We start from the raw sequence: 114684 nt of genomic DNA on the forward strand, positions 1-114684 counted from the left end.
TTTTTTCCTTTTGGTCCTTTTGCTGTGTATGTTGATGAAGCCTCTACAATGTGATTGGTCTCCTTGAAGCAAGGAACCAGCTGTCCCTGGTGTCCAGCCACAGACCTGAAGGATGTTCTGCACCCTGCAGGTATGTTCTCTGTGTTTCCAAGCTTCTAGCTTTCACCCTGCATATATATTGCACACACAGATTTCTTCCCAGTCAAGTTTGCAGGAGAAAGCAAAACAAAAATATGCCAGGCATTTTTGCCTTTCTTCACGTCTCACTTAGTTCACAGTCCCCACAAGCCTCAGAAGCCCTGGGTAACTCCTGAAGGCAGAGTCAAACACCTTCAGCTCCAGTCAAAATCATGTTTAACACTCAGCACTCAGCCTTTCCCATCTGAAAGGCAGCTTTAGGCTGAGCAGCATTGACTGAAACGATTTATCAAGGTATGTGGCAACTCAAGAGGGCTTTCAGGGCTCTGGAGGCTAAAATTAGACGTGGCAGCTCCATCCTGGCACTGGCAGCACACGATGCTCTGCTCCAGCTGGCCCTGCTGGCTGTCACACTGGGGTGTGATGCTGCACAGTGGGGTGGCTACCAGAGCCCAGCAGCGTCCCCCTGACCCAAGGGGAGCTGTGAGAGCTGCAAAACTGGCCTTCACTGGGACATCCTTGGTGAGAAACCTCCTCACTGCCTCTAGGCAAAGGGCAGGATCTTTACTGAGTCTGTAAATCAAGTTAAAAATAAGCAAAAAGCTATGGATCCATGAATAGAAAGTGCATCCAGCAGCAGCTCCAAAGCTGGCCCCAAATGTGCACCGTGGCAGGCACTGTGGAGGTGCTGCCTCTCTTTCTGTCAGCATGAGCACTGGTGAAATTCCTTGTCTGCCTTCCTCTGGAGGCACAATAAGCCCCTGTTTTCCAAGCAGGAAAACATTTCCATTTCAGGGCAGCAGCTGCCTGCCAGAAACACAGCACTTAGAGATGTGAGGGTGAGCACCCTTGCTAAGAGCTGGGAACCCCCTGAGAAGGGGCCACCAGCTGCACACAGCTGGGATGTGGCAGGTCCTGTCCCACTTTGTGTGAGTGTCCTGGATCATCCATGGGCTGTAGAAAGCTCTTTCTCTGGCAAGTCTGGCAGCTTTTTCTGTTTGTAAGTGTATTTTGAGTTTAAGTTTCTCCGTGAACTCTACTGCTTCAGCAAAGACTTGCCTTTATTTTTACCAGTGGGTGCCACCTCTGCAGGACACCACAGTGTGGGAAATTATTTGGGGCTGCTGGTGGCAGACTGGTCAACCACAATTCCATCCCACAGCAGCATTCCTGTGCAGGTCCCAGCATGGAGCCTATCACAGTGTGGGGACATTTACTCCACCAGCAGCCTGTGTCTCAGCTAGCATCCAGAAAGACATCTTTGCCACCATTTAAGTGGCTTACAAAGGTCTGTTTCTTGTCCTTCCCACCGTGAGGCTGCTTCCAAGTGACTTCAGCTGATGCTTTTTGCAGCTTTTCAGAGGTTTAAAATGATGCTTTGAGCTGTGTGCTGGCATTCAGCCAGAGGTGATGCCAGGATCAGAGCCCAATGCTTTCACTGGAAGTCTCTGAAAGGGATTCTTGATGTACTTTGCATCAGCAAGAGAATATCCAAAGGATTTCAGTGCAGAAAAGTTCTTTGGAATAACTTCAACACTGGAAAAAATGATGTCCTGTAATAACAAAATTGGCAGATTCATTCATTGGGCTACACCTCATACAGTCAGCTGAGGCAGGGTCTCCTCTTTGGCTCTTCACAGAGAAGAACTGTGGGCTGTGAGTAATTTGGGAAGGGGAGCACTGCCATCCATCACTGGTCTCACTGAGGCTGAGACAGGCCATGAGCACCTCATCCTCACCATGGTTATGAGCAGCTGCTCCAGCAAGGAGGTTTTCACATTCTATTTCTATTTTCATTTTCTATTTTATATATAAAAAACTTAATTCAAAAGCCCCCATGGCTTCCATCTCACCAGTCCTTACAAGATGACAAGAGATGTCAGTTACTGTCCTTGGGCTTGGCTGTGCTTTACACACACACAGTGACAGGCATCCCTGCAGGACAGCCTGTAAGGGCATCTCTAGGTGAAGCCAGGGATCTGAGCTCACTCAGTTTGCAGGCAAAGGCTTCAGTGGAGGTGTCCTGCAGCAATGGCTCTGGCACTGCAGTTGGCTGTCCATGGCTTCCATCCCATGGCATCCCCTCGGCACCAGTGCAGGAGGAGGCGCCTCGGGGCTGAGACCCAGTGCTGCTGCCAAAAAGGACAGCAAAGAGCTGGGCTGTGCCTCAGTCTGCTCTGGAAACAGATGACAGATGGAGCTGACTCTGATCCTTGCAGTTTGCTGAGAGCAGAACCGCTGGCAGATTTTCAGTGTTTCAGTTGCTGTTACAAAGAGGGAGCATTTCTAAGCCCCAGTTTCCTGAGTTCAGAAATACATGTATATCCTTGTTTGTATCCTGCTGACACTCAGTGTCCTCCAGGACTGTGACTGCCCCTGCTCTACAACCACCACTGGTTTTGGATCATGCTCTCTTTATGACAGGGCATCTAAAGAGAACATGAGCTGCACAGAAATGGATCAGCTGTTTGTGAGAGGTTGTGAACTGACCACATTTTGTAGGTAGCTGTTAAACTCAAAATCTAAAGTCAAACTCATTTTAAAGGTGCCAAGAGTAACTTGAAACCTATGAATTTTTAAACAGCTGAGCTCTGGATCAATTAAAAATCTTTCAGTGCACCTCTCCAGTAACAACTTGTTTATGTGCCATGTGCTTTCCCTCTCTCTGTAACTGGGTTATAATCACTCTCTTTACAAAGCCACAGGTGGTGCATGCACTTGTGTGGATTGCCTGCTCTTTTTGAGCCAGTCTGAGAGCTGGCATTGGTCCTCTCATCTCAGGAGGGTCACTGCTTCACCAAGGTGGGTTTGGAGTCTCTCAGCCCTGAACAGCTGCAAGAGCAGAGAACAGACAGAGCCACGTCACCTGTGTGCCAGGAGCATGCTAGAGCTGTTGGTCCTTTAATTTCATTTAAACTGTGAAGAACCTCAACCCTATCTTGAGACAGTGGGAAGCTCTGAAATGCTGGATTTCCCCCTGTCATGGGGCAGGAACCCATTTTGTTCCCTGGTTGCAATGCCTGACCCTTGTCTGTCCAGGGTGAGTGAGGATGTGGGGAGTGTGCTGGTCGGGAAGCTGAGACTCCTCAGGTGCTGGCAATCACCTCTCCCATCCCTGCTGGAGCCCCTGGCCAATGCAGCTTCCCTGGAGTGTGTTTCAGCTGGGCTGGGTGAGGTTGGGCTGAGCAGAGTCTCCCTGTGATGGACATACGGGGAGGCTGCTGCAGGAACACTGCCTGCAGTGTATCCTACAAAAGCAGCTTTTTCATCGGACATTTCATGATTTCTTCTCTAACTATTTCTACTGCCTGGCCAAAATAAAAGTGCCTAAAATTAGCTTCCCCAGATAAAGACATTTTTGTCATATTTGGTGCATTCCTACCCCAACACTGAAAGCCAGCTGTTTGGGCTGGGTTACAGAGAGCAATCTGTTTGTAACTATACCGATCTGGCATTTCTAGTCCTGGAATTAATAGCTTTTTTAATCTTTCTACATCCTAGGTTCATTTTTTCCATGCTAAGAGAGTGCCAGAAGAAGCATTATAAACGCTATATAATTAAAACCAGAAGTGCCTCACAGTGAACTTAATTGTAAATGCTAATGGCATTTCTAGCAAAAGTAATACCCTGGGGGACTTGCAAATTAACTAAGAAGAACTCAATGATGTTGCTTCTATGGATTTTAACTGAATCTGCGCAGTTAAAAGGAGTTGGGAGTTGGATTTTTTCATGTCAGTTGAAATCCTCTGAAACTGGGGTCACTGGCTGCTGGGTAAAACCTGTGAGACTAGATTCAGAAGCCACCTCTGATTCTGTTTTTTATTATCATGTAGCTTCCCTTACCAGGACATTACCATTACAACCCAGTTTTTCCATCTGCTGTTCTGGCTCTACACTGGTGTAAGTGACTTGGCTTCAGGGAGTGGTATTGGAGTGAGAAAAGAGCTGGGCTCCAGTGTGAGGAAAGGGCAGGGGCAAGGCTGGCGACCTGGTGGTTGGGCTGATGCCAGCAGAGAGACCAAGGGCTGGCTCTGCACATCTCAGGGCTCTGCACCCTTTAGGATGAAAAAAAAAAAAAAAAAAAAAAAAAAAAAAAAAAAAAAAAAAAAGTTGATAGAGACAAAAATAGTGTATTTAAAGAATGCCCACAAAAATCCAGTGGTCTCTTAATGGCCGTGCTTTGCAAATACTTCTGCTCCTGGTTTTCCAGCAATGCGTGAGAAGCTCGCCCAGGGGTTTTGAAACTGAGTGCTTTAGGAGACTTTGCTGTAACTGGTGAACCTTCCTGTGGCTGCAGTGGGAGTTTTGGCAGGAAGGCAGAAAACTGGAGAGTGAATAACAGCTCAAGATGAAAAGTTTTCCTGTGCTGTGTTATGGGATGGCACAAATGGGCTGCAGGTGGGCTCTGGTGCCTGGTTTGTGAGCTGCTGGTGGCCAAATGCCTCGAAGGGAAAGTGTCCCATCCTGGCACAGGGCCCTTTGCTAAGCTGCTGCTGCAACAATCCCTGCTGCTGGGGAGTGAGCCTGAGGGGGAAAGCTTTCTTTAAAAGGGCAAGCCCAGGGCTGGAGCAGGCTGGACTGGAGGCTCTTGCTCCATCCACCAACAGCAACCCACCCCTTGAGCCCTGGAGAGCTCTGGCAGCCCAAAAGGCACAGCTGTCTGCCAGGAGTGACCTAGACCAGTGATGGGGCAGGGAGAGGTCTCCATCACTGGCTCCAGGCTTTGGCATGTCCATGAAATGCTGGGAAAGGGAGGAGAGAATGTCATTCCTGGCAGAGAGCTGCTGGACACATCAGTGACAAGGAGCTGCATGAGGCTGGAGGGGAGAAGTTGGTTCAAAGTCATAAGATCTTGCTTATGACAAACATGATTTGCTTCTTCCCAGCCAGGGCTGGTTTGGAACCAGCTGGTGAAAAGAACATCCAGGAGGGTACTTTGCTTTTCCCTAAGCTTGTTCCTAGTCACCAGCCCTCCTGAAATGTTACTTGTGAAACCTCAGTGATGAGAATCTTCCCTGGGACTTTTGTGGGATTTCCACAGTCAGATTTGAGGCCAAAGTTAGCTGATGGACTCAAAGCTTGGGTGAAGGCTAGTGGTAGAGATAGGGTACAACTTGCCCTAAGATTGGAGCATTCAGAATCATTTTATGTGGGATTTTTTTTCCTTTCTCAACTCATTTTAGTGGTTTCTGGAAGAAGATCTGAATGAAATTTAACATGCCAGGGGTGCCCCAGTGAAAGCAGGTCCCTGATGCCTCACTATATTATTAAAATGTCTCACAACTTTACATTTTCTTACTAATAAGGCACTGCATGGCTCTTAGTGACTGCTAAACCATTCTCTTGGTGAGATGGGAGCCAGAGAGGATGAAAGAGAGGACAAGCAAGAAGCAGCACTCCTGTGCTGGCAGGATGGGCTGAGAAGTTCTCGTCTGTCAGTACTTTTGCAGTGACTTTGGCCAGACTCATTTTCTGGAGGGTGTCTCAGACTGCAGGCTGGGATGTGCTGAGGGCTTGCAGGCAGTGGCACAGCCCAGGGCAGCAGCTCCCAGCACCTCAGTCCCTGCAGCAGTCACTGCCAGCTTGGTGGGAGCTCTGAGGTGCCCTCCTACATGCTCTGAATCACTGGCAGCAGCTCAGTCTCTTCAGGATGGATAAGTTATGAAAAAAAGCTTTAATTACTAGCCACAAACATTTGCAGTATTCTTGCCTTGGAGCAACTGAGCTGCAGCCAAACGGGTGGAGCCCAAAGGGATCAGCACAAAACTCAGGCCAGAGCAGGGTTTCTTAAACATAAGCTTATAGGCACACACCAGAAGTTTCTTTCTTGGCAGATGTAAGGCCTGAAAAATGTGTCAAGGAGAGCAGGATGTTCAGTTAGAACTTTAATTACAAACAGCTGTAATAAAGTCTGGGCTTCCTACAAGTCAAAATAAATGTTGCCACCAAGCTAAGTGGAGCCAGTACTACAGCTCACACATCTTGGAAATGTCAGGGTGGAGAGGACCCATGGAGTGAATTTTCTGCTCCCAGCTGAACTTTGTTTTTCCTTCCATCACCTTTTTCTTCTTCTCCCATCTCCATCGAGATGCCACTGCATCTTTTCATAGCAGCCAGCATCTCACAGCAACAAAAACATTTCTCCTGAGATAACTGGCACCTACTGCAAGTGGGACATTTTCAAAGATTGCCTTCAACTCTGGTTATTGGACTTCAGAAAACAAACTCAGGAGATAAATGACCCATTGGACTTAAGAGTCACTGGCACTCAACACTTTTGGTAAGAAGAGAAACTAGGGCTCAGGTCAGGCCCAGAGGTGTAAAGCTCAGTTTGGTCACTGAAGTTCAAACCATCCAAAAATCACAGAAGACTCTTTCCTTCCCTCATGCAATTTATTTACTTTTTCATTCCCTTGTTCATTTTGGAAACAAGCATTATAGGAAAACTACAGTAAGCTACTTCAGGGCAGCTATATGTTTTTTAATTTGTTGACATCCCAGCCAAATCCTGACTTGCCAAGGGCATTTAGCCCTGTATCTTGATCCTGCAGAAGGTCCAAGTTTCACAGTCATGTGCCCAGCCACCCTCTGGGTGAAAAACTTTTTTCTAATATCCAACCTAAACCTCCCCTTACACAACTTCAGGCCATTCCCTCAGGTCCTGTCACTGGTCACCACATTATGGTTTTGATCTCAGAGTAATATACAGTAACATACTGATTCAAGTGAGTGATGGGCAAACTTGGACAGCAAAGCCCAGGGGTCTGTTGCAAATAATGCCTACAAAGTTGGGTGTGTATCCCAGGGACATTGCAAGCTCTTTGGGGGATGCTGCTGCTGAGTGATCAGCAGGACTCTGCCTGCTGGGTTGCTGCACCAGCACCAACAACCATGACCTCAAAGGCTGTCCCAACCTCAGCAAATACCACTAAAGTCACCACTCAATCAATTAATCAATCAATCAATCAATCAATCAATCAATCAATCACTATTCTTCAGCCACAGCATCTTTTCTACTCTGTCCTCAAGTCTTCACTCATACCTCAGTCCTGCTGGCTCCTTGTGCTGAAATGGTGCCCAGCAGCTGTGGATTTGCCTTCAGTAAAGAGAACTTTTAAAAGCTGAGAGGGAGCTTAGACAAGATTGAAACAACTTATGTGTAGGCCAGATCCTAAATATAGTTGGAATACCACCCTTACTTGGCTGTGGAGTCTTTCCAAACCAAATTCTTCTTCAAATGCATTTTTAGCTGTTGGAAATTCAGCTCAAGTATAAACCAAATTGATTTTCCAAATACATTTCTGGAAGAGGTACATGTGAGCACGCAGAAGAAAAACTATCCTTGTAGTTGCATATTTGATTCTCTTACACTTTGGGAACTTGGTGCAAGTGACAAAAGGCAAGGCAGTGAGACTACCCAGTGGCCTCTGGTAGCTCCTTCCTTTTTGTGAGAGGCTTTTGAAGCCCACACATAACCCATTCTCTCCCCCATCCTGCTTGTGTGAAGTGAAAGAACAGCTCTCTGGTGTTTAATTGACAGCTGGGGCTAAACCACAACATGGAGTTTTCAAATTGCTTCTGCAATAATGACCCAGGAACTGCTTTGGATTACCTGGAGATACTGGTGGGAGAGTGTGTGTGGTAGGTTCAAGCCTATTACAGTGAAGTAAAATAGATTTTAGTATCTCCCAAATCTCATCCAGTCCCCAGTTGTCAGATGAAATGATAAAGCAAGGATACCTCCCCAGACAGATTCTCTTAAAGGCTTGAAAAAACAGCTGAAATGTGTTGATTTATTTTTTTTCCCAATCTGAAAAATTTGCTTTCTAAATTCTGGATCAAATCATTCTTGGCTGTCTCTCAGGCAGATTCAAGATGCCCCAAACAACTCCAATGGCACCAAGGAAAGCAGAGTATTAAGGACAACATACAAAGCAGCACAAAAACCTTGACAGTTCTATTTAAAGTGACTTTATTAAAACATTGTTAATATAAAATGTGACCAAATACAATTTCGTTTTTGTAAGAATGTTTAATAAAAACATATTCAAGAAAGAAGGAGCATCAACTCTTGTCAAAGCACAGGAAAAAGCTACCAGGATAAGTAAAAAGTTCTGCAGCATGTTCTACCAGCTGGTCCCAATGTGTATGAGGGTCGAGTTAGATGGAAGAGACAGGCAGCCCAGGTTCTTCCCTAAGAAGCTTTAAGGTATTACCAGAGATTTAAAATAATGCTCCTTGACAGTAGGAGACTTTGTTTTCAGATTTCCCCAAATCAGAATAAGATTAGAATGTGCATCTTCGTTTTGGATTTACTACTGTTCAGCAGCTGAATGTACAGAAAATCAGATTCACTGGTGACTGTAAACCCCAAGATTAACATTTGTTAGCTTTAAAAGGAAGGTACAAGTCTATATTAATCACACACCTAAAGAATTTCTGTTAAAGTTGTTCTAGCTGTATTAATTCTGGATGCTTGTAGCAAATGCTACCAAAAAAAATAACAGTGGTAAAGTCCAGGATGGTAACAACAAATATTTTCTAAACTGCTGAATACAGCAATAATATCCACAAACTACAGGAATTTGTACATCTCAGGAAGAATGTAAAGAAGCTTTCAGAAGCCTATAAATAAGAGTATGTGATGCAATGACTTCTACTCTGTGGCAATCTTACCATTTAGCTAAGGAATCTTTTAAGAAAACACTAGAATAAGTGGAGGTTTTTGCCTTGATGTTTGTTTGTTTTGTTTTGTTTTTTTTTATTTGGTGGGGTGTGGGGGCAAAAAAAGGGGGGGATATGCTTACAGCATTTTCCTCATCCAACAAGTAGATTTTAATGCTCTATCAGCACACTCTGCTTGTTCAGAGCAAGCAGCACACCAATTAGAGGCAAGGATTCTTCCAGGACATTGCAAACTTTTCCTGTGACAAGCAGAAAAAATCCTGCCGCATCCAATTCTGCACATTTAACTGCCCCTGGCACTGAACCAAATGTCAAGTGCTAATCCATGAGAAGCCTAGCACAACTATGGCTTAGGAGATGGTGACCTTCTCACAGCCTTGGCTGGGACCCATATGAGCCCTGTGTTTTGCCTTCTACCCCAAACAAATGGCGTGGGACTATTGCTGAGGTAAAGGGAAAAGTCAAACCTTTGGCATTGGAGCAGACCAGTCACTGGCTGTGCGTAGGGGAATTAAGGCTTCAAGGTGAGGTAAACACAGTGAGAGTCAGTGTGTAAATCATGCTGCATTTTCAGAGACAACAGATCCAAACAACAGCTACTCTTGTTCTCTACATTTTAAACACCAAAGATCATTCAAAAGCAGAACTGGAGGCAACACTGCCAAGGGCCACCTTGAGATGCCTCTCTGCACCTTAGGAATAAATGTAACCCAGATGTTGAACACTAAAGAGGATGAACCCACAAGGAGGAAAAAGCACCAAAGTTGATGAGTCCTTGAGACGATGAGCTGCTTAAAAAACAAAAAAAGCCTCACACTGCTGTGACCTCCCATAAACATAGTGGTTTACTGACACAAAGGTAACCTACACTCCAGAAATTCTCAGTGCTGTAGTTCCAGCACCAGCATTAGGAAGAGTTATGCTCCAGTAAGGAGGCAGTGAAACTGTGTTCCCTGAAGAATTTCTTCAATTCATTGGGTATTGTCCCACTCCCTTCTACCCACCAAGTCTTCAATCCAAAGACCAGAAATACCATTTCCCCAGGTGATTTTTCTAACACTCTTAAATTATTTCAGTAGATTTGAAGGGTACAAACACAGTGCTCTTTTGGATCCATCATTTTGGCAATGCCTTTGCCTTCTTCAGAAGAAAAGTATCTTCATAAGTGGTACAAAAGATACTTTCAAATTAAACTAAATCTACAACTCAATGCAATTCTGGATGCTTGCTTTTCATACTGTTTTTTGCTAGCTAACTGAAGTATGGAATGGTTTTCTTACTTGAAACCACAGCACGTGCAACATTATTTCTTACAAGCCATGCTAGCAAAGTTTCCACTGAAAAAAGCAATCTGGTCCTGTAGGTTCCATTTCTAGGATACAGAGACTCTCATCTGTGTTTCTTTAACATGTGTACAGTAACTTCTCCCATCCTCTCAATACAGTAGCTACTAAAAATTTTAACAGATATTAAAAAAATATCCAAATGAAACCACACTTCTATCACTGTTTTAAAAAACAAAAATGCATACGGTATTACAAAAGTTTATACAAAGGCAACATTTAAGAGTTGAAAGTTACTTCTAGAAAAAGACACAAATGCTAGTAAATTAACATACAAGGAGAAAGGTATTCCACTCCTTCCCCAAAATTGGTTTGATCTGTATTGAAGTATCTTTTACCAGTTGTCTAGAAAATCAAAGCCAGTCTTCAAGATAACATTGCTTGTACTAGTCTGCAAGGTAAAAAAAAAAAAAAGAAATAAGATGTAGTTGTTAATTATGCTATTACAAACTCAGTATTTGACAGCCTATCTAAAAAATAAAGTTTAAAATGTTTGCCTGACAATAATTCAAGGTCTTCACCATACTCTAGAATACCCAAGTACCTACACCATAGAATGCTAGACATGACATGGAAAAATACTCACAATGCACAAAAAAAAAAGGCAATTCCAGATAAAAATAAAACTATTCTTGTAGTCTGCAGGCAAAATGTTTTTGTTTTCCTTGTGGAAAAAATTCATGAAGATCAGTTTTTTAGACTACAGTGGGAATTGCAGAGAATGAAACAAACACAGAAGGCAAGCATCATAAATTCAACAGATTGTCTGCTGCAATTAGAGCCAGTTGTTTCCAGAAAAATACACAGATTAAACTTTGATGACAAGTTATTTACTAGTCTATCCAGAACATACTCGCTGCTGCAATGTTAGCCATGACATTTAAGGTGATTTTAGTGTTTAGGAAGAGTGTTCAAGAGGCACAGAGGAGTCTCTGGATTCTCTTCCTAGAGCATGGCTTCCCAGAACAGGGAAGATAATCCAGAAAAGTAGAAAGGAAGAAAATTCTTATCATACATGAAGTTCTTCTCTGTTCCCATTTTCACATGGGAAGGTTGTTTCTCCACGGAGAGAAAAAACCAGGCTTTTCAAACTATTTCAGTTATCTTGAAAACATTCACAAGGGAATTGAAACTGTTAATTTGTATGAAAACATGATAAAGCCTTTAACTAAAATTAAAGGACTACCATGTTCACAAATTATAGCTAGACAGCTCAGGAAGCATTATCCCTCAGCTTCAGAAAATGGTAACTAAACATAGGGCTTCAAATACTGGAGTGGCTTAAGCATTGTTCTCTCCTAAGTGCTGCCACTTACTTCTCTTGCAACCAGTTACCTCACCCTGCATCTTTCTGACTTTACATCATCTTGTTTGGAATTCAAACAGTCACAGCTGGGAAAGCAGAGGAGAAGCTGTGTGAAGTGCTGAAGGTGTACAGTAATGTGTCAGGCTATGCCAGAGTGATGCCACGGATTTCAAACAGAACTGCACAGCTCTGCTTGAAGTACCACTCCTCTTCTCTACTTCACAGCTTTCAAGCTTTTGATCTCTTTCTTTTTTTTCCCTCACTGTATCATATCCTGCTGCTCCCTTTCTTTTCTCACAGATCAGCATCTGCTTTTTAAAATAGTTTCAATTGGCTATTGAGCTGCTTAAGGTTATTTTTTGTTGTTGGGTTGTTTGGGTTTTTTCATTTAAAAAAACATTGAGAAGGCTAATTCTGGAAGCTCATTCTATTTCTATTTTGGACTTTAAGAGAAAACACATTTGAAAGCAGCACAGCTGCCTGGGACAAAGCACTGGGAAGTGGCTGTCAGGCTACTGCTTGGAACAGCTGAGAACTAGTTCACCATCCACCACTATACTCTGTGCAAAGTAGTAATACCAGTAAAGTATCCTAGATCCTAGTTCACCTACTTTCCAAGTTAAAAAGCTTATTCTTTCCATTAAGTGTTTTGCTTTTTCAAATAAAACCCCAAAACCCCACAACCTCTTCTGTGTGATACAGCAACTTGCTAGGTAGCTTGCTGTCAATTAGCTGCTTGGTGCCTTGCCAGCATTTCTGATGTTGGATTTAAATTGTGCCTTTATCCTGTGTGCTAGAAAGCACTTAATTGAAGTTAACATGTTAAACAGACTGTTAAGTAACAGGTTAAATAGACTTCACATTTGAAAGACAAAAAGCCACCAAGCTGAGCTATGGCTTAGTCTTTTTTGGAGTCCCTGATCTTCCAGAGTGGCCCTGCCAGATTTGCATGTGCTCTACAGTTTTTAAATAAAAGGACAGTGGGGTACAGCAGTACTCACCTGTGCAGGCATTTGTGGGTCTGTAAGTATAGTACCATCATTATCTTCCTTGTTTGTCCTAGAAGAGGCCAGATCCTGTGGTGGATCAGGAAGAAAGAAGTCATCTAGAGAACTAGTAGGGAGTTGAGTAGGTCGAGGTTTCTCCCACTCCAGAGATACAGAAGGTAGGCTGGGGGCAACAGACTTCTCTGGCTTAGTTATGCTGGGCTTCTCAGCTTTGGTCACCTCCTTTGGAGCAGACTCCTGTCTGTAAAAAGAGGGAAGGGGCTTCTCTCCTTTCTCCATGGACTTGATCTGGCTGGGGGTCAGGGACTGGAACTCAGACTTGTCTCCTTCAAACTTGGAGCGCTCTGCGTTTATCTTCCAGAAGGATGACTCCTCTTCCTTTCTGGGTGCTATCAACCCTTCAGAGCCAGGGGTCTTATTGGCCTGAGAAGATTTGGGGACTTGGACACCAGGTGCTGCTTTCACAGGCTGCCTCTGTTCGTTCTGCAGCTGGGCACCACCTTGCTCTTGTAGGGACAGAGATGCAACGCTGAACTCCATCTGGCTCTGCTCAGGGACAGAAGAACAGTATTTCAAAGCCCTTCACACAGACACAGGCTTTCTGACCCTGGTGCATACAGATAACACCTCAGCCCACCATGAGACAGCTCTCAGACAATAGATACCACAGCAAAGCAAACTTAATTTCTCCATAAATGTCTATCTTTGTAGTTTCATAAAAATAATGGTTTTTAAAAGTCTGAACTGCAAGCAAACATAGAAGTCCCAGACCTGCTGCAGAGGAGACAGAGAGAGCAATTGTATTGGAGTTACTCAGTGCCATCTAAGGCAGCAGTGCACAGCATGCACAGCACTGAAACATCAGCACTAAAACATTACAGCAGCTGCAGATGCATTTTTAAAGTCAGAGATACTTTACATGAAAATTTTAAGCAAAAAAAGCCTCAGAGTATAGCTCAAAAAGCCATCTTCCATTATAGTCTTGGAAATGGTTGGCTACAGGTCCATGCACTTCCAAGACAAAGGATTAGATGTAATGGGTATGCATAGGTAAGTAGTTTTATAATTCTAATGCCTCTCTGAAGAAAGAGAAATAACTCCAGCAGGACCAGTTCTTCACCTGTTTCAGAGCCCTGATTTGTTTTTACTTGCAGTGCAGAGATAGCTGTACACATTTCTGAGAGGTAATACTGGACCAAGGAAGCAGGTGACCACAGTTAATGCATGAAAAAAATCTCACAAGTCACAGAAAAGTGAACAGTACTTCAAAACGTTTGTTTTGCTTACCACCATTTCAGTAAAATTATTCCCAACTAGCTAGACATTTTTCAGGCTAATGAAAGCTAAGCCTTACTACCCTCTGATAAACATGCAAGCATATGTGCCAGGAAAGAAGAACCTAATACACAGACTCATGTTTGTAAAAAGGAACAAAAAATGCAAGGGAAAAAAAAAAAAGCCTTTACTGCTAAAGCTATGCTGTTGTCATCATGACTGGGTTTGAAAAAACTCAGAGGACTTGTAGCTTTTGCTACAAATGGTTAAAAGATACTTTGGAAGTTCATTACAAGTTTGTGATGGTTTTTTCACCATTCTATTTCATTGCCCAGCCTTTCCTGCATAAAATTGGAATAGGATCTATGGATTTCAATCTAAAACAAGTCCTAGTTGCATGTCATTTTCACTGAAGTGTTTGATCTTGAGTCCTACATTATTGTGCATGTAAAGTTCAAAGGCACTCAAGAACTAGCAGGACTCACACGCCTGGTAGTTAATATTCATAAACTTTTCATCAAAGAACAACTGTTAACCCAGCAACTGATTATTTATAAAACAATTTTTTTAAACAGTCAGCAGCTGACTACACATAATTTGATCCATGGACTTAGATCTGACCTTTCTAAAGAATTAGATGCATCATTTTTCCAAGGCTGTAGGCAAGAAAGCACCAAGCTCCATGTTTTTGTGAAGAATATACTGTGCTATCAAAAGATGCAGAACATAAACAAGCTGCAAGTAATTACAGCTCAGCTAGAATAAGGTGAGTGCAAGGATACACACAAGTCTCACCAAACAACCCAACATCCCACCCTGCCTGCACAAAACTATGAGGAAAAACCTTAGTGCTCTGATTTATTTTTTTTAAACAAGTCACGATGTAAAATTAAGAGCAGGGCATTTATCCGTAGATAAATTTTGCACAAACAAACCCAAGATGCAATGGTGTTGAGGATTATTTACAGTGACTGCCATTCCCTATATTAAAATACAGGGATTTATTTCCCTAAGCTCATTTGGCAGTACTACTGAATAGTGATTTACCACCCTGAAGTTAAGATGCTTTAAGACTTTAGAACTGATAAAATCCCAGCTTAAAAACCCCCACAACACAATATAAAATAGACCTGCAATTCCCCAGTAGCCAAGAAAAAAAACAAAAACCAATTCTAAAAATCAAAGACAGGTTAAAAAAAAAATCCATCTTGGAAGACTTCAGTTATGTAGGAATTAAAATAGTGCTGCTTTTTGTCCTGCAGCAGTCTGCTGTCTTCTGAATAGCCTGTCCTGGGGCTCACACTGGGGATGACAGTAGCTAAAGGCCAGCACAGCAGCAGTCACTTTCAGTAGAATGACTCCTTCACCCCCCAGCCCAAGGGAGAGGGAAAAGCAGTGCCCAGGGTGCAGAGCATCCATCACAGCCCCCAGGTCCACCAGGACAGTGTTGGAAATAAAATCCAGGAAAAACACCAATGGAAGGGAAGAATGGGCCTGTTAAAACAAATTTAGAAAAAGTAAACCAGCAAGATGGCTCTGCATTTCAAGAGCTGCCAGCCAGACAAGCAAAGCCAGGCCTTCTGAGAAGTTCTTAGGCTGTGGAGCTAAAGCCACTGGCTGTGTGGTTTATGCTCTTTTTAATGGGTCAAAATAGCAACTCAGAGAGATGGTTTGGAAGTGGCACATGGCTCCTAGAATAGAGTGTAGCACTGCAGCAGCACTTCAGGCAGCTGTACCTTTCCAACCTGCTCTGGGATGCATATTCTGGAGAGGATGTCCTCTCTGCCCTTTGGTGCAGACACCATGGGGTGTTCCCATTCAGAAGACAGGACCACCTGACATTTGGGATTGCATATCTGTCTCATGGTACACTCTGGAGATCAAACAGTCCACAGCCTGACACGGAGTAATCCAAAAGAAAATACTTCTTCAGGAGTTTTGGTTCTCCCACAAGGAAGGCAAAGAAGACAAGACTACCCTGACAGGTTCTGAAAGAACTGTCTCAGCATGATGTAAATACAGCCCTGCGAGGTCACACAGAGAATTCTGCTCCCAGCATTTAATTCCAGAAGCCAAGAACTTCTGTGGACCAGTCACAAGATATTCTGTTTTCCCTGAAATATATAATGCTTCTGTGTTTGACTTCTGAAGTTATTTAACACTTCTAAACCCCCAAGAAATGTAGCTGACGAAAGAAAATGATTAATAGGCAATATCTTTTCAGTCAAAAAATTGGCAACAAAACACCCTCCCCCGCAAGGAAAAAACAAACCAAACAACAGAGCAGCAGCCTAAGTAGGAAGATAATTTCACAGAGATGGAAAAGGCCCATGTGTGAAACACCCTATGCTGACATCTAAGTAATGAGTAGTACTGTACAGTCTAATGAGTCACTAGACTCTACAAATGTGATTTTAATTAGAGTTCTGCTCTCAATTTCTTACATCAGATTGCAAACTGGCAATTGGTTGCGTCAGCAGGAGAAGGAAGGAAATGATATTTAAAAGACAGCAACCTCTCCCCCCAAAAATATCCTTTTCCTTTAGGTTTGCCAGCCATGAGGATATCTTGATGCACATCTCTCCTGGCCCCAGCCAAACTTAGGGTAGCAGCTCACCTGTAAGGTTTGCCTTCCCCAGGCTGGGGCAGAGCTGCACCTGCCCATGCCCCACTCAAAAATAGAATTGCACTGATGGCACTCTTCCAGCTGCCACCCTGGGGAGGCAAACTGAACAGTGGGGTGTGATTTCATGGTCTAAAGTGAATTGTCTTTCAGGCACAGTTTGGGATTCTAGAGAGAGGGTTTCAGCTCCCCGCCACTTTCATTGATTTTGTATTACTTTACATGAGCTGCAGTGTCTGCGTGTATAATTCCCCATCTGAGGAATAAAATAAAAATATTTTCTTTTTCCTACCATCTGTCCAAATGGTATTTCTGGGAATTGTTCAGCCCAGAAAGTCTCAAGAGTTTGCAGACAGAGTAGCACAGTCCCAACTGTAATTTCTAGAAATTATTGGAATTCATATAAAAGCTATTAACAGCAGTAGTATTTTCAAGATATTGCATGAGTGAGTCTTTCTCAACACATTAAGAGAGAGGGAGGACAGAGTGCATGTGAAAGCATGCACAAAGAAGTATTTCGAGGTAAAGCAAACCTAGAAGTCTGTGTTCTTTTCAGTCTTGTCCCTCTGGTCACAAACCACTGCAAGGGTTTAAATAAAGGATGCCCTCTCTTGATAATTTTTCCGTATCAGAAATATAAATAATACTATACATTGCAGGTTTTAGGAGGTTGCATGTCCATCTTTCCTTAAAAAGACCACATGAAGGTATTTAGGAATTCTGTTTACTGGATTAAAAAATTTAGACCAAACTTCAGTCTCAAGGCAGCAATAATCCACTAAATTTTAAGAGTGGCTGTATATGCTCATGGGAAACAATGTATGCAGAAAGGGAGGCACCAGACACTGAGAATGTCATGGTTCAATAATACTGTATGAAATCAGGTCTTGGTTCACAAGTACATATTAAAAACAAGATGACCACAAAGAACCCAGGAACTTTTAAAGCATCTTATTCACTCATCAGGAATGTGTAGAATTTTACTAAGCAGTCACGCAAATACAGCCAAAGCAAATTGTTTTGCTTGGCAGGCTGAAAAATTCTAATTGTTGAGACACAGACTACAGAAACACTGTCAAAAGCAACTTGTTTTAGGCACAGCCTGATAAATGCAGAGGTAAGAAAGCCAACTTTAAAAGATTTAGAAGATGACTGCTTTGCTGAATGGACAAAACTAAAATAAATATAGGGCCCAAAGCAGCTGCAGTTTTTGCTTTGTTTCCTGTGTACATCGTGGGTGTTTTCAGGATCTTTTCAGAGTCAGAAAGAAATCCTTAGGTCAGCAGAGGCAAATTGCAAGGGCAAAAAATAGAGCAAAGCACTCAAAACCAATCTAAGTAATTTTAGTCCATACAGAAAGACAATGCCAAAGTTACACAGTATGGACCTTTGGAGGAAATTCCATTCTATACTCTGCTGATAGGAACCCAATCCAGTCTGCCACTGTTACTGGCCAGCTTGAGCAAGCTTGTACTGACAGTGCCTGGTTTATGCTCAAAACCAACAAATATTGATGCAGGTATAACTGAATCCATACTTGGCCATACAGAATAAAATAAACCTTGAACACAGCTTCTATTACCACGAGTTGGGTTTGGTGGGGTTTTTTTTTATTTGAGAACTAATAGTCAACAGAAGTTTTACAGGACTGTGTTTTCAACATACATAGTCTAGATCAAAAAAGGAAGGCTAATCTCAAAGCTCAGGGATCACTCTCCTTCCAAGGAAGCACTGCCATTTATGCCAGTTTGGTAAAAATAATCACACCAAATTATACCTTGTAACAAACAATTACAATATCATGCTGCTAAGGAAGGAAGGAAAAAATTCTATCACTGTTCTCCTATTTAAAACAAAACACCCACTAAGGCTTCTATAAAGAAGGATATTAAAGACTATCTCAATTTTAGATAAAGGAAACAGTTGGTAAAGCACGTTTATTACAAGTGGAACATAGATATTTTCTTCCTAAATCATTGCTGGGATTAGATCACTCCTGTAGCAATATAATTAGGGAATTGAGACATGGAGGCAGCAACCAGATTATTGAAGGGATCGAAGCATGTCACTTCCTCCTTTTGCTTTTTGTTTGTTTGTTTATTTTAAACACACCTCAGAGGCTTCCCTTCCAACAAATACCTGAGGGCCTGTTGAAAATAGAAGAGAGTCAGCAACTATTCTACCTGCATCAAGAAAAATAAATCTTTAGATATGCATGTGTCAATTCAAAGCATTTGGAATAAAACCTATTTTTTGCTAATAGCATGCATTAGAAGTAAATTGCAATTTATTCCCATGCTGCTCAGTGCATTCTGTCTATTAACTGAGGTGGCAAACTGAAATATTTTCTGCCCATTACTAAATTAATTAACCCCTCCCACAAATCTAAAACCACAAAACTCATAAAGTTCTGAGTTCAAGAAGAGCTGCAGAGAACTTTTACTTCCAAGTTCAGGCATGATTCTTGTTTTCCATTTATATCTTGAGGTCTGTGCTGAATTTCACTGAATTTTTACTTCAAACAAACCAAGAAACCTCAAAGACTAAACTCAGCCAAAATGTGATCTTTCATCTCACGTAAACCTGAAGCCATAAATAGAATGCCCTGGATTCATAAACCTGGCCAGAGCTCCAGTTAAAAATGTAACCCACATTTCATGGGTATGTCCATGAGGACTCCACCCATGAACCAAATCACTCCCTCCAATGCAATCTTTAGTTTTAAAATCAGCCCATTTGCAGTGCCAAGAGAACTCACTGCTTCCCAAGTTTTCCTTCTGAGAAGTGTTATCATTATCTACTAAAAATATTATTTTAAATGCTGTCTAACAGCTAACTTGGCAATTTACATTGTATTTCTACTTTGTTTGGCTTGTTTGAGGGTTTAAAAATAAAAAGGTGAGACAAAAAATAATCACCAAAAACAGTGGAGATATTCATGCAAGTGTTTGCTGTGATATGAATGACTGCAGCCATATCTCACATTTGTGTTTAAAATGAGAATACAAAAAGTTTACTTGTGACACAAGTGAAGTCATCAAGCCCTTCAATCATGTTCTGCACAAAATGACAGCAATGTAGTACACTGTTCTCTAGGAAAATTTGACTGCCATGGAAGTAGGGAATCCATGGCACTAGCTACAGTGAGAAAAATTTGTCTATACCTTATCAACTAGAATCCCCATTGGCATCACTGGTACAGCTGAGAGCCTTCAACCTGGGAGAATACATGCCCTCCCCTCTTCTCTACACCTCTCACTACCTTCTCAGTGTCCCTCAGGTTAGTTACAGAAAATGGACATTTTGCTGGTTTATTTTCCTGTGTCTCAGTGTTTAAAAAAAAAGCCTATTGGTTTTACTGATTAACATCTCTACTTTCTTCTGCTCTGCAAAGCCATGCTCCCTTCCTTGGATAAGCCAGAGCATACTCATGCACATTCAGACAATAACATTCTAGAAACCCAAACCAAACAAAAAGCTCTGCATTAAAGGGAGATCAGGGAGAAGAGTATTGTGGAAAGAACAACCCATGCTGGGTAGAGCTCAGGGAATGGAAAGAGCCTGACAGCACCTTAAATAACAGTGGGAAGAGGTCTGGCCCACAGGACATGGAACAATGCATTACAACACACCAACCTTCTTGAACAGCTCATTCAGGTTTCCTCATGTGGGACCACTTGAGCAAGGCTACTTTTACCTCATTAAAAACTGCCTTCCAGTAATACCTCATAAAAGTTAGGGAAGATCAAAGAGCAAGCACAAAGCAAGATCTCCACTTTTGAAAAGGAAGATTCAGCAGTGGAAGGATTTGGTTGAAAGATTGATACAATATGAGGTATTGGGAAAAAAGGTCATGCAACTTTTCAGCCTACAGCTGTGGCACAGCTTTTATTTCTGGTCAGCAAGGAGGGAAAGGGGAAAGAGGGAAACACAGCTGGATCTGCCATGACAATTACTTCTAAAACAACCTTTTCCCCTCCTCACTTCTCTTCAGTGACCACATATCATTCTGTGTTCCTCGATTCCTTACAGTAAAGGATGAAACTAGTGCATTTATCCACTTGGTGCCTCATTTTGAGACACCAGGAGGACAGTAGAAATACCCTTCATCAGCAATAAACCACAGGCTGGGTTTAAAAACACTTCAGTAGACATACAAGCATTAAAAAGAAAAGATGACTATCAATTAAAGAGATAATCCATTCAAGTAGCAGATGTATCTCACCATGGGTCACTAGTCAGTGCATTACATGAAGCAGTATCTCTAGCAAGCTCAAGTGTTCAGAACTTACAAAATCTTATCAAGAAAAAGCTTAAAAACACAATTATGGCTGCCACATTCCCAAACCTGAGGTTTCGTGTTTGGACCAATAAGTGAGAGAGAGACAACACTGTTGTCTCCAACATATTATTTATTTCACCTTACTGTCAATGAGGTCAACACTTTTATGGCATTTTTCCTTTCTTGGCAGCTTCACTCAAGTATATCCACATTAAAAACCTCTTCAGCATTATATTAAAAGCCAGTGGCTGCTTCTTCTAAGGGTCCTGAAAGACAGGGGGCTTGCCTGAGTGACCAGGCTTCCACTGCAGGAAATCCTCCACTGGTTCCTGAACCATCACAGCTTTTAAGGGAGTTTTAAGGCAAGTGAAGACTGGCATTGGTTTCTCTCCAACCACAGCACTGCAGGCTGCCAGGACCCAGGAGTCACATCAAGTTATAGGTTAATCAGCTTCTGCAAAGCACAGATGGGGTGCAGCTACAGGCAGTGACCTTGAGCAGGGAGGGCTGAGTCTCAGGTCAACTGGATTAATTTAGTATTCACTGGCATTTCCAAATAATTACTCTGCATTAGGCTAAGATTATATTCATAAGGTCGTACATGATTATCTACGAAGTTCAAGGGCAAAAAAAAAAAAAGGAACAGAGAACAGGGCAGTAGCAGCTTTCTCTGGCAGATAAGGGCAGAAAACACAAAGCTTGAAATGTGTGTTTAAGTTGACATGCCTGCCATACCCAGTTGAGAAAGACAATGAGCTGGGTTTTGCTCCCAGAATTTCTCCAAGAAGAAGAACTAAACTTGATTTCCCACCACACACATGGCACAACTCTGTTTATTTACACTGCAGGTTCAGAAAGATGGAGAGCTCTGGCTCTGTGTCAGCCATATGAGAATCCCATCATAAATAATGCTTTAACAAAATACCAGAGATAAAGTGAGGTGTAACAGAAACCCCAAACCAACCCATCACAGAAAAATATTTTATTTTTTTAGGAGCCTTTTGGAAAGGAAACGATATAATGCTTCTATGCATGGCCCTAGGTTAATAAGTTTCAGCACACTTGTCCTAAGACAACATTCTAGTTCATAATAAAAAGATGAAGTACTAGACAGGCTTTCAGAAAGAATCCAGTGAAATTATGAAATACCTGCATATTTCTCTCACCATTTTCTAGCTATTTTACTCCTGACTTCAAAAGTGAAATGCAGCTTTGTTTATACAGTATCTGAGACAAGGATCTTACTAAACATGGAAAGTTGATTAAAAAGTTTGCAACAAAAATCAGATAATTTGTAATGAATTGGTTTTACACCTGCACTCAAAGCCAGAACATTAGTTCATGATGCACATTTTGTGTTTCTCCTGGTGTAAATCAAAGCATACCAGTCCTGTTTGATTTGGAGTATGGTCACTTTTACAGCTTGCATAGAACAAAGGTGACATCAATCTATCAAGTATCAAAATGAAGACAATAAATGGAGAAGGAGCAGTATAAAATGACAAACCAACATTAAAAAAAAAAAAAAAAAAAAAAGCTATTCATTTACCTTTGTTTCCCAGGAGAACGGAGCTGAGTGTTCATCTTGCCAAGTTATGTCCTGAAATAAAATTCAAGAATGACTAAAAATCAGAAGAGCAGCTACATCTTCTCAGAAGCATCACATAGATGACATTAACACTGCTGGAACTGTAACAATCACTGCTACAGAACTGCCTAAAAAGTGAAAGCATTACTTAAAGATGGCACTGATTACATGTTAAGACTGACTGAAAGCAAGTCCTCTGAGGTGAAGGTTATCAATGCCATACCAATTTAATCTACAAAATATATGAAGGTTTAACCTGGTCTAAATCTCCTGAAATGGTTTCTCCACAAGTAGCTTTGAAATATATTATATTTCCAGTTTTCTACTAGGCATTTCTTTGGTAGCCAGTCCCATTTCTCCCTTTGGCAGACCAAAGAGCACATGCACAGCCAAGCAGTCATGGGGCAGTGAAACAGCTGCCTGGGCCAAGCCACAGCTGGATCCAGCCCCAATAGGGCACATCAATGTGCCACAGCAGTGATGGCCACTCCAAAATAAATATCCACTGGTGGCGAAGGAGCCACACAGCACCCATGGCACAAAATTTGAAATCACTCTTCTAAGAAGCTGCATTTCTGAAAATAAATCCCAAACTGAGAGATTTAAACAATCTCTTCATACATGGCATGCCCTCCAGAAATACAAAAAGAAAGGGTGGGAAATAATTGGGGAAATGAATACTGTTCCTATTTGTTGAAGAATGACAACAACATGATTGCATTTCTATTCCCAGTCCTGGCTGGGACTTGGTGGTACATTGGATGGTCCCACAGGTAGGGGTGAAGAGCTGCACCCCCCATACTGAGCAGGTCACTGCCTGTGGACACCACAGCTCACCAGGGAAGGAACAGGAGTGGGAACACTGTAGGGAAAGGGAAAGGCCAGCTGTAACCATTTTCACACTCCTGCTGTTCAGAGAATAACAGAACTCAACCATGTTTTAACACAACACAGGAACCCCACATTTCACTGTGGCTGCTTTTTTCCTCTTATTTCTGGTCTCTGCCTTTCTAGGAATATATTTCTCAGACATCTGATAACATTCTCCTGATCTGCCATCTCTTATTTCACCGTAGGCAGATTTTTATGGCCAAGAGCTATGAGATCATGATTCAAAGTGTCTAAAACTATCTCCTAAACAAAAAAAAAGTCATACTCCAACTATTACTCATCTGTGAAATACAGGGTTTTGAGCAGCAAGGTATTTGTGGTATACATGAGGGTGATCCCATCCTCTTAAAAAGAACTGGCCTGGTGCAGCTCATCTAAGAGGCCTGAGCTCTTCTCAATCACATATTGTGGCCAAAAGGAAATTTGGCACAAGAAATTTTTGCCTAGAGCACAAATGTAATACAAGTTCCCTCAATCCAGGAAATAGATTCTCAGATGTTTTAACATTTAAAGGAAAAAAGGGAGCAAAAGTCTGCTTTTTAGTATCTATCAGCATTTGCACTGTGGTGTGCTGCTGTCTGCAGAAGGGAAGAGATATGGGAGAACCTAACCATTGGATTGAGTCTCACACACAAGGCAGGACTATGACACTTCTGTCTGCATGGGTCTGGATAAATCAGGGCACATCTGGAGCTTTAAGGTGCTGTGACTGCTCCAGATGTGTAGGCATAGCTGCCAGTGGGTTTCATCTAAAGAGTTTAAAGGAAGCTCTGTCTTCCTGCCATTACAGGACAAGCAAACCAGCTGGGGACCAGTTTGAAATGTGGCATTGAGCCAAGTTCATCCTTGTCCTGGATCCAAGACATCCAGTTCTTTATTTTGCTGCATTTCAGGTAAGTGAAGACAGCACCAGGAGGGACACCTCTTTCCCCAATCTCACACCCTCAACTCAGCGATGACACCGCTGCTGTGAGCGAGCCCTGATGACAAAAGGTTGACCACAGAGGGATAAAAAAGCAGCATGGGGAAGGCAGAGTAAGGTATGAGGCTGTCATGCAGCAGGATACATCATTCCCTGCAGGACAGAGCAAGTCAGCCTCCCATTTCATAGAAGCTGATGTCTTCTCAACCCTTACTGCCCTTGTGGGCACTGCAACTTGTGACCTCCAACCCCAGCACAGGCAAAGCAAAAAGTTCCTGGAATGAATAGATTTTGGTAACAGTTGTCAAAAGTTCTGGTCAGAACTTAGAACAGAATCTAACAGTTTCATAGATTATATAAGGTAGAAGCAGTAGATACTTGTCAAGCAGAAGTTTCCTAAAAGAAAAGAATTTTTTTTTTTTTTTTACTTAAAAGGATGGTTCCTTGTAACTCAGGCTGCACAGCCCAGCACTCCTCAGCCAGTAACTCTGAGGAGCTCTGTCCAACTATCTTCTATGGGATAGAGCAAAGAATAAAATAGGATAAGACATGGTTGGAGGACACAAACCTTCAAGCAATTGATGTCTGTGGTTATTTGAAGTGTACTTGGGGCTAGGATGAAGGACACAGTTGACAAGTCCTGCCTGTTTTCAGGGAAGGGAAGGAAGTTTGTGGACTCCACCTCATGTGTCCTCACTCAGAGAACATGTAAAGGACCAAGTGAAAAGATAAGATACTGTTGAACTGTGCTTGCTATCTAAACTGCCTGATTCATGTTTATCACCAACAAAATGTGAGAAGTAACTTTGGATTTTTTGTAGATTAAACAAGTTCGTATATATGCTTGAAGTATCTGGGAACAAAAGAATCAACTATTTCAATAATAACAAAAGTGAATTATGACTGGAAATTCTAGAGAAAAAGGCTTCAAGCCTATTTATCATCAACACAGATTAGAAAAAATCCATATCTGATCAGCTTTTGTTTTCAGCACACAACAATGCCTTCTTGAAGAAAGAAGGCAAATAAATAAACTTTTGTTCACCAGGGTTAAAAAAAGAACCTATTTGTAAGAAATGGGGTCTCATGCAACACATTTCAAAGCTGAAAAGATGAGTGAGAAAGAGAGGTAAAAATCTGGTCATAAACTTGAATTCAACAACCAGCTGCAAAATATATAAAAAGGAATTACAAATTACATTTGCTATATGTAGGCAACTTGCTGCACAACATCTGAATTTTAAAATGGAAGACACTGGTAGAAGCATGCCTGTGTATCTGACATGAGCATTGTTCAGCACAGCTGACAGTATCTGGGCAAGACACAAACCCACCAATAAATGCTTCTCAGAAGTGTTATTAGACAGGACTTGCAGGTTATTGAGGTTTTACTGCACTCAAAAGCTGCCTTTCATTTTTGGGTGTTTAAAAAGCATAAATCTCTAACAGGCCCATCTTAAAAGTTTTTGCTATGTTGATTATTTGTTGCTTTAAAGCAATTTTAAGTAGGGAGGTAAAGAGGTTGATCCTTTGCTTGGTGCCAAAGTTCTTAAGGCTAAGCAAAACAAATAGCACCTCTGCCTGAAGGCAGGTAAGTCAAGCTTCCCTCTTAAAACACAATGAATTAAGCTAACCAAACTCTCTTACTTGTCTTTCCTCCACAGAAATTTACTATTTCCTAAAGCATATGGCATTTTTTCCAATCACAAGTTTAGTTATTTCATGTCCAACTCTTTTACTGCTCAAATACTGAATATCCATTCAAAGGAAAAAAAAAGAACTAAAAACCAAAGGAAAAATCAGACCTTGACTCCATGTGTATGTCACATGCTTATGAATAAAAAGGGATGGTATTAAGAGAACAGTGAGAACTTGCTGGAAACTGAGTACCTAAACTATTTTTCAGTGAACCAGAGAATACCCAGTGGCATCAACTGACACAAAATCAGCTGCATTATCAAATGCTGGCCACCACAGTGGGCAAAGGGTGGTAGCCTCTCACATACTGCTGCTTTTCCACCTATTCCCCTCATGTTTATGGCATATTCCAAAAATAATCCATCTGTATTACATTCATGCTCCATCTCAGCTTGTACTTCCACATTTTTCTCTGCTCAGTTAACCTTCATTTCTACTGCTATGGGCATTAGATTGAAGAAATGATAAATGGAGAACTTCCAGCAATTGGAGGTTTGTTGGGAAGAGAAAGCCCTATTGCAGCATCCAAAAACCCTTGCTCAGGAGTCCTGGGTTGTCTAGACACAGAAAATTACAGTGAAGCAACAACCAGTGTCTTGTGCTGGGCTCACGTGCAATGATAGCGAGTCAATCTTCAAACAACAGGACAAAACTTATTTTATTGGGGTGTGAAATGAGCCTGTTAACCTAATTCCCTTTTGAAACTCTGTTCACAGAGTGTGCAGGGCTTCTGCTGCCAGCTCCATGACTGCTGATGCTGCAATGAGGATAAGATGGAAGAGAAGGAGCAGTGGCTCTAGGCATTTGCTGAGAGTCACACATGGTGCTGCAGTGCTCTAGCACTATAAAATGACTGGATCGTGGCAACAGGATGCCATGGTCCTGTTACTGCATGTCTATTTTCTGTAACACCCTTCCCACACAGCCAACATACTCAAAGGTGTTTTGAAAACATAAGAGATGGTTATAGTTTGAGAACTTACAGTCCTGGGCTGTGAGTTCAGGAGATAAATTTGGTGTTAGAAGAGATGTGCAGGAAATGGTGGGGGTGAAAAAGAGGGAAGCATCCGTCCAGAGATACAAGGCCACTGCATACATCCTCTGGACTGCCTTATCATAATGGTCATATGCACAAAAATGGGACTGAACCAGTGAGAGGCCTGGACCAGCAAATCAGTATCTTCAGTATCCATCCTTGGTTTGCTTTCTTACCTCCAGGGAACATGAGGTGAAAGAGATCAAATTCCCATGCTTGAGCAAGCCCAGGGAGATCACTACAGATTTCAACATCAGTTAACAGGGAAGATGAGCTGTGGCTGGAAACATGAAACTTTTGGAGCAGGTATATCAGACCAAACACTCTCATTGAAAGCACTGCAACATCCACAAGTGATTCTGAGGCGTGTGGGCTGCTCTCTGCTTCCTTGCCTTAGACAGCATACACCAACAGCCAGGAGAGCAGCCAGGATGAGCCCAGTGGTCACGGGAGAGGGCTGGCTGAGCACAGTGTGTGCAGCAGCTGAGTGCCACAGCTCCCTGAGCCCGGTGACCAGGACACAGGGATGGCAGAGCCACGCTCACAACTGAGCCGAACTGGCAAGGGACCGGCAGCAGTGGCTCTGCTGCAGCAAGACAAGGAGGAACGATTTGTCAGCCAGGGCAAATGTCCAACCATCAGATCAGATGCCAGCAAGGGAGCCAGGGGAGAGGAAGCTATCAGATGAAGAGCCAGGAAAGGCTCCAAAGCTCGACAGTACAGTTGGAAGAACTAAAATGGAAATGGCGAATGCCAAAATCAGTGGAATCTCTTTTCTTCAGAGAAACAATTTATATTAACTTGCTCTTAGAAGTCAAAGAGGAAGTCAGTTGAGGCAGATGCTTCCAAAATTAAACACTTTGTATCAAGTATTTGGAGGAACCATGCCTTCTTTGGTTAATGGCTACAGAAATGCTAACGTTATGCATATTGTAACTGTATTTGGGGAGAAGAGGGGGAAGAAAACAATTTGCCCAGCTTCAGATGGAGTCTCTGGATGCTTTAGGAGATTATTATTTCCATACTGTGAAGCACAGCAGCCTACAACATGCTTGCTTTCCTTCCAGATCCACATAATTCAAAGCAGAAAGCACAGCAGAGGTCTCCAAGGCTGGGAAAACTGAACATATCTATTCTCCATACTCTTTAAATTCTTTCACAACTAACTTAAGTTTCTTTTCAAAGGTTGTTAACACAACTGAATTTGTCTTGCGTCCTTCTACACCTCTTTTTGGCCGTTACTATCAAATATTCATCCAGAATTCTGTGTATCATGAACTAGACAAAACTGAGCTACATCCTATACTCTCTAGCTTTAGATACAATGTGTGTGCAGCTGGGCATCACACTTTCCTGACAGGGGAAACACAGGCAGCAGTGTCCTGGCACAAAGCCGGTCGGGAACCACCATGACCACTATCAGTGTGCCCCACACACTTCTTAGAAATGGATATTGGAGAGGAGCCTCAAAGCAGCACTGCTCTCTTTAAGTTGGATTGAAGATTACAAATGCAGAACCAGATTATTTTGTTTTTCTGGTAGAAGCCACATAACTTAATTAACAATAGGTCACTTAAAGTTGTTATATGGACATGGTGAAAGAAACCAGCTCTGTAGTCATACAAGAATAAAAGAATCGCATAAAAATCTAAAAGAATAGAAAATAAAGGGAATCAATACACTGAATAAGAGAACACAGTGTCTGAAGAGTACTGTCAGGTCTCTTCAAGCATTGTTAGATCTTTTTCTTCACGGGCTCACACTTAGTAACACGACCCACTGCTCCAGACCGGGTACTCTTTTACTGTGGATTTCCAGAAGGGCTGCCACGCTTCATATTGGATAGATGGCTCTCAGAAGGTTCAAAATCCCTACTTTTTGCCATCTATCTTTCCACACCCTTGTTTTTCCTGGCATATGACATGGAACAGGCTGCATTTTTTTTAAGGTGTCAAACATGCCAAGAGCCGGAATGTTTTCAGTGTTGTATTTTTAACCGTGTCTAAAACTAGAAACGAAAAGGAAGAGATTTAATTCAGTGTAAACATTCCCTACAGCCCATTTTCAGGACTATGTCCAGCGCCAGCCACGGGTGGAACCGAGACCGCCCTCTTCTCCAAGTCCCCTTTCTGCCAAATCCACTCGGGCGCCTTCCCTGCTTTTACGGGGTGCCGGTGCCTCTGGCGCGGTGACCATCCCGCCCTGCCGCACAGCCGGGGCGCGGGGAGAGGAATGGAGCTCATCACCGGGCAACTCGCCCCGCCGCCCCGGGCAGCGCAGCGCCGGCGGCACCGCACCCGCGGGAGGCGGCTGTGCCGGCGGGGGAGCGCCCCTTCCCCTGCCCCTGCCCCTTCCCCGGCGCTGCCGGTACCTCGTCTCCGAAGCGCACCACCTTCTGCCCGGTGTTGAGGCGCAGGCTGGGGTAGGAGGCGGGCGGCGCGGGCGGGCGGGCGGTGCCGCGGTGGGCGGCGTAGCGGGCCTGGACGTGCGGCTCCACCAGGCACTTGTCGATGATCTCGTCCTGCTGGCGGGGCGGCAGCCGCTCCCACTCGGGCCCGTAGCGCTCGCGGATCCGCTCCTTCTCCGCCATGATCTTGCGCGCCATGGGGCTCAGCGAGGAGAAGTAGCTGAACCGCTTGCGCTCCCGCTCGTCCAGCGGCCGGTTGCCGTTCATCACCGCCGTGCGGGAGGCGGCGATCGCCGCCGCCATGGAGGCCATGGCCACCCCGCCGCCGCCAGCCCCGCACTCGCACGGCGGGATTGGGGATGGGAACGGGAAGAGAACCGCCTCCTGCGCTCCGCTCCCCTCCGGCAGACCCGCCTCCCTCGCTCCCTATAAAGCCGGGCGGCCGCCGCCCCGCGCTGCCCGCCCCCTGCCCGCCTCCCCCGCGGCTTTTCCGCCGCCGCCTCCCGGGCTTGCTTCGCTCTCGGAACCGTCCATAGCGTGCGGCCCTTCCCCTTCTTCCCCCAGCAGGTAAGCTGTAGTATTCCCACGCTGCCGGGGCTGGGAGCACCAGGAGAGGACTTGCCCCAGCTGGCAGAGGAGCACCGTGCCCAAGAACCTGCCTTTCCTCACTCCTAAATAAGTCGTACGTGTTTCTTAACACGATAGAAGGTCCAACAGTTGCTGGCAGAAGAGACAGGATGGCTGGCACAGGCGCTTTGGTCCAACTCCACCAGTTAGGGAGATGGTCCGAGGCCTCTGTATTAATCGATAGCAAAGATGCAGCCTAAGTGTAACAAGTTACATTGGTAAAACAGATTCCTAACGGCTGAAATAATTAGGTTTTCTGGTCTCTTCCTTTGCTGTTCAAATGCTCGTTTCTTGTTACAAGTCCTTATTTTGACAAAGGATTCACTGAGGTCCTACACACAAACTCCCAAAAGATGACCAGTCTCCTGGGGTGGGGCATAGTTCTCCTTTCCACAAAACCACCCCCCAGAAAACCCAAAAACAAAACAACAAAAAACCCGAAACACCGCAAAACAAAACAAAACCACCTAAACAAAACAAAAACCAAACCAACCAACCTACCAATAAAACCAAGCTTACCTAAGATAAATCTTCTGACATACTTGCCTATGTGACACAATCTATTTTGACTTTTGGCCTAGGTAGTTGCAGGGGAATTTTTATTATCTTCAAAATATATTACAAAGTAGCACAAATATTAAGGTTCAGATTAATGGTTTTTCATTGCTTAGCCTATTTTTTTTCCCTCACTCTGCTTTCTTTAGTATCATTCTTAATAGATAAATGACTGGAGATGCACTACAATAATGTTCCCATTTAAGAGTTCAAATGGTATTGCTAGACCAGCTGTCTAAGATGACAAAGAAGAGGATGGAAAATTATAATTAGATTTCTCCACATACTTGGCTCTTAGGAGGTAATTACAGTTCCCCAAGTCATCACATACCAGCCCAGTTATATAACCCTGTTTTGTTTGTTAAACTTGTTTGAGAGCACTTCACTTGAGCTCACTTACTTTCTTAGTCATCTGCATCACACCCAGAAAAAGAAGCCTTGGAAACACGTTTGCAGGCACACACACACTCATAAGAGGTGTAATACACGTTACACTGAACCCTCCCATGATCTCCCATTAATCTCTTTTGTCTGCCACCAGGGGGTGGGGGATGAAGTCAGTCACAGGAGGAAGAAACGAGGACAAGGAAACTCAGGTTTGTTTGCCCAGGCAGTTTTTTTCCTTCCCCACCACCCTTTCTCCACTTCCTCTGGTCTAATCCCAAAAACAAAAGCCCTTTTTTACAGTTCCCAAGAATTTGACTGTCTGGTCAAATGCCAATATAATTCCCCTTTCTCAATAAATAATAAAAGACATAACAAAACTCAGAAGATCACATTAGAACACAATCAAGGTATAAAGTTAGGCATATTTTCCAGGCTGCTATTTTTCCAGCAACAATTCCTTTCCTCCTTAATGAATGCAGTAGAGGTTTCTTAAACTTCCAGACTTTTAAACAGAAGAAACAAATAGTGCTTATTTCTAGTGGGATAGAAGAAGGTATTCAAGCATAGAATGTTGGGAATACCTGTATTACAAATGGACAAGATCCCAATTCTTTCAATGAAAACTTACAAGCCTTCTTACTTTGAAAAGAAATACCGACTTTTGCCCTTTACAGAAATTCTGATCAAGAAAGTTTAAAATTCATGTTCATTAGTACTAAACAGACAGGTGGTCAAATTTGCCTTTATTATGGTTTGGTTAAGGAAACCTGCCTTTCCAGAATGCTGCCAAGTCTGTTCAACAATAACAACTCAAGGAACACCAGCCAGTGCTCCTAACTTCAATCCTGTCAATCGCCTAATAACTTTTGCCAACCACCACCACCATCAATGGGTACTTGGAAAGGAAGATTGTTGTGTTTCTGACATTTACTCAGAGCCTAACTCCAAATAAGTAATTGGTTTGGTTTTGTTTCCAAATGTTGTCTCCCTGAGCCCCATTCTTTTAAGCTGACATCTGTTCTTTCACTGGACTGCACATGAAATGCCTGTGTATTCTCTAGTTACTAATACATGGTAGAGCTCTAAGTTTTCTGTGCAGCAGTCAGAGGATTTGAAAAAAAAAAACAAAACAATGAAAAGTAGTATAGCATTATTTCCAATGAAGATTACTTTCCCTTTTTTTAAAATAAATTTTCACCTGCAGTGTGTTCAGTTCATAACTGTGATCAAGTTTCTTACTGCTCTTCAGTTTGGCCCCTGAGTAACTATTTCTGTTAGAATGTGTCTTAATATCTAAAAGCAGCTGTTCTACTTCTTTTTTCCTTTTTAATATTATTGGTCACAGAAAGATTTCTTTTACTGGCAACAAACAAGAAAGTTTGTTCTATTAAAAAAACCAAAAACAATTTTGACCATAATTTGCTGTTCAAAATAATTTATGAAGCGGTAACTCTTGGCCTTTTATTTGTATAAATTATACAACAACTATAGTTTTTTTTAGACAATGAGATGAGTCTGTATTTAGTACTTCAATCATCGTTCTCAGGGTTGGAAAAGTCTCTGATACTGATGGTAGGCTCTTGTAAGAAGGTGAAATACTGAAAGAGAAAAAAAACCAACAAGTTATTTTTTGATGAGTTTTATAATTTACCTGCAAGTTAACACATTAGCTTAGACTTCTCCTCATCCTCTCCCCTCCAACAAATTTGCAACCTGTGTCAAGAATCAACTCCATGTAACAGGCTTGGGGCAGAGTGGCTGAAAGCTGCTGGGCAGAGAAGGACCTGTGGGTGCTGGTTGACTACAGCTGAACACGATCCAGCAGTGTGGCCAAGAAGGCCGGTGGCATCCTGGCCTCTGTCAGCAATGGTATGGCCAGCAGAACCAGGGCAGTGATTGTCCCCCTGTACTTTGCACTGGTGAGGCCACACACCAAGTCCTGTGTCCAGTTTCAGACACCTCACTGCAAAAAGGACACTGAGGTGCTGGAGTGAGTCCAGAGAAGGGCTGGATGGAACTGGTGAAGTGTTTGGAGCACAAGTCTTAGGAAAAGCAACTGAGAGAGGTGGGGTTGTTTATCCTGGAGAAAAGGAGGCTCAGGGGTGACCTTATTGCTCTCTACAACCACCTGAAAGGAGGGTATAGCCAGCTGGGGGTTGGTCTCCTCTTAGGTTAACAAGGGACAAGACAAGAGGAAAAAGCTCAAGTTATGCCAGGGAAGGTTTGGATAAGATATTAGGAAATACTTCTTCATGGGAAGGGTGAAGACATTGGAATAAGCTGCCCAGGGAAATGGTACAATCACCATCCTGGATGTCATCAAAAGTGTGTGGATGCAGCACTTGGGGCCATGGTTTAGTGGTGAACACAGTGGTGTTGGATTAGCAGCTGGACTCACTGATCTTAAAGTTTTTCCCAACCTTAAGGATTCAATGATTCTCAGAATCTGTTGTTCACAAACAGCTCTTGCTTTTCACGACTACTCTGTCACCATACAAAATGAAAACAATGTCTGCATAGAAGAGCTTTCAAAAGCAGCACAAGTTAAAATGTATTGCTTTAAGTCTTCCAGCCTAATTTACCATATCCACTATTATTTGTCTACCACAGACAAATTAGCCACTCAGGCTAATTACCTTCATATTATTACACCAAGTCCTTTGGGCTGCAGTGCTACAGGTTTTTGTTTGGTTTTTTTTTCTCAAAGTCAACTTCTCCACTCTGGCTCATTTCCTCACCTATTATATATCTCTAATTTGATCCAGCAATTCTATAGGTTCTACTATACTACAAAATGGTATTTATTAAAAATAAATTGTTTGGCAAGGTTATCTTTAACATGAATTACTTCCTGATCTGATTTGACATGGGTTCACATAAGTTTCAACAGTACAGCTGAGGGAGTCAGAAACATATGGGTAGGACTGAAATATCTTAAGATGACTTTACTCTCAAGAAGGAAGTTTCTCTTCGGTAAAGATATGTCAAAAAAACAAACCCACAAAACCAAAACCAGCAAGAACAGAGGATTAATAGACTAGAGTATATAATTGAGAGAATTACAGAAAAAAATTGTGGGAACCATAAATATTTTATATTTCCATGATAAGCATGTCTAAATATTTGTGCAGACTACTTTTAATAAAAACCACAACTTGCTACACCTGTAGCTTAGAAATGTCACTCCTTACTGAATACTGAATTTGACTCATTTACAAGTAGATTTTTAGCCTAAGTTTAACAAAGATGCCTTATTAGCCTTCTTCATTTAGGAAGGGATTTTACAGTCTAATGAAATTCATCAGACTCAGAATCGCTGATAATAAAGTTAAACAACACTAAACAGTATGAAATGTTTGGCACTAAGAGCAGCTGCAGAGTTCCACAGACTCTAGAAGCTGGACCAGACCTCAGGAGATATGGAATCTAAGATCCTGTTCAAAGTAAGATCAAATCAGAAGTCAAATCAGGGTGTCAGGGCTTTATTCAGCCAAGTCTTGAAAATTTCCAGGGGTGGAGATTGCACAGTCTCTTTGGGCAGTCTGCTGATGTAAAGATTATGCCAAGTCTAAACATTGTTTCAACTCATGCACATGGCTTTTTGTCTTTCCACCAAACACTCACAGGTCCTGCAGAGCTGCTCTTAGATCAAAGCCTCATTTTCTCCAGGCTGAACAAGCCCAGCTCTCTCCTGTTAAGGCATGTGCTCCAGACCATTGGCCTATTGGTGGCTCTCTACTGTATCTGCTCTGGTTTATTACAGTCTTTACTGCAGCTGAATGCAGTATTTTAAGTGTGGTCCAAAGTGCTCAGTACTCCCTAAATCTGGTTATCCAAACATCATCTTAATCCATCTAGTCGTCCTTTTGTCCAGACCATAATGTGCTACTTTGATATGAGAGTACTGTGGTGTGGGACCTTTGCTGAAGTAAAAATAAACCACTGTGATTGCTCTCATCATCCCCAAAAGTCAGTTTTTAGCACAGAAAACCATCATTGGGTCACAGAACATTTGGTAAGCTCATGCTGATTGTTTTCTGTGACTTCTTCCTTCATATCAACTGACATGCTTTCCTAGAGGACTCCATGACTTTCCCATGGATCAAAAGGAGGCTGACCAGCCTACACTTTCTCTGGGTTTCTTTTTGGCCTTCCTGAAGAGCAACTCAAGATTTCCTTTCCTGCAGTAACCAAGAATGCTTCCTAATGTGCACCATGTTTCCAAGATTATAGATGGCCCTGAAAGGACCTTGGCCAATTCTCTCAGAACCCTTCAAGTGTCTTGACTCTGACTTGAAGCATACTAGAAACTGGTGTTGTGTCTGGCCTGATGTTTAGATTTTGTATTGGGAATAACAACTAGGGGGACCAATCAAATGTACCAGATTCCTAATATTAATTCACTGTCAGTGTATGCAGTATTAAATTCTAAATTCATATGAAAATAAAAAATTTTAAATATTGCACAGAAGTCATGCACCTATATTAAGTAATGTAACTCTCAATACTCAAAATGTCCACCTACTTTGAAAATACTTATTCTCAGATCAAAATAGAACTAAAGCATAAGCAAATTACTTTGGATATATAGTTTGAAGAGATCCGTAGGAATTAAAAATAAAGGGGTCAAAATTTCTCCTTGCTGTGTTCACTCATTGCCAGGTCTACTAATCATAAGCCATAATATAAAAAGACAAATTTGACCCACTGGATAAAATGAAGAAAACATTAACCCAAATAATTTCCTTAGAGGATAATACTCACATAACTGAATGCCTAGACTACTAACTACTCTGTTAGACTAGAAATACACTGTGTGTGTAAATGCAAATCTTGTCTCATCAATTCCTAAGCTGTGTTAAAAAATGCACTGAATCCTTTATTAAATTTATAATTTCTAAGTAACATTTCTTAGTATAGGTTTGAATTTTACACATAGTCTTTCATACTTGATTTCCCTATTCCCCACCTGAACAAAAGAATTTACCTTTTTAGATTCATCCAGCTCCTTGCTATTTTGCTAAAAGCTTCAGACCCTGGTGCTGTCATGGCTTCAAAATCAACCAGCTGAAAATGCAAGAAAACAAAAGAGATATTAAGAAATTACAGAATTTTTAAGTTCTCTAACTTCAGAAAGAGCTTTGAGGGCTTTGCTACCTATGTTCTTGTTAAGAAAAGAGTAAACTCACAAACTAGTCTGTGCGTGCCCTGACTACTTTGTCCTTCACCATCTGCTTGAAGTCAGCATCCAAGCCAGGCACTAAGTCTCTGTGGGGTTTGCACATTCCACTACAACCAGTACTGGAAGCTACACTGGTCATGGCTACTGAATTACCTGCCAGGCAACCACAAGACTCTTGGTTACAGTGCACCTTTGACTTCAGAGCAGCCTGAAAATGCATGTTGTTGTAAGTCTGGGACCAGCTTAGCCCTTCTAACAACACCAGCGATAAACAAACTCCAGTTTTATTCAACAATTTCTTCCGTGTCATGAAAGCTTTTCTGAAAAACAGGTTAATTTGTATTCAGGCACTCTGTTTCAGGGAAAACTCTCAAACGTAAAGATGTCTTCAAAGCTCCTGTAAGTCAGAAATCCTGCTTAGTAGTAATCCTGAAACTCTGCTTGCTTGCATAAAATCAATCATCAAAATACTACTCTATCAAGTCCTAAGAAAATACTTCAGAAACCCCAGGGAAGTGTTTTACCTTAGCTTGAACTCCCACAGAATGGGGTAGATACCAGCTTAATGGTGTACTGAAAAGAAGCTTTCTTGCTTCTAAGCAAATGCTGTATGCTCTTAAAAGCTACTAGAGTTCATTGTACTCAAAGGAGTACATTGTTTTCAGGGCTTTCTAGAACAAAAGAGAAAATCACCCTTTCTTCAGTTATCCATGCAGGGTATTTTCTTCAACAACTTGGATTCTCACTGGAACTTTACTGATTATTTTGACAATGAGACAGAGGTGTTCTCACTCCTTTCATGCTGAAAAGGTAATACAGCTAACAAGCCAATTCTTGAAGAAAATTAAATCGTTTATTGAGCAAGGTGGTATAATACTCAAATGTAGTCACTTAAAAACTAGGACTTAGTTTAACTTCAGCAGAATACAGAGGGGAAGGAGAAATCAAGACAGGTTGCAAATCTATTTCTACTTACTGACCCCTAAAAGCTCTACAATACACTGAGAGAACAGACAGAAAATTTCTTTTGTGGGCTGGAAGAGTCACTAATTCTTCTCCAATATTCTCAGAATCCTTCTCAAAAGCAAGCTGAAAAGAGCAGCTCAGCACACTGGAAATGCTTCAGTAACAGATCTGTAATTCCTGTGGGACCAAACTGCTACAATTTGACTGATCCAAATTATTGCACATACCATCTCCAAACTCACCAGCTGTCAGAATAGCAATGGAATTTTCAACACACTCTCAGGCTGCAAGACACCATAGCATATGCAGCTGACCCACCTCCAGCAAATAAGCATGCAACTTCTGTTCATTCTTACAGCTCCTTCCCCACATTCACAAGTATTACTTCTACCATCAAGACTGAGCTAATGTACTTTGAAATTTTGATACTTGCCTTTCCTTTAGGGATTTTTCCTGATACTTCTTTTCCACTTGCCATTAGTGCTCCCATAATCACTGAATAAGCTATCACACTAAAAGAATAAAATTAAAAGCAACAAATGGAGTAGAAGTCTTTCCATAATGCTATTTTAGACTACAAAAGAAATGGAACATAGTATTGTTTCATAGAAGGCTAGTAAAGATTACTGTACTAGTTATTTTAGAAATAAAGAAACAAGTACAAAACACTTAAAAAGTAAAGTCACTGTAACTATCCAACATCACTAGAGCAAAGTTATGAACCTATGGAGTTTTATTACTGTTTCTACATTAGTCAGAACAATATTTTCAGACTTTGGAGTTCTTAAAACTCCACAGGGCTGAAAACAAATCAGACTCCTGTTCCCAAGAAGATCAGCTGTAGCCCAGAAGAGTTTATGAACTCTACTGCAATAGAGCCAAACTGTAAAGCTGTTCAATTGTTTAATTTTTAACTTTTATTTTTTAAACTGTGAATCTCAGACGGAATTTTTCTTAATTTTTACATTTACAATTTACATTTAATTTTACATTTACATCTATAAGATAAATGCAAAAACTGATTAAAAAATCCCAAAATGGGAGGGTTTTTTTTTCATACTGAACTGTATCTAAGAGTAAGATACTGCAGTTTCATTTGGTGACCCTAACAGTTGCAACAATTTACTAAAATCATATTTTAGTGTATTTATTTAAAATAAGTTATGCTAAAATATATTTCATCTTAAAAATACATTTCACAAAAACTTCCTAAATGAAATTACAGTGGTATAACACAATATAGATTAGAAAAGCAAGCCTTACAATTTAAAAATGACACTTCTCAATGCATGAGCTGATTCTATAAATACAGACTACTCATCATTTTAAATATACATGCAGCTATGAATAGTTGCCATTAGCAATTACAAACTAGCTTTTAGAACAGTACCAAGTCAGTTCCCATTGTCACAGCAGCACAAAAGGAGAGGCTGTGCAGGGCACACAGCTCTATTAAAAAATAATATTAATATTAAAAAAAACATTAAGGTACTGCAAGACATGGACATTGTATAGCAGGCATTCAAGGTAACAGATATGATGAACACCAATACTAACCTAGATCCTCTTGAAAGTGGCATTAAATTATAGAAGTAATAAACTAGTGACAGGATCAAGTTGCAAACAGCATCTACTTCCTAAGAGAAAAAAAAGCATGACTTAAAGATAATTTAATAATCAGGTAATACCTTATAAAGCTACACATTGCAAAGTTTTATGTCACCACAATTCTTTTTTAAGAACCATTTCAAATGTGAACATTTTAAACTGTGAAGATGAAGTCTGATTAACAGATGTTTAAACAAACTACTTTGTTGTATCTTTAACATTTAGGTGAAACAGTTCATCTACACACCTATTAAAGGATGAAAAAGCACAAGCTCAAATGCAGTCAGATTGTCCTAGCACATCAAATCAATACAAACATAATTCTAGTGCTTCTCATGAATTTGTGCTACTCATCTTATATGTAATCACCATGAGCCAAATTCTAAACAGTACTTATAGGTATAATGACAAAGGTGAACACAGACTCATGAGAGAAATAAGAAAAAAACAGAACACATTGTGATATTGAGATTTTGCCTGGACAATCTCTAGTACTGCAGGCAAAGCACTGCAAATTTTAAAGTAACAGATAGAATCATAGCAACTTCTTATGGTATTTGTCATAATTTGGTTTAAGTAAATTTATTACCTAAGAATGCTAAAAAAGTATTAAAACAGGGACTATTAAACAAAAGTATAAAAACATAAAAGCATTTTTCAAGGAATTAATAACTCCTTAAACAGCCTTACCCCCAGCTCTGTAGACAGAATTAGAATTTTTCCTTTAGCTGTTAGATCCTTATATAGTGCATCTATTTCTGCATGATACAGCTGTGTTCTCTCTTCTGTTGTCTGAGTTTCTACTGAAAATAGTATGTTCCCCACTCTGTTAAGCAGATGAAAAAGAAAAGGAGGTAAGACTTTTTAACAGAACTTGATCCATATCCAGGGTAAATTACAAATCTACTACAGTTACACATCACCTTTCTCCTATCACTTTTCTTAAGCAGGAGATTATGTGCATTACTTCCCATTTAATTTAAAAAACCCCAAAATCACTGAATTAAAAACACTACATCACATTATAAGTTTGAAAGACTATATAAAGACTGCCACCTAATCATAGATGAAGCATTTCCACTGAAGAATACCTGGCAAGCATTAGTGTTTCACTTAAATTGTGGGTAAAAAATAATAAATATAAAATTTTAAAATATCTTCTCAGACTTAGGATTTTTGTATAGAATGTAGAGTGTAGTTTTCTTCATTTCTAAACTACCAAAACGAGATTGTTTTGGTATAAAGCAGTTACAAACTATGGATCAAAACAGACTGAACGATATCAAACTTTGTCCAGAACAAAGTTAGGCTATTTACTGACACCAAAATATTTTCCTCAAAATAGTGAGGCCATATACTTAATGTCTTTTCATCATATGTAAGCCTGTGACTTAGGATGTAAAGTAAAAAAACAAGAGATACAATAACATTTTAGCAGGGAAGTTCGGATTCCATGCCACTATTGAAAGCACACAAATTCTGGGAAAAATCCCAATGTGTAAAATTTTAATTCAAAAAGGTTTTTACTTAATAGTGTGATAGCAGTTCTGAGCTTCAGACTTGCCCACTTTTCCAAAAGGCAATGAATCAAAATCCATAAAATGAGACATTCACTATCACACCCACAGAATGATCCAAAGCCTCCTGAATGTATTCTCATACCTTCAGGTACTATTTAAATTTTCACTTGCAGATAAAAAGATCTGCAAACATCTCAAACATGAAAAAAGGCCAAAATCTCAAATAGAAGAGAGTGTCTTCTGTTCTTATATCACAGAAATTTCCATTCCATTCAGGACTTCTCAGTCAACATAAAACACAAGAAGAAATGTATTTTGATATGTATAAAGACTGAGGTATTTGATACTTTTCCCTTTTAAGTATTTTATAGACTAAGCTGAAAAACAGTCTCTTTTCGCTTTTGTGCTATATGTTAGAGAATCAACTCAGTTCCATCAGGTTACCCATATTCTCTTTTTGTCATAAACACAACAAGAATCAAGCCCTCAAATGAACAAACTTTAGTTATTTACAAAAATGCCTCTAGTGAAAAACAAAACCCACTTTATATGAAGTGAAACAGCATTTCAGACAATTAACTGCTAAAAGTTCATCACTGCTTAATGTACCCTAATCCCTGAAAACTGGGAACGTACTTATCTCCCGTTATTGTAATTGTGAATCCATCATATTCTTTGCCTTGATCCTTCAGGCTGGGAACTTTTGTGTTCACAGTGAATCCATCTCTAGTTTTACTGTTAAACTGCTTTCAAAAGAAAAAAAAGTAATATTAGAGGTAGCAGAGACAGAGACTGCCTACCTATTGCTTTGAAGCACTTAAAATACATGGAACAGAACAAAGTTACTATCAGTGACATTATTTCATTCATCCTTTACTTCCCTCTGAATGGAAACCATAAATACTGAATGAGGCACAGTGGTATTCAACTTGATAACTAAACAGTGAATAAAATGTGCTGTTTGTGAAATGCAACTGTTCAAGCTGCACAGATTCCTCCCCAAGCTGCATGTTGATGGTAACCTTTTGGTGCAACGATGTAAATGGAAAAGCAGGAATTTGAGATTCCATTTTATGTTTACACTAAGAAGTGGCTGCATTAGTCCAAGTGTAAATTCCAGAATACAACTCAAAGCAACAGTTTCTTAACTGTGATTCAGTTTCAATTGGTATTTATCATCATCAGAAGGAAAGTATCTCTAGGTTTAAAAATTTTACAAAGCTACATTATCTAAGAGTAACACTGTAGCCAGAGAGTTGTATAAACCAGGCAGAACTGCACTTAAGCCAAAAGCCCAGCTTTCCACATACAGCATTTGCCAGCTACCCAAATAACCAAATTACATCACTATTAAAAAGACATTTATTTTATATAGGCACTAATGAAGACTAGTATACACCAGCATTTACTCATGCAGTTATTTATATTAACTCAAAACCTGTGATCCAGGGTGGTTTGTTTCAAGAGAATCCGCATTTCTTTTAAAGGAACTAAAGGCCTCTAATAAAATAGTATTCCACTTTGATTCAGTTTGGAATGGGATGCAGGAACTCAAACCAGACCAAAATGTGCAGGTAAGGAAACTGGAAAGAATATTTGCTGCCACTTGAGACATTTACTTTGAAATAATTATGTAATAAATGTATATAACGTAATGAAGTCCACTATGTTTATATATTTTCATCATTTTCTTGGAGTAACCTGGATTTTTAAAATCCCCTGGCAGCATTTTTTCTGGCCCAAAATTCAAAAGTAACCATATTAGATGCCCTACAGGGTGCTACTAGCACATTTGTGTATCAGTAGGGAACACTAGGCTGTCCATCCACCCTAAGGTGCTACCACTTCAGCAAAAGCTTTTGTTAAGGTTCAGTTCATATCCACTTGGCTTCATCTTTCAAAGCCAAGAACAAGGCAGCAATATAAAAAGGACCTCTGAAATTAAGGTGTCTTCAAATAACCTATATTCACAATACATTATAAAAACCCATAGAAAAATGTAGTGCTTAAGCCATGTAGCTCCTGCAAAGGTAACTCTAGTGCACAAGTGAGCACTACAAGAAAGAACAAATCCAAACTCAGTCTGCCAGGAGTAGCAGCAAGGCAGCTTCAGAGATCTCTGCTCTTGGCAACCCAGCTGCTTGGATTAGATACAAAATTCCAGTGTGGACACACAAGATAAGAAAGTAAAGAATTTGTCTCTATTTAGCATAGCTGTTTCTTCCCAAGTTTTATTCGCTCTCATTAAAATCCTGTACAACCCTTAAAAAAGACATACTTTGTAACTTTGTTTCCCCAACCCCAAATACTTACACACTGCTCACCCTAGATTAATCTGGAGGAATCGGGGGAACAAGGGACACCTTTTACTTAAACCTAGGTCAAACGTTACTACTCAAGCTGAGATAAGAGTATAAACCATTTTTCAGATTATATATCCAAAGCCTTTCTACAAAGACCACCAGCAGCAGGAAGAAAACCTGCAAGTTTCCCACTCCTTTTTTGCCAAGTCTTCCTAAGCTCAAAAATGTTATCCAGGATTTAATTTTATCTATCAGTCACAAAGGGCAACTATTCCCCCACTTCCCCGTGCCAGCCCCACCACATACTGAGCCGCACCAACGAATCCAAAAGTAAGTAGAGCTTCTATATTCCTGATCTTTCAGGCACATCAATCAATTTTTCTCCTTCCTATTGTACAGGCACAGAATGAGCCCACTATGGCAGGTCTGACCACAAACCCTCAGCTGAGAAGGCTGGCTTCAAAGAATTACATTTAACATTTTAGTGTCCCATAATTTTGTTAACAGTTCACAGTTAGGCCAAGGATTTAAAATATACATCACCCATTTGCACATATCAAAGGGACAGTCCAACCCTATATATGCAGATTTGGAGAAACCTGTGCTAGTATTTCCAGTTACTCATTTTAAAGTTTATATACAATGGTTTTATTTTGAGCAACTGAATATCTCCCAGAACATATTTTATAATTTTTACCATATATTAAAGTTTTTCTGTAATTTACCTTCATTATGGGAAGAAGATCTTCTACTTTATGTACCTTTTCCAAAGCTTCTCGAACCTCCAGCAGTCCTTTTGGATTATTAGCACTGGAAAAAAATTAAACATTAAATGCAACAGTTGAACATATTTAGCATTTCTGGAAATTCACATATCTTTAAGCTAATCAGCCACAGTGAAGTAAGTTATTGAAAGTTAATTATTTATTTTCTGAAAATTAGTTCCTTTATACTTGTCCACATGCTCTCCTATACTTCAAAAAGCAATTTGCTCCAATATCAGCTCAGCTTATTTTTTTCAGCTTCAAACCTCAATTTCAGTATTCAACTATCGTATCTTACTGTTGCTATTGGCCATTCTAAAGCATCAAACAGTGTCTGCATGAGTGTTTGTGGGCACAGGTTACTAGGTAAGGACAGATGGAAGTAGAAGAGAGTTAAAATTAGAGATGTTCTTCACAAAATATACACATCTGTGTAGCCTCAAAGGCAAGTAAATACTTCAGATGCAGGCACAGCTGGAAGAAACCTGCTAAATTACTGCTCTAATAATTATTAATTACACTATACCAGATTTTAAGAACAGAATTATTTTAGAAATCATACCATAAATTGGTCAGGTTTAAGGTCAAATGCTACTGGGCTTACTCTGAACAAACTTCTTAGCAACAGAGGACACACTCAGTTACTACAGAACTTACATATTTTCAGCAACTATCATATATTTCTAAAACATGAACATTTTCAACTGTTACAAGGATTTTCTACACTTTCTTTTTTTTTTTTTTTTTTTTTTTTATATTTAAGTAGCATAATGAGATTGTAAAACAGAACTTGGTATTTAATTAAGGTTACCAAGCCAAGGGAAAATTAGAGAGCTTAAAGCTAAAAGCGTTTTTTAGTTTATGTTATCCGAATACTGAGCCACAGGATTCAGTACAGAAGCCAACATCAATTTTCATATTAATTTTAGTCACATTATTTCATTCAAGAGTCTACAACTCTCTTCAGTTCCAGGACAGCATCTATGTAACAGATAGTAAAGATTATCTGCTTATTTAAAACACCTGTTTCAATTACAGTTACCTTCCATATTGTCTTTTCTCCTTTTTCCTCACTTCTTAATAAATTTCTCAATAGTCACAGTAACTGTACTTGATTCTACCAGGAGGAAACCAAACATCTTTAATAAATCATATGCTTAGAAAGAGTAGAGATCCAATCATGACAGAACCATGGATACAAATGCAAAACAGTAATTGGTTTCTAGGTACACTGTAATTCACAGGTGTTTTTTCCTATTAGTTTAAGTTTCTTTATGTGGCAATGAATACAATTCTCCATTTCCAATGGAATTAAAATAATTATATATATTAAGGAAACCTGAACTTACTAAACAAAGAAAAAAATCCTTTAGACTTTGTGGAATGAATATTATGTAAAATTCAGATCACTATTACCAGTGAACAAAGAAAAAAAGCAGGGGAAAAATTTAATTTACCCATGATAAACAAGGATCCTGTCTTTGATAAAATGAAGAATTTTCTCAAAGTATTCCAGGTACCGCATGTTAATGACCTGTCCCCTACAAGGAAAAGAAATTGTTTCTTGAAGTCTTGTTGTTCAGCCAACATTCCAGGACACAAATATTACTTATTAATATTTGACACAATTTCATTCACAGTTGCTCAGTTAAAGGACTGAACCATGTAGGGTTTATCTATGTGGTGAATTGCCAATCTCCCATTTTAAATATCAATTACATAGTGAACTTCCTCAAACTTATGTATCATTAGATTTGTTGTTCTCTGATAAACTACATTCCATGCATATTTCCGCACTTTTAGTGTGCCTGATTCCAGCAAATCTTATCTATATGATAATTATCAATTTGCACAAGATATAATCATCCCTAGATTCATAGATATAACACAACTAGAAGAATTCTGAATTTGCACATCTAGAGAACCAACACACTCCAGTTTACACATTTAGCAATATACATGTTGATCTGCTCTAACCACAGAGCAAACATATCTGGTCCACATGTATTTTTTTTTATTCACCTATGTCCCTCTATATTGAAGTAATTTTGCTTTTAATCCCAACAGTTACAAGTAGTAACTGAAAAACAAAAACATTAAAAAGGTGTTGCTTTTTCCCTTGCACTACCCTAAGTAAAAAAAAAAAAAAAAATCAATATTAAAATGTGGTAGAAACCTGTTAGGATTATAACCACTCTGAGAGGAAAAATTACATACCATTACTGCATTTGTAGGAGTCCTTCCTCTTCTCCCAGTCTACAAAACAAGATTTTATAAAGCAAGCGTTATCGCTCTCTGAGGAAGCAAAACCACTGTCAATCACAGGAAGCTGTATACACCTAGCTTTTTCTTTCCACTTTACGGGATTTTTGGTAGCTCAAGTCTTTGTCTAATGTCTCACTTGACAGTCTCTCACCATAGGAGGCCTAATCTCAGAAACCCAGCAGAATCAGTCCTCAGAAATGGAACAGAACTAAAACACATACACATATCTGCACATAAGAAAGGGAGGCAGGGAAAGCGGAAGGATGAAGACAAATCTAATATACATAATTTGCCCTTGTTGTACGTCCCATCATTTTCCATCTGTATTAAAAAAAATATCTGTACAACAGGCAGTAGCGTGTCAGCATAAGGAAGTGGATTCTCCTTGAGTGTCCTCTTGGAAAATACATCCAAAGCAGACCTATCATTCTGTAAGGCCATCTAGAAGCTGTAATACCAAGAAAGGCTTTTGGTGGGTTGCCAAAAGTGATTTGTGTTTATTCCCACTCTTTCTTCCTGTTTAGTAAACACTACCACCAAGAATTCAAAAGTTGCAGTGTTCCAGGGTGTCTTTTTTTTTTTTTTTTGTAAGAACATTAAGCATATCATTAATGCTTAGCCGATCACAAAACCTTACTTTGTCTGTGAAAACAAGTAAAGCTTTTGAAAACATTTTCTCTACTTTAAATCAAACTTATTAGCTTTGATCATTTAAGCCAGAAAGGAGATAAGCCAAATTCACCCTTGTCTATAGACCAACAAAGAGACAGCTGACACACTTGCAGCTTGAGAACATTAAGATATGAAAGTCTATCAAAAATTGTCAAGTACAAGACATTTCTTGTATAACTTTTTTAAAAAGTCTCCAAATTGACACAAAACAAACAAAAAAGGTTTTTGTATCCTGACACACTCCAAACATTTTGCCATTCTGGAAAACAAAAAAATAATTTAATTCACCAAACACTGAATGTTAATGCCTCTGTGACAAGACTCATTTGACAGGAATCACTGAACAATACTGGATTTCCAATGGAAAGAATTAGAGTAAAGAAAAAGGTTGTGCTAACAGACAAGTAATCCAAGTATTTCTGCCCACAGAAATTCCTGGTGTACAATTCAGATGAACTAAAACCAAGAGACAGCTTGAGCTCAGCATGACTAGATGTTTTACAAATGCTAGAAGAACACCCAACTGCTGTTGCTACACTTCTTGTTTGACTGAACAGCTTTTATCTTAATATACATAATACCATACAAACTGCTATTTGTCAGCCTAAATCTACTGTTACACTGGGCTGTCAGGTAGCCATGCTATTATAGAAAGAATTCAGCCTTAGTCACATGAGTATAATTTTCAAACCATAACCTAATAATAAAGCAAAGTGTATCTTCCTGAAGGACGGTCAAAAGACCATAAAGCCATCTCAGTTATCAAGAAGAGGGTATTAGCTCTGTGCCCTATTAGTCTCTTCAACCAGCAGCCATTTTACAAGCTGAGTAATGTAAAATGCATAATTCCTTAAGATGAAATTGTCGTAGTGAACTAGAACATGCTTCAAAACTAAAATAATTTTTTAAAAAACAACCATTACCACTTACCTAAGGCAGTGGTATTTAGGCTGCTTCAAAATTATTTCTTAAAAAAAGGTGCCAAACCAGTATTTAGCTATCAAACAAGGATAACCAAAATGCTGATGAGATCCCTAAAAGCCATTGGTCAGCCAAATCAAAAAGGTTAGAATTAAGTTCACTGTGGGCCTACAATTCTGAATGTTCCTGAACCTTAATTCAGAGTCTATAAAAATGACCAAAAAATCTGTAACAGTACATCGTCAGTTTTGCCAGCATTCTCTGATGAAAGGAAAACAAGAAAGTACTTTGACCGCAGCAAAGCAAGAGTTCCTGACACAGAGATTCTGCACAAGGTTTATTTCTGCAGAATAAACATTCAGTATTAGTTTCAGGATGTTAATTAAGTGTTGTTACATGAATGCCTTTTTGCCAACACAGATCACCTAGAAGTTAAGGCTTTTACTCTCCCATTTAGAAATAAAACCATGAAGAAACAGGTGAAGTATGTGATGCATCTCTGTCTTCAAGTACGGATGGCTGTGGTTGCTGCTGCATTGTGCATACAAGAAAGAAATGCAGCAACAGCAATGATGGAAACAGTTTGGAGCCCAAATGTAACGCTTGGCTTGAGTGAAGAGAGAAACCTGAGCACAAGACTGTTCAAAAAGCAGCACATCTTGCAAAGTAAATTATCTGCACTGGAGTTCAGTGCTGCATTAGCCACTCCATAAAGTAAAGTAAAGGAGAGGCTGCTAGGGTCCATTCCATAGACTAGAAGTGTGAGTACAAATCCTCATTAGCCTCTGCACATGAACATCACTATTTTTCTCTGCCTGAAATGGCTTCATTTCCCTTATTCTCCTTTTTCAGTATAGCTTCTCAAAGAATGAAGATACAGACATACATAAGAGCAGAATGACAGATCAAAGATTCAGTATTTCCCATGGTGGGGTGGAATAAGATGAAACCTGGCTACATACTTACTTACACAAACACACTCTGCTCCTGTGATTGACAGTGATGTTGCCACATCGAGTCTATCACACTTGTACCACTTCAAAGAGGTAGCACTGTCATGACTACAAATATAGAGTTTTGCAGCATGGGAGAAGATGGAACGTACAACAGTGGTTGAATCTTTTAAATTTTACCTTTATTTGCAAGTGCAACTGTTACCTTTCACAGGTTACTTATTTTGTCATTTTTGCTTTATTCTGGCCTGCCTTGAAAACAACTATGAGAACTATGTCTTTCCTCTTCACTGTAAATTGGTATTAAAACTAATAGAACAGCATTGTTTCAATACTGATGCCACTGCCTTCAAGAGGCAGTATTCACAAAAATTGCAACTATGATGAACTTAATAAAACATATACATTTAAGGTTATTTGGGAAACAAAAGCAGCATGTGAAAATATGTATATTCTGGATCTTCTTAGATACTGCTATAACTCAGTTGTACAACTGAAATTCAGGAAAAAGATGAAATGTCATAAGGGAAAATTGTGCACAAATCCCAAATGTTTCATCAGAAAACATAAAATAAATATAAAACAATAAGCACATATACATTCAATGTTGTAAAATGCTGTTTCACAAAGAGCTGGTAATTTCTGGTACAGTCCCTCAGTATGTATGGGAATGCTGTTTGGTAAAACTCTCATACCTGATTAAGTTAATGTGATTATTGAAGCCTCTGCTAAGGCTCCGGGCAGGCATCTGGTCCAACCAAAGCACAGGCTGGTCAGGGTCGGCTATCCTACAAAGACAAAGGAAATCAACATTGGCACACATTTTAATCTATATAATATTTCTAATAGAGCTTTTGTCACAGACAGAACAATTTTAGGCAAAATCTAGAATTCAGAGATCACAGAAAAGAACTTTTCCTGAAACATATGGGTTTTTTCTTACAAAAACCATACAACTCAAACATTTGATGTTTCTGGAGTTGAAACTGTTAGTTTTTATTTGCCTTAGCTGCAGTGGATCCTACGGTCTCTCTCAGCTTTGCTTCAACTGGAAAATGCTATTCCAATTTTTTCCCTTCTTCATGGAAGAAGAAAAATGGAGCATTTTCAGAAGCGTACTCCTTGTACCTCCACCATCCTTTTCTTTTATCAGAACCTTTCTAGTTACAGAATGGCAGCAAGTGTTCATTTTCTTGTCCATGACTGCAGCACTCATCATTATGACAACCAATCCAAGCTTGCTCTCTGTCCTCTGTGACCATTACCTTCGCCACTTCACTGCAATATCAAACATATCTCTCCACTGCATCAGTCTGGTTTTCCCATTCATCCGAACTTTGGAGTTTGCCCAAGTCCGCTGCACAGCTTGCATTACTTCTAGAGTGGCCAGTCCCATTGCTGAGGTGAGGCAGGAGGACAGAGGTACCAACAACAGAAACAGAAGAACAATTAGAGACAAATACTCCATTTTGCAGACAGGAAAACTGAAGCAGGAAAGCAATGTATTTATAGGAAAAGAATGGACAACATCAAAAAAGTCTGGGAGATCCTGATTTCCAGTGCCCAGCTAGGTCAAGAAAATGCTGAATAATCATTATTTTAAACTTTTTATCTGGTTTGAAAGAAACAGGGTATAAAACTAATTTGCAGATAGAAAAGATATAGCATTCAATTATCACCACATTGACTTGCCCTGCCACCCCCCCTCAATTTACAGAGCATTCTCAGTATACCTCTATGTATCCTTTTATTTGGAAGAAATCCTGGTGTCTCATACTGCATCATGGAACCCAGATGATCAGCTACACATATGAGTTCTTGCACATCAGGCTTATAGCTTCCAAAATTCTGAAATAACACATCTCTTACAGAGGAGAAAAACATGCATCAGACATAGCTTGGCTATAGAAGTCCTGAAAGCATTTGGCAAAAAAATCTTTGTTTTATAAATCAGTACCATTTGTGTGAGAAACACTTAAACACAGGATAAAGAACCCTCATTCCTCCCTCCAGCCCACTGAACATATACAGGATGTTGCAATTACACCTAATATCTCAAATTAATTCAGTCTTACTGAATTCAATGGCAGACCCCCCATTTAAAATAGGCTTTAAAAAAAATAAAAATTCTCACTTTATATGTGGCTGTAACCCTGGCTGTTCTTCATAATTTTCTATAAGAAAAGGAAGATTTTTGGCCCAGTGATCCTTGAAATTTCCAGGAAGATCTATATCAGTATTATACTCTGTAAGAGGGGTATCCAAATGTGCATGCAAATATCTGGAATACTCTAGAGGAAAGAAATAAAATTAAGTTCTGCTTGCATAATCAGTTTACTTATGTCATCACAAAAAAACAGTAACCAGGTTATATGCTTGTTAGTTAAACAACATGACTTTAAGTCATTATTTTTAGATAATATAATTTTGCTATTAGCCAGTTTCTAACATAGAAATAAGTCTTTTTCAACTAAGTATCACAAAAGTCTATGTTTATATACAAATGTATGTTCACTTTTTGACCTAGCTTTTAACTGTATGAACAATTAGAATCAGTGTACCTTTTTCTTATCATACATACTCAACAGTGCTCATAAGAATGTACACAGGTTTCTCTTAAATGACAATAACTTCAAGTAAGTTTGCACTTTTAAGGTCCTTGAAGCATTTAAGAAAATTTAAAACAAAACAAACCAATCTCGACTTACCTCGGAGGTATTTCACTTTCAGATATTCGGGACTGGCCTTCTGTCCTGGTAGAGGATCATTTAACATAACTTTGGTCTGAGCTTTTATGCCTTCATAAAACTGTCCCATTGCAACATGGCTGAGACCCTTCATGTACTGGCACACTTCATTGTATGGCTCTAGCTGCAGACATCTCTGGGAGATTAAAGGAACAAACCACCCATAAATCAAGAGACAGAAAAAGTATCATCAATAATCCAACCTGCCTGGTCAGAAGACATGTGAAAAGATTTACTGATTATTAAGATCCACTTCCATCATAATTTTCTTTCAAATGCTGCTGAGCACTTAAACTGCTAGCAAATGTAAGAAAAAATATTTTCAGCTTTATCAAAAGGGAAAGAAACTAAAAACCCAAACCTTGTCAATGAAAATATGTTTTGCACACTTTACTCTCAATGTCAGCTGGGAGAAATTAGGCAAAATATATTCTTGACAATATAATAAATCATTTTGGGTTAGTTATACAGATACATATATTTTATGTCATCCCTTCACTGCTTCATGCATTAGTACACTTCTATGGTAGCCAGCTCTTTACTGTATGTTAAGCACACAGCAAATTCCTGTTTATGATCCAGAAATGAATGCTCCACTTCTTGCAGCAATTACATGTCTTTAGAAGAGCATTTCAATCTCAGAAGTTGAAGTAGCTTTTCAATTACACCAATATCTACAAATTGGGTTATAGAAGGTGAATATGTAATAATGCACATAAAGGGTTCTCTTTGGGATAAGCACAGACTCATTTGGAAAGGGATCTTATTTCATTCCTTGCTGTAAGAATATGGGCATACAAATAACATTTGTCTTTTTTGCTCTGTCTACAAAATAAGGCAATTCTATAATGCCAGCAGAGATAGGCAGGTTTTTGGCAACATGAAAATTTTTGCAAGCACAGTGAATCAGAACATATGCTGAATTTTTCAGAAGAAAATGCTCTAGAAAAATTAGATAAACATTTTAACTTATTTTCATCTGAAAATTACAGACTAGGACATTTTACCTTTCATCCAATATGAAAAAACTTTAGGTTTCAAAGTATCAGCAAGAACACAATCACCAGTTTAAAAAAAAAATGAAACATTTCAGCCTGAGCTTAGTTTTACAAACACATAAAACAATTAAAGAAACCATCTTAGTTTTAGCAAAATTACATTTTTAATTACAAACTGTTAAGTTTTATCTTTTAAGACAGACTTCAGAAAAAATACTCCTAGTTCAAATGCATGCACACTCAGAAAGAAAAACCTGGAAATCTCTCCAATTTATCACACCTGTTGAATACAAGACCTTTAAATTTTGTGTTTACTTATGGACTGCTTACCTTAAAATTCTTTAGTGCTTCATCTAAGCTACCATGATGATAAAGCATCATTCCTTTGAGCTGTAATGTCTGAACATGATTTTGATTCAGCAGTAAAGCCTTCTGGAAGCTCTCTGTAGCAGCATCAAAGTTGCCAAGCTCTCTAGGTGATTCCAGAACATGGAAAGTGAAAAATACAGAAGGCAACAGTGACAGAAAAATTACTTTGTAATTTTAAAGGTGACTTTAAGGTGTCCAAAGGGGATATCATTGAAGAGAAACACAGCACTAGTGGAAAATTTCTATAACAAAAGCAGTAGTTTTGCAACTATTCTTCTGTGGTAATAACAGAACAGCTGCACAGAGTTTGTTACTCCCAGAAATATGTACTGTGAAATACAATCCCACAAGACCACAAATCTTCACAATCCTTAGCAGACATTAAAACTGTAGAAACACATACCTAAAGTATTTCTTCAGAAACTAAAGTAAATAAAACTTCCACATAAAGCATTCTTGGAAAAAAAATTATCTTTGAGAGGTCTTTTTAACTTTTAAGTACAAACATGCTTTTAAAAATCTACCAACTACTTAAATGCTGAGTAAGAAGAAAGCATATGGTGTTTGAAAACTGAAACCAGCTAAAAATTTATTGATGGGAATTACTCCATGTGCAAGACACTTGTAAATGTAAGCACACAGTAAAAAACAGTCACAGAGAAACTGAAATGTGAAAATTAAAATAGAAATAATATACAATTAAATTTATCATAGTTTTTAAAATTCAGTACACTGATTTCTTTAAGATTATTAGATAAAATTAATTCAAACAAGAGAAACTCTAGAAAAGCAAACAAGATTTACTAGGTTTAAATACATTTGCCAAAAAGAAGTTTTGGCAAAAGTATTTAAAACTAGTAAATCAGAATAGTAATTAACCAAAGCTCTTTAGTTTAAAATAAATGCATGAAAACCAAAGCCATTACATTTGAAGCAGGATTTAATCAGCTATAGCTCATGTTGTATTAAACCTTTCCATAATTTAAAAATAATTTAGCATACCTAAAACACATCTTAATGAAAACTGCCATTTAATTAACCTTTGAGTCTGGGAGACTCAGATACCAGAGACTAAATTAAAAATACAAAGCAAATAGAAATTATTTACATTGAACATATTCTGACATAGCCATACCAGCTGCTAGAGCTGCCAAATATCACATTTGGTTCTACACAATTTTGTAACAAACAGATACACAAATTACTTTAAAATTACTTCTGAATATGAGTACCTGTAGGCTTGTCCCAGACTTTTATATGCATCTATGAAGTCTGCTTTCTGCTTCAAAGCTTCTTTGAAGGATTCAATGGCTTCCTACGGAAAGGGACCAACAGAAAAATTTATAACTTATTACATTTATTAAATTTCAGCATCCTCAGTAGCTCCTAGCTATGGAATTTACAGTTATATATCAAAAGTCCTGGAAGGAACAAACAAGCCATGAATTTATTACAAAATCTATAGAGTAAAAATTATTACATAATAAATGAAACATTGAAACATTCTTTACAGAATTGACAGATTTAGCTGTAATTCTTTTAGCTAATATGCAGTGGGAATGAACAATTCGTCTAGTATTTTAATAGAGTTCAGAGATTAAATCCCTTCAGAGTTTGCTTTCAAACCTTAGTCTGATCCCTAAGGCAAAGCAGTCTCTCCTTACAGTCTTCCTTCTTCATTCATAATAAATCTCTTAAGTTTTGAAGGCCAAAAGACTCCTTCAAATCTGAACTCTGTCTTTAATTGTCTTATTGCGTTCTTTGTTATTTCCTCAGTTGGAAACGTTCTCTTGAGGGATTACAGAGTAAGGGATCACCTTCACACAACAGCATGTACTGTTGCTATTACTGCTGTGAGGAATACAATGTAATAAAAACAAAAGCTAACAAAATAAGCATGTGGTTAAAGAAATATTCCTCTTTAAAGAATCTGATCAAGAGCTAAGCTTTTCAAACTAGAGTGGCTATACAAACTGGAATATTCAATACTGAGACTTAGAATTAGTGATGGAATAATTAACTACTTCATATTCCTAAGAAATGCCTAAAAAGTATCTTGAAGTCTTCAGTGCAATAAATTAGATGCTGTAAGGAGAGAATTACTGGTATAAATAGTTGATTTAGAAATTGTAACTTAGAGAAACTTTAAAAATATTCTGAGCACTACAATGTGCACAAAAATACCCATTGAATAAAAATGTAGGACAATCACCTACAACTATGGATAGGCTCATATCCTATAGGTAAGTATAGGTAAACTTATAGGTAAACTAAGATTATTATTCCCAAAAGCAATTATTAAAATAAATTTCTTTTCACTCAAAAATGAACACAGCCACCCTCAACCCAAATCTTCAGTTTTCAGCAAGCCTTATAAAACCTAAGAGATAGCATGTATAGCTTTCCTTTAAAAGGCAGCCTGAATCCTGATTGGAAGCTAAGGTGTACCTCGGGATGAAAAGCCACTCAGTGACAATCTCTCTGAACATGAATATCAGGGAAATCTCCATTTAATTCTGAAATTTTTGAACACAATCATAAGAATACTAGCAGAGGTGCTAAATAAAAATATCTTTCAAAGCACTCCTTAAACATGTCTGTTATCACTGATCTACTGAGTTTCAACAAGACTGCAGTATTTACTTATCATATAATGGAATTCTTTTATTTTGCTTGCACTCTGTTACCGTAAAAATCTTCCTTATGCGGGAGAAAATACATATACCAACACCAATGATATTTCTAATATTTTGTGGAAATAACTTCAAATAAATGGTAGTATATGGGAACTATTGTTTAACATAGCTTTACCTTCAAAAGTCCTCTGTGAAAGAAGGTTAAGCCTTTATAAAGCATAGCTATAGGCTGATTTTTGTTCAGTTCCAGTGAGCGCTGAAAATCTTCATGGGCAGTTGCATAATCCTATGAAAAAGAAGATTTCAAATGACACAGAAAATACAATATAAATAAAGAGGTATATGTACTTTTCTTCTCATAAAAGTAAACCACGTAATTTTGTTTAATACATGAAGCCAGTCTCAGGGCTAAGCAGCAATGATTATCAACTACCCATCAGAACATCAAAGAATGCACAATACACTTCCAACTTTTACAGGAAGTGCTGTATAAAACGTAGTAAAGTAAATGAAAAAATAGCTGGAAGCAAACAGTGAATTTAGAAGAACCAAGTAGGAAATCAGCTATCTAGTATTCACACGATCTTTGAAGATAAAGCTACTTATTCTACATTAAAGCTTCAAGAACAACATACACAGATCACATAGCAAAATGAGATGCTAGCATTTTTGCAGGTTTGTTTTTTTTTTATTTTTTATTGTGAGAAGTGTTTTTTATTAAGTATGTAGAGGACTTACTGCCCTGGCAATAACTATTTTCCTTTTCAGACTGCTGTTTATCAATACTAATTAAGTGCAGCCACAGGTTATAAATCAAGAAAAAGTCTTTATCCACATTCTACTCCTGAAACACAAAAAATCTGAGGTATGCACGCAAGATACTTGTCCTCTGATTCTCCACATTAAATAGATTTGCAAATTAAATACTTAGAGAACACCTCTGAACTGTCAGAAAGCCAGCTACAGGAGAAATAGGGCTTTTGTTATTGTATTGTTTTGGGTTTCTTAACTAAATAGGAAAGAAGTTCAAGAACAAAAGTAACAACTAGCACAGAAATCAACAAAATAATGAAAAATATCCCCACAGCCAAAGAGAATCTCCAAAATCCACTAACCTCAGATATGAAGTAAAGGGTACCTCTGTGCCTGTAAAGCCTTGCTGAAGGTTGTAGCTGAATAGCTTTGGTGAGATCTGATAATGCTTCACTGATTCGTCCTAGTGGGGACAATATCTAAGAGTATAAAACCAAAACGCAGTTTTAGAGCGGACAGACTGAACAGAATTGTCTTAGAAATATGAAGATTATTATTTTCCATGTTCATTTGTAACAGAATAATTGTAACAGAATAATATTTTCTAGAATAGGCTGGAAAGTTCCAGTATAAATTTCAGTAATTATGGCTTTTAGACCCCTATGAAAGAGTAAATCTGAAAGAATCTTTCTCAAAACTATCAGTGTTTATGAGCATCACCATGTTAGCAGAAACCCTGTATTCCAAATTAAAAACAAGTTGGTCAAAGCAAAATACTTAATTTCAAGCTATTTCAACATATTCAAATGAAAATGTAATTAAAGTATTCTCCTAAGCCTTATTTGGATAAAACATTCTGCAAATGGAAAATGGTCAGTTTGCAATTATTTGAATGCCTTTCCCATTTTTAGATCAATGTTCCCAAATCTACTGAAACATCACTAAAAGCATTAAAACTGTGAATATTATGGCAGCTATCATTATAGAGTATGTTGATTTTGATATTTATACTCTTGGTTTGCTGCTTCTTGACACCCATTTTCTGTAATTCAGTTAGCAAAACAAACTTGATTTTCAAAATAAAAAATATACGTGGATTGGAATGGTTTTTAAATTACATGCACCCAAATTACATGCATATAAACCCAAAACATCTCATCTTTTAAAAATTTCGTATTTTAACAACTAGTATTCATAGTAGATTTACTAAAGTGACAGAAGGTGCAAACAGTAAGGTTCAAGTGATATTTTGATTCATTTTATTAAAAAAATTCCCTAAACAAAAGTGATCTTGCTATATAGTATGTCAAAAACTGAACACTTAAATATAATATATGCCATTCCATTGGCTAGGGTAACTCTATATGGTCTGTCTTATTTTAAAACTATATATTCCACAAATTACACTGAGAGGAAATATGTATATTTTAAAAGAAAGGATGAATGTTCCCAGAACAAAGCTTTAGCCATTAAATCAGTTAAGATATAATTGGAAACACTGTATAATTGCAACTTCTCCGAAAGTCTGAAAAGACACAAAAAATGCTCACTTCTGCTCGCTGTTCAAACACTTCAGGATGATCTGGTTCTAGACTAATCACCCTACTGAGCTCAAACAGAGCAAGTTCAGCATTTTTCATATCCTGAAAAGGAGAAAAAAGACAAGGTGAACAACTGTGCATACTTAAGACTAATATACTCTCAAGATGAAGGATAACTAGACTGGCTAAGTGTCTGAAAGTGTAACAGTTTATATTAAAAGCCCTTCACACCTTTGCTAAAAACATCAAGATGCACTATTCTGCAAATAGCTGGAAAAAAACACCTGCCTGCTGCAAACAACAAAACTGAACATCATTCACATCATCTTGTGTTGCACCTCTAATAATTTATTAATGTAACTCTGTGAGTTATTAGATTTATAGCTCCAGAGGTACCTTTCTTGGCAGCAAAGCTGGTTCAAGCCTCCACATGAACTCCAACACACAGGCACACACACCTACCAGTGCTGTCATCAGCACTGTCTGCAACTTAAGCCAAGTAGTACTGATAAATGGGGTGATGTCAACAGCATCCTGCCTAGCTAAAATTTTAAATTGCCCTCAATTAAGTTGTTATTTAATTAATAGGATGGAAGTAGTTACTCAGGAAAAAATTCCAAGTAATTATATAGCAAGTTCTGTATTAGATTTCACTGATCTTCTATCTCAAAGCAAAGAAATTTTGTTCTTTGTGTCTTGAAGGTGTCACTCAAAAATTTTATGAGGTGAAGCTGTATCAACACCTAGCTAAAATGAGAAAACAAACTCATGCTGATGTTAAAAACAAGCAAATATGAGGGACTCCAAGCTCTTGTCGGCACCCCTAGATAATTAAATCTTCTGTGCAAAGAAAATTTTCAAGGAGTTATTCAATTACTCATTCTTCTAGAATTCTAGCAACCATACAATCATGATTCAACTGGCCACAAAGCCCAACAAGGACCATAGTCTACTCATAAATTTCTTTATGCTCAAGAAATTATTTGAGCAGTTAGTATTGCACCAAGTAATTTCACTTTGATTTGTTTTTTTAACAAATTCAAGGTGGTATACTTATCAAGAGGCATAAATTATCAAATCAATGTGAAACCTACAGTATTGGAAGAGCTGACAATGTTCCCAAGCTGCAATAAAAGACTTTTCCATTTACAAATACAGCTTAGATGTGGAGATGAATTCGGTGGGACTTCATAAACCTGTCTTCTCAGAGGCAGGACACTGCCTGTTATCTTAACAGGCAACTTTGAAGAAGCTGTAGCTCACAGCTGCATTATCTACCATTCACAACAGTGCACTATCTTCTCCTCTGGCACACTTAGGTTGTGCAGCTTCACTTCCACAATCACACGAAGCAAACATACCCATGGCCCGAGCAGCATGATCTGCTACATCCCTCTATGTCACACAGGGCACCAGCCAAGGGACAGACTCCTCATGGAAGTAGGACAGCACAAAGAGTCTGTGCAGTACTGAACAAATTCTAACCAGTCTAGTTATTCCTGTTACAGGCTTTCTTATAGTTCAGACTCAAATAATTCAGTTGGGTATTAATTTAAAAAGTTATCTACTCACATGTAGTCCTTTTTTTCCGTATGCTATCCCCCGTCCATAAATTGCACTAACCAGCTCTGGTTCTTCCTGTCAAACAAATAAAATACTAATTTGTGATGGGGGTTCTTATGTTTCTTCAATATGTATTTAATTTTCGCTGATCTAAAGTAATAAGCAATGAACAATCACAGCTGCCAGGCAAATTTATTATATTACCATCCATACTTTCATATGCTCACAACTTCCAATTCAATTTAATGGAATTGTTCTGGAGTATTTGTCTGGTAAAAAGCCAAATAGAGAGCAGTTATTGTGCCAGTGACCACCTACCAGAAGCTATTACACAGTGTATATTACATTAGAATACACAGTATTCATTAGAATACACTGTTACCCAATCTTCATTAGTTGTAACCTTACTGGTAATTATGTAACTCTTTATGTCTCATGTTACTGAACTGATAAGAAACATACAAGTTTGCCACTCAAAGCTTATTTTGCATGCAATTTAAATTTGAGATTTAAAATTTGGGAGCAAGATATTGTGACATTATGATGAAATTTATATTCAGACAGCAACTAAAACCAGAAGTATTCTACCAAAATAGTTCTGCAAAAGTCAAACCAGCTCCTTGAGTCAGATTTAATTTTGTGACTTTCCTACTTGGGCACTTAGGGAGGATGCACGCTATGTAGTGAAACTACTTCTTGTTTGATGTAATTGGCTCCAACCACAGTTTCCCATATAAATTTCAAGAACTACACAGCAAAACAGTTTTGTCAACACAACAATGCTTATGCAGCCAGTTTCCCTGAAAACCAGTCAGGAATCACGCCGTATTCACACCTGCAAGGAACACAGCTGTGCTACAAAAGTTTGTAGCACAGGCCTGGTCTTATTTAATTGGGACATCTGCCAAGAAACAAACTGTTTCCCAAGAAACAAACTCTACCCTGGACAAAACATGTGGCATATCAATGATGGCAGCTTGCCAGACTTGAGCTTTACATTTGGCAACAACAACAGTAGGTAACTTCCTACTTTCAATACCATAGCTAAGCAAGGCTGTATTATTCAGTTGAATGTTTTAATGCTCACTTACATGTATTTAACATTGCCTTGTGGAAAACAGAGTGAATAATCATCTACACAGCCTTTCATGCCATAAGCATGATATTAAAGTATACTTTAAACTGAGATGTGGGCATTGCAGAAGTACCCTATTACATAAATACTTCTCCCAGTATCTTTCTACGTTGGCGTATCTTGCTTATCTTCACTTGTATTAAGTTTCCTTCTGAACAAAGACAGGAAACAATATGCAAATCCAGTGGTTTTAGAAGCAGGATTTCTCATTAGGGTAAAAAAGATCCTCACATTAAAACAAATTAAAGACAAATATCACTAAACACCTATAAGAACCAAATAAAAATAAAAGCACACAAAACCCCAAAAATTCTTGTTCTCAGATAAATTCCCTGGAATAATTCCATTAAATTGCCACACTTCCACTCAATTTAAGAACAAGCCATATGACACTTAAGAAAAAATACATGCTATTATTTGCAGTATTGCTTTCAGATTGCATTTATGTACTTCAGTTTAAATGAAAAAGTATGTCCATGCTTCTGGACGTTTCAGGTTTTTAGCCATAAAAACGCAGTATTTTGAAATCATCTTTAGTTGAAGCTTATTAATTGTTGGGGCTGGTTTTGTTTTAAATGTGACTACCTCCTACTTAACGGCAGAAGATTCCGAATTCTTTATTTTGGTCAGGAAAAACACCCACAATATGAGTATTAGTCATGTTTAATTTATATATTAAACTTATCAAATTCTTACCATTGAAAAAGGATAAAGCCAGCATACAAAATCATTTATCATTGTGAAAGCAATGTGTTACTTGCCACTAGCAATAAATTACCTCTGTCACAGCTTTTTTTCTCATGTTACTGGCAACATGCTGTCACCCAAAAAAGCCTACTTTAAAATATCTCAGCCTACACAATAAGCAGACTATCTAAGGAACTTCAGCTTTGCAGAGGTCAGGTTTCTGAAAACATGTGCTTTCTTGGTCAAAGTGCCATAAAAACTTTATGCCTACAGATGAGAAAAATACTCACCAAATAACCAAGATACTGATCACCCAGTTCTAAGAGTATGCTTATGTTTGGATGGAAAAGAAAATGAACAAACAGTAGAATAATTACTCTCATTTAAAAATCCTTAATTTGATATTTGTTTTATTAAAAGCCATATGTGGCAATGGATATTTTTATTAACTTATTTTTTGTGGTCCAAGCAGAAAACTTACCTGCAGCATTGTTGAAAAATGCCGTATAGCTTCATCATATAAGCCGTTGCCAATCAACACGTAAGCAATCGCTAACAAAACATTAAAAATGTAAATAAAATAGAAAAAAAAATCTGTCTTTTTAAACTACTAAATACTATAAAATCATAAACTGCTTAAGTTCCTACATTGCAGTGAAGATTAAATTACTCAGAGGATTCCTGAATGGCCACCAAAAAGACATGACTTCCCTCAGCCATAACCTAGCATTCATTAATTACTTAATTCATACTGTGCTCTTCGGAGCTGTTTGGGGGTTTTGTGATTTGTTTGTGGGTTTTTCTTTTCCTTTTTATACAAGTTGTTCAGGAAAGGGCCCATGTTTGCTTCTAAAATACTTAGGATCAGGAAAGGTACTATGATTCCAATACAATAGCCCTGGATGCTTTCTCAATTAAAAGTGCCACCTAGCTATTACTAACTTTTTTTTGACGATTTGATTAGGGAACTTCTACTAGTTTGTACACATATTGCTAAACTTTTAGTTCACAATAAGGTTTTCCTTCGTTTGAATTATCTAGAAATATCTCAACCAAACTGATTTCATTATTTATAAAATTGAAACTGAAAAACAACTGAGTCTTTAACTATGTTATAATTAAGAAAAGCTTTCAAGTTCTTGCTCATCCCCCCATTTTGAAGTAGAAAAAAAAGAAACAGACCATTAGAGATACATTCCTGTAATCTCCATATGATATAAAAATGCAGTCAAATCACAAGACTGGAAAGCTATAGTTGTGCCTGCATGACTGAAGTTCAGTTCTGACAGCTGAATATCCCAAGATTGTTTCACTTTGCATGTTTTAATCTCTCACAATTCTTCACTCTGAACTAAGCTCTGCCAACAAAATCTAGTATCTTGAAGCCCACAGCTATGAAAGTTAAAGAGAACTTTTCCCCAGGCAGTTTATTCAAACAGCTGGCAGTGGAGCTACAAGCAGTATTTCACCTTTCCCTGCTTACAATGAATTTAGCAGTCATCCAAACAGAATGGAAGAGGCACCTCTTAGCTTAATTATTTATTCCAACACGAGAAGAGACAAGTCAGTTAAAGCAAAGGCATGTTTTACAGGACACAGACACTTATCTTTCAAGCAGGCAGAGCCACATTGTTTTGGCAGTGTTGCTAAGCACAGTTAATTAAAAAAAGGAAAACAGTTAAATGAAAGAGAAATGAGAAATGCATTTAATCCAGAGCTTGTCTCATACTCAGAGCACTTCTGTTATGAAGAAGGAAATATTTGTGTGCAATATAAGCTTTCTCCTCGATACATAAAAAGCTTCACTTGGCACAAATACATAGTATTGCCAAAAAAGGGAAAAAATGGGCAAGGGGAAGGACAGGATGAAGAGCTCTTGAATTTTCCCCATTTCATCCTTTTTCAAGACTACACAGTTACTAGCATCATCTTTAGGATTCCAATCCAAGAACACAGAAAAGCTGGGACGTAAAACAAAGTCAACTCAACCATTCCAGTGTTAAGAAAAAATGTGGAGGATGCAAAGTAATCAAGACTTATATTGTCACTCAGTTGTCTTTCTGATAAGGACTGTATTTAGTTTATACAAGACACTTGGCAAAATGCCGAACTGAACTATGGCAAGTAGCTGACAGCTAGTAGCTGATACAGTATCAGCTTATTTTTAAACAGTATCTTTTTGATTTTTTAACCTTTAACATTACAAAAATACAAGTACTTCATTATGAAAAAAATAATAGCCCATTAGCCAAAGTATTTCAGTCCCAACATTCCTGCAGAAGGCACCATACGTTCTCTGCTATTTTTCCTCAAACAGTTAAAAGTAATATGCACAAAGACGAATGACCAAACCAGGCTCCTCACACCACAACATCCTTGGACTAAAGTGGATAGATGGATAGTGGATAGATGCTATTCTTTGCAGGATTCTATGAACATAGCTAGGTAGTCTAGGAATATGAAAAGAGATTAAGCCGACAAATTTTCCTGGATAAATCCATAAAGGTAGAAACTATGTCAAAAAACCCTCCTTTATTGTTTTCAGTTCATTAGAACGGAATAAAATCTCCCTTTGCTCTTATATAAAAGATGCTTTTCTGCCTTCCTTGACACACATCCTCAATAATCTCTTTGCTGCCTCGTAATAGCACTGCATTTGAAGAAGAAGTGCAATTCCATTTTTTTAGAAAAATATTTCCTGCTCAATTATTTGAAAGGCCCCCATTTTTTTGTGCTGAGCGTGCTTTGAAGAAACTTCAAGTAGTAGACCAGGACATAATTCAGAAAGTCTTCCTGCTGCACATAAATTTTGATGGGAGGAGTGTGGAGATGTGAAACAGATCCAAGATCTATGCTTCATAGAAAGCATATTGCATTGGTAAAATTTTCTGGATGTTTGAACAGTTTTAGTCATCAGTAATCACAGAAAAATGGAAACAGGAAGTAGCTGAGTCTGTTAAAAAGGACTTAATCAGAATTCTTTTTGAACATCTGCTTAAGCAGACATGGTGAAGAATTCTAATGAAGAAAGCAAGAAAGATTTTAACAGAGATAAGTATTTGCTTTGTACGACCAGAAATAACTTGCTGCATTTCCTTAAGATCAATTTGAATTTAATGCATCACTTCAATCATGAATTTTCAGAACATTTAGTGCTAATAATTAGCACATCATTCACCTGCACAAACCTTATATAAAACAACTTACCCAATTCTTCATTTGTATTGTCATTATCAGTAGCAAATGGAAATCGTTTTTGCTCTGCAAGCAACTTTGCTTGACTCTGTAAAACATCACATTTTTAAGTGTTCAGCAAATAACAACACAGAATTTAACAGAAAATCCATGTCTTAAATCCTTGAGAGAATGCCTTAAAACACAAATTTAAAACTAATGGGATTTCACTAGAGTAACTGAAATCAAGTTCATTCCCAGTCTTCCAGTGGGAGAGAAGCTTCTCCTCAGTCATATGCTGCTGTTTTCTGCTCTAACACAAGGGTAACCAAACCTCAGGAAAAACATTGTCAGCATTTTACCAGGGACTGATGTTTCTATATTGTATTTACTTCAGGTGAAGTTTTTAGGCCTTTTTAAGACACCTTACTTCATATGAAGGTTTATACTGTTTACCCTATAATTACCCTTTGTCTCCCGCAAAGGAAGAGTACTGCAGAAGAGTAAACCACTGATAATAAACATTGAAAAGAATATCACCCCATCAGTATGGAAAAGTTTAACTTCATGATGCTATACTGAAGAGCTTGTCCTTTCAACAATGACATTCTATCAGTTCTATACTTTGTTCAAATTGTAGCCTTATCTAGGATGTCTGTTCCCTAAATAATACACCTATAGAAACCAATACTGTCCAAGACAAGCCCCTCAGAAATGTAGAAATACTCAGCTGCCTATTTCCAAAAGCACTTTTCATAGACAAGTGTAAGCCTAGAAGAGTAGCTTATGCTAGAAAAATACAAAATGTTCATTTAAATCAATAGGTCTTTCAAACTGGTTTAGGAAACAAGAGGGAAAAATAACATTTCTCTCCATTCAGTTCTTTCAATTCAAGTAAACAGCTCATTTCCACTACCGTCCTTCTTTAAAGTTGTTTTGCCTGTCTAACCAAAAGTAGTTGCATTACTAGAGTCCATGACAGAGACATTTAATTTATGTACAAAGTGCAAAAGTTAAATGGTCAATTCCCATTGCACAGTTTTTGGCCTGATTATCTAATGATGAGGAAAACATTTGGTCTGCTCTAAGGACTTGAGTATTTTGGAAAGCATGAATGATTAACAAACGGATTTTACAAACTTTTTTTTTTTCTGCAATTAAAGGTGATGTATGAGCTCTACATTACAGCACAACACTGAAAATTGTTACTCCACCTATATCTCCACCTCCACAGCAATGGAGAGTAGCAGTTATTTCCCTTACAGAAAAAAGCCATTAAAAACACAGCACAAAAGTGAGCAGGGTTCAACAGATAAAATTATAAGGAAACTAAATCTACAGTGCAATCTGTATGCACCTATAAACACAAAATTTTTATATCTCCAATGGTCTTCGTGTAATATTCAGAAAATGACCTTTAACACTTAACTCTGCAAAACACTGTTCTTCTATAATTATATTAATACTAGGAAAAACACCACAACATTTTAACTGAAGAACAACCTCTTCCTTGATGGATTTACAAAAACAGATCTAAATGCCTTTGTCTGCAGACAAAGATAAGATATAGCAAGATTCCACACTGGTATGGGAAAATAAGCCACAAGCAGAAGAATCTCAAAATAGACTAGAATAATTTCTTATGGATCACTGAGCTGCATGTGACAACAGCACAAGAACCACTACCTCATCTGTTTTGTCATTACAGAGTAACAGAACCGTTGGAGTGGCAGAGAAAGTGGTTTCACACTTCCTCCACAAACTCTGAATTCAGCTACAGGTTAAACACCCTGCAACTCTACACACAAATGTCAGTCACTGTCTTCAAGATACAGGAGAATTTTTCACTAAAGCAACATATCCCAATAGGTTTAATTCTTTCTCTCTTTGAAACAATCATTTTGGGGTTTTTTTAACAGGTTAATTTCTTCCCAACAAGTATACATTTCGCTGTGGTAGAAAGAATTGCTGCTACTGTTGGACTCGACTAGAAAGATCTTCTGACCAATATATGATGAAGTCTAAGGAGAATATTCAAGTGTAATAACTGGCTTAGTGGATTTGCACTATAGTAGTTTTAATTCCAAGTGCCACCTTTGGAGAAGTTGATTCCAATTATAATATTGCTTATACATTCCCTCATAGTCAACAATTTCTAAAAATTTGCCAAGGGTACTTTGCAAATTCACATGGAAATCATTTGAAGATTTTCAACAGCTATACTGGATTGAAGATGTAAGATCAAACCCATATTCTCAAAAGGTCAAGAGTAGTGTTGTAAGAAAACCCAAAATAATCCTCTTGAGGTCCCTCTACCAAGAAAACCTACCCCTCTACTTCTTCTTCTGTTAGAATATTCTTCACATGTCAGGTCAGTATCACATTTAGTGAAATATGGTCTGACGCTTGTAACTCTCATCCTTGCACAATGATACTTCTGTAGATATTAGAAGTCATTACTATTATTTTTACCACATGTTTTGTGGTAAACCTCAGGAAATTAATCTGGGTAGAAACTAATGCAGCTCCCCCTTTTTCAGGCATAGCCCCTACAAAGTAATTACTACAAAGTAATACTTTTATGAGCACCTTGAGTTTATTCATACTTAAGCCTTTTGGGCAGCTATGCCTACTGATTAATATATTCTATTTGCATTTATTTCCCTGAACTTCACTCTAACTGGTTATGCAGCTGAAGTGATCTGTGAGTTCAACAATCTGTTAAAATTATCTTGTACCTTATATTCCTGATAACATACCAGAATTTTTTCTGTATTCAGGGAAAGCACAGATTCACAAGACGACGATCCTCCTATGTCACAATCTGACTCATGGAAGTGCAAAAATGATGAATCTGGGAAAAAAGAGAAAAAATACTTTTAGGAACTCACAGAGTTACACATATGTTCTATTATCACATATCATATTTCCTCATGTTTGGCTAAACAGCTTCCCCACTGGGCATCCCACAGGGCAGAACTTTCATGAAGTGCTTTGCCCATAGCACTACACCTGCACAGCAAGGGAAGCAATGGCTGACATGACAGCTTTTACATAATTAGTTTTATCCCTACTTAAGCTATTGGTTAAAAATAGATTAATAAAAAGAGGTGCTAAAAAAATGGGGCAGAGGCAAAATAGGAGGAAGCCGGAAGAAATTAACAAAAGCTTGGGATAGGCATGTCCCCTTTCAGCATTATGATTCCATTCCCTCACCCAAAAATAACAGATAAAATTATCATTCCAATTCCAGAGAGGAAAATAAACTGAATGGATCACAAAGAGGTAGGGAAAAAGCCGCAGGAAACAGAGTATAAAGACTGCAAAAACCAGCCAGAATAATGAACTGTAATTGAAGAATTCAAGAATGTCATTACAAAAAGTGTAAGACTGATTCACTTCTTTAAAAAGTCAAACACAGCTTTTGGAATAACAGAGAAAAAGCTTAAGATATCAAACAAACGAAGAAGCAACATTAATAATCAACACCACCTCCTCAGACTGACAGACTACAAAAGCCACTGCTTCGCCATCATAATGCTTTTAACTGCTATTCCAACAGAATGTTAACTTTTGAATCTTTGGATCCTAAGGCTTCTATCATCTTTAAATATTTCAAGAGTAAACAAGAAAAAGCAAATATACAGTATTATCTCCTTTAGTCCATGGCACAAATACCAAATTTTATCATCTCCCTTGATGTTTGTAAATCTAAGCTTGACAATAAATTTAAAAGCCTAGGGGGCAGGGTGTGCTCTTATACTTTGACTTAAGGATTGCAGTTAGTTAATTCCCTATCTCTCACGAGCACAGAACTAAAAGAAAAAAAAAAAGAAACAGACATCTTGTAAAGAGAAGTCAAAGCAGCATTTAAAATCATTCTCTGTAAACAGGGACTTGGATCTATGTTGAGCCATAAATGATAACCAGTGAGAGATTTTACAACAAAAGCAAGAGTGGTAAAAAGCACAAGGTCAAAGTTTAAAGTCAGTCCTGTGAGAACAGTGGCAAGCCACTCATAGTTTCCAAAAAATAGTGCTGCCAGCACAAGGTTTCATCACTGCCCTTTGTTCTTCACATTGGCCAAACACTCCTGTGCTATGCCAGTGTTATGAACACATTACTTTTCCTGTTGGTGCTTGTAATTCAGTAACTTAAGAGTTTTGGCTGCAGACTAACTGAGAAACTTTCGCTTCAGACATCAAAACAAAGATGTGCAGGCATGGCTTATCTCTGGAATAATTTTCTTCACAAAAGCAAGGATTTAGTGAAGGAATTACTTGTAAGGTGGTAGGGAACAAGACAGCCAAGCCACAAGCTTGATACAAGCTACAGCAGGGAAAGGCCCCCTCAAATCTTCTTGCAGCTCTTGGGGCAACAAACCACTTTACTCCCAAGGAAAAATGGATCCTTGCAAGTCAGACACAATCAAAACTGAAACACATTAACAACTTCATGAAAAACTAGAAAAAAACAGAGAAGTACTTTGGACCTTGCAGTAGGCTACAGGGCTATTTGAGACCAAAAAAAAAATCTCAGCTTCTGCGTAAATTGTACTAAAACAAAGACTGAGATCTTAAGGAAATTTTTCAATTGGCAATTAATTTAGTCCTAACAGTTAAACAGCAAGGAGTGAATTGGTGCACAGCTATTTAAAGGTAAGTATGTTGTTCTGTAACTAAGGGCTATCTTACAATCAGTGCATGCAAAGTACCTGAGAAACCTGATGATTCAAGCAGAATACTTTGTACCAATCCCAGTTACACCGGCTTCTTTAAAACAACATTCACCGCTAAATCAAAATCTAATCTTCAAAATCCACCTCTGAAGGAGTGCCTTGAGTCAATCATTCATGTCGGGTCTAGTAACAGATGAAATCAAGTGCTTTGCCATTTATTAACTTGTAGGGTATACAGATTTTTATCTCAACACTGGGTGAAAGTCTTCTTGTTTTATGTTTCAGCTTGAATAATTTGTAGCAACGGTTACCTGAGATAACTTTCATGATCTGATTTCATGTTTACATACTATGGTGTGCAGCCACTGTAGCCACACACACAAAGGTAATAAAAACTAACCAAAGAACTTTATAATGTGAAGACAAAAGGACATACAAGAGGGAAGGGAGAAAGCAAAAACACAGTGCAGGAAACTCATACGAAGTTATTTCCCCAAAGTCTACTATTCAAGTGGATTATACTAATTCTATATTAGTTGTTAGGTACCACAGGAATTGTTGATATGAGCACAGGCTTTATGAAATACAGGGCAGACAAAAAATCACAAAACTATACTGACAGCTAAGGCATCATGACACATCACTGATTATTCTCTTACACATAATTTAGTATCACATTCCAAGCAACTGGTAAACCTTTTTCTTCATCTGTATTATCACACATTGTGATTCAGACTGGTATTTTTGTACGGCCCATTCACACCATGCTCAAGATCAACAATCGTAACACATTAAGCCACACGATCCAAATACAAAAGATATTCAAGGACATAAAAATAGTTTTAACTATGCCTGTATTACAAGACACTAATTAACCTGAAAAATAGCAAATCTGCTACTCGAACTTGGCACTCATAAAAAGAAGCATCCAGTTCACCAGTAAAATACAGATATAACTGTAGCTGAAATTAAACCAAGCCACATCTCACTCCTGAAACACGGAACTGGTATGGTTGGAAGAGACCTATGGAGATCATCCAGTCCAACCCTCCTGCAGGGTCACCTCGAGCAGGCGACACAGGAACACAGCCAGGTGGGTTTTGAATGTCTGCAGATAGGGAAAATCCACAAGCTCCTTGGACAGCCTGTTCCAAGTGCTCTGACACCCTCATACAAAGTGGTTCCTCCTCAGCTTGAAGTGGAACTTGTCGTATTTAAGTTTGTGGCCATAGCTCCTCATCCTGTCTCTGGGCATCACTAAAAAGTCTGGCACCATCCTATTGACACCTGCATTATGAGATATTTATATACCTTAATGAGATTCCCTCCCAGTCGTCTTTTCTCTTGACTAAACAGGCCCATCTCCCACAGCCTCTCTTCGAGAGAGATGTTCTAGACCCCTGGACCCTCTCCAGCAGCTCCTTATCTTGCACCGAGAAACTCAGCAATACGAGCACGGGGTGCGGGCATATCCCCACACTGCTGAGCGCAGGAAGTAAAAAGCAGGCAGAGCCCAGCTGCTGGGCCGGGAGGTGAGCGGGGCAGCAGGGATCCTCCCGTGCGGTACCTAAGCTAAGGTTTGCCCGTCCCAGCGGTGAGAGGTTTTCCCGGGCTCGCCGCCCCTGTGGCCCCGCGCCACACAGCGGCACGGCGGGCTCGGGCACACACCTCGCTGTGAGCCAGCCGAGGGGCCGCCGGCACCCGCACCGCCCCACCACCGCCGCCCCCGACTCACCGCACTCGGCCGAGTACTGTTCCGCCCACTCCCCCGCCGGGCCGTGGTGCTGCCGGCGCCGCTCCTGCTGGAGCAGGGACAGCGCCGGGTAGCGCTCGGTGAGGGCGAGCGCGGCCCGGGCCAGCAGGGCCAGCACGGCCAGCGGCACCCACGGACCCCGCGCCAGCCCGCCGGCAGGTGCCATCTTCACAGCGCGCACGCGCGCCGCCTCGGCCGGGAACACGGGGCGCCCCCGCCGCCCCACCCACGGCGCCGCCGCACAGCCTCCTGGGACATAGAGTTCCCCGCCCGCGCACTGGAGCTGCCAGCAGCAGCAGGAAAACCACAGCTCCCAGGATGCAGCGCGGCGCGGTCCGGCTCTGCTGCGCTTCCGAACGCGGAAACGAGGACGCGGTGTGGAAGCGCTGACAGGGCTGGGCGTGCTCGGCCGCGCCATGGCGGCGCGCGGCGCCTACCGCTGCATCGAGTGCAACCGGGAAGCGACGGAGCTGTACCGGGACTACCAGCGCGGGGTGCTCCGTATCTCCATCTGCGTGAGTCGGGGCGGCGGGCAGTAGGTGGGGGAGGCCAGGAATGCACGTGGGGAGCTCTGACGTCAACAGGCGGCGGCGCGCGGCGCGTGGTGCCGGGCCCGGTGGCACGCGGGCGCCTGAGCCCCGTGGAGCGCCCCCTGCTGCCGGGCTCGGGCCATGCTGTCCCTGAATCCAGGTGTCTTCTGAGGAAAGGCTGAGAGAGCTGCGTCCTTTCGGCTCGGGAAGAGACGGCTGAGGGGGACTCATCAGTGTCATAAATATCTAAAGGGAGGGTGTCACGAGGATGGAGCCGGGCTCTTGTCGGTGATGCCAAGCAATAGGACAAAAGGCAATGGGCAGAAACTGATGCACAGGAAATTCCCCTGAAATGAGGAAGAACTTCACTGTGCAGGTCACTGAGCACTGGAGCAGATTGTCCTGAGAGGCTGTGGAGTCTCCCTCACTGGAGATGCTCAAGAACCATCTGGACACAACCCTGTGCCAGGTGCTCTGAGATGACCCTGCTTGAGCAGGGAGGTTGGATCAGATGAGCCCCTGTGGTCCCTGCCAGCCTGGCCCCATTCTGTGATTCTCTAGGTTTTCTGTCTGCTCTGCTTCCCGATGCCATTTGCTCCTGTACCTGTGTGGTAGAGCAGTCCTGGCAGGCTCTGTGTGCTTCTGCACAGGGCACTGCAGTGTGCCTGCTGCTGTGTGTGTGCTCGGCCTGGCTCCTGCTGAAGGGCAGATCTGAGCGTGGCTCCATGGTCAAACACAGCTCCCATGCCACTGGACCTAAATGTCAGAGTCTGAGTAATGATTATTTAAAGGAATGTGAGTGTCCTGGTCAATGGCAAGTTGAACCTGAGCCAGGAGAGCCAACCCTCTCCTGGGGGATCACAGGCACAGCATCCAGCCAGGCAAGGGAGGGGATTGTCCTGCTCTGCTCTGAGCTGGGGCAGCCTCACCTCCAGTGCTGGGGCTGGTTTGGGTGCCACAATGTAAGAAAGATGTAAAGCTATTGGAGAGCATGTAAAGGAAGATTATGAAGCTGATGAAGGTTGTAAGAGAGCAATCTGTATGAGGAGCAGCTGAAGTCACTTGGTGTATCCAGCCTGGAGAAGAGGAGGCTGAAGGGAGACCTCATTGAAGTCTTCAACTCTCTTTTGCTTATTAATCTGGTGATGATAAGCAGATCCAAGGCCACCTGGGAGCCAGTAGATGGCACTCATTCCCCTTGGTGTTTAACCATTTGAGGACCAAAGATCCTGGTTTTTTGGAGCACATAGAATCAAAGACTTAAGTCCCAGTTGCTATATTCATCACAAATGCTAAACTCATATAAAGAGAGTAAAAAACTGAGTAAAAGAAAGCCAAGAATCACATGTTCCTAGCAGTTTGGAATTCTGCCCACCTTTCTCCATGCAGCCCCAGATCTGTACCATTTTTCACTGACTTGCACCAGTCTGTTTCTTCTGGCTATGTTGTGAGTCATCACGGTTCAGTTTCAGTTCTAGTTGCTCTTAGGTGGCTCATGTCATAACATCTCAAAACTTTTCTTTAATTTCTGGCCACCCAGGCAGTGCTGATAGCAGGAGATATGTTAGCTCATGGTATATGAAGTGGAGATGAGAATGTTGAAAGATTGCCAAGATCAGAAGATTCTTTCAGTTGAATTGATGTGACTTTGGGTTCATCTGTGTATGGCAGGAAAGCCCTACCGTTGTCTCCAGGTACTAGAGCAATGCTTGGCTTACTTTTTCTTTTTAATCTGCAAGGATAGTTTTGTCACTGTACCAACTCTCTGCAGGCATTCTATTCCATGCAGGAAGGGCTGTGCTCTGACCAGAGACCTGGAAAGTTGTTCATCATCATGCTGCTGACAACAAAAAATAGTCAAGTACTGAATGTCATTTGATACCCTTCACAGATTTTCATGAGTAGTGGTATGAGTGTGTCAATGTTATGAATCTTCTCAATGATCAAATCTGAAAATAATGTTAGCTTAGAAACCTTCACTGAAAAATATATGAAGATCCCACTTATCAGTGTGAAACATTATTTATATCCATTATGTATAAAACTTAGAGTGTAGGCCTCTAAAAGCTTTTTAAAAGCTGAAGGTATTTAAGAAAAATTGAAGGTCTGAGGTGAGACTAGAAGGTGATCACTCAGTCTGAGAACATTTTTCATCTGTCTTCATGGAGTGAGAGCATTGAGTACTGCTTCTCCACCGTAGCATTAAGAAAGAAGTGAAAAATTAATAGATTGTATATTGATACTCAAAGAGAGGCCAATGGGCATCATCTAGATAATTTTTTTGTTGAAAAGAACTTGTGTTTCATTCTCACTTTCAAGTAGTACCTGGAAATACTGACGCCATAAGGAAAAAACAGATAACAACCCAACATTTGTTCCATATGGTAAGTAAAATAGAGGGCCCTGGAAAATTTGGAGCAAGCAGAACATTGTCAAGATCACTGTTTCATACTGACCTACAGGCTTTCCCCAATACTATTTTAAATTTATCCTTGATACATTAATAAATCTGCATCTAAAATGTCTTCACCATTCTCAGGATAACTCTGCCATTTAATACGTTTTGGAAAATTATCTCAAGGCTGAAGAAGCTAAGTTCTCCCAACAGCAACTTCTGTCTAGCCCTGTATTTATTTTAGGATGTGTTTAACCTGATCTGGGTGTGATTATGAGGCAGAAGATTTAAATTTGAATGCCTAAGCAAAATACCATGATTTTGTATTCTGCTATTAATTTGTTGAAGAGAAGAATGAATTTTTTCCAGAGGCAAATATGAAAAGCTTCCATTAAGGAACATGTGTTTCCAGGCCACAATATTAAGAGTACAGTTTTGGAAATTCAGCTTAATGTTGCTTTAGTTTAGTTCCCGCAGCATTTGTTACTGCTTTTAATATAATTAAAAGTTTCTTTGAACTCCATATTGTAATTTTAATGTGGTCAAGCATTAAAGACCTCACAAGTGTTATTATCCACTCTGGGAATAAATTTCCAATGGATGCTAAAGGAACTATAGACTTTCTTCTGTAAAACATAGAAGTTCACACAGTACACTCGGATTGCAAAGGTCATGTCTTTTCTTAATAACTCTGCAAGGTGGCTAACTGCCACAAATTCCTCAAGTTCTGTAACTTCTTTTAAAATCTGTTTGGTTTAATTAAGACCATTTTCAGCTGAAGCCTAGCCCAGACCTCTGGCTTTGCACATTCCTTCTTGCTGGAGATTCACATTTAGTGGATGAACCATTTTCCTTCTCATCCTGCATATATTTTGCTGTGGAAGTAGCATTCCAAGAGACAGATGGACCTCTTCAGTTTGGTTTTTGTTCAGTGTGATAGCTGAGGAGAGACAGGGGAGGATGGAATGTGCGGGCATGTCAGGATTGCCTCTGATGGAGGTGACATTTGGCACTCACTTTGCATCTCATGGGTCTGGGTTTAGTCCTAATCTGTGAATGTACGGGTGTGATCCCTGTTCCAAGTGAGAGGCGATGGTGAAAGCCTAGGTGGCTCCTTCTAGAGAAGGTTTTTGGTGGTTATTTTGAGACCCTTGAAATTTAATTGATCTGTAAATAATACAGCAAATCTTCACTGTGTGTATTACAAACCAACCATTAAGAAAAGTCAGAAAAAAAAAATACTGTTCAAATAACACTGCTGCTACAGCAGTAATGCTGGGGCGGGGGGTAGGAACACATTTGGCTAACCTGAAATAAATTCTGCAAAGTGCAATGAATACAGAAAGAAATTAGCAAACTTCTCTTATTCAGAAATAAAAGGAAAAGCATGCAAACATTTTTAAAATTTGGTTTTCAATTTCATGTATGTTGTTACGTTTAAAAATAAAATGTTAAAAATGTTCCAGACCATAACAAAGGACAATAAATTACTCATTGCAATATATAGAGCGGAGTCAGGATCCCCCTTGTGTTTTGTAATAAGAAAACCAAATTGCCTGAGCAATGCACACTTCATTTAGCTTTTCTGCAATTAAAAAATAATTTAAAAGCTCTTTTATTGCAGCAAGGCAGAGAGACCAAATGCTGTGAATGCAAACCAGTTATGTGGTAGGGTAAAGAATCTGACGAGAGTACAAAGATCATCCTGGAAAATAACATATGCTAATTTTACGTAGCTCTATTTACAGACCAACTCACTACTGGGAAATGTATTATACAGGAAAAAGTATAAAACAATATTTTAAATTTGTTTTCTGAAATGGAATGCATCTGAAACTGGGCTGTTTTGTTTTTCAGTCTACTATGACACTTGGCTGCATCCCTAAAAAAAGAATCCATTCCTGAAAGCAGCACAGCTAATAGGTTTTATTATTTAAGGGTGCAATTGGGATTAAGGGCACTGTAACAAGAGTCTTTAATTTGCCTATGAACCTATGCAAATGGACCCATGTTCAAGTGGAAGCTATGTAAATGTTGTTACAATTTACTGTATATGTAGTCCAGCAAAAAACTGTGGCTTAATTTTGCCAAACTCCAAAGTCTGGAGAAAGGAATACTACAATGAGACTGTTTTGTTGACATTTCTAATGATAAATAAATGATTTCTAATGATAAATAAAGATTTGCAAATGTATTCCTGATGTGGTTTTCATGGTAGTTTTAGATCAGGATGCAGCTTTGTTCTTCAGTGTGTATTTTTACTTTCTGTCATGTCCTATGGCTTCCATTTCAAGAATTCTTTTATTTCTATAAACTCCATCCCAAAATATTTTTATTTTAAAATAAGTCATGTTTTAATATTAGAGAGATGACTCCAAAAAGTAATGTTCATATAATTTAGAAACTTTATCCTTCAGAGACAGAAGGCGTTTTCTCAAATATTTGTATACTGCATTGTATTGGGCACACATTTTGTGAACACTGTTTGTATGTTGAGTATCTTTGATGAGCAAAGTAAGAATTATATCTTTTGAGTAGTGTTTTATAAAAGGCTGATAAACATGAGGTTTGAATTAACATATAAGTATTTTTTTTTTGGTCACATTTAATACAACTGAGACATTAAAATGTATGTTACTTTCCCTAAATGTTTTGGATTGCTTTGATCAAAAAGAATCTCATATATGACATCATGAAGAAGATGGTTGTACTATCTTTACTTACTGGTTTTAAATTTTTTTAAGATAATTAAGCAAACTTCTAAGTTATGAAAGTGGAAGATTTTTTTATAAGCAACAGACAAGCATAGTCAAATCTTCCTAAATATTTGATTAATCAAACAGTTCCTAAAGTAATATTCATTTAAATTTGCTAGAATATTGATATACTTTTAACATCTTTTTTTAGGGGAGCACAGTATCTGTTGGATGTTTTTATGTCAGAATCAAACACTCAAAGTGTTTGTTAAATAGACCAAATCAGAAAAAGATGTGTAAGTAAAATTTATGGTGTGAAGCTTGACTTTTTTTCCTGTAGCCTAATCTGAAAGTACCTTTTAATCAAAGTAGTGTCTATTTTTTCAAGAAAAATACCAGTTACTTGTTTCTGATATCAATTACATATATAAGTCAGAAGCTGAAAAATGGCTAGAAGTGTAGAGAAACCCAGTTACCTCTTTTCACTGCTTTTTGTGATAACTGAGGCATTTCTTTGAGAAAGTCCAAAGAAGATGAAAAAGCTCAGATATGTTAAAGACGTGCCTTCTTTACTTATCCTGCCCAGGCTACTCACTACAGCTGTTCAGAACCTTCTTTTGAAGTGTTACTGATTACCAGTGTCCACAAAGTTACATCCCTTTAACTAGATGAAGCTATCTAATGAAACATATGTGTACTTAAACTGCATCAATCCTTGCTTGCACTGATTTTGCTGAAGTCAGACTTTACTCACAGGTTTCCTTCCTAGGCATTTAAGGCTGGTATCAGAAGTTTTCATTGTATAGTTGGAAAAAATAATGAAAAAGCCAGGTGTGGAGAAGTTCTTCCTAGAGAGCATATTAGTTCTGTAGTATACCAATGGTGTAGCAGCCATCATCCAATTAGTCTGTAGCAGTGCACACTCAAGTCTTTTGCAGCAAAGGTGGTTTGTAGGTCTCACAAATCCCTGGGTGAACTCACACTGGCTAGGTCACTGGCTGGGTAAGCACAGAGGACTTTTCTCTTGCAACAGAGACTCAGAAATAAAGGATCTTAGGAATATAAAATGTATTAAGAATAGGGCTCTCATCTAGCTCTAGAAAACAGAAATACTAAATTTAACATAATTTTCACAGCTGCATAGGAGGTTTGGTATTTGGCTGCCAGAAGGTGTGGGGCAGAAGATACCACTATTTGTGAATTCATTTGTAGCAGTTTCTGTCTATATCTGCAGTAAATTTCTGTTTTGTTGGTTTTGTCTGGGTGGTTGGTCTGTTAAATTTTCATTGTCTAAAATTCATGACAGCTGTCAGTGAAAATTTTTCAATACCTCTTAACTGCGAATTTTTTGATCAGTGTTTGATTGGGATCCTCTGATTGAAAATACCATTCTTTACTCAGAAAGATCTTTTGGTCCTGGTCAAAAAATATTCTGTTGCAGGAGAATTTGAGAGCATAATAAAACTGGGTATATGTAGGATACCTTTCATCTGACCTTTATGACACCCATTGTGTTGAATAATCTTATTTTGTATGGACTCGGGGGTTTTTTGCAATTTTGTGCAGTTGTCCAATGCTACGTCAATCCAGAGATTTGACATATGCAAATTACCACTTATAAGAATATCTGTTCATGATTTCCCAATAGAAAGAAATGAAGCAAGACACTGCCTCTAATTAAAGTAGCAATTCCTTTTTCACTCTATTAAATCTTATAACCGTGGTCTTGTGTTAATTATGTCCTTTTTTCCATCTCATTCGCTTTATTTTTAGACTTACCAAACTCTTAGTTATTTGAGGGAGTTTTTTAATTCATTACCTCTAACTTTTATACTGTCACACACAGTGTTGTCTTATTGAAATGAGTTGAGTTTTTCCTTAGACTGGATCAAGAAACACTGATTAGAGGTTTCAGCATTCCCTAGATGCTCTATTTAGTTTATGCATTTGTTGGGATGTTTTTCTTGACATTGATGTTGGACTTCTGAGTCAATTTGCTGGTGAAATTCTGCATTCTCAGATTATACAAAAATAATTCTGATAAATAGCAAGGCAGTGTTAACTTTGGACACTGTCCTAGTTTTAGCTGGTTTAATTTTATACCTAGTAGCTGGTAGAGAGCTGTGTTTTGGATTCAGAATCAGAAAAAGGTTGATAACACACAGATGTTTTAGTTGTAGCTCAGCAGTGCTTACCCTGAGTTTAGGACTTTTCAGTTTCCCACGCTCTGCCAGCCAGCAGGTGCACAAAGAGCTGGGAGGAAGCACAGCCAGGACAGCTGACCCAAACTGGCCAAAGGGATATTCCATACCCCAGAGAGTTCATGCTCAGTAAATGAACTGGGGGGAGTTGGCCAGGAGGGGCTGATCACTGCTCAGGGATGGAATGGGAATTGGTCAGTGGGTGATGAGAAATTGTTTTGTGCAGCTCTTGTTTCTCTTGGACATTATCTCTCTCTTATTATCTTCCATTTCATTACTATTATTATTATATTTTACATAATGTCAATTTTGAAACTATTCTTTTCACCACCCATGGGTTTTACCTTCTTCTGAGTCTCCTCCTCATCCTATTGCAGGGTGAGTGATCAGAGTGTGGTACTTAGTTGGTCTTTGTATGACAGAAAAATGAATATCTATAAAATTGAAAAACTTTTATGTTCTGTCCTGGGAGTTTGTCTGTAGGTGTGTGTTGTCTGATGCTGCATTTTTGACTTTTCCAGAATTTCAGAAAGTGATGAGCCAACATTTCTCTTCTGGAAGTGCGCCACCATGCACTCATTAAAATGGAAATAGAGAGAATTTCTATGACTGTTGTGTTCTCAGTATGGCAGCTAATGGGAAGGGCTGGGGGACTGAGATTAGCTGAGGATGGCTTGGAGGAAACATGTAGCCAGACTGGAGGATTAGCAGCAGGAGAAAGCTGGCCTGCAGGAGAGCATCCTTCTGCAAGTGCGCTTGTTTGAGCTGAAGTGGTGGCTGCTGCTCCTCTGCTGGTCCTCTGCTCTCTGCTAGAAGCTACTTCCCCCCATCAGGTCTGCTAGAAGAGCCTTTTGTAAGATTATTTAACCCTCTTGCTCACATTATAACACCCTTTTATTAGCCCTAACTCAAATCAAGGAGTGATCAGCCGGGCAGATAAGTTAATAAAGCTGGAGGGGATTGATGACAAGCAGTTCCCAGGGTGAAATAACCTCTCTAGCAGACACAGCAGGAACCAGCAGATGGGTTGGAGAAGTGATGGTCTAGTGTTCTACCAATGTTTAGTGGCAACTGACTTTAGCTGAAGATCTGTGTGAAAACTACATTATCAGTATTCTGAATGTATTGGTGTTTGCTCAATGATGGGAAACTGGTTGAAACATCCAGACAATTTTAACAGTATGGAAGAACAACACAACAGCAAAAAACATTTACTGTTTCCTTGAAAGGAAGAAAAAGGTAGGATAGGAGCATAAAACATCACTGAAAATAAGGAAGTGATAGAATAAATTAATTTTCTTTCTAAAAAATACCCAAAATAACACAAATAAAATACCCAGTAGATTGGCCATGATCAGGTAACCTTTAGCATGATAATGGTGCATTTGAGTCTTGAGAAAGTAGTTTGGTTTTTTGCATCTGTGGAGCACAAAATAATAACTAAGTCCATTCCTGCATAGTTCATTATTGATCTTAATCCAAAGCCTGTAAAAATCAATAATAAATCTTTCTATTTTATAAGGGAAGTCTGTGTGTCAACTGTTATGTCAAGGGAGGAGAAGCAATTTTTCTGGATGGATTAAAACTGTATTGAAAATAAAGATGACATTAGGGAAAGACTAATAATAATTGAATTGCTAGTTTATATTTAGCCAGTTATGCTAAGATCAGAGGAAAATCTTATGAACTCTTCTTTTCATTTTTTCTTAATTTTTCTTATTTTGTGATTTTCAGAAATCCTGCCAGAAACCTGTGGATAAATACATTGAGTATGATCCTGTTATCATCTTGATTAATGCTGTTTTATGCAAAGCACAAGCATACAGGCACATTCTTTTCAATACAAAGATAAATGTAAGTTGCTATGTCCCTACTTTGTGACTTTTTTTGTTAAAAAGATATTTAGGCTTGGTAAATCGATTGTAATAGTTGTAAAACTTTAAAGACTGTTCATCTCCTGCCCTTCCACAGATTTCAGCAAGCTGAACCAGTTATATCATGAATAGAACACAAGGAATCTCAAACTCCCACTATTACTTAGCTTCTGTCTACGCAGAAGTGATGCTGCAGTACCAGCAAATACAAAGTCATCTTACATGTTAAAGAGAAGGAGCTGCAAAGAGCTGTTCTTGCAGTTTTCTGCACCCTCTAACCTGCCTATCAATTTAATTGATGCTAAAAGGATTATGTGAGGAATTCCACTGTAAGAGAAAGATCTAATTAATTTCTAAATTAATTTCTAAATTAAATTTCTGTTGGAAACAATTCTATTTGAAATGAGCAATAGGAGTATAACATACCAAATTAGCAATACTGTGCCAATTAAACCTATTGTACTAATTTCTCACAAGTTTCTCCCTGTGTTATTAACCATGCCCTCAAAGCCAGAGCAAAAGATGGTGGCTTTCACTTGAAGTGTGGTTGATGCAGAATTACATAGTTGGGCTGGCCAGGCTGGAGTTTAGAGGTTTTTAGTATTGCATATTTTTACTGTAAGGACTGATTTCCCAGGGGAGGGAAGCTAATCTAGAGCAAAATCTGTAAGCCTAAGTATGTGCTGTGTTCATGTTGGTACCTCTTAGCCAGTCCATTTTAAGCAGTGTAGGTAAATACACTTGCCTCATCTTTTAAGCATAAATCTATCTAAATATTTTTAATTAATTCGGTGCTTCTGGAGACTGGTAATGATGTTGTCTGTGAGGTTTCTGGAAGTACTGTCTGTGAAAAGTTCATCTATTCAAATAAATTGAGTTGAATTTTAAACTGGCAAAGTTTGTACATGTATATGCAGTTGGCATAACTTTCTTCCAATGGAGAAAGTAGAATCCATGCACAGAAATTGTTATGGCTTGTTTAAATCGTATAAAAGCAGAAATCACCTCATATATGCCCTGGCTTAATGTGGAAACATGCTAACTGTTGGCCCTCACAACATATTTTTTGATGTCACTTCAGAAGAAATTTTAAATAGTTTTGTTTTGTTATATGGCTCCGTTTATTTTTGGTGCCTCACCCTTATATGAACTAAGAAATATTTTGGTATAACTACACTACCAGATTCTTCTAATGGAGATTGTCTCAGGGAAAAAGAAACAAAGGTACTTAAACCAGTTTGCTGAATGGAGTAGTTGCCCTTCAACTGAAATTTTAGATAATTCTACTAGTGATGGCCCAATTTGGTTTTTCATTCCTAGCTGAACTGCCTACCCGATTTTAAAATAATATGGATCAGGCCTTAACCACACTTATATACCTTCTTCTGTACAGAACTGTTCATGCAGTTTTGTACATGTTGTAATTTGACTATCACATTAACAGATGTTAAAAGGATGATGTGCTAAACAAGTGCCTAGGAGTAATTTTGCATATATTCTAAAGAAAAATAATACACCTACAGAATTTGTGTAGAGATGTTGAAATGTATTTTAAATATTGGTTTCATACTAATGCTTAATTTATGCTGATTTAATACTACTCATTTTATTATTCTTTCATTTACCAGATTCATGGGAAGCTCTGTGTATTTTGTTTGCTCTGTGAAGCTTATCTCAGGTGGTTGCAACTACAGGATTCAAGCCAAAATACAGATCCTGATGACTTAATCAGATATGCCAAAGAATGGGATTTTTATAGAATGTTTGGCATAGCTTCTTTAGGTAAGATTGGTAGTATATATTATATACTCTTTAAGCACTGGAGAACTTCAAGCCCATACTGCAAAAATTGATACAGATTGGATGTGATGTCCAGCCCAGTATGGTTACACAATTACACACAGGCAGGGGAGTGGTTGGTTCTATGCTGGTTAAAACACTTTTTCTCGTACTTTTTTAGATGATAGTGTTTAAATCAAACTTCCACACTAAAACTAGTATTTTTCTTACACATTCAGAGCTTAATTTAAATCCTTTATTGTCTAATGTTGTTTTAAGTAGATTTTTATGATATGTCAGCAAAAATATTGAACTGAATTTTCAGTAGTAACTCATCTATTACAGTTATTGTGAGAGTTTCTTTGACATCTGCATTAATGCCAGCATATCACAGGAGTGGTTTCAAAAAAGGTCTGGTAGCTCAATGGTATTTTCACCTTGGTGTTTCTTCTCATGCTGGATGAAAAGGGTTCATTGCTGCTGACCTTTTGCAAAGAAGACAAGGATTGATTTTGTTTAACAGCCTAATAGACAGCTGAAAAAAAAACCCCTCTTGTTGCTAAAAAGTAAAAGTGAAGAGGTTCTTAAGCTTAACTTCCTGTGCTCTATGGAGTCAGAAATCACAAATGTGATAATCCTACAGCTAGAATCCTGTGATAGAATTATTCTGAATGGTATGGTACTGAATTGGTTTAAGGAATATTTGGCTGTTAAAATGAACACAGAAGATAGAGAACATTTGAATTTGCCTATGGCTTTTGAAGTGAGTTGCATTTGGGACATGTCATTTTACTGAAATTCATTCAGAACTGGACTTGATTTTTAGCATTTTGTTCTCTCTTTCCAACACCTCTTATTTCCTTTTAGAACAAACTTCATTTTTCATTGGCATTTTTATCACCTTGTGGTGGATGACACCTGAGATGCTGAAAAGAAAGTCTGACTTCATTTTACTTCTCAAAGCACTGCTGTTGTCCACCTATGGAAAGCTTCTGCTAATTCCAGCTGTTATTTGGGAGCATGACTACACACCTTTGTGCCTTGCATTTATAAAAGTGTTTGTCTTGATATCAAACTCTCAGGCAATTAGAGGTACATTTTTGCATTTTTTATTACTGTGTTATGTGTATAGAATATGTGTGAGAGACTGCTGATGTTACAGAAGTCATTATTATTATCTTTTTAATATATATCAAATACGTGACTGAAATAGCTCTAGTTTAAAACCGTTTTCTTTAAACTTTAAGAGAAAATTACTGAAACAAAAAAAATTAAAAGAAAGAAAAAAAAGTACCTCTTATCTCACCATAATCTCTTTGTATGTATGGTATTATATCCACCAGATCCATCTGTTATAATTTGAGGCAACTCATGGATCATTGAAACATAAAATAGAATTCTTTTGTGTTTCTGAAAAATGAAAATTTCGTATGAATTTTATTCATGTCTTTGGAATGCAAGCTTTTAACAAATTTGTGTGATTTCTTATACACACAAATTAATATGATTTCTCACATGATTTCTATGATCTTAAATGGTATACATGATAAATTTGTTCTGTTTTCTTTTACAGTTACATTGAACTTGAACCGAATAGTCCCTTGGTTTGCCATCTTCTTTGGATTAATTTTGGAAAATGGCGTGGTCTGCTTGTTCCAGAAAATGGGATGGGATGTTTGAAATGTCAGCTCGGTGAAGAAATACCAACAACATGATGATAATTTTCTAAGAATGATCTCTGATTAGAAGTTTGGCTACTTGCTGTGCTGAGCCATAAAACTTCAGCCTTAGGTTGTTTATTTTCCCATTAAAATATGAACGTCTCACTATCCTAACAGTTTTATGAATCTGGCTGCATAGCTGTAGCTGTAAGAAGAAAGTTACACTAAAAAACCCCAGCTCTGCTACCAATCAGTGCATTTTGGCAGAGAGAGGAGGATGAATTGCTCCCTTAAGAGGAAGGGAGTCAGTGGAAAAATGTAAAAGCCAAAATTTATATTTCCGCAAAACCAGATTTTCGAAGAGAAAAATGAACATTTGCAAATAGTTTATTAGAGAAAAGGCAAGTATTCCAGAATGAAACTACAATGGGAAAGCCAAGCTGTATTCTCTGGAATGTTTGTGTAACAATCCAAAATAATAAAATATCTGGTTCTAGAGTAATCTCTAGGAATGATAGGTTTAAACTGGTTTGAAATTTTAGGTGATCTCATAAATACTTGACATTTAGTGTGATCTCATAAATGCTTCTTTGTCCTTAAACCTGAAGAGAGAGTGAAAGGACTGATCCCCAGCATGTAGGATTGTAAGGGATACTGCTTCTTCTGCATTTAACTCACATCTCCTCCACCCAGTCCTTGTCTGGCTGTACATTTAGTGGAAGCAAAAACTGAAACATGAGGCCATTCAGCAATAGAGTAGCACTTAAGAAATAAACGAACAAACAAAAATGTTCAGGCCTAAATTAATGAAGAAACATTTATAGAAGTTCTGCACCTTCTTCCACAGCAGGCAAAAGGAGAGCTAAGTGGCCCACAAAAGAACTGACAGAATCAGTTTCCACAGGAATAAGGACACAAACCCACTTTTGTGCAGACCAGTTTCCATTCATTCCATCCAATATTTAACTCTCCTGCTTGAGTTCTGGAAGGCTGTACTATCCATAGGGATTACTTCCATTCTTTGTTTTCCTCAGTTGCTATCTCATGTCTTGTGCTTTCCAGAATGAATCAAAAAACATTTTGCAACATCAAGTTGCAAATTAACATTCAAGTTAATCCCCAACAGGTTTAGAGTAAGTCTAGATTATGATCACAGAAGACATCAAAATGTTTGTCTGATGGAACTGCCCGTACTATGCAAGTCACTTGATCAGAAAAGCAAATGGTTGCTCATTATTTTATTAAATCAGAGGCTGACAGCACTTTTGTTGTTTGTGTTACACTTTGCAACTTCCTGAGCATGTCAGAGAAAGCAAAAAACCCCCAACTGCAACATTTTAAAGTATGTGAGACTCTTGATTTGGTTGGTAATGAATTAATTACCCCAAGTTGAGTCTGTGTTGTCCATGACAGTAACTGGTGACTAAACTCTCCCCCATCCTTAATCTTGACCCATGAGTCTTTCCTTTTATTTTCTCTCCAGTGCCTAGCTGGGCAGTGACAGAACAGCTTTGATGAGCATCTGACATCCAGACTGGGTCAATCCACCACAACTCTGGATGTCTCTTGAAAAAAATGTGCATTATTTCTAATGCCAATTTTCCTTTTCTAACAATGCAACAACAGTGCTTTGGTTTATTCTTCTTAGGTTACAGATCTTTCTTAATATTTATCATATGTGTCATGGTTATCTATACCCCCTACAAAAGGGGATTTTTGTTTGGGGGGTTGTTTTCAGATATTTGTCTGCCACCAGTTTCAGCCTAGAGGCTGAATGGAGCCCATTTAAGTGTAACTAATGCAGGTTATTATATGTAAACATGATGTTGTCAGCAGCAAAATTGTAAATACAATGTACATAAATTTTATTTGAGGACAGTCTTCTTAAATTAAACTTTATTTTGAATTTTTAAAAACTGATTTCAGGTATTTTCTGAGGTTTTTCCAGAACACCTAGAATGGGTTCAGAACATGCACGAACACATTCTGAAAGAAGCAGTGTTTACCTATTGTGTCACATACACTGATAATATATCAGTTATGCACTCTGTAATGCTGCCAGGAGCCAACACTGCCCTTACACAACTTTGAAGCAAGAGAAGACAATTAAAAGCTATAGAGCTTTGGAACAAAAGCAGGTGTGGTAAAGGTTCTCAGTCTTCAGAGGCAACATTAGTAATGTAGGGCATTCAGCATTGTTTGGTGTCCTTTACCAAAACTAACATGACTATACATACAATACACTAATATTTCATAAATCTAGGGGGATCTTAAGGACACCCACTGGGCAGGGGGGTCCCAATGAGTGCATTTTTTATGCTTTGAAAGCATATGGTGCTTCAGAGAGAACGAAGACTATTTTAAGGTTCTGTCTGTTTAAAACCATCACATCTCTCTTGCTTTTACTCCTTTTTGTCTTTTGAACTCATCTTTTTTCCATAAAGTTTTTGTAATGAAACAGTTACCTGTGCTGGAAGATGGATGACAAATAGCCCTTTCTATATATCATCATTAGTTTCATGAGCTTATTAGAGAGGACTTAAAGTTGAATTAAAAATACAGCAGCCTGGAGGTGAACCTATAACAACTCTTTGGGTTTTGCTTGGAATGAGAAGGGGGTACTGTGGCTTGTGGAGCAAATTGAGAGCTCCATTGCATGAAATGCGCAGAAGAACCAAGGGTGTTACTGAGACTTGGACTGAGCAATGGCTCAATTGCACAGTGGGAGCTGGGAACTTCTGTGGGTTCATACACCATGTAGCAAGTATTTAGTGTATGCAAAACTGGAGAATTACAGTGAAAGCTAAGGAGGGTTAAAAGAGAAGGTAGAAGTCTGGCAGACTTTACAAAATTAAGATGACAGTAAAAACAAAGGAGATAGCATCTCAAGAAAAATATGTAATAAAATATGCGGTATAGATGTGTATGAGTGTATCATTAAGCAAATATAAAACATAACAACATCCTACTCCCAAGTTTAAAAATTATGAACATGAAAGAACATTTTTGTCATAGTCAAAGTGACAACATAGCAAAATATGTCTTCCAAGCAGTAAAGTCTATGAGTTTCCCTAGAAAAAATACTGGTAACATTACTTCAATGGTGCGCACTACAGCCTTGAAAATGCACTTTTATAAGGCAGAATTACCAATTGTACAGCAATAGAATTAGTCAGGAATAGGAAGAGCTGTGTAGGAGCAGAGCTTCTCCCTTCGTTCTGCATTAGTGTGTGCTGCATTGGGCTTTGTTGGTGCCAGGGCTACTACCCTTGTGACCTCCTGCACATACAGACAAGGGAGCCCTTTCTTCCACACAAGTCCTATCTCAGAGGCATATAAGCTGCCATTTGTTACCCCAGCCTTCACCAAACTGAAAGTAAAGCAGGACATCTGTACTGGAAAACCATTAGCTGATTTCTCATAAAACAAGCAGGCCCTTGTTTCCCTGGGGCTTGCCTGCTGCATTCCTTGAGCCCTCTCCAGCCGGGTGGTGTTAAGCACTGCAGTGCCATCTGGAGTTGGTAAGGAAACCTCTGTTGATAAGGAAACCTCTGTTGAGTTCACAACTGTGTTCTTTGATTGATTTTTTGCTTTTTAAAATCACAAATCCAAGCTTTTAAAAATGAATATCCATCTTCAGTGTGGAGAAATGTGAGAATGACAATTAGTGATGAAAAACAGGTCACAAAATACTTGTTTTGATGACTTGGTATCAAGGTCAATTCAAGATACAACCACAAAAGCTAGAAAATACAAATTATTCCAGGACTACATCCCTTAAAAACCTAAATAATCCCACAAACTGGGATTATTTCAAGTCTTGTTGAGCTCTGCAACAATTAATGTGGCAAGAGAGAGAACAAGTACATTCTTCCACTGCAAAAGCAATAGAATTTTTGTTTCTTAAATCATTTGAAACTTAGGTTTCTGCAGTTAAAATTTGCAGGAGGCTGTGTCTAACAAGATTCCCATTTTCTCTCCTGCCTCTTAGCTATTCTGGCCTTCTTAGTCTTTCCAGTAATTACTGTATTACTGAGGTGGCAAGAAAGAAGTTACAAACATAAGGAGCTTCATAAAATCTTTTTCCTAACCATGATCTGCTGTCCTAAATTCATAAAGCTTTTTTTGAGCTCTGTGTAGACAAATGACAGGTCTGCAAAGCAACTAGGAAATACTGCTAATGATGTTTTAATTGCTATTCATTAGAATAATAGGTATTGTTCGGGTTTTTTCCCCTGGGTAAAAATGTGGTTTAAATTCCTTTACACAGAAGGATAAGAGTGTGAACTTAAGAGTTTTTACATGTGCTGGCTGCTGCTGAAATAAATCCAGATGATCCCCTTGGTTTCTTACAATCTCCAGCTGTAATTCTGAGGACACTTTTTAGGCAAAAGAACTGTTTTGCTGCACAGAAGTGCGTGCCATGGCTCTCTGAGCACAGGACTGGGGACCTGAATTAAAACCTGAATCCTAATCCTGGCTCTAAGACCAACCAGTGCTGTGACCTTGAGCAAGTTATATATGTGGCTCCATAAAATGATTGTATCTCCACCATCACAGGATTTGGGGGAGGATTAATTTGTTCGTGTCTGCTTAGAAAGATGAAAAGCATTAAGTCCTTTCAGCTGCAGGTTGTTAGGAGTCAGTCAACACTGTGAATGTCAGATATGAAACAGACATGCCAGGAGCCAGAGAATGTGAGTATTAAAGGTGACATGTTTAAAGTCTTTGTTATACCAAGGGGAGCTTTAATTCTGACCCTCACTGGCATGCAGTTCTGGAATGTACACATCTGAAGACTTTAGGGGTATATATTGCAAATCACTAATCTCTTATTATGATTTTGAATTTATTGCAGCTGTTGTGTGCCAAAGTAAATCTGAAATTAGTTTAAAAACTTGGAGCATAGGGAACTGGCACATTAACTGATCTTACTTCTAGCTATCTAAAAGAAAAAATAAGGTATTTATTTGAGAATTTAAGACTTTGAGGTAGAAAGCACTGGTACATTTTGCAGAAAAATATTTCTTAAAAAAATTCTACAAACCATTGGTATCTTCAGTAAACAAATTCAATAACTTCTTACAGATTTAAACAAAATAAAATCTCATCAACATAGAAGCACTTCTACTCACCTTGCACTCCTTCCTCAGAACTGCTTATTCACTCTGTAAACATCAGTGGGTGTTACCTTTATAGTGACTCCCTGCCAGGCAAGCTGCAGCCCATCTGATGCCATCATGCATGCATCACTCCTTAACTTTGATCCTTTCTTTGGTCTCTCACTTCACTTCCAGAATGAAGCTTTGGTTCTAACCATCAAAGCCACATATGTATCATGTCTTGGCTACAGTAGAGATAATCTCTCTTTCTCCCAGTAGGGCTACAGCGTTCTTTTGATCACTGAAAATCAAAAGCCAACAGAAGTGTAGTGATAACTAGGAAGAAAACATTTCCCATTGAGAACATCCACTGGATTATAACATGCCACATACCAGCACCAGATAAACTGTCTTGGATTTTGCAGGATAGGGACCAAAAGTGAATGTATCATATTGAGAATACACCTTATAAATTTGTCCAAAGCAGGAATCTGTTTCTCTCTAAGGACATTTATCCTACTTAGTGTGAAAATGGCAGATGAGTTGCACAGCAAGGAAAGCACAATCCATCTCTTACTCATTTTGTCGTGGGAGAGAGCAAAATGAAAATAAAACACTGATGATTCATGAATTTTTTTCAGGAATGGTGGACATTATTTGAACCCTTTTCTTTAGAGAAGCAAATTAACTTTGCTGTGGACGAACACAATGGCAGGTATTCATTTCTATACAGAACCACATGATAAGGCTTAGTCTGTACTAAAACTCTCATCTTTTCAAATGTATTTTGCACTTCTTTAAGTGGATTTTTTCCTAAAATAGTTTTCTGCTCAACTGAATTGTGCAATTTATGTAAATGTTGTGTGTGTATGTGTAGATGGAAGGAGAGGGAAGGTCAATCCTGTTCCTACAGCCTGTGCCTTTTCTGCCTTATCTTTGTATGAAATGGTGCAGCTTCTGTCTGATTAAAGGTCCTACACTGAAAGAAAAGGCCACCAGCAAGAAAGGCACCTTCCTCCCACAATAGTTGGAGTATCGTGCAACAGAACAGATTGTATCAGTTTAAAAAAAAAAAGTCCTGTCCCTGATAAAACAGTATCAGAAGCATGCAGAGATCACGGCTCCCTTCTCTCATTGTTACTCAGCTACTTTTATGTAACAAAATGCCAGCATGGTGATTCTAATCTAATTCAGCTGCACAAGCACTTTGAAAGTTCAGAGAGGTGCTTTTAATCCTCTCCAGCACGACCTAATAGAGGATGGCAAAACAGGAAGCCCTCGTGCGCAGATCCTTGCTCACTCCGATGGCAGGGTGGAAGGTGCCATCTGTCATTTCATGCCATTATATTGGAAAGTGCTGCCTCCTCTGAACTCCTTGCAGCAGCTGCTCCTGCAGGCTCAGCTCTTTGTCCTGAGCAGGCAGCTGCCTGCCTCCCCCTTGGGAAGAGTTTTGTTTCCACAGAATCAGACAGGGCTAGAAGTGATCTCAGAGGTCATCAGGTCCTTCCGCCAGCCGCTGGGATGGATGGGCGCTCCTGACAGATGTTCTCCCTGGCAGGCAGAGATTCTGGCTCTCAGAGACCAAACCTAAGCTGCCTTTCCTAAATTAGGAGACCTGTCAGTTCCTACTGCATGTAGTGGCAGTTTGATGCCCAGTTGTTTTTCAACCATGACAATTTATTCAAGCAATATGATTTTCTGAAAAGACAATATTATACTTGAGGAACCCATTGTGAAGATGGTGGCTTAGTCTTTTAGAAAGTTTCTGTCCTTCAATTTTATTCTCCAGGTTTCATGCTTCCTATTCTGCTACCCCCTGCTTAGCCATGCTAAACGTGACACAAAAATCCATCCAATTCTTTAGCTGTGGGAGGCACCACAAAGCATTAAAGATTTCATTTTAAATTAATAAAGCAGCCTGCACCTTTTTGGATCTACTACAGACTTTTTGTAAGGACATGGGCACTGGTTAACACACCATTAAGCTGAAACAAAAATACAGTCACTGCCTACAAATGGAAGTAATTCAGAGAATGAGAGAATGGGCATGGTGCATTGAGATCTCTGTTCCTGGAGAATAAATGCCTCGTACGAACTCCCTTCTAATTTGCATAAGAAATTGTAGTGTACATTTTCATTAGTGGGCACACTTTTTAGCAGATGCTTATACAAATAAATATCTGTGGTAATAACGAGATATGCTTGGCTTCTCTAACACTGATTGATGTATTCTGCCTGCACACACCTGCATTCAAAAGCACAGAAAAGAGTATCATTCTCTATGAGAAGGAACATTGAAAGCCTCAAACAGTCCTGCATTTGCAACAGAAACATAAAGGGCTTTTTGAATGACTGGCTAGTGATAAGTGAAAAAAGTCCTATTGTGTAACCACACAAAGCACTGGAGACAAGACAAACCTATTTACATATGAGAACTCAGACCTCAAACAAATCCTATAAGAAAGGACATGAGACAGGATAAAAGATATGCAAAAATCAGAATTCCTTCTTCCCCACAGAGATTACTGCAAATTTCTACTACTTTCATTAATCCTTAGGGATTAATCCTGTATGTAAACAACTGTGCAATGATGGTCTCCAAAAATATACTAGAACTCTGTTCATAAATGTCTTTCCTCTTCTAAAAATGCATACAAATTTTACATTACATAGGTGCTATATATTCCGTTCTCTCAACAGGTTATATCTATGATGCAAGGTATTTAAGGAAATGCTTCTCCAGTTTGGGCATCATGACTAAGTATCAGTCAGAAAGAGCAAGGCTATTTTAAAGATACAAGTCAAGATTCTGTATAATTTGTCCAATACTAACAGAAGAAAAAGGAATAGCAAGACCCTTGGAAAGAATATAGACATGCTGTGTTCACACAGGACAATAACCAAATGGTAACAGAGCTTTGATATTCTAATGCTAGGAGAAATTAATTTTCTCTCTGATTTGATACACTATCTTTTTAGCTGATGCTCATTTACCTTTAGTGCAACATAGCATATAAGAAGTAATTTTATTCCACAATACAAACAGCTTTTGATGTTGTTCAGGAGTAATGGAACAGGTTAAAATGTGGTCCTGTTTAAGCTCATACTTTACCTGTTCAAAACTTATCTTGTTAGCTCACTTTTGCATGCAATGTTTGAATTTTCTAATATTCATGAGGCCTTTTAGTACAAATAATTAGTACTTTGTTAAAATCAAGGTTCATGCAACCAAAGATACTGTAAAGGGTTGAGAGAAAAAAAGCCCAACAAAATGTACTGTCCCTGTCATCCAGGTGCTTTCATAACTGAAGTAAAGACCTTATTACACCGCCTGCTTGTAAATGATTTAAAAGGTTCTGCTGTTTGACGAGTCAAAAGAGTTTAGGCAAGGGCTGGTAGGGCTCAGACATGCAACTTTATTGTTTGTGACAGTGCCTGGTATCCTGAGCCACAAGAAGATCACAAACTCTTGCTCATGTGTCTAGCCAGATAATCACAGGGACGTTTCTGACCTGTGGAAGAAATGCTTGTGATTTCTGAAAGTGAGTATTTAGCACTGCAAGGAGGATTGAACTGCTAACACGAATTTAGGGCAGTGGTTGACATAGAACTGAACTCTCTATATGCTAACCATTCCAAACAGTCTGCTTCAGCCACCAAATTCTAACAATCCATTATTTGCATGGGATTTCTCATCTCATATTAAACTGAGGAATTTTGAAAGATTACATTATCTTGAAGACATTATCTTAATAAAGTCTTAGCACAAATGCCTTTATAATCTGTGGCAGAAGTTCAGAGAAGAGCCAAAATAGACACAAGTCTCTGTATTTCAGTAGCAGATGGCTTTGTCTTTTTAACTTGCATACCAACCTTATCTGAAAAATGTAAATTCTACTGCTAAAAGCACATTCCTCTGAAAACAGATATGGGCTTCATTACTTAGGGCTGGTTGTTTCCACGTTCATTTAATTAAGTTTTGTTAATAGAACAGATGAAAGAGAGAAAGCCAAAAAACTAAGGGAAAGAGACTTTCACAGTGAATACTCATCCCCTCCAAAGTTCCTCTGTCATTTAACACGAAATAGCCAAACTCATTGCTGAGTGAGTCATCTCAGTGAGAACCCCTTACCAATCCTTTTCATTGCTTACAAGATGCAATTGCCCCACAAGCTGCGGGTGCTAGTCCAGCACACTTCCAGCCTCATCAAGGCTTTAATCCCTAGAGCACATCTGGGTTTTGTGGGGCCACCTTGGCTCTTCCAGACCACCTCAGCTCAGGAGAACGTGTCCCTCCCTATGCACAGATCCCCCAGGCTCTTTCAGCCATGGCAGAACCCAGCCCTCACAGCAGACCCTGGGTCTTTGTAAAGCTACCTGCAGAGTTGGAGTGGCCAGGATCACAGAATAAGCAGTTTAGAGGCTTTACCACATAGGGAGCTTGGAAACTCAGAGAAAATGTTAAAATCAATAGAAGATGACTTTGCAAATAAGGGAAATCTTTTAATTACTTTGCTAAGAAAACAAACAAGTTATTTCCTTAGGTCATGTAGCATTGCCCAGAGTTAAATGTAGTAACTTCAAATAAACCAAAGATAATGGATGGAAAAATGTACTTCTGTGGAGTTGTTTTCTGAGAAAATGCATGTAGTATAAAAAAAGAATATGAACCTCAAACTGCTGTGGTAATGTATCCTGTACAGGCAGGCATCACAAAAGCAGAGTAAATTCTTTCGAAGTGGCTGAAGGTCACAGACCTGTACATTGTAGAGAAAAGACCTGTTGTTAGGGTTTCCTTTGGCATGTACCTGATTAATCCTTCCATTTCACATTCCTCCCCAGCAGCCAGCTGAACAGCAGAGTGGGGGAATTAGTTTCCTTTGCCCTCAGAGCAATCTAATTTCTCCAGGAAAACGGATGGCTTTAGCTAGGCAGCTAAATAAAGTCAAGGAAAACATGTTCTTTCCAGTTAAGCAAAAGTGTGTACCTGCAACAAATGACTGTTACATTAAAAATACAGACAGTGTAACCCCAGTCCCCAGAATCTAAAAGGGCAGTTTTACCTGTGATCCTGTCCAAGGAAGGAGCAGCTAAGTCTCTCTACTCCTCCAGCTTCAAATTCTTACAAGGTTTCTAAGAACAGAGCAACTTCTGTCCTATTAGATCTAGTTTATAGCAAGCAGACTGACAGAAAATGCCTGGACAGATTTACTGCATATGCTTTGCTTCCTTAGGATGAAGGCTAAATGTGGCATAAAACCTTAGGCTTGTAAGTAAGTACTAAGTGGATCAATTATAAACACTATGGGGACTTTGCTACTCCTTTCATTGCATTTAAAATTTTGCAAACTGTCTTAATTACAAGGAATTGTAAACATAATTTTAAAAAATAAACTTATTTTAGAAGCCACATAAAATAATTTGGTTACCTATGATGAGGAACTAAATTAATTATAAGTGCTACAATAATTTTTGCCTAATTCTTCCCTAATCTTCCAATTTCACAACTACACCAAATATTGGACCTAAAGTCTCAATTTTAACAAGCATCTAAACTATGCATAAATTGAGTGCAATTTTGCCCCACCTTTATTGGAAAACTCCTCCTTTGCAGTAACATTCATGCTTTTTGCAAGTTATTCTAATGATTGCCTACTGCATTTCAGTGCATTAAAGCAGTACCTTTTAGTAATACATTTGTAGTGTGTATTTTAGTATCTCCTGTATCTTAGTATGCAGCTGTTCCACAGTCTTGGAAATAAACAGCAATTCTAATTTTAGGAGATCACTGCTTTGAAGTCAATCTCACTAAAGTCAATAGTACTGACAGTGACTTCACCAGGAGCTAAAGCTGAACCTAAATGCTCATCTGTTATATTAGCCATGGTATCAGCCACCCATTACTTTTTAGCACCCATTTTCTCCAAAGTAGAGCACTCCTTCCAGACATTTCTCTTTTTGTAGACTAAGGAAATTTCCAGGGAACTAAACTGTAATGTAATTATGACAGTATGACTCTGCAGTTGTCATAGCAATGGAATGAGGGTGATAAGCTGTTGAAGCAAAAATAAAACTTCAAGTACAGCAAGTGGAAAACTAACAATTATTTCTAACCACTTTACCACATTTATAGGCCCTTTGGAGAAAGACCAGTGAAGTTACCCAGAGTAGATTGCCTTCTGAACTGCTCTACTCAGAGTTTTCCACCTCTGGGCAGCAGGAGCCTGACTGTTCTTGTTTCCTTGTAAACCTGTCTTTTCCTGGGCCTGCTCATTATTGTGTGTGCTATGTGGGACTGGAAAAGTTCCACAGTGTTCCCTGGAGAAATTTCCAAGAGTTTCTTTCATTATATATACAAGGTATACATTATATATACAACTTGGGAGATCAGATGAACTGGGGTTATGGAGTCAAAATGGGAAAGCTGTGTTGGGATGTGGTTTGGACCATGCATAGGAAGCTTTTGTAGTAACGTGGCTCCATTTCACTGTGAGCACACCAAACTTGGACTTGCTGCCTTACTCAGTATTTAAGCTACATTTTCCTACCAAGCACCTCCCTTTCAGAGCAATTTCCCTGCTTCATGCTGTTATAAACAGCTCACAACTGCAACACCAGGCATAGAAATCAGCCTCTCCAACAACTGCTTATTGACTTAGTAACAAATTTCTTCTTTTTAAAACTTTCATCTGGCTAGCCAGTCCTTCTTCTGGCATTTGAGTTTTCCTTAGAAATATAATTCTCTCCCCCACAAGATGGTGTTATCAAAAGGGATAGAATGGTGAAAACTTAGCAAGTCCTTATAATCCATCCTGTTCTTCAGTCCAAATTTTGTGGAGTGATGCTTTAGGACTTTTATTCTTGCCTTGGTACAGGGAATACCAGACAATGTTCCATGTTGCCCAAATCATGAGCATGATTAGAAATTTAATAAATAATTTTGCTTTTTAATTTATGTAAGAGAAAGTACTATGAATTTTGCTCAAGTCCATTCTCACCACTGAGAATGGCACTGTCTAAAGATCAGGATCTACTGTTTTAATTGTAGAAACAGGATTTTCTTCTGAATTCAAAACCAAGTAAAATCCAGTTAAGAAAGAGAAGCAGGAAATTCCATTCCAAATAGAGATAGGTGGAACCCTTTCCAATGTAATTTAAAAACTGCTTTCTTAAGTCCAGGGTGATGACTAGCCCTAGTTTTCTTATAGGAGGGCTGGGAAGGGGGGTAGGGTTTGTATTCACTGAAAAGGTAAATTAAAATAATCACAACATTAATAAGTTATGCTAAACATCATGCTTTTTATTTTTAGGGAAAGAGCAAGAAAATAGCAGTACTTCAACAGACTAGAAAAAGCCTCATGTAAATACTAAAAGCACAGCAAATTATACTAAAAGCTTATACATTCTTAAGTCAAAGCATAAAGTTGCATGTAAATATGTGTGTGTATATATATTTATACATGTATACACACATAGGCACACAACTTTTAAGTACACATGTAACTATCTGAATTATCTGTGTTTTCCTTATCATTCAGTTTAGTTTTGGGTGAGTGAAGCAATTAGACCAGAATGAACATTTTAAAAAAAAATCCAACCACTGCCACAAACTAGATTAAGAACTTACACACAAACACAATTACAGCACAGTCTTTACTCCTGCGGCCTTTGAATTCCACTAAAATAAGCCAGTTTTAGAGGAAATGTACCCTGGAAGTCTCTTGGCTTTTATCACTGAAATATCCTAGCCTTTTTTAAAACCTAACAGAGGAGCTACCCCAGAATGTGATCTCCAATTCTTCCTGCAAACTGCATGCATGCCAGACATGAACCATGCAAAAACCCTTTGAGGTTTAAGCCCTTAATTATCACCTTGTGTCAAGATTCAGGCACTGTGCTTCACAGCAATCTTCAGAATTAAATTTGTTTAAGAAACAAAAATCGCATTGGGAGTTGATTTTACTTAAAATAGAGAAGGGTGAAAACTCAGATAGTTGGCAACTCTCAGCTGATTAAGCATTTCACACTATGAATTAATAAAAACTTAACCAAGTGCTTTAGTAAGTTTTGAAAACAAAAATAAGTTATATTTCAAAGAACCAGTTAGTATAAAAAGTTTTAACATACGCAAAGTATGTGCTCAAAATACTTATTTCGCATTTTTAAAAAGAGCTGTCATCTACCTTACAGCAACAAAGTTCACCCAGTATAAAATATTGCAATTTGTCCCATTGTGTCATATGAGAGGTTTCCTTATTCTTCATATGATCAAGAACACTTGCACAAGAGTTCATGTTATTCCAAGCCACATAGTGGCAGACAGACTATGTTTGAAAATGTGCTTTTACTATGCAGTGCAGTAAAAGCTAAGCAAACCATTTCAGAGCAGCGTTTAGCAGGTCAAAGAGCTACGTCGATGCAAGAAATCCAGAGCAGAGTATAAAAGTTAATGCCAAGTGGCAGTACCAAGAAAGTGAATTAAATCAACAGAAAAAAAAAAACCCTGCTGATTGCATTCACTATCACATGTACAGCTTGTAAGCTAGGAATAAATTAGCTTAAGGAGAAAAAAAAAAAATTAACTGTGTAAACAATTCACCCAGTACAAAACTGGATGCAGCCGGTAAGAGCAGAACTAGCTTAGTAGTGCTGAGGATGTGCGTGCATCCAGATGCCTGTTCAAACTGCATTTATCAATGCCACTGACCCCCCCAAAAAACACCTAGAGCTATGTACACCACAGCAGAGGCTTCCCTCTCCACTTACAAAGTTATCACAATTCAGGAAGTCACTGCTGTCTTCTACAATTAAAATTCCAGTTATAAGCTACCAATGTTTGTAATTGAAAACACCCACCTTCCATATTAAATTGAAAACTCTTGTCAAGCATGTCTGAGGACTCTTCAAAACTTAAAGTACAGCACTTTGCTCAAGTGGTATTTGCATGAGTAACTTGTACTGACAGCCTGTTAAAATAAGAGAAATTAACACAACTCAGGGTAGCTGGATGTTCCTCCTCAGAAAGAGGGATCCATACAAAATTCCAGTCGTTCTTGTTGAGGTGTGTTACAGGGAGAGAAGGACAAAAGAACCTCAGTTCAATCAGCCTTGAGGGGAATCTTCCTGCTTCTAAAAGTATTCCTCCTCTTCATCAAAAAATCCATTTTCCAGGGCGTACGAGCAGTCTGCGTTAGAGTCAGCTTGGCAGGCACCTTTGTATTCTTGAATGGATTCATACAGGGAGTAAAGCTGACACAGCAAGGACATATCCAGCTGCCGAAGGCCAACCTGAAGGGGGACCAATTCAAACAATCATTATTACAGCTGTCTTCCAATAGCAGTGTAATGCTAGATATCTTTTGTTGCTAAGCGGGAGGTTAAAGCTTTTTTCCACCTTGAACAGCTATGAAATGTGGAAGTAGAATTCATTTTCTATGGTGGCAGATGTCCCAAAGGACAAACTGGACAAAAGAACAAGGAATAATGTGATGCAATAGCACAGAACAAAGGCAGTGTTCTTCAAAATGTTGTGTTACGATGGTGCGCTTAACTTCCAATAATCACTGCTATCAGAACTATGGCAGATAAACTCATAAAGTCTATATTCCTCATTATGCAAGGGAGATACTTTTCCAGAAACACTGGGTGTCTTTCACACATCTTTCTCTCACACCATCACAGGCGCTCTGTTTTTGTTTAAAATGGCCTGGAGTAAAAGTTTTAAATTTTCTTTTCTGCACTGATGTACATAGGCTTCTGACAAAGCCAGGTATGTCTAGCACAATACAGCACACTACTCTCTCACTTCTAAAGCAGAAGTGAGAAGGACAAATGTCATATCTTGCAAATCTCCAGAGTATTTTCATGTGCCACTCAAGCATAGGCTTGATTATAATTAAACACCTAATATTTTAGTCCTTAAGCTTCTCAAGTATTAGTTCCAGAATGAATTAAAAATTTGAAGAACCACAAAAAACAAAAGGCTGCATCTTTATGTCAGGTACAAAATCAGTATCTTGCACTGCAAAGTGAAATAAACCTACTCATTTAACTGAATTCAGTCTCCCTCTCTGGCAACAACATGGAGAGTTCCCTTGACACTGTCACCTATCCAGGTCAGATCAAATTAAAACTAGGTTTTGTCTTGCAGCAATTAGAGATTTCAGGAAAACAGCCATTTCAGCCATACTTTTCAAGGAAGTCTTATGCCAACAGACTGTCCCAGTGAGCCACAGTTTCAACAAATAAAAAGTTTTCGCCACAACTCATGACAAGAGGAAACAAACAAACAAACAAAGTTAGCAGCCTTTACTGCAACCTGAACACCAGGCTATATTTTACTCAGAATGAGAACTCCTACCTCTCCTTATGCTTCTGAATTCTCAGGACAATACACTCAGCACACAAGAAAACCACAAGAAGCTAGCTAGCATGAAGACCTTACTTTGACACTGCTGAACTATCCTACGAGCAGCTCTTTCTGAAAGTGAGGAGGGAAAAAAAACAACTTCATACACCACAATGCCACTGAGAAAAATGGGATATGACAGCTTTCAAGAGCAACACAAATTACTTGGTGGTATCATGAAGCCAAAACATGAAGTCCTGCACAGGTTAATGTGAAGACTCTAGGACAAGACATGGAAAATCATGCTAGCTGCCAGGATATTACAGGTAAATTGTTCTACCACCTCAGATCTATGCTACTTTTCTCACCCATTTTCCTTTATAATCTAAACAAACTGTTCACCTCAAGTAACAAAAGATGCTAAATGTTTAAGGGACAAGAGTGCAGTCCAGAACTGTTCAAAAAGCAATCAGGAGTGAGTTGAACCACAAAAGTCAACCTGGAGACAGGTGACCTTTGTCCCCCAAGGAAAGTGGGAGCATTTTCACCAGCTGCTCTCCTGTTTCAGCTCCATAAAGGACTTCAGCACTCTCTGTGAAGTTCAGTCCTACTGACTGCCAAACACAAACTTTAAGGGAAAAATTGCTCAGCAGAATTAACATAACAGGTCTTTAAACCAAATGATTAGGTTTAATATCTTATTTTTCTGTTGCTGCCACTAATATCAAACAAGAAGTCTACTGAGAAAAAAGCAGCCTCTTCAAAACTTTCAAGTATGATCCCTGATGTAAGAAAAGCCTGAAGAAACGTCCTCTCCTTTCGTCTCTCCTTCTCCAAAGCATCCAAGTGCATCACTTTCTCAGCTTTAAAAACTTACATACACAGTACCTTGCTTCATCATACAGGGAAAGATGCTCCGTACATTTCTTCCTCATTGACTATGGAAAATTTAAAGCAAACCTATTACTCAATAAAAATATCTTTGACTGCTGCCAAGAAAGAGCATTCAGTATCAGTAATAAAGTGCTTTTATCTTTGTGATGAAAGGCAGCCTATTAGTACACAAGAGTCTCTATAATTTGTACAGGCCACAAAAAAGTACATCTGGAACCAAGGAGCCTGTTGCTTGAAAGTCTTTGATGTGTTTAGAAGCATCTTTTTCTTCAGAAGTATTTTATCAAATTATCATCAAGGATAACAGAGTATTAAAGGGAAAGTCTGGTTATCAAATTACTTTGAGAAGTATCTCATTTGATTTCCCATTAGGAAAAAAAAATAGTTTAGACTTGCCTAATGAGTTATCTTTGCTTTTTTGGAAAGGCTTAAGACGACTAAGACCATATGTCCTTGTTTCCTTTTACAGCATTGCAGAAGGAAGCCCTGGCAGTCAACAAGACACCCATCCTGAGCTTTAATGCAAACTGGCAATTCTAATACACAGTTTTAAGAATTATCTCTGTTGAAACACTGGTGGCAGACTAAGATTTCAGCACAGTACACTGCGTGCTGAAATCCACAGAAGGACCTTTCAAAAGAGCTTCTTGTCCTCAAGCACCTTTTTAGTCTGAGAAGAACAGTCTTGAACTGGGCAGATTTTCAGCAATATCATATTTTACATGCTTCACTGAGTTATTAGAGTTGGAAGACACCTCTGGAGATCATCCAATCCAACCCTCCTGCCAAAGCAGGGTCACCTCAAGCAGGTGACACATGCTCATGTCCGGGTGGGTTTTGAATGTCTCTAGACAAGGAGATTCCACGACTTCCCTGGGCAGCCTGTTCCAGTGCTCTGCCACCCTCAATCTGAAGAAGTTCTTCCTCGTGTCGAGGCAGAACTCCTTGTGTTTCAGTTTATGGCCAGTGCTCTTCATGCGGTTGCTGGGCACCACGGGAAAGAGTCTGGCACCACCCTCTTGAGACTCACCTTAAAGATATTTCTATATATTGAGATTCCCTCTCAGTCTTCTTTTCTCTAGACTAAAGAGGCCCATCTCCTGCAGTCTCTCTTCATAAGATGCTTCAGACCCCTAATTATCTTTGTGACCCTCTCCAGCAGCTCCTTGTCTTTCTTGTACTGATTCTACAGAGCCCTCAGCGGGCAAGGCTTAGGCTATTATTAGTCATTACGGCTGCAGCTTGCACCAGCCAAGCACCAACACCCAATTAGTGTTTAATCAAAAGGTGCGCCAGGTTGCCCGGAAGAATTTCGCTATAATAACAACGCGGTACAGGATCCAAACAGAGTCCTGGAGAAAACTACGCCGAATCACTCAGGTCGCGGGATCAGTGCCGACCCTGGGGGTATTTTTGAACGCCAGCCTTTCACCGTGGGTGCCGGTCGCGGTGGGTGCCGCAGGGCGCGGTGAGCGGCTCCCCGTCCGCAGCGGGAGCAGCCCTGCCAACACCGGCCCCAGCCCTCCCCCGCCGCCGGCCGGAGCCGGGTAACGGGGCCGAGGAACGGGGGCTGCGCCCGGGGCCGGGTAAGGGGGGCTGCACTCGCTCTGGCCCCGGGGAGGTGGCGGCGCTCCCGCCGCCGCCCGCCACGTCCGCCGCCCCCGCCGAGCCCCGGCCCGCCCCGCTCACCATCTCCTTGCGGAGCAGGGCCAGCGCCGCGTCCAGGTTGGGAGGCTTGGGCGGGCGCGGCGAGCCCCGGCCGCCGCCGCTCAGCTCGTCTTGGATGCGGGACTTCTGCGCGTAGAGCCGCTCCAGGTCCCGCCAGCGCCCGCCCTGGCCGCCGCCGCCGCCCGAGGACGAGGAGTTGAGCAGCCCGCTGAGGCTCTTGGGCAGCGGCGGCAGCCCCGCGCCGCCGCCGGGCCCCAGCAGCCCCGGCCCGCTCATGCTGCAGCCGCGGCCACCGACGGAAGGAGCCGCCTCGGCCCCGCCGCGGGAGGCGCCGCCCGGAGCCCGCCCCGCCTCCGGGCCGGGCGGGGGCGGGGGAGCCGCGCGGGGCCGGCGGAGGGAAAGGAGGGCAGGGAGGGGAAGAGAAGGGGGGCAATTGAGGGGCCGGGCCGCAGGTGCCCCGGGCTGGGGCCGCGCTTGGCGGCCGCACCTCGGCCGCTTTGTCTGGTGTGAGGCGAGGCCGTGCGGGCGCGGCCTCAGGCGGTGCCTCTCAGGAGCAGCCCCTCAGGCACAACCCCGCGGGAACAACCCCTCAGGAACAACGCCGTAGGAACGGCCCCTCAGGAGCAGCCCCTCAGGCACAACCCCGCGGGAACAATCGGAGCAGCCCCTCAGGCGCAGCCCCGCGGGAACAACCGGAGCAGCCCCGCGGCAGCGCTCGGTCCCGGGCAGCGGGAGGCAGCAGGGCCCGGCGGCAGCGCGGCTGAGCCTCCGGGCTCGGCCCGGGGGCCGGGAGAGGGATGAAGCGCAGTGAAAGCAGGCATGAAAGCAGATTAACTGCTGCAGGCGGAGGGTGACCAGTTCTTCTGTGGCCACGGTGTTACAGCAGTCGCCTGACAACGCGACGCTGCTCTCCCCTTCCAGCAAGATGTTTCTTCCTGTTCCGCTTTGGGTTGGGATAGATGTCTTCTCAGTAGCCGTGTTTTTGATTCAGAATGAGAATAATGTTGATGATACACTGATGCTTTGATTTTTGCTAAGTCGTGCTTATCCTAAGGGCTCTTTTTTGTCTCTGTGTGTCTGTCTCATGCTCTGCCGGGGAAAAGGTACACAAAAGAAACTGGGAGGGAGCATAGTGGTGATAGGTGACCCAAACTGGCCAAAGGGATATTCACCTTTTTTATTTGTACTTTGTTTTCAATTATTAAACTGTTCTTATCTCGACCTACGTTTTACTTTTTATTCTCCTTCCTATTCCACCGGGGGGACGGCGGGGGGAGATGGATGAGAGAGCAGCTGTGGTACTTAATTTCCAACCGGGCTTAATCCACGATATTTTCACACCCCCAGAGCCAAGTTTTGTGCCAAGAGTGTTTTATCTCCAAGCGTTGCAACTACACAAACCTAGGTCTATCTGCTTTGTGAGTCAAATTTCTCAGTCTGGGAGTTGGCTTACTGTCTGTCTTATTCACAGAGAGGATTATTGCTCTGCTTTACAGAAATACCCCGATGCTTTCCTGAGAGGACTGTGGAGAGGGATGCTCCAGGCACGGGAATCCCCAAAACTGCCGGTGCGGCCACAGCTCTGGTGCCACAGCAATGCAACCTCAATGTGCCAACTCTGATTTTGTGCCTTTTATGTTTCCCCCCCTTTCTCTTTGATGTTTGCATCTCTGAAGTCTCTTAAATAAAATAAATTAGGGCAGTTTTGGATTATTCGAAATCCAAACGAAAGCAGGGTATAAAATTGGAGTTCTGGGAATATGCTGCCATTGCAAAGCCAGATTGTTCAGAGGTGCATTCCTATTCCCATGACCCTGCTTTGTTTGTGGAGTTTTCAAGAAATACCCAGATATGGTGATTTTGACTTAAGCCTCTACATACTTTCAGTTTTGTTTGCAGACTCACATGGCTTTTTCATGGTTTAAATGTCATTAGGCTCTGTGACAATTGTTTTCAAACTACTTACAGTTGAGGAAGCTTTTGCAAATCTTTGTGGGTGTTTACATGCCACTTTAGGGATTGATTTTTCAGACAACCTGTTGTGCTTTTCAATGCTTTCTGCCCTGGAATGAAGATTTTTTTTTTTTTCCCCTGTTAGGCATGATGCTACCTCTGCCCGAGCTGATTGTGAAAAATAAAATTGTGCTCATAGCTTTTATGAAACTAAAGGCATTTTAAACCATCTTTATTGCAGATTAACAGTGTCAACCAAGGGTGTCTGACTGCAAAAACTCTGTTGCACTATGCTATCTTTCTGCTTATTAGCAAATATATTTACTTGTTCTGCATTCTCCATTCTCTCATTCTCCTTTTTTCTCCCAGATGATAGCTATTTGAAAAAGCTTGTATTATTTTATCTAGACCATCTTGTTCAGTTTACCTGATCTCATTAAATGCTGAGTGCATTTTCTTCACACTTGTGTCCTTTAGGCACCTTGTTGCCGTGTTTACCATAGTAGAGACCTTTATGCCGTCTTACTGCTCAGCTTTGTAATCTGAAAAAGGAAAGAAAACCACTTTTTTGGGTGTTCAGTGACCCTTCTCTCAACTGGAAACTTTATCTAGCCTTCATTCATACTAAATTCATAATTATCCTTTAAAATCTTAATCTACTGCTTTATTTATTCTGACCTAGTTATATCAGGGTGATAATGGAAGCTGGAGTCTTTTGCAGTTATGTCTTTTGGTTATGAAGCAAGCTTTTGTTAGCTGTATAGACCTCTCAGTCTTTGTTGGCTCCCAGAATTGAACTACAGAAACATGTTACTTGTCAAAACTGATCTTTGCTAAGGACGTTACCTCAAAAAACCCCACATTAAAAATACATGTTGCTATGTCATAAAAAATTAGGAAGTTCCAGAACAGCGGTGTCCCATAACATCTCCTTATGGAAATGCATTACAGCGTGGATTTAATTTACATTTTCATATGTGGTGGTTTTCCTTTCCTAATTCACTAGGAGGATACACAATGCCTGTGTATAATTTGTGCATCATTAACTAACAACCCTCTCTCCAAATGTGGTGATCTATATGCGCTGTAGAGTACCTTGAACTGATACATTAAGACTGTTCCCTACAGCCTTTTCTCTGATGCTTTCCCCTCTAATAACTGAGTTATCCACAGATGTTAATGGAATTCCTCATTATGACAGCCCTGTGTTAGAAGGTAGTATTGTTATCCACATTGGAACGAGGACACAGGGAGCTGAAGATAGGTCGTGATAAAAACACTAATTTTAAATGCCTGGTTTGTGATTCCTAAGAACGATTTTCCATCCAACAGAACTGACAAAAGGACACATGCCTCTGCTTCAAGCTACCCTGCACAGAGCAGCACCTTTGCTTAAAGCTACCTTCATTAGAAATTTAAACTAAACTCCAGAGTTTGCAGCAATGTGGCACATGCCACATTTGTCAGCTGTGCATCAAGATATCTAGGGATATCTTAAAACTTGTTAAACAAGAAGCACCAGAGCTCATGTGTCAGTATCCTTTTTGTGTTAGGAAGATGTCTCTCATTTGATTAACTTGCAGTCAGAATTACTTGTCACAGACCAGTCAGGATCCAGATATCACAAACTGGGCATAAGCAAGACAAATTAATAATTTGTTACACATGCTTTACTCTTCCATTTGTCCCTGTAGTTAGAGTGCCTACACACACTTTCTCATGAGACCTGTGGCTTTTATCACTGACGTGGAGAAACAGAGATCAGACTGTTCTGTGGTGCTTTGGGAATGATGCAAATCTCAGCCACTCCGCAGAAGAGAATTTAGGATTTGCTGGAACCTCATATATGATGCCATATAATGGTATAGAAAGACAAAAATTAGATTTACAGCTAAAGATCATTCAATTCTTAGTAATGATTTTTCATCAGTTTTAAATAAAAATTGTCAAGTCTTAATTTTGACACTTTTTCCCCAGGTATATTTTTATATCTCTGTCAGAAAGGTGAATTCTAACACATGTTTTCAGTATGGAAATCTGAAGAGCATGTGCATGTGACAAATAGGCAGTTAGATTTCTGCAATGATGAGTGGTCTAATTCTCTCTCACTGTATTTTTTTTGCACTGCAGTCAGTTCCAAGTGCTGCTGGCTTTTTTGTAAAGGGGGAAAAACACTCTAAGTGTGCACTTTCATATCAAAAATTCTGGTTCAGGATTACAGGAAGGATCATACTAAGGAGAAATAAGGACTGGATTGGAAAGTCAAGTTGATGGGACCTCCAGCTGAGGTATCCAACTGTTTGTTTTCCTGATGATGCCATATCTCTGTTTAACCCTAGATCAAACTATAAGTCTTCTCCACAGTACATCACTCATTACACTCCAATACTGGTTTTAAAATCTCCTTATTCTGGGCTCTCACTTTATTTAATTACATGTAGTGGTATCAGTCTTTTTTTCCCCTACCTCTCCAGCCTCATAAATTCTTCCCCATTATGTAAACTCTAGAAAAAAAAAAAAAGTTGTAATTTAGACCACACCAAATTCATAATCTTATAATGTCAGGATTTCTGTTGTAATTAAGAAAGCAAGCCGTTTTAGTATTTCATATCAGCTGGTGAAAGTAAATTCCCCAAAATGAAATGTGAAACAATGGCAGGCTGTAGGAATTTATAATTTCAGTATTATGTGAAAAGTAATGAAAGAATCCAGCAAAGTTTGGGAGGTAACAGTATAGTAAACTAGCCTCGTGCTTAAAGCTCTTAGTGGCTCTGAACATATTCCCTGCACCTCCTTTTGCTGTGTCAAAAAAACCCAAAAACAAAACCACACACAAAAAGAGGACTTCAAAGTGCTTTGGGATATTTTTCTCCTCTTTCCCATGAGTTCAGTATAGTTCTGGTAAGCATTCGCCTCTTCCAAAAGATAGTTTGAGGGGGCATTTATTACCAGTCTCTGTGGTTAGTTCAGTTTATTAGCCTCACAACAACTCACTTCTTACTCTCAACAGTCCTACTTGACTTACAGTAACAGCTTTCCAGAATCTGATTACTGAAAGCAGATCACCAAGGGATCAGAGCTACAGGCTTTAAAGGTATTTGTCTTATTATCCCAGTGACACTGAGCAGACCCTTTCCTTTAGTGAGATCTGCATTGGGGTCAGATCTGGAGGATGCTGTCTAAACTGGGCTGAGGTCATCTGAGGTAAAAATGATGGGAGTTCTAAATCTGCAGGCAAAACAGCGCAGCGGGAAGCAAGCTGCTGAGCAGGAATGGCTGCGGGTGCACAGAAGTGGGAAGGACTTGTGCTTGCAGAGTCAAATATATTGCAGATTCTCTAGCAATTTCTATATGCCTCAAAGCCGTTTTGAGTGAGGAATGGTCATTGGTAATTTTGAAAAAAAGAATTCTTTATTTCTCTGCGAAATGATCATTTGGAACAAACATGGAAGTTTCTATGTACTGTTATGTCAGCTGATGTAAGCAAAGAGATCATATTTCTTGCTCCTTTCTTCTGTGTTCTCCCTTATCAAATGTGTATATGAGACTTTTTTTCCAGGCTGAATATAGAAATCTGTTAGGTAACATATTTTCACTAGATAGATGTAGATTATACTGCTCAGTAGATAAACATTCCTCTTCAGCTGTAAATGGCTATAATGCTGGCTGGGGGCGGGTCATACTTTTATATTCAGATGTACCTGTGTTCTTTTAAAATGATCTTTCCCCTCCTTCAATTCAAGTAGACAGATTTGTGCCTGAAGTGAGTTGCTGAATAATTAATTTCAAAAGTGAGGCTGTAAAACACCCAGCTTGTCCCCTTCAGTTCAGCTGTGCCAAATGCCATTGTCCCACACTGCCTGCCTGGAGTTCTGCCAGCTGGTGCAGAAAGGCTGCACTCCTCTGCAGCCCCTAAGAAGGGAGAGTGATGAGCAAATTTCAGCAGGGCCCCTTCCTTGCAGCAGCTGGGGTTGCAGAGGATGGTGAGGCTGTGGGGATGCTTGAGAGCACAGCAGCCAGCCAAACTGAGGCCAGGCCAGTGCTTGAGGGGAGCATCCTCCTATGGACCTGGATCTCCTTGTCTTGTGCTGGAATGGAGCCACCTCTGAGCTGGGACAGGGGAAATCATTTAACCGTGCGTAACATTATTTCTAAGCAGTTTAGAGGAGAAAGGTACTCTATGTAATTGAAAGTTCATTTAGGTAGAGAGAATGTAATTACCTGGCACAGTCAGAGGAGCAAAGCTACCATGAGTCTCTGATGAAAGCTGTCATCAGTTGTTTAATGGCCAACAAGTGACTAGAATTTTCGTTTCATATTTCATAAAAGAACAGCACATTCAGCAGCCCCAGTGACCCCTAAATTCAGTGTAGGGACACTCAGCAATTACTGACTCAGAGGAAGATGTTCTACTAGTTGAACTATGGTCATTGCTTCTTCAGTATGTAGCACCCAAACAGAAACAAGTTTGGGTCTTATTTTGTATGGGCAACCTACTTTTGTAATGGTACAGACAAAGGAATATCTTTGAAATACTGTCAGTATTTAAAAATTAAATACATTCTGTGCAGCAAACATAATGCTTGAAAATAACTTCTTGATCTAAGTACACGATACCAGATTTTTACCTGGCGTGAACCTGGCAGAAATATTTTATCAAAGCAGCTTACTTTTCTAACAATCTACCCCTCTTTTTTCTCCTTCTTCTCAATTAGAAAAGCCCCTCTCAGGCAGTGCAAACTGTGTGGTTGTTTCTCTGTCTCCTGCCCAAGAACTGTGTGTGCCTGCCAGGAGGGAGGGTGATCCTTATCAGCATGTGCTGAGCTCATGTGCCTCTCAACACAATCCTGCTTTTCAATTTATTGCAGACAGACATGATTGACCCAGGCTGACACGTGGACTGAGAGAAATCCATCCAGCTCACTGGGGGATCCAAAGGTTCAGTTCATCTTTCCTCCTTGAATTTCCTCCAGCTTTTCAGAGTTGTTCTTCATTGGTAGAGAAGTTGACTGTAATGGCAACAGCTGTCATTGCCAGGTGGGAATTGTGCTGGAGTGCAACAATTCCTGCACACACCTTAGGCACCTGCTGTAACGTTGGAGACAACTCACATGTGACAGGATCAAACCATATAATAATCCAGTCAATTCCTTGTCATTTTACAACTTGGTGCCATCTGGAGCATGGCACAGACAGAGCCTAACCCAGAAAGCAATCAGCAGTAAATGTTGAGGTTGCAAAAGGAAACGAAAACTTAAAGTAAAACAAAAGACTAAAACCCCTGCAGGGGGAAATGCGACAGCAAATATCCGCAAAGAGGGGAAGCTGTAAGTCCAAACATCAGTGCTGGAAATGAGATCAGATCAAGCTGATCCCTAATCAGTCACTGACAGGAACAAACAGATACACAAATGAGTTGGAGGGAAAAACAAGGATTTATGAAGTATTTTTGGCAGGTCTGGAAAAATAAGTCATTCCATTTGGCAAATGTAATCTAAAGGCTTCTTTGCTTTTCTCTGTTGAGTTGTCCAAGGAAGATGGAAGCCTAGAGAGACTGCCTGAGTAGGAACCATCAAAAAACGGATTGCTATCAAGTTTATTTATTCATTTTCACTTGTCAGTTTTAAGGCACATCAGTCATTTTATTTCCACTCACATCTCTAAAGAATACCAAGGAGATAGAAGTGGTGGAGATGTTTTGAAGATCTTGAGTTTACAGGTTGGACAGGCAAAAACAACTTCTTCCTTCTTAGTCTGCTTTCTCTCTTAGCTTCTTTTTTAAAACTGTGACAGGATAAACAAAATGTAATTTATACAAGGCCACAAACCCCTATACTATGGGAAATAAAATGTGGAGTGCGAGGTATGAACGCTTTGAGTTCAACTTACTGTTTTTATATCATTTTCAGAGTTCAATTGCTCTTTAATTAATTATGAGTTTTCAGAATACCAGTGACCGGGAATAACTTAGATATCTCACAATTATTGTCAATTTTCAACTGTAAGAAAAAAAATATCTCTTTTATTTTTCAATTATTATGAAAAATTTTTGAATAAAATGAACATAATTTTGTCAGTGCTTCGAAATTAGGTTGTTTACATCCTGTGGCACTCTTTTGATAAAGACATTCATATTTACCAACTTTATTTTTGTTAAGTCATGCATTTCTCTGTTATTGCTTTGAGGTAGAGAGAGAAAGAGGTAAAATGATAATGTGATATCACTTTGGTGAACTATCATAGATCAGAAAATAAAGAGTAACTCATAAATACCATGATTTTTTAATAATTTCAGAACTGAAATATCTTGCTGTCTCTGCTCTAGCCTTGATTCTGAAAAGGAATTGACCTCTGGCATTCCTAGAATAAGCCCCATGAGGCTTAATCCAAATCTCATGGAATTTGGTGTCAGTCTGCCCACTGGCTTCAGCTGTAGAGAGAACTGGGCTAGAGCCTGTGTCTGAAACAACCAGAGGCCTGTGGTGTTAGAATGTTGGGTGTTTCAGAGGAGAACTGACAACCTTGCTGTCAAGCTTTTCCTCAGGGGACCTCAGTCTTCAGAGCAATACTGATTTACCAGATAGACCTGGGGAGGTGCATTGTAGTTGCATAAACAAGGATGAAGAAAGATAATGTTGTTTGTAATACAAGCCTGTGTAAAGGACACAGTCAGTTTTACAAGAGAAAATGTAGGGAACTTGAAGAAGGCTTTCATTAAGCAGTATTAATAGCAAAGCTTTATCACATTTCACAAACAGGCACTAGATATGTGGGTTTTTTTAAGCTGAGGGCAAGAACTAAATGTGTGATTTACAAAGTCTGCTTTTGATACTGGCAGTGATTTGAGACCATCTAAAAAACTGCAGGTGACCATGTCCTGGGTTTCTGATGTACGAGAGCATCACTGTTTCTCTGCCCAAGTTGTGCAGGAAAGGTGCTTTTGCTCTTGTCCTCTCAGGTTTTCACACTATTGCTCCATCTTGCTGATACATTTGAGTGTGGTTCAGCCTTTCTCAATTTTAATCTTCATCTTCTCAGGAGTTTGTTTTGGGTTGGTTTTGGCTTCTGGTTTGTTTTGTGGGGATTTCCTGCTAGGTATTTGTTTGTTTCTTCTAACAGCCATACAGCAATACCTTTACCATCACAGACTGAGAGGTCTGGTTTTATGTAATCACTCCTTTTCCTCTAAACATCTCCTAGAAGTGTTAAGTGCACTGCCACACTCATTTGAACCTCAGCATAGCAGTTAGGTTGCATAATGCACTTCTCTAAATCAACTTGAGCAGATGGGAAGGAAAATAGCTTGAGCTAGTGCAGCACAACTCGCCCTGGGCACTTTTCAGATGGCAGTGGAAGTGCAGCCTGGCAATGCCCTACTGGCTTTATTTTGGCCTCTTGAATGACAGAGGCAGCCTAGCCTGAACAAAGAATTATCCCCCCTGGCCCTCCCTCTCCTCCCAGTTTATACTGGGAGCACTGTACAACTACTCTTTTAAATATTGCTTGCATGGTAATTTTTCTCAGCCATCTCACATTGCTTCATTTCTACTGGTATTTAGGCAAAAAAGAGAGAAGATAAATAAAAAATTCAATAAGTGAGATATAAACAAGAACAATATAGGTTTAAAAGTGATTTAAAATAGTGGCATTAATAAGCCTTTTTTATGCTTATCAGGTAGGAAGCTCACAGCTGTAAGAGGAAATTAAACCTTGTCTGTTTATTAAAATTCTGTGATCATCACTGGTTAATTTATCAAAAACAGAAGGAATGGAACACTACCAAGCAAGGCTAAATGCATCACTTAATTCAACCTCACTGTAACCAGTGAAGTAATGAATTTGTGTTTAGCTGGCATCATCTGTTCTCTGGTGTAGAAGCAAATGGTTATATAAAAACAGTGCAAAAATCAAGTTAGAGCTGACTGTTTTAATGAACCATTAGAGAAAACAGGCTCCGCATTAAGACAGTTGTAACAGAATCCACTGGTTTTGAGCAAAAGCTTCACCTGGAAAATTAATTACATACATAAATTACATACATAAATGTCAGTGGTGATGTCACAGGTTTTCAAGTACCAGGTCAGCTATTTAGTGAAGGAGGGACACATCCATGACCTGACCAGAGGTGCTGCTAGTTCATGGTGCCTCATGAGCAGGAAGAGCTCAAATCTGTAGTTTGGTACCCTTCCCCAGAGTAAGCCACAGCTGTACCTCAGAACCTGCCCAAATAGCCACAGGATCAGACTTTTCTCCTGCCCTTGCTCTGATAAACCAACAGAATGCTTGTCCTCTTTTTCTTGTACTTCATCCAGGATTTAGTTCACTTCCAGCCTTCTTTCCTCATATAATTTATTGATGTCAGTGGTTGGAAAATTGCTAACTACTTTAAGCTTTTACAATTTTTAAAAAGACTACAGCTCTGTGTGCAAGAATATTCCCTTATGTACGTCCTCTGCTACTTAAATTGCTTTAGACCTAGTTTAGGATGACAGCAAAATGGGCCAAAGGACTGAAAAAGCTACAGAGAGTTTAGGTTGTCAAATTCTTTCTAGAGTGGGGACAAACCCTGTTAGAAGAACCTGGAGCAGCAAGGTGCTGAGACAGATTTAAGCCTTTCTGAGCTGACTTGGTCCTGATTTTCCATATATGCAACAGTTGGGTTAACTAGGAGTTCACCAGCTCCAATTTCTCCCAGTCCACTTCTTTTTCCTTGAAGTTTCCTAAGTTTTACACCACCCTGCTGTGCACCACACTTGCATCTTAACCCAGCATTGTCTATTTCCTTCACATTTCACAAACTCTTTTAAGTGAGTCATTCTGCAACATTTTGCTGTGCTTCCTTGCCTTGCAAAGGTTGAATGTATTTCTTCCTACCTTTTTGAAGTTTCAGTGTAGTGTGAGGCACCAGGGGAGCCCTTCCAGCTTTAATTTTCTCTGCAGGAGTCTGTGTTTGGTTTACTGTCTTTGCAGTGAGCAGCAGAGTTCACAATTGATGTGAGAGGCTCAATTGTGCTCCCACTCTCAGCACAGGTAGAGCCAATGCATTTTTCATCATTGTGGCAGGGGCTTCTATGGGTCTTGTGGCTGTTGAAGGGTTCCTTGTGGGAAATTCAATGAGGAAAGTCATGGGAGATGTTGGAAGGTGATAAACACAGGGGCAGCTTTGAGGGGGTTGTTTTGGTTGTGGGAAAGAGAGATAATGACATTGAAAAAGAAGCAGTGAAATAAGAAAAAAGTAAAGAGAGAAGAAAAGCCTCTTTTGAGGTTTGGTTCTCAGCAGGGAAGGAGCTCAGTTTAAAGGTCATTGGGGCCTTTGCTGGAGGAAAAATAATGAGGAGGAATAGGCAAATTTGAAGTGTGTTTTTGGGGGATACTGCCTCAGTGCTATAGTGAGGTGTGTAACCAGTGAGACAATAAAGCCAGCAATAAAAGAAAAATGTGGCAAAAGGAAATAAATGTTTCCCGGAAGCAGTGCTGAGAGAGGCAGCATCCTTAAAACAGTTCGTAAAATTGTGAACACGGTGAAAAGGAGAAGTCAAACAAAGTGGGAACAGAAAGAAACAAGAATATCTATGCTGAATTGCATGTAGGGGAGAGGGGGCTCTGCTTCCTCTGTTTTTTTCTCAAGCTTCTATTAATGTATGTAGTGAAGAGCTCTTATTTTTCCATTCACGTTTCTTTGCACCTTTCCACATAACTTTTCTATGTTTATGCATATATATCACAGAATCACAGTTGGAAGGGACCCACAAGGATGACTGAGTCCAACTCCCAGCCCTGCCCTGGACATCCCCAAGAGTCACACCATGTGCCTGAGAGCATTGTCCAAACAATTCTTGAGCTCTGTCAGGCTGGTGCTGTGACCACCTTCCCTGGGGAGCCTGTTCCAGTGCCCAACCACCCTCTGGATGAAGAATCTTTTCCTAACATTCAAGCTAAACCTCCCCTGACCCAGCTTCAGGCCATTCCCTTGGGTCCTGTCACTGTCACCACAGAGCAGAGATCAGTGCCTGCCCCTCCTATTCCCCTCAATAGGAAGTTGTGCAATGAGATCTCCCCTCAGCCTCCTCTTCTCCAGGCTGAACAGACCAAGTGACCTCAGCAGCTCCTCATATAGCAGCTCCTCAAGGCCCTTCACCATCTTTGTAACCCTCCTTTGGACACTCTCTGATAGCTTAGTATTTTTCTTATATTGTGGTGTGACTTACAGATGGGGTTATTCCATTTTACATCACTCTGAGGGTTTCCAGAGAAGTTACAGCCCCAGCAGAACACAGCTGCATCTCATGCATCCCACAGTTTGGTGTGAGCTGATGATGGGCAGTAGCTGATGGACATTGCTGCCACTCTGATTCTCACCTGTTGGACAGGTTTCTTGTTTTCTTCAGCATATACCTCAGCATTTGATTTTTGACTGCTCTAGAGTCAAATCTTTCATGAGGAGCTTTTGGGGATTTACAGACCATGGCCTCAGTCTGATGTACCACAGCTATGCAATATTTCAGTGAAGACCTCCACTGTGCCATGTCCAAGGCAAGGACTTTCAGTGGCTTTCAGGGAAAGGTTACAATTTCCTCTCTTTCCCCAGGTGTTTTTCTGCAGAAACATGGAAAGATTGGATAGATGGGTACTGTGTTTATTTGGGGAAATACTGTCTCTTCTGCCTCTGGGCTGAGAGGGAATACATTTGGCCATGAGTTATTGTTAAACTATTTACATGCTCTCTGGAGAGAGACTTGTACACAGGGTACTGTGTCTGTCTGTGAGAGCAATAAACAGATACATGCTACAAATCCAGGTCCTGTAGCAAGAACTCCACTCTTCATTGATAAGGAAAGTGCAAGGGAACATTTACTCAGGACTTCACAGTAGCTGCTCACAAAATATTACACAGAGTGAGAAAAAACTTCCCCTGAAGAAACAGATGAAGATGCTTTCTTCAGGGATTACTGTGTGATGAGACTTCAGGAACAGGGGTCAGCACTGGTAGCCAGTGTCCCAAGAGCAATAACAGTTCCTTTGCCCCAGGCACAGCCATCACAAACAGGTAGTTTGACCATTCTAAAATTGTGGGGGGGAGTGAGACAGTTAAAGGCAAACTCTGACATTTGGAAATCAGTCAGCCACCCTGTCTCACTCCTGCTTGCCTGCCTGTTTGGCAGCAGAGCTGGCTGGGGAAAATGTTTCTCTGATCACAGACAGCTAGGAAGCAAACTGGCAGATCTACAACTGCAGCGTGTATCAGCATTGCCTTGATCAAAATTTTTCTCTAAAGGATTTAGTGTAGTGGCACAAAAATAAAGGCTTGGGTTAACATTTTGTCCTTCTTGGCCTTGTCTTGCTTTTTCCCCTGGATGAACCTCACACACACCCCACTGAAGGGAGAGTGGGTTAGTAGTTTAGTGGTAGTTTAGTAGTAGAACAAGCTACTTACTAAGGACACACCCCTCCAACACCCCTCCCAGAACTAGTACCTGCCTCCCATCCCACAGTTCTCCAGGGCATCCAACTATCTGTTCAAGATGAATTAATTCCAATCCCAAAATCTGATTTATGTCCTTCTGTAGCCAAAACATGAACTTGAGGCTTGTCCTTCTTCAAGTTGTTGCCTACCTCGATGTCAAA

General features: G+C 39.6%; 4 protein-coding genes across 5 annotated transcripts; 1 reads left to right on the forward strand and 3 right to left on the reverse strand.

Moving 5' to 3' along the window:
• Positions 1–8093: 8093 nt before the first annotated feature.
• Positions 8094–29640, reverse strand: C3H1orf198 (chromosome 3 C1orf198 homolog). Its single transcript, XM_056487963.1, has 4 exons — positions 29166–29640; positions 22209–22259; positions 12474–13025; positions 8094–10557 (listed from the first exon to the last, which is right to left on the reverse strand). Exons 1-4 carry the CDS (start codon positions 29511–29513, stop codon positions 10501–10503), a joined length of 1008 nt encoding a protein of 335 aa, XP_056343938.1. The 5' UTR covers positions 29514–29640; the 3' UTR covers positions 8094–10500.
• Positions 29641–32188: 2548 nt separating this feature from the next.
• Positions 32189–70376, reverse strand: TTC13 (tetratricopeptide repeat domain 13). Of its 2 annotated transcripts, none has more exons than XM_056486776.1 (23): positions 69941–70376; positions 66287–66381; positions 63561–63636; positions 60835–60905; positions 58541–58606; positions 56978–57070; positions 55790–55906; positions 54850–54960; positions 53271–53353; positions 52000–52141; positions 50633–50807; positions 50059–50215; positions 49658–49788; positions 49190–49322; positions 48620–48712; positions 44571–44654; positions 43075–43159; positions 40683–40789; positions 39217–39352; positions 38476–38555; positions 37352–37430; positions 35758–35837; positions 32189–32368 (listed from the first exon to the last, which is right to left on the reverse strand). In XM_056486776.1, exons 1-23 carry the CDS (start codon positions 70374–70376, stop codon positions 32245–32247), a joined length of 2754 nt encoding a protein of 917 aa, XP_056342751.1. In that variant the 3' UTR covers positions 32189–32244. The 2 variants fall into 2 exon arrangements, with proteins under 2 accessions (XP_056342751.1, XP_056342750.1); XM_056486775.1 differs by having other exon boundaries at positions 40683–40792.
• On the forward strand, positions 70200–85014 carry ARV1 (ARV1 homolog, fatty acid homeostasis modulator). Its single transcript, XM_056486777.1, has 5 exons — positions 70200–70473; positions 79515–79634; positions 81283–81436; positions 82301–82525; positions 83007–85014. Exons 1-5 carry the CDS (start codon positions 70375–70377, stop codon positions 83111–83113), a joined length of 705 nt encoding a protein of 234 aa, XP_056342752.1. The 5' UTR covers positions 70200–70374; the 3' UTR covers positions 83114–85014.
• Positions 85015–95471: 10457 nt separating this feature from the next.
• On the reverse strand, positions 95472–101489 carry FAM89A (family with sequence similarity 89 member A). Its single transcript, XM_056488226.1, has 2 exons — positions 101128–101489; positions 95472–97484 (listed from the first exon to the last, which is right to left on the reverse strand). Exons 1-2 carry the CDS (start codon positions 101380–101382, stop codon positions 97326–97328), a joined length of 414 nt encoding a protein of 137 aa, XP_056344201.1. The 5' UTR covers positions 101383–101489; the 3' UTR covers positions 95472–97325.
• Positions 101490–114684: the final 13195 nt, after the last annotated feature.

Source organism: Oenanthe melanoleuca, chromosome 3 (assembly GCF_029582105.1).
Source record: "Oenanthe melanoleuca isolate GR-GAL-2019-014 chromosome 3, OMel1.0, whole genome shotgun sequence".
NCBI classification, from domain to species: Eukaryota; Metazoa; Chordata; class Aves; order Passeriformes; family Muscicapidae; genus Oenanthe; species Oenanthe melanoleuca.

Bases quoted from the DNA above. Each gene is read 5' to 3' on its own strand.
- C3H1orf198 (XM_056487963.1), bottom strand. From the start codon at position 29,513: ATGGCCTCCATGGCGGCGGCGATCGCCGCCTCCCGCACGGCGGTGATG. The intron at 22,260-29,165 runs GTACCGGCAGCG...ATTTTATTTCAG, and splicing joins TGGTGCGCTTCGGAGACGAG to GACATAACTTGGCAAGATGA. The intron at 13,026-22,208 runs GTAAATGAATAG...GTCCCTGAGCAG, and splicing joins CGTTCTCCTGGGAAACAAAG to AGCCAGATGGAGTTCAGCGT.
- ARV1 (XM_056486777.1), top strand. From the start codon at position 70,375: ATGGCGGCGCGCGGCGCCTACCGCTGCATCGAGTGCAACCGGGAAGCG. The intron at 70,474-79,514 runs GTGAGTCGGGGC...TGTGATTTTCAG, and splicing joins TGCTCCGTATCTCCATCTGC to AAATCCTGCCAGAAACCTGT. The intron at 79,635-81,282 runs GTAAGTTGCTAT...TTCATTTACCAG, and splicing joins TTTTCAATACAAAGATAAAT to ATTCATGGGAAGCTCTGTGT.
- TTC13 (XM_056486775.1), bottom strand. From the start codon at position 70,376: ATGGCGCGGCCGAGCACGCCCAGCCCTGTCAGCGCTTCCACACCGCGT. The intron at 60,906-63,560 runs GTAAGTTGTTTT...ATGTTTTGTTAG, and splicing joins CAATACAAATGAAGAATTGG to CGATTGCTTACGTGTTGATT. The intron at 55,907-56,977 runs GTGAGCATTTTT...TTATACTCTTAG, and splicing joins TGTTTGAACAGCGAGCAGAA to ATATTGTCCCCACTAGGACG.
- FAM89A (XM_056488226.1), bottom strand. From the start codon at position 101,382: ATGAGCGGGCCGGGGCTGCTGGGGCCCGGCGGCGGCGCGGGGCTGCCG. The intron at 97,485-101,127 runs GTGAGCGGGGCG...GTCCCCCTTCAG, and splicing joins CCCTGCTCCGCAAGGAGATG to GTTGGCCTTCGGCAGCTGGA.